The sequence below is a fragment of the Camellia sinensis genome, chromosome 10 (genome assembly GCF_055761805.1).
Source record: "Camellia sinensis isolate YWXY chromosome 10, ASM5576180v1, whole genome shotgun sequence".
Taxonomy (NCBI): Eukaryota; Viridiplantae; Streptophyta; class Magnoliopsida; order Ericales; family Theaceae; genus Camellia; species Camellia sinensis.
The window spans coordinates 60,390,743-60,534,921 of NC_138970.1; the positions used below are offsets into that span (position 1 = coordinate 60,390,743).

Here is a 144,179-nt window from a genome sequence, read left to right on the forward strand (position 1 = left end):
TAATGACAACACACAGTTAATAATCATAAGCTAGACAATCTATACTCAACACTGATTTCTGTCCCCAAATCACTACCTCAATACTGATACCCTCAAACACTGATGTCCTCAGACTGATACCCAGACGTGCAAACTGATACATGCATTCCCATAGAGACACACCCTAACAGCACGTAGCAAACAAGTGAGAGCCAAAACACCCCTATGGTGGGGTAGGATTTCCCTGTCCTATCTTGTCAGAAGCTAGGGTTTCACTACGCACGCATGCGGTTTCAAACAACCTACATTCGGGTAAGTTCCCTGTCCTAGTTTGGAATGGTCTCTATGGCTTTCGATATGCAACTAGGTCGATTGGTCAAGAAGGGTGCCTCAGCAAAACCAAGGTTTATGTTTCCATCGTGGCAGAGCCCATAACCGGTTAGCCTTATGGCACATTTTTCCAAGCAAGTCTCCGGCAAACTGTTCAGGAATAACAAATGGCAAACACGATGTCCTAGGCACACCAATGCAAATGCAATGCAAAGAAACACATAAATGTAGATAAAACAACATATCATGAGTTTCGAGTCAAGTTCTCTAAATCCCCAGTAGAGTCGCCAGAAACTGTAGACCCGACTTTCTTCGCGCGCCCCCTTTTTGGAGAGGGCGTGAATTGGTCTTACTACAGTTCGGACTCCCGCCACGGTTCTGAATCTAATCTCACAAAGTGCAATGTGAGACTGATAAACACCAAAGAGTACAAATCTGGCAATTGGTTTTGAAAAATCAATTTTTGAATGAAAAAGCGCCAAACATGGACTGCTTTGCCAGATTACAAAGTCGCCACCTAAATATTTTATTTTTGAGAAATTTAGGAAACCCTGACTCATGCCAAAGGCCACATGTCCGTCATCACCAAAGTTGCCTCGGCTCGGGAACTTGGGTACAAGAAGAGAAGGTCCTGAAATGAGCATCCCTGCTCGCCCGATCAAAAGATCGGCCTCTACTAAGCATGATATGTTGTTTTATAAACCATGTGTCCTTATTCTGGTTATTAATCTAACTTTACTACGTGACACGCACAACATACAACTACAAACTCAATCGCTCAAGTTGGAACAAAACAACTCATGTTTGTTTTCAAAAATGGTTTGAAAGTGCCACTCGCAAGTGGGCTAAAGCGTGGATTTGTCACCCTCAAGTGGGCTTAAAACATGATTTTGCCACCTCAAGTGGGCTTAAAACTCACAATCGTCGAATTGTTCCAATTCAGACAATCTAGCCTCCATCCACAGGCATTCATGCAGTTAAACACTTAAGCAAATAGCCTCATGGCAAGCATGCTATCATAGCAACACTCACACTCATACAAGAATGCTAAAGCGTAAACACTTACAGTGTACACCAAGCCAAAACAAAAGCTAGTTAGAAATCAATGCATGATCCTAACTATGCTAGCAATGCATAATGCAACACATGTAATAATGCAAGTAAATAGGCTCAGCTAGCTAAGATGGCATATGAATGAGACAATTTGATACACATATTCAGATAGGTATTGAAATACGATGCAGTTTGAATGATGCACTGAGCCCGGTGCATACAAGACAAATGAATGATGCATGCATGCAAAGTATAAGGTATGCTAATTGAAAAATGCCCTAATCTAACCATCGAAAGCGGTTAAGTAAAAGGGAGAAAGAAGTGGGGTTGGAAGACATGCACACACACACGCACCCTCATTACAACAATACGCCCTCGCGAAGGAGGGTCCGAATAAGCTAAGCTAAGCTACAAAAAGCTAAGCTAAGCTAACTAATCTAATTAAACTAATTAGACTAATTATTACAACAATTAACTAATTAACAAATTAATTAATTAAATTACAAAACCAAGCTAACTAATAAGTAAAGCTTTAAACATATGCTGCCTCAGCTCTGTTTGAAGAAGTTGAACGTGCATGCCTCAATTTCTGTCCTGAAAAGCTCTCTGGTTTGCTCTTTAGAGGCTCTATTTGCAGGGTGTCTTCAAGAACTTGCTGCTGAAACTTACCAAACCAATGCTGGGGAGTGCACCAGTGGCCTTCCGGCCATGACGAGTTGCTGCCGGCCATCTGCCGGCCAACAATGCAAGGGTGCCGGCCATCAATGTGGCACTGCCGGCCACTAGTGTGTTGTGACACCAAACTATAACGGAGCACAAAACAGAGAAAATAAAGGGTCTCCCTAGGGTATGTATGTACTGTGCCACTTCTTATCATTTCAAAACATCAAGGGAGAGGCACTATTGGATCCAAAACCATCAATCAAGCATGCAATGCATGATGGCCAAGGATTCAACTTGCACAAATTCAATAAATGCAAGACAAACAAGACTCTAGGACCATCATCTTATCATGGATGATCAAAGGCAATGGAGACAAGGGAATTGGCCTATTTTCATAACCTTAAGTATGAAATGGACCAATTCACCTTGTGTTCAATATAACGTCCAATTGAACACAATGCAATGCACATGCAACATGCTTATCTTGACATGTTTTACTTTATTCAATTCTTGTTTACACATTTTAAGTTACCAAGCCATTAGAAACCAATTTGTCCAATTGTGAAAGTCCTCTAATGAGAGGAAGATCAATCAAAAGATGACTTAAGACATGAGAGAAATCATGCCTTTGACTAGTAGAAACCCTCGAGAGAGAGAGTTAAAGCCATTTAAGCATATGCCTTAATCCCATAGCTTAAGCACAGCTTAAGACTAACCAACCCTCAAAATAAATCAAAAGTGGAGAAATGAGGGAGGTGGTAGATTTTAGTGCTGATATGGCATGAAAAACAAGACTCTAACATGCAAACAACTCAAGCATAGCATGTTAGAAAACTTAAGCATTAAAGCTAGTGAAGAGCTTTACACTAGAACCATGCAACATCAATCCCAAATGGCCAAACCAACCATGGACAGACCTCAAACATGCCAAAAAAAGGGTCTAAATGTGCTGAGATGGTAGCATGAAAAGCAAGAAAAATCATGTTCATGCATTGGCTCACAAACAAGGCATAAGGCTCAACACTCAAAAACACTTAGAGAGTGAAATATGTGAGAGTGTGACAATGACACATGCTTTGAAATTACATGTGAAATGATGCTATGTCATGCAAACATCATAAGCAAAGCATGCTAGAGACCTCAAAACATAAGGCTAGCAAGGGCATTTACACTATGGCTATACAAAGCAAGGCATGCATGACCAAAGCTATTCAAATCAGAGCTAGAGCATGCTAAATAAAGACCAAAAACATGTTGGAGTGAAGCCAACACATGCTAGAATAATGAGCTAAAACATCAAGCATGCAAGGCTAATGAGCAAGATTACACTACAAGTGTAAAAAGCATGCAAGAAGTGGCCAAGCCAGCCCAAAATAGAGCTAGAGCATGTTAAAAAAGTCACAAAAACATGCTTAGATCAAGTCAAGAAATGGTAGAAAAACATGCTCAACTACTAAGCCATCAACACATTCAATGGAGAAACAAGGAGGGGAGGCCACCCCCTCCTATTTTGGTCCTCAAAACCAAGTTTTTGCCATTGAAAATCCCTTGAATTTCAGTGGTTAAAAGGCCAAAAATAGATTGCTTTAAAGGCTCTAAAAGATGGCATAAAACTTGGCCAATAAGGCACAAAAGAGAGAGGAACACCCTTAACCCCAAAAGGGCCTCAAACAACCACTTTCAACACTCAAAAATAGAGGTTTTTGTAGTTGACAACTAGGCCAAAAACAGCATGTAAGGTTGGCCAAACCAATGTACAAAAACAAAGCTTAAGAGAGTAAAGTGATTACCTTTGAAGCACAACAACAAATCAGTAACTTTCTTGAGCCAAAACCAACTTTGAGCCCTCAAACCAAGCCTCAAGAGACCTCAGCTCCAAAATGAAAGTGTTTGGCTAAGAGTGCTAGTGCAAATTTGTAGAGAAAGACCACTTTCAAGCCTAAAATATAGAGAGAGAGAGGATTCTAGAAAGAGAGAGAGAGAAATTTAGCTCAGCTCAATTCTTGTAACCCTTTGCATGCATATAGATGAGCCCTATATATAGAAGATACAAAAGCTCCTTGAAGAGATCTAGCCATCCACGTGGGTGTAGATGGTTTATCCTGCAAACAGCTGGCTCAAAAATATCTAAAAAATATCTGTTGAAATAATAATGGTCGGCCGGCCATCAGTGGTGGCCGGCAAGGCCTCATTATTGGCCGGCAGGGCCTATTGGTGGCCGACATAGAAAAGTCCATGGCCGGCAGCCCTTGATCATGGCCGGCAGGCCATCATGACCATCAATATGGAGGGACCAAAGCATGGTCCAAAAACGAAACAGAATGGAAATAAGGTCTGGAAGGATCAAACCTGGGGCATTCCGTCGCGAAAGTTGAGCGCTCAGCGAGCAATCAAACTTGTCACCGGATGTACCTGCAATCACATCCAAGTCTTGAGGACGGTCAAAAATGGGGTGTCTACACAGAGGTTCAAACAGTCCAACACAGCAGGAGTTCAAAACGTTCAAATTAGTAATGATCTTGTCTTCCACAAGTTCAAATTAATAATGATCTTGTCTTCCACAAGTTCAAATTAGTAATGATGGAGTGGAAGATATTCAAATGAATACAATGGCTATAAGTTTCATTATATATATATATATATCAAAGCCTCTGATGTGAACAAGATACAGCAACTACAAACAAGTTACAGAAATCAGAAAATATTCTTTGATCTAAAATCACTTTCATCTATTCTCTGAAAAAATTTCTGAGAAGTGTTCTTCAATTTTTGTTTACATCATCTCTCAGAAATTATACATTGAGTCGTATAGCTTTAAGCCCATCTTTCCTGTGTGAGGGTTACAGAAAAATTAGAGTTTTATTTTTATATCTATCTTTGAGAGATAATCCTTGTAGCTTTCTGTAAAAGTAAAAATAGCTTCTTTTCAACCATGTAAGAGTGTAGTACACTCAGTGTTTTTGGACTTAGAAAGTCTGTGTAAAATCCGTGGAGGATTGCTCTATCTGTGAAAAGGTTACTAGCACCCTATGAAGCTAGAGTGTCAAGCCCCCAAAATAATACAATAAACCTATCTACCATACGAAAGAATATAACAGAAATACAATACTTGCATTCATCAGAGTTCAGTGTTTAACAAACAGTTAAATGCCATGTAGGCTTACATCTTTCCAAGTCATTACTTGGTTACACAAATTGAGTCTCGCTCGTTACATCTTAAGCCCTTGACTTTACAAATAATAAAACATACACACAACACGACATAATTAAGGAGCTCTTGCTTCCCAAAACTCCATCCACACTATTGCCTTGGAGGAAGCATCTCACCTACACCTAAAAATGGTATTCCCATATAGGGTGAGCCAACAGCCCAGTAGAAATAATTTAACACAATTTATGAGGTTTAGCAAAGGTATAAATACCACGTACATAAACAATACCGATCTTGAAACATCAACAAGGCCTGCATATCCATATGCCACTAAGACCAACTTTATTCCATTTTCCTTCAATTCATTTCCAGTTCATATATGTTACTTAATTCATGAGTTAAATTCATTATCTATCAACAACCAAAATGAGACTACAACTCAATGATTTTTCAATTATGTAAAACTCTCATAAACACTTCAAACCTGTCATTTTACGGATATTTCGTCTGAAGGAATTGGCACCCAGTTATATATAAAATTTCGAGTCTTTCACCCAGGACACTCCGGCCAACTTGCTTTAAATGAAGTCCATCCCCTTTCTCCTCCCAAACAAATATACATATGTAATGTATTTATAAACATAATCACATATGGAGTGCATCCCCTTTCTCCTCCCAATAAACATACATATACAATGTATTTATAACATGGTCATATTCAATGACACCAACTATGGATTAGCATTAAATTGCCTGATCCTCATGTAATTTCTACAACAATCATAGCTATCCTATACTGATAGCCCAATGCAATTATTTCTAAAAAGATATTCAATATCAAAATAAATAGTTTATTCAAAACTTCCATAGATGAGATAATACATATCCAATATCACCATTTATAATCACAACCTTCCAATTTTACGTTTTCAATGTTAATCCCGATTATTTATGCAAAATAATGATTTAATCAAATTAGGACAAAAATCTCCCTTTTACCAAATATTAACCCAAATACCAAAAACAACTACTTTGGTACAACATGATCCTATATTCAAGCCTCACACCCATTTACCTCATATTCATCAAAAATTCCTCTTTTCCATATAACACCCAAATCTTAGATTTGTCCAAACTTCAACCAAATCTCATCATTTATACACAATAGCAAATAATTAAGCTAAAAACCATATTAGAGTGTAGAAAATCCCTACCTCAAGTTTGAAAAAGAAACGAGTTGAAACCCCAAAATCAACGTTGCCTAAACTCGATCTCCACCGCACACAACGTAGCCCTCGCTTAGATAACCAACTTTGATGAAGAACTTGGATCTAAATCCCAATGGATTTAGAGAAATCAAAGATCTTATAAGGTTTTTGGTAGGAAATGTAGAGAGAAAGCCGCACGTGCGACCTCCTTCCCCCGCACCTCACCCCGCACCTGCCTTTTTAGCAGTGTGCTTCAACCTCCTGCCCTATTTTTCCGCACGTGCGGCCCAAGGCCCCGCGCGTGCGACCTTGGTCCTCAGCCCAGAATTCTCTCGGTTTAACTCCCGACACCCCAAACCAACCAAGCGGACAAACAACTTCGAATGCGTTTTGCATTTTTGTTTTGAGAGGCACTGCCCCTCAACCCAGCCAAGGGGTGCTGCCCTCTGGACCCCCGCGAGCTGACCGGGCAGCCCGACCCCCGACCGGCCCAGTCGAAGTGGCAAAACATAAAAGGAGGATCGAAACCGGGATCGCTACATAGAGAATAATAGAAAATCTCAAGTGAAGCTTGAGAAGTAGACGTAGGCCGAGTTGAAACCGAACCACTTTAAATTTGTTTGCCTCTCTCTCCCTTAGCTCTTTATTTTATTTAAATTGTCATAGCTATATTTCATATTTTTATTGTGCTAAAATCATTAATTGGCATAGTTGTTAGAACACTTGTTTTAATTATTTTTATTTCATTAACTATATTTATCTATTGTGCTAGTCATAATTTTTATTAGGGTATTATACTTTTATTTGTAAAAACCTAATTCACCCCTCTCTTAGGTTGTCTTTTGGGTAACGATTCCCAAACAAGGCCTTAGTGTAATAGAAAATGATTAATTATATATTCAAGAGTGTGTAATAGTGTACCTCATTCTATTACAGTGTGCTCCTTATATTGAGTATGAATACCTCTTAAAGTAACTGACTTAGATTATTCTTCCACTTTTGGTGGCAATGTATTAGGGATGGCCATTTCAGCCTGATTCACGGAAGCCCTCTCATACTTAATCCGAACGGGGCTGATATTACTTGACCCAACACTTGTGCAGGGCGGGGCTAGATTACAATTTGATCTCCCATAACAGAAATTTTGTCTCCCCCAATCCAAACCCGATTCGATATTTTTTTTTTTTTTTTTTTTTTTTGATTGGTGAAAGTCAGTGGTTAGTTGTTAAGTTAACACTTCGAAAGAGTTGAAACTCACACCCATACACTTTGTAAAAAAAACCGTGCCCTCCTATTCTACTCCTAAGAGTGGAATCCAAAACTTCTTCCTTTAAGAGAGATTTAGTGGCCAAACGGCTAGCCAACTAGGTTAGAGCCCTTTGGTTTGCCCAGCTCAGTATAATTAATAATATATATATAATTAGACATAGGAAAACTCTCAAAGTAGAGAAACCTAAAAATGGTGTATGATTTTGTACATATTCTTGTTTGGAATATGGAGTGTGTAAAAGGAATTGCAATTTAAAATGTGGTATGTTTGATTTGTTTTCCTTATTGTTCCCATTTTATTTTATTTTTTTTTACAATTTGAAATCTGATCAAGTATCCACAGGTATTGGATATCCATGGGGATGAGGTTAAAAAATTCTACCCGTAGCGGGGTTGGGACGGGAGGCGAGGGTGCGTGAAGACAAATCCGCTCCAAACCCACCCATAACCATCCCTACAGTGTACCCTCGTCTTTAAAATGATAAGCACTCTCCACATATATAGTTGAGATGTTCCTCAATTACCTCAATTAGAATGGCCAAGTGGCCTAATCGTTTCTTTTTATGAAATTTAACATCAAATCCTTTATTTTAAATCTACTCATCTAAATTGAGCCCAAAATTTGCATGAAATGGGAATCAAGCCATTGCTAAACCCTTGACTAGACATATTGCCCTGAACCTTATATGTAATTTGGACCTATGCATGGATTTGATGAAGCCCATCACATGTTTCCAAAGACAAATGGTCCTACAAGCTCTCTAAATATAGAGATCAAGGGTCTTCGTTTGCACACTAAAAAAGAGTTTCTTGGAATTTGGCAAATGCCTCTTTGGGTAGGAAGAAAAATATCATTTCAATTTCTTTTAGAGCCCTATGAGTTTGGGGATACCAGTTTCCTCATTTATCGTTTCAAGGAGGAATTTATCACATGGGAAACTTATCATGTGAGTCTGTTGCATGTCTTACATGGTGTGTTGCGTCTATATAAATGATGTCTATATGTCCTTATTATTGAAAAAACATATAATCACGTGATGGAAATCGGTTAAATACCTTTTGGTCATGAAATTGGAATCAATTTTGCATATTAACATGGACCCCTACCCAATTCACCCTTTATAAAGTTAGACATAACTCAAACTTTTGTTGAGTTAATAGCAAATTGATCCAAAAATGGCTTGAAAATGGAGGAATAAGGTTTGAATTCAGTCATTTGATTCTTTGACTGCAAATTTCTCACTTAATTGTAGGATTATTTCTCAAAGTTGTATGTTTTGAGAATTTCACACAATCTTATAACTGAGAATGTATTAAGATAATAAATTCTTGACCTTGAATTAAAGCAAAATTGAAATCTAAAAGGAGTTTGGGTTGTCCCACATCCATTAAAACCCTAGCTGATAAATGGATTGGCTTAATTTGGCATTCTCTCTTTTGATTGTTAAGACAATAATTTTTACGTTGCATGAAAAGAGAAGAGAATGAGAGGTCATTTTCATATGATGGTGGAAATGTAATCATTTGGTTGGGAAAAACAAGGACAAAGAATTTAATTATCCATCTCTTTATTCTTTAAATTGTTCAAGTATAGTTTAAAAATTAATTGAGTTTCAAAATATATTTAATTTGATTTGTTTAGATAACTAGCTTATCTCAAATAACTTTTAACAAACTAAACATGAATTGAATTTGAATTACTTGATTTGTTTACAATATATATAAATTTATCAAGTTGAGCGATAGATTATTAAAGTTTAGCTTGAAAACTAATGCCAGTAAAGCTTCTCACTGTGAATATTTTTTTTTTTTTTTTTTTTAAACTGATGGAAAAATCATGAATGAATGATAAATTATGAATTATGAATATATATATATATATATATATTTTTTAATCAAAGATGTAAAGGGAGAGTGAACAAAGTTTTCTTTGGCAAATATATTTATGAAAGGGGCAGGTTTATTTTTAGTTCACGTTAGTATTGTTAGGTCTGGGTTTACACAAATCTTGTTTCGACTATCGGAACCGTTCAACGTATAAAATTCATCAAGTACTTTATCTTTGTAAAAAATCATATTGATCGGATATCAATAGTTATTTGATCGGATTAGATTTTTATCAACAATTTATTTTGAAAATTATATTTACCATTGACAGAAATCTAATTTGATTAAGTAGTTATCGATATCCGAACAACGTGATTTTTTTTATAAAAATAAAATACTCAACAAATTCTATACATTAAAATGATTCAAATTATTAAAACAAGACCCGTAATAAAACTCTTACAGACCCAACCATACATAATCTCAAACAAGGGCGAAGCCTGGCCGTGAAATAAGAAAAATACTTGAGAGCACTAGAAATGGAGCATTAGAAGAACCACTAATGATGTGGCAGTAGGCCCCGCCCACTTTCTATGCCTTGTTTCTTTTTTTTTCTTTTTTTTTTATCATTTTCAATGTATTAATGCTATTAATAGTGTATTTTTTAGTGGTCTAAATTATTGTTGGTGAAAGAAAAATGTCTCTCCATCAGTAGAGAAATCTCTTGATGAAACAATTGAATTGACAGCCATGTGTTTGTGTGTGATCCATAGCCTAGTGCATGAACACAAGATAAATTTCTCTAGAGAATTATGTTTTTAAAAGGCCGGGCTTATCATGAAGTAGAGGGTAGGCTCCGTTTGGCAAGAGCTAAACGGGATTTTTTTGGTTATTTTAGTTACAAAAGACGAAATAGGTTATTTTAGTTACAAAAAATAAAATATCACATTTAACTCATAATCATTACATTTTTCTCTCACAAAAAAAGTTAAAGAAACCAAAAAGTCAAAAAGTCAAAAAATCCTTCCCAAACCAAATTTTTTAGCCTAGGCTAAAATAGCCAAAAAAATCAAAAAGTCAAAAAGCCAACCTACTTCCCAAACGGAGACTAAATTTGTGGAGGCTTATTACGGATCTCGTTTTAATAAATTGAATCATTCAATGTATAGAACTCGTCAAATATTATATGCTTATAAAAAATTACGTTGATCGGATATCGATAGCTATCATATCGAATCAGATTTTTGTTAACCGTTTATTTTTTCACCGTCTATTTTTTTGTATATAAAACTGATTTGATCACGTAACTATCGATATATGATTAATATGATTTTTAACAAACATATAATACTCGATGAGTTTTACACATTGAACGATTCAGATTATCGAAACGAGACCCGTGATAGATCCCAGACTCAACAATATTCTCTAATCCCATCATAAACTAAAGGAAGCCAGCCCCTTTTTAGAATACAATACAAATTTTACAAACAAAAAAAAATCTTTTCAACTAATGTGTCGTACAATATAAAAAAAAATAGAGATAAAACTCACTTTAATAATGTGATAGCTGTCATATGGCTAAATATGAAAGAGAAATTATAATTTTTTAAATTGGTGTAGTATTATCCTAATTTAAAACCAAACAAACATGTGTGATTCATTAATGAGCAAATAACAATGAACAATGGATAGTGTTACATATTAATGGGAGACATTCAACTTCAAATTAATTGGTATCAAATGGAATGACTTTTAGAACATTTGCATCAATCTTGATTGATTTAGAAAGACAACGTATTATGCTACACATGTGGCAGGACTATATGTAAAGGTAACATAAAAATAAGTGAGGAGTTACAATAAATTACTCAAAACTTGACTCTAGGACGATGTTAAAAATAAGGAAAATGAATCTACTTAGCTTAGTTTAGGGATAATTACACCCTAGTAAAATTTTGGAAAAAAAAAATGCATATTCATGAAAAAAATTATAATTATAATTATTACTAATTATAAAAAAATTTCACAAATTTATAGTTATTTTTTAAAATTCCACTAATGTCATATCTTCCCTAGTTATTATATACCTTACTTAAGGGTTATTTGGGATGATCCAAATAAGTATACTTTTTAATTTTTTATGAAATATGAGTTAGGTTTGGATTGAGTTTGAAATGATGTGTTGGAGAAGTGATGTGACTTAAATAAAATGATGTGACTTAAATAAGATAATGACTTTTTAACTTTTTTCAAATATGTCAAATCAAGCCTTATACTCCACTAATCACAACTAAATGGGCGGTAGTTAATATGGAGATGTAAATGGGAAATTACATGCTCGAATGAGAAGGAAAAAAAATGATAAATGCATGGAAGTGCAAGTGTGTTTGTGGTAAGGTATAAATGAAATATTGTAGAGATGTAAGTGTCGCTTGCACCCTATGTGTTGGTAATTGTTTTTCTTTTGCCCAATTGTATGTAATTTTTTCTATGTAAAATGCATATTAAAAAATATATATTAAAATTTATAAATTTTTTGACATTATTAAATCATTAGCAATATCAAATAATAAGCAGAGTTCTATAAAAAAACAAATGATTATTTTGTCTTTTTATCATTTTCATTTTAAGGAAAAGACAAGTAAAAGATGAGCAAAAACTGGCTAAAATGGTGGGTTGCTTTTCACTAATGTCCAAAAGCAAAATCTCAGCCATATAATTGGAAACTATATGGCCACAAAACCGAACAAAAAAAAACACTAAAAAGCAAACAAGAGAGAGTAGAAGAGTCGATGTATCCAAAACAAAAACAAAAAAATGTCAGAGATTTTGTGAATTTAAATCTCTTTTTATTTGTAACCTTCCTCCTCTCCATCATCATCTGAGATCTCATCTGACACCAATCTAAAAATCTTCTGCCAAGAAATTCCAAGACCCTTTTTTTTTTTTCTTTTTCTTATCCATTGCCCACCTTTTGATCCCTCTGATCTGAGAACAAACTCTGCCACCATCAAATCTATTATGGGTTTCTACAGCTAAGCTTGTCTCTTGAAACATGACACACAATGGAAGGTCCAAAGTCATTCTACCCAGGTTCAAGGTATGCTAGAGAATCACACCTCCATATTCTCTGAACTCACAATTAAAACTATTGCTTTCTTGTCCTCAAAGACACCTGCTGATTGGTTTTGCCCATACCCATTTGGTCCCTCTTTGGAGTATTGCCCATATTAATGGTGTCTTGGTCCTGTTGGGTTGGTCGGTATATAGTTTCAAGAATTGGGACTGTGGGTTTAGAGCACACGCAAAAACTAGACTTGACGTTGGGTTTTGGCCTTATTCTTCATCTGGGTTTGATGATTTTTTTGTTTGCTGGTTCTTTTGGATGATATATGTATGCATGTTATGTTTCTAGGGTTTGCACGTAATACTTGAGAAGTGTGTTTGATGATAGTTTTTATTGGTGGGTCAATTATAGATGATATACATGTATTTGAGGTCAGAGGTGTAAATGTCAATATCAAGTGGTTTCAGAGAAATGGTTAAACCTTGTTGGAAACCCTCTGTTGAGGGTGATGGAGGTCGCCGGAATCGGCAAATCGGAGACCCTAATGGCCGGGTTGATGGGTTGTTGTGGTATAAGGATTTGGGATACCATGTGAATGGAGAATTTTCAATGGCAGTGATTCAAGCTAATAATTTGTTGGAGGATCAAAGCCAAGTTGAATCAGGGCCATTGAGTTCACTCGATTCAGGCCCTCGTGGGACCTTTATTGGGGTTTATGATGGACATGGAGGACCAGAGACATCCCAATTCGTGAATGAAAATCTGTTCCCCAATCTTAAGAGTATGTTCTGTTCTCTTCTTGTTTCCCTTGCTATTTGTTCAATTTGATTCTGATATCGTTTCACTATTTAATGGTGTTGACATTGAACTTAATTCATTTTTGTCGTAAGTGATCGGTTGCCAAGTATACTAGCTTGACCAACTATATCACTAAATTCTTATATAAAAAAATAAAATTTTGCTATTTTGCTTCATGACTAGATTGCATTGTTGATGAAGCTTCAAGAGGTTGAACTTATTTAAGTTTAATTATGTTGAATTTTAGAACCCAAAAAGAAAAGAAAAAGAAAAAAAAAAGTAGAGATAATATGATCCTCTAGATAGAACCGAATGAATGAAGGATTTGTATAGACTATGCTGAGTTAATTTGAATTGCCCTTCTGGCCACTTCTATCTTTACCAGGCGCTTATCACTAGTTGGCTTAGAACCTCGTATTCCACTTATTTATTCAGTAATCACTTCCTTCATTGTGACGTAGTCGTTTGTATTCATATTTGCTCACTGTTTCTGTTTTCATTTATTCAGGCTCTTTCATCTCTTTGCATCTCAGAACCGTGCAACACATTTATGAACCATCAGCCTCAATTACATGAAATATCATTTTGAGATAGTGATTTGAATTTTCTAGGATTTATAGTTGGTTTTTAGGAATAATGAACTTAATAGGTTCTGCACTTGTTGCTTGACTCACCAGGGGAACCTTGTGTCTTTAACTGACGGGAGTGAAACGTAACACTCCCAATCAAATTAAAATTTAAGAAAAAGATAATTATAAAAAAAGAAGAAAATTTGATTTTTTAATTCTTTTGTTTTCACTTATGAAAACCGTTAAATGCCCAATCGTATATCATCCATTGGTGAGAAATCATCACCTCTCAAGAACAAAGCCTTTGTTTATGATCTGATGAATATGCTCATTCTGACATCATCATTCCTTTGATTCAGAATTTGCTTCTGAGCATCAAGAAATGTCTGCCAATGTTATTAAAAAAGCATTCTTGGCAACCGAAGAGGAGTTTCTCTCTCTTGTAAAGCAGCAGTGGCGTGATAAGCCACAAATTGCATCGGTGGGAACGTGTTGTTTGGTGGGGGTAATATGCAATGGACTTCTATATATTGCAAATGTTGGAGACTCGCGTGTGGTGTTAGGGAGAGCAGAGAAGGGTGTTAGAGGGGTCACGGCTATTCAGTTATCAACAGAGCACAATGCAAGTATTGAATCTGTGAGAGACGAGCTTCGTTCATTGCATCCCCATGATTCACAAATTGTGGTTCTAAGGCACAAGGTTTGGCGTGTGAAGGGTCTCATACAGGTAATTTTCTTGAGTTCTTTGCTTTCTTTTTTCTTATTTTTCATATATTTTTTTTTAGCATATAGTCAATGAATTGATGAACAGTTCAATATAGCTTTCTTTGGTGATTTGATAATTTAGTTTATGCATGTTATACCCCGATTTTTGTATCAAACAATCATTGAACTGACAGAATATAACCGCATTATATGCTCAAAATGGTCCAGCAGTTCATAATCTGGACTGGATGCGTTTATGGGGACTGTTCTGGAGTTGAAATTAACCAAAACCAAACCAAACCAAACCAAGCCTTAAATCCCATCAAATGGGGTCGGTTACATGAATCCTTCTTCTCCACGCGGCTCTATCAAAGGTCATTTCGTTAGTCAAATTAAGTAGATCTATATTTTCTATTTACAACGCTAGCTAACGTTAATCTAGGCCTACCCAGTCTCCTAACACTGCCATCTACCGTCACTGCGTCACATCTCTTCACTACTGCCTCTATTGGTCTCCGTTGAAAACGACTAAACCATCTCAATTGATTCTCTCTCAACTTATCTTCTATCGGTGCTACTCCTACCCATTCCTGAATACACTCATTCCTAATTCTGTTTTGTCTAGTTTTGCCACACATCTACCTTAGCATCCTCATCTCAGCAACACTCATCTTATTGACATGTTGTTTCTTGGTTGCCCAACACTCCGTCACATATAGCATTACTAGTCTAATAGCCGTTCTATAGAACTTACCTTTTAGTCTAGTAGGTATTCATTTATCTCACAGTACCTCAGACGCACTTCTTCACTTATGCCATCTTGCCTTAATCTTATGGGCCACATCCACATCAATCTCCCCCGCCGTTGTGATAATCGACCTTAAATAACGAAAATGTTCACTCTTAGGTAGTTCTTAGTTCTCAATCTTCACTTCTCCTCTACTTTCATTGTTACTGTTACTAAATTTACACCCCATGTACTCTGTCGTAATTTTGCTTATTTGAAATCCTTTAGATTCAAGTGTTTTCTCCAAATCTTTAACTTTATGTTGACTTCTTTTCTAGTCTCATTCACTAGCACGATATCATCTACAAAAAGAATACATCATGGCACGTCATCCTGAATATTTCTCGTCAACTCATTCATAACTTATGCAAAAAGATAAGAACTTAAGGTAGATCCTTGGTGCCGCCCTACAGTGATAGTAATTCATTTGTCTTTCCAACAGGTGATCTAATAGTGGTCACCACCCCTTCATACATGTCCCTAATCACATCAATGTAACCATTTGCCACCCCTTTCTTTTATAACACCCACCATATTATATCTCAAGGCACTCTCTCATATGCTTTCTCAAGGTCGATAAACACCATATGAATGTCTCTTTTCTTTTCTCTATACTTTTCTATTACTCTCCTCAACAGATAGATCGCTTCTATTGTTGACCTGCCAGGTATAAACCCAAATTGATTCTTTGACACCTCTATTATATTTTGCAATCGGCATTCTATCACCCTCTCCTACACTTTCATTATATGACACATTAGCTTGATTTCTCTATAGTTGTTGCAATTCTGGACATTTCCTTTATTCTTATAGATTGGCATTAAAATACTCTTCCTCTACTCATCTGGTATATTCCTAGTCAACAAAATTTTGCTAAACAACCTAGTCAACCAAGCAACTCCTTTTTTACGCAAACACTTTCAAGCTTCAATAGGGATATCATCGGATCCTAAAGCCTTATTTGATTTCATCTTCTTAAGTGCAATCTCTACTTCAAAGTTCCTAATCTTGCGATAGAACCTATAATCTTAGTTTATCGTATTACTAGTTATTTCTTCCCCTATTAATGGAAAATGATTTTCAAACAAAAAATGTATATAGAAAATTTCACCATAATGATATGGCAGTGGCATTTTTTTACATAATAAGCCACTTTGATTGGTCTTTTGGTTAGAAATGAATGGATGTAATTCTGCCACATCATTTTGTATAGATTTTTTTTTTCTTTTTTTTTTTTTTTTGTATAATTTTTCTGTTTGTATATATCACTCATTATTAAGTCTCTTAGCAATGATACCTGAGAAATAGTGGATGATGGGATCAAATCCTACCTTCATCCAGGTTGAAGGTAACCGCTTCATATTGTTTCCTTCTTTTTTTCCTTTTTGCTAAAATAGTTTTTGAAAATTCAAAAACATCTTTTAAGTTTTTATTTTCAACAAACTAGTTTATAGTATTTTACAGAAAGTAGATTTTGAAAACAAAACCAAACATAGTGATTGTTTTTTTTTTGTAAGAATGAGATTTTACATCTAAATATGTTTCACTGATGGCCCTTCTTGTCTGTGTTTTTGCAGGTTTCAAGATCCATTGGCGATGCCTATCTGAAGAAGGCAGAGTTCAACCAAGAACCTCTTTTAGCAAAGTTTAGACTTCCTGAACCGTTCGCCAACCCAATCCTTATCCCAGAGCCATCAATTTTTATACACAAACTCAATCCAAAAGATCATTTTCTCATATTTGCATCTGATGGTTTATGGGAGCATATCAGCAACCAGGAGGCTGTCGATATTGTCAACAGTTGTCCACGTAATGTAAGCATCAAATCTCTCTCGACACTTTGGTTGGTTTAATTTTTAAATACTGTTTTTGAGTTTTCTCCTTTAGTGAATTTTTTTTTTTTTTCTTACAAAAAGACAAAAATATAAAAAACAAAAAGCTCAAAAACATTTTGAGTTTGAACTACTCATCTAGAGGTAGTTATTGGTTTAGAAGCTAAAAGCCACAGATATCTAATTGCTTTCTTTGGGCCTTGGGCTGCTTGTGTGGAGTTTTCTCAATAATATAAAAATCTCCGTTTGCTTTGCAAAAATGCTTTTCGCATTCTCTGACATTTGGTATGACAGAAAACGAAAACTAATGGAATACATTTTCCATAGTCAATGGAAATGTGTTGATTTGGGAAAACATCTTATGCTTTTTAAAGGTGGAAAACAATTGTCAGACTACATTCTTACCGATACCACCCCCTCCCACCACCAACACCCTACCCCTAGCACCATTGTTGCTGCTACTGCCACCATTAAAACCACTAGCACATCATTTTCTGGAACCAAAAACTGGATTTTTTTTATTTTTTTTTTTTTTATTTCTTTGTGGATGATAATTTCTGCAGAAAACGTTTTCCCTATGAGACTCGTTAAAGGCAATTTTTGCTGAAACAAACCGAGGCCACTTTGAAGTATAAGTTTGCAATGGTTCCCAATCTGACATTTGAAAGAATTTTTGTCTTAAAACCTTGAGCTGAAATCCCTACTCTTTTTTTTTTGGTCAGGGAATCGCTAGGAGACTAGTTAAAGCTGCACTTCATGTAGCGGCCAAGAAAAGAGAAATGAGATACTCGGACCTCAAAAAGATTGATCGAGGGGTGAGGAGACATTTCCATGATGACATTACAGTTGTAGTTGTGTTTATAGATCAACCTTTGATGAATAGGAATTCGTCTGAGAGTTGCAATATTTCAGTAAAAGGTGGAAGAGTACCCACCCCGGTGAAGTCCTAGTCTACAGTGTTCTTTAATTTTCTCTCGAATTTGTCATCCACTTTTACCATTCTTCATATAGAAAAAGGAAAAGAAGAGAGAGACAAATCGCTCTGGATTACCTGAGATTAGCAAGCCATTACAAGCACAAATTGAGGTTAGAGTCTTCCTTAGACTGGCTTCATGAATCGCAAAGTGTTCTGTTTGGCACTCAAGAAAATCTTTTGAAATTCCGGGCTAGTTGGAATCCACATGAATTTGTATGCTTCTCAAATGTGTAGTTTCGAATGCTTGCACCTTTTCTCTCACTAGTCAAATGTATCCTTCTGTTGTCATCACGATCGATGCAAAGTCAATACAAATCATTCACATTTGAGTCATGTAGTTTTATATATCAAAGCTAGTTTCACTTTTGGTTGATTTCACTATCAAAGTGGATGCCTTTTCTTGGTTGTTCTTATGGTACAACTTTGAAATCATATTTGCTGTAACCAAGCTTTCAATAGATCATATGTGAATTTAATCATTGTGAGCGTTTGAAAAGTGAATTTTTTTCATAAATTTTTTTAGTTGAATATTATTGAAAAAAAAAATTTGTGTTTGGAAAGATGTGATGTTTGTGAGAGAAAAAATGATGATTATGGAATTTGATGTGATATTTTGTTTAGATTTATTTTTTTTAATTTTATAAAACATTTGTCTCGTAATGAAAAAAAACAAAAAAAAAAAACCTCAAAAACTAAATTCCCAAACACCCCCAATGTTATGGCGATGGTTTAGCTGTTTTTGCATTTTAAATTTATACAGAATTTTGTAAAGATATTTGTAGAGGGACTAAATGGGGAAAAAATGAAGAAATTAATTTTCTTTCTTTTTACCGTTTGCAGAGTTTCTCTTTATCCTTTCGGAGCTTTCTTTTTCTTTTCTATTTTTTCAGAAAATTAAAGAGGACCAATTCTTCCAAATAAAAGAAAAGCAGATAGAAAAAAAAAAGCTATATTTGGTCGCTCAAATCTTCTATTTTGCTAGAATTTGGACCGATCACAAGAATATCAATTTCAGTACCTTTCGAACCAATCTCAGATGCACAAAATTCCCACTAAAACCAAATCTAACATGAACTTTATGATTTAAAATAGATAACAGGAATTTTTTTCGATATATAAATGATAACATAAATAGATAAAGCCAGATTGAAAAGTTACATGATATATAAAAGATAATATGAATAGATAAAGCCAGATAGAAAAGTAACATGAACTGAATACCGGGTTTCGTCACCATCTCGGGAATCTCAAGCCAAAACAATGCTGAAGGAACCCCCCAACCAATTTCAGTTCCAAAACATATACATGCTACGAAGAGATCGAAATTTCCAATGTGCATGGCTGAGGGAAACAGGAACTAATTGATGGATGATTTTCTATATTAACATCCAAAAGACATAAGAGACAACCGACTTGATTTTTCCCAGGAAAATATATACTACAGTAAGAGAAAAAAGGAAAATTACAAGACCACCCGGCAAACAACTTAAATGATCCTACAAATTCATAAACAAAGCACAATTTTTCCTTAAACGTTTCAAAATTAAACCTACAAATCCCTATAATAATCAAACATCTTCCATTCTTTTCTACATATCCAAACAGACTAGCAGGTCAGTTCACCCTGCGAGGCCGAAGTTGATCAAAAAACAGCTCCTGAGTGTCAATTTAACTCAAATAACAAGCAGAGAATACCAAGAATTCTGGAAATTATAGCCTGAGGAAATATGTATTATTTGAACCCTCCATCATCCTAATAACCAATCACAAGAACTTACTTGCATACAAATTATTTCATCTGACAACTTTATCCCCAAACCTAATCCAACCCATCATATCTGCCATGCTCAAGTTGGAAAACAGCAGTAACAAAAATAGGCAAGTACACGGTTTCAACCAGACATGAAAATGCGAGGACTTTTGAAGAGTAACATTTTAGATTGAAGAAGCCAGTTTACCATCATCTGATCCATGATGTCTAATGTCAAAATATGTTATACTCCATACCACAAAATGGGAGCAAACTCCTCAACAAAAGCTCCAGTACATCCAAAAACAATAATGCATTAGATAATCGTTAAATCACACCTCAATAACCAACAGGCAATATGCAAAGCAATCAATCTAGAATTACAAAGCACAACAAAACCAGTTTTGCTTCATATGTTGTTTCAGAAATCTTATCCTGTTTGACAATATTTGGCCATATAACAATTTCTTGGAAATTTTATAAAACCCTGCATGTAAGATATCAAAAAACCAAAAATAAAATAAAATAAGACCAGACCACAGTATGCCAAGTGATTTCTGTTAATATGATCTACCTTCCACACACACAAAAAAAGAAATTTTCAATGTGGCAATACTGCAATTTTGACACTAAAAATCTTGGATCGGATGATGTTATAGGCTCACACATTAGCTTGTTACTGCTGATTCCAACCAGATCTACAGCATGTGACATGACTACAACTACAAGTGGATATGAGAGGTTGGTAACAAGTGGATTACAGAAGAAGAAAATAAGGATAGAGTTGTAAAAGAGAACCAAACTAGCAATCAGTAATTTCTGGAGGAGTCTAGGTTTTATATCAGAATTTCTGAAAGTAGAATATTTTCCCAGGCTATAATTTCAGTATTTTTGATATTTTCTAAGTCTGTCATTTCAGTTAGGTTAACACTAAGGAGGAACTGTTGATCATCCTGGGGCTTCAACAGGTAAACAGAAATATCAAAGACAAGAGAAAGCTTCTTCATGCTGCCTCGCCTCCTAGGAAGGTCTCCAAGAATGGAAGAGAGCTGCGTCCAAGAATTAATACGTCAGAAAAATTAGACATGACTAAAGAAGCCACCGGGAAGTCATAAAACGTCAAAACTCTAAGCCTGTCAAAATGAGACAGCAACATTAATATTAAGGATAGTTCACAAATGAAACCTATTCATTGGATGGAAAAAAAAAAAAATAAGCATGGCAATTAAATTAAAATGGGAAGGAATTGTGCCTGCTAAAGAATAACATCTTCAAACAGATCTTACCATGAAAGAGAGCAATTACGATATTTAGGTTCCCCCACCAGCCTTGCTTGTGATAGCTGTCTTCTGAAATTCAAGAATAGAAAATCAGTACTATAGACAACAAACTATTACTGTACATCTACATCAATGGTTTTGTAAAGCAACCCATTTACAAGGACTTGCCATTTCAGTATCATTTCCTTTGTCATTCACTTGCGATAGAGAATCAGATGGAGGCTGTGAAAACCTGCAAAAGAAATTTCGAACATATATCATTATTAAATAACAGAGCAAAAATGTAGGCTTCTACTCTTGCATTGCAATAGCTGATAGAGATGCATTGTAATAAGTCCCAAGCATAGCATGGAGACAAGCCAATAATGATGCATTGATGCAGACCTTAATGCCCTAGCTTTCTTTTTTTCTTCTTCCTGAGGATCTGTCTTGGGAACTGCTGCCGCAAACCTGGCAAGCCTGGCTTTCTTCTTCACCTCCTCATCAGCAGAAACAGACTGCACAATCCCAAACCTGAGAAGCAACATAAAGGATCATAAACTATTTACCCATACAAACATATCAAAAAACGAAAAGTAAATTGATTAATAGAGGATTTAAAAACTTCAACAAAATACTTTATAATGAAAAGATTAAAGTGGAAAATAATCAAACCTCTCTGCTCTAGCCTTTCTCTTCTGATCCTCTGATTTCTTCAATGCATCTGATCCATTAGTGGCAGGCACAGTCCCAAACCTACAAGGAGACAGGTCCATATTTGAGAAGCTCCATGGTAAACAAAAGAACTGGAAGGTCATTTTAATCAAAGCAAGTTGTATATGTCCTTTATATATATAGGTATTAAAATATGTTTCTGCACTTGTCAGGCATTTTCCTAGACACTATAATCTTATTAAATAATTTTGTTAACCAAGAGTCCTAATCTTTTTCCCTTATCCCATCATGCATCTCATCCAGTGTTTTGAAAGGCGCACCTAGGCGCACCTAGGCGCAGCAAGGCACAGCGAGGCGCAGGTGCAGCGCCTGAAGCCACCCAAGGCGAGGCGAGTTGAAGAAGGCATGCCTTTTGCGCGACTTGGCCAGTTGAATTTGTGACTCTTTTTTTTTTCTATAATTGCAAACGGTTGATATCATGTTTTTAAAGGCCTCAATCACAGAGAATTAGAACTTTGAGCCATACTACTCAATACCCAGCCCCAAATCGATTCGAAATGCCCTAATCAATTCGAAAAAAAGAAGAAATCTTGCGGTGTCTCTTCTCTTCCCTTCGGCTCGTCTAGTCTTGTCTCTGGACTAGGTGAGTTCTTCTCCTTCTCTCTTCTTCTTCGCTGTCTAGGTTCTTCTTCCGACTTTTTTTTGGGTACATCTTCGACTCTGGGCTGGTTGGCTTCTTCTTCTTCTTCTTCTTCTTCTTCTTCTTCTTCTTCGCTGTTGTATTTGTTTTCTCCCCCCCCCCTCCCCTCCCCTCCCCTCCCCTTTTTTTTCCCTGCCGTGTTGTGTTCTTCTTGAAATTTCTTGAAATGTTAAAACTTATATTAGTATTTGTTAGATATTTATGTTTGGTATTTTATTTTTATTTTTTTTTATTTTATTTTTTTGTCGTTGTTGTTGAATGTGGATTATTTTACCTTTGAAAATTAGAATGCTATGTAATATGCACTTTTATGGCTTTGAGAATTATTTTATAATTTGCCTTATTTATTTATTTATTTATAAATTGTCTTAGTACTAACATGCTATAAATCATTAGTCTATGTTAATATATCTATTTTTTACTAAGACTGCGTGTCTTACTTCGATAATGTCCGCACCTTACCTCACCTCGCGCCTTGCACTTAATTCCCCTACTGCGCCTAGAGCCTTTAAAAACACTGATCTCGTCCTAATTAAACATAATACAACTAATCTTATGGCATATATAAGGGAAAATTTCACTTCATCCCTTCGTGGTTAGGCCTATGTGCGGCTGACCTCCCTATTATTTGGAAATAAGCACATGTCCACTTGTGGATTGTGAACCAAATTGCATAGTTACATTCCCTTAACAACTACTTTAAATTTACACAAATGTCCTCATCTTCTTCCTTTTTACCCAAGCTTTTGGCATTCAAAAAATAAATCTTCAACAAATATTTAGGACTTGTCTGGGATGACCTAAATAAGTGTACTTTTTGTCTTTTTACGAAAAGATGTGCAGAAAAGTAGAGAGGTGATGTGATGAAAAAAAGATAAAAAGATGAATTATTTTGTAGTAGCCAAACTTGGCCTTAATTTGGCCTTAATCCATGGTCTAATTCCACTATGACTAGGAACTCTGCATTGCAAGAAGTGCAGAACTATAGGAAGAGGAAAATTTGTGTAGAGGTGATCTCCTCATTTTATTATGTTATATTTAACATATTGCGCCTGTGGTCCTAATGATTGATGTACGGTTCACGTTGTTGTATATGTGACGCACTTATGGAAGAGGCAACTACCCTTGTCACCCCTTCAGGCAACAACTTGTCTTCTTTCTTTTCCCCCTAACACCCATGGATGACAAAGAAATTTTAGTCACAAAGGGGAAATCATTCAAGAAAAAATTTCCTCAAAGTGGGATGATGCAGAAAAGTGGCTCAATGAATAAAGGGGTGGGATTGCTGGGGGTGGAGGGGCAGCGGAAATAGTGACAGGAAAGTGAAAGAGGGAAGAGGCGGGAGAGAGCGAGGGGGAGGGTTGAAGAAGAATGACATTTCTTTATAAATTTGAAAATGTATAAGAGATATTTTTGTCCTAAAAAGATAGCTTAATCAACACATTGGTGTATGACTATCAAAAGCCGTTAATTTGGATGGATAAACTAACTATGCATTTTGGTTCAAAAATCACAAGGGGCTATGTGTTTATTTTTAAATCCGCTGGGGTCCACACATGGGTGTGGCTCAAACAACAAGGGTGTAAATAGAAATTTGCACTACATAATCACACCCATCATCCCATGGTATTACTTACTCATTACTCCCACGAATCTCGACCACAATCACATGGTCTCCCATCCCCCTAAATTAATCTGTAAATCAAACATTTGCATCATATACATACACATTGTCAACAATTTATTATTACGTTACCCAATTAATTCCCTTTTTTTGGGGGTTAGGAAACTTTTGCTCTTCTTTTCTTATCTTCTTTTTTCTTTTTTTTGGGTTCAGGCAAGGGAACTTGGTACTTTATTTTTGGATACTGCTTTGAGGGAAGGTTAATTTTTAATGAGAATAAACTACTAATTTTTTTGATGCTATGGCTTGAACAACAAGGGCTTCTTTGTATGGAGTAGAATAGGGTAGCAATTTAATTAAATTGATAGGCTTAATTGAAGAGGGTTTTGAATTTGCCCACTATTTACAATGATTTGATTTAATGATATGCATATACGTTCTTGTTTTCAAGAATATATTTCTTTATTTAATTATAAAGTATAAGGGCTACTTTTCTTTTCACTCTCATGAGTTTCTTACTTTATTTAATTGTAGAGATGTGCTATCACACAGCGAAAACAATCACAAACCCTAATCCTAATCAAAGAAGCATCGGCAAAGAATGTGTTAAACAACACAAAAACAAAACAAAAATAAATAAATAAACGAAAAAGAGTACCTTTCAGCTCGAGAATTACGCTTCTCTTGTTCGGATAGCTGAACAGGCATCCCGAACCGCTCGGCCCTGCGGATCTTCTTCTTGGTATCGGAAACATCGCTTTCGTCGTTGTTCTTGACGTCGGTTGAAGCTTCGGTGACAGGGGAGTCTTCGATGGTCTTAGACTCGTCGATCGAAGCTTCGTTGCTAGGAGGATCTGAGGGTGGCTGGTCCTGTAGTTGTTCTGGGTCAGGGGTTTTACTAGGGTTTTCCTCTTTCTGCGTGGTTGGGATCGGGATCGGGATCGGGGTCGCGGTCGCCATTGATGTAGCTGATAACTGATGTGATGACAGAGAGACAGAGAGAGAGGCGAAGGAGTTGGGTTGGGTAGCTAATCTGAAACCCTAGGGGGAACAAGTGAGAGAAGCGTGAAGACAGAACAGTGGAAAGGTAGGTTAACCGACTACCGGATATTTGCCTGCTGCGAGATGCTCTGGATTTCACAATTCTTTTGGGACAAATTACATTAATACTCTTTATATTTTATCTCTTGTATCACTTAAGTTTCTAAATTTTTAATTTGCTTGATTTTAATCTTTTGTTTTTAATTTTGTTTCATTTTAGTTCAATCAATAACCTTTGAACAGAAAATAGTCATGCGCACAATATGTGATCAACTTTGAGGGGCAAAACAGACAATTCAATCCTAACTATTTCCTATTTTATCTCTGCAGCACCCTTTGTTTTCCCCTCCTCCTCTACCGTCTATCATCAATCTCACTCCACCACTGCCACTGCTAAACAACACCACCATCACCATCCGCCACCAAACAACACCTTCTTCTATCCAATCCCGACACCACCTGTTTCCCCATTTTAGTCTAACCATGACAGTCACCCACATTATTTTCCTCTTTCAGCCTAACTGATCTCTCTCTCTCTCTCTCCCCATTCCTTAGCCTCCTGTCGTCTTGTTTCCCTAACCTCTATCAGCAACTTTTCGCTTCATTCCTTCTTTCTTACCAATAGTAGTGAACCCAGAATCATCGTTGTTTGAAACGAACAATCTCTGTAGAGACTTGACTTTATCATCAAGTCCATAAACCTTGGTTTCATCAACAAATCGATCTCTCTACCGAAAAACCTCTATTTTGGTATCCAGTGAGATCGATTCGTGGGTCGATTGTTGAGAAATTTCACTATTTAATGAACCCATATTGGTGTTTCTATCAACAGACCCTTGAATTTTCCTTTGTTGCACCCAATTCGAAGCCACGCCATTGTCTCTGTCTTGAAGGTTGATCCGATCTAAGTTGGAAGCAAACTTGAAAGTGGAAATTACATTCTTTGATTGTATGTGGTACTCGGTTAAGAGATTGTTGAGGTTGTAGAGCTTTTCTCGGTTGAGTTTGGCGATGGTTAAAGGTGGTGTTGCGATGGTGGTGGTGATGGGTTAGAGCAATTCCTTTAATTTTTGAAACTTGGTAGAGAGGCCGAGGCCAGCTATTTTTGTTGGTAAATGGAGTTTGGGTGAGACTACTTCTTCGATAACATCGTTTAGTCTGGCTTCTAGATTCTTCTCAATCTCATCACCCATTTCAACAAACACTAAGATCTCTCGCTCTCTCTCTCTCTCTCTCTCTCTCTGTGAAGGTTGTAAAAGAGAAATTAAGTGGGTAGTGAGATGTCCATATTGCCATTGAACAAGAGTCATGCGCGTCTCACTTGTTTGTTTTCCGTCAACAATTTTAACCGGTGTTAACAATTAGACTAAAATGATACAAAATCAAAAATTGAGAGTCAAAATCGAGCAAATTGAAAACACAAGGACCAAAGTGACACAAGAAGTAAAGTACAGGGACTGTAAGTGTAATTTGCCTTTCTTTTTTTTAAGGGAATGGCTTCCCTCCAATCCAATCACAGACTGAAGGGTACTGTTGGGCCTATGAGGGCCCACCATGGGTCCCGTTTTGATAATCCGAATTGTTCAATGTGTAAAACTCATCGAGTGTACACCTGTAAAAAATCACATTGATCAGATATCGATAGCTATTTGATCAAATCAGTTTTGTATGGAAAAAAAAATAGACGGTGAAAAATAAACGACTTACAAAAATCTAATTTGATCACATAGCTATCAAGTTCCAATCAATGTGATTTTTTGCAGACATATTGTACTCGACGAGTTCTACACATTCAACGGTTCAGATTATTGAAACGGGACCCGTAGTGGATCTACACAGGCCTAACAGTACCCTCTAGTCCAATCATAAATTGAAGGGAGGCCATTCCTTTTTCTTTTTTTTCTTTTAAGATCCATAATATTGCCATTTTAAAAGATAAAGAACACCTTAAACTTTCATATTACTTTAGATCCCTCAAAAACACGCATCTCTTCCCTCCAAAATTATTGAACTAAAATATCCTTACATTTTGGCCTCGTTTGGTAGGGGTGTCCGCGGTTCGATTTGGGACGATTTGCGGTTCGATTTGGACCCGCCCGCATCTATGCGGTTTGGAGAAAAGTCAACCCGCAACCGCCCGCAATGCGGTTCGCGGTTTGTGCGGATAAAGTTCGCAGATGTGCGGGCGGTTGCGGGCAGTTTGCGGATTGAATTTTTTTTCAAAAATTATTTTTAAACCCTTTTTTTTTCCTCTCATTTTGTCAATATTTATTTTGGACATTTTTCCTCATATTTTATAAAATGCTCCAACATTAATAATTAATGAATTAAAACTTATAAAAAAACTTATAAAATAAAAAAATACAATAAATTCAATTTGTAACCTAAACAAATCATTCAAAATCTACATTCATCATTAACTTGCATTCATCGTACATTCATCATTCATAGCCCAAATAAAAAAAATTCTACATTGAAAATTCTACATTCATCATTCCTACCCCAAATACAAAAAAAAAAAAAAAAGTAATTCTTCATTAACTTACATTCATCCAAAACCTAAATGCAATTAAAAAAAAAAAAATTGTTGTCAAACTTCATTCAATACAAACCCATGAAATAAAATAAAAACATTTCAATTCCAATCCTTCATTCACATGTTGTCAAACTTCATTCACATCCAATCCAACTTTCACAAATTCCAATTCCAATTCCATGCATTTGGTTGATGAAACCTACACAAAAACAAATTGAAAAAATATAAACTTTAATCTTCAATTATAGTAAAAAATGAAAAGATAAACAAATGTCTATATATTGCATCTCAGTATAGTAACAAAATGTGTTATAAAAAAATTACCAATGAGCAAATGGATATTAGAGATCAATTATAGTATCAACATTATAGGTTGAAGTTGAAGATGAGCTTGACTCCAAAGTACCTAATTAGGAGTCAACAAGAGAAGATTAATAAAACTCACATTAGAAAATGAACAATACAAATAAAAATGAAGATAAATAAATTCTCATTAACCCGAGCCATATTGCTCAAATTCCTCCACATCATCCATTGCCTTTCGAAGAGAAATTGGAAGGTTGTTTCGAAGCCAATTTTGAGTACATACAAGAGCTTCAATCATAGAAGGCGAAAGTGAACTACGAAATGGGTCAAGAATATGCCCTCCCGTACTAAAAGCCGACTCCGATGCAACAGTAGAAATAGGCATGGCCAACACATCCCTTGCAAGTTGTGATAACACCCTATATTTGGTTGCATTCACCTTCCAATAATCCAAAATCTCAAATGTTTGATTCTTTGCAAAATGTTCAACCTCGGATAAATATTGTTCCAATTCCGACTTAGATCCACTAGTGTATCGCCCCTCCAAATAGGAATTAAATTGGGAGTCAACTAAAGAATAGGGATCATCATCATCATCTTCTTCCACCATATTCACAACTTCACTCACACTTGAAAGTTTCTCATTTGAATGATAAAGTGTGACATAATGGCTATACAAACGACTCAAACAACTCTTAACCTTGTCTACCATCTCTTCCACCTTCCTATCATCTCCAAGAAATAAATTGGAAAAACAAAACTCTAAGTATGTCATTTTTTTGGTAAGATCAAGAACCACCGCAACATACAACAACAAATTGATTTTACTTCCATCCCCCCAATACTTGCTAAACTTTAGCTTCATAGTCTTTGCCATTGTGCTCAAAGTATCATCCTCCTCCAAAATTAATTGGTTAATTTTGCTTTCAATAACAAACATCTCTTTGTAAAAAGCATTGGAAGTAACAAAGAGAGACCTCAAAAATTTCTTAGTTGCAACATAAAATAATTTTAGAAACCTCAAAAAAATTCTACACTTTTTCCAATCCAACTCATTCAGACTTATTCTTATGCTACCATCAACATCCTTGAAATAAGGTTCAAAGTTGGAATCCACAAACTTCAATCGGTTAAAAGCCTTCTCATACTTTTCAGCGACCTCTAACATCAAATAGGTAGAGTTCCACCTAGTTGGTACATCTAGGCATACAAGAGCTTTTGAATCAAGTTTGAGTGTGGCCGCACATTTCTTAAAAACATCATGCCTATGAGGAGAAAACCTCGCATGTCTCACCGCAAGTCTAATGTTGGCAATAGAATCATCCATTTCTTTCAACCCATCACTCACAACGAGATTAAAAATATGTGCACAACAACGCATATGAATAAACTCATGTTGCAAAATAGTCTCTTTCCAATCTTTGGTTATCGTTTTCAAATATTGAATGGTAAGATTATTAGAACTAGCATTATCAACTGTTAAGGTGAATATGCTATCAATGTTCCACTCAATCAAACACCACTCAATTTTTCGACCCAATGTTTCTCCTTTGTGATCCTCAACTTGTTGAAAATTTATGATTCTTTTTTGAAGTTTCCAGTTATCATCAATAAAATGAGTTGTCAAACACATGTAACACAAATTCTGAATAAATGTCCAAGTGTCCGTAGTAAAGCAAATTCTACGACCCGTCATGGCCTTCTTTAACTTATCCCTTTCATTCTTGAATATGTTGAGCACTTCTCTAGATATGGTTTGACGAAAGGGAATTGGTGTGAATTTGGGTTGCATGACATTACAAAATCTTCTAAACCCAACACGCTCCACAAATCTAAATGGCAACTCATCAATGACCACCATCTCCGCAAGAGCCCTTTTACAAGTATCAAAATTAAAAATTGTTGCTACAACCTCAACACTCTCTTCATTTTGTTTCGGTTTAAGATTTAATGTTTGTTGACCATTTGTATCCCTATTTGGATATTCTTTACAATTAGGTGTATGACTCTTCAAATTGCTAGTCCCATGAAGTCTAGAGTCAGCCATATACTCTTTCTTACAATATTTACATACGACTCTACGCTTCACATCGGTCCCTACAAGCTTGTCAAAATGATCCCAAACTACGGATAGTGCTCTCCCCCCTCCACTCTCACTCTTTCTCTTTGGGGGTCTAGGAGGCTTAAGTTTAGGTTCAGGTTCGGGTTCGACTAAAAGGGGATTCATTTGAGAATTAGAGGATTCCGGAGGTACAAGATTGATTGCGGGAGATTGAATACTATCCTGCATTTAAACTGGATTACAAAAATACAGTCACAGATTCAATTTTAATTTTAATAACAGATTGAATTCCAAAATTATGCAGACACAGACAAATTTAATTCCAAAAATTAAATAACAGATTTAAATAACAGACAGATTTAATAATAGATTTAATTCCAAAAGTTAACAGATTGAATCAAATTAAATCAAAAATTAATTCACAGATTCATCACAGATTTATCACAGATTGAATTCAATACAGATTCATCACAGATTTAATTCAATCCAACACCATAGATTTAATTCAATCCAATACCACAAATTTAATTCCAAAAACACAGATCTGCTGTAATAAACAAAAAATAAATAAATAAACACAGACAATTTTCATACCAGATTCATCACAGACAATTTTCAAACAAAAAATACAGATTCAACACATTTTAATTTTAATTTTCATACCAGATTCATCACAGATTGAATTCAATTAAGGCTAGGCATAGGGGTGTTGAATCTATACAGATTCAATACAGATCCAATTTCAATATAGATTCAAAAAAAAAATTAAATCAAAAATTAAACAGATTTATGAACTGATTCAATACAGATTTATGAACTGATTCAATACAGATCAAAAATTAAACAAATCAAAAATCAAAAATTAAATAAAAAAATAAACAAATTTAATTTTAAAAATTAACAGATTTATGAACTGATTTAATATAGATCAAAAATTATTATGAACTGATTTATGAACTGATTCAAAACTGATTTATGAATTGATTCAATACAGATTTATGAACTGATCCAATCAAAAATTAAACAAATTTCTTTTCGTCATTTCAACTGATTCAATACAGATTTATGAACTGATTAAAAATAAAAAATTAACAGATTTATGAACAAAAAAAAATTAACAGATCTGATACGTTGCAAAATAAATCAAAGATCGGGGTGAGAGAGAGAGAGAGAGAGGCTTACCTATGATATGAGGTCGATCGGTCGTTTTTGCGATGAGAGAGAGCCGATTGGTGTAGATGCAAAACCAGAGACTAAGAGACTGTGAGATAAGAGAGTGAGGGAGATGCGATAGTGAGGGAGACGGATCAGAGATAGATCAAAGACAGAGAGATCTCATATGTTCGAAAAAAACCAAAGATCGGGGAAAGAGAGACATAGACAGAGACTGAGATTCAGAGAGGGGCTTTACCTGTGAGATGTGCGATGAGGTCCATCGGTCGATCTTGTGAGAGAGAGACTCGATCAGTGGGTGCATGCAGTGCGTAGATGAAAATCGCGAGAGTGAGAGTGAGAGACAGACCGAGAGGAGGAGAGGAGATAGAGTTCTGAGTGAGTGAGTGAGTTTGATTAGATTAGGGTTTTTCTTTTTTTGAACAATCAGATTTGAAGGGGAAAAAAATGAATTTTTTTGAACGGTCAGATTTAAAAAAAAAAAAAAAAAAAATGTTTTATGCGGGCGGATTGGGCGAGTGCGGGTCAAACCCGCAACCCGAAAATTATATAAAATCCAAACCGCACTCTACCCTAATGTGTTTGCGAAACCGCCCATACATGCGCGGTTCGGATCGGGTAGGGCGGTTTGGGCGGGTCGGATGACCCTATCCCCAACCCTATCGTTTGACATGTGTTTGTTTTAGTCTAAAACCCAAAAAGTTATTAAAAAAATCAAAAAGCCTATAATCTATACCAAAAAGTCAAATATTCAATTGTCTCTCCACTTTTCGCACATCTTTTCGTAAAAAATCAAAAACTCATTTCAAACATACTAGTTTTTTTTTACCTCATATTTTAGCCAAAAAGTTATTAAAATAGTTTATTCCCAAACGAGGCGTCTTTCAATTTTTGAAATTTTTCAAAACCTAAAAATAATTTTTGATTTAGATATCTATTTTCAACAAAAAAATAAAATTTTGGAATGCTCTTATCGAGATCTATCAAACACAATTCATGATGAATATGAAATTTAGAAAGAAAAAAAAATGATAAATTTTCACTGAGTTAGAAATCAATATGAAAGTAAATTTCTCGTATTACAATTGTAGAGAAATTTCAGAGAAAGTCAAATGTGTTAGAGAAAATCAACATGCAAGTCAATTTCTCTTACTACATTTACAGAGAAATTTCAAAAAAAATCAAATGTGTTAGAGAAAATCAACATGCATGCAAATTTCTCTAACTACATTTGCAGAAAATTTTTAAAGAAAATCAACATGACAGAGAAATTTCAGATATATATATCCAATGAAATTTCAGATTATAAGTGTGTAATGGCCAAAGAAGATTAACATGACAGAGAAATTTCAAATATAGGTCCCATGAAATTTCTCTGATTTAAGTGCAATGAAATTTCAAAAAAAAATTCTCTCTACGAATAATTTCTCTAGTATAGGTCCAGTGAAATTTTAGACAAATTTTATCCAAATTTCTCTATGAATAAAAATTCAGATTAATTTTACCTAGTTTGTCACGACCCGCTCCCCATACCCAAGGGTTAAATATTGTGATGGCCAGTAACTGAAGTTACCTTCGGCTAATTCTTAAACAAATTAATAAACACAAGCGAAAATAATATTTAAGTGAGGGTACCAAAATAATTATTGGAGCTTCTATTATTATTACAAAATTTATTGACAAAAAATGCCGATATTTGCATATAAAAATATCATGAAAATGTTGTGTGTGTCTATTCTACAGCCCCGCATCTAAGATTTTTTAAAAGCTATTTCTGAATTGCATTGTTTCCTGAAAATTGGTAAACAGCTATAAATACATGGCAAAGTGAGAAATATTATGCCAAGAGTATAAGGGACACAAAATAACCATGGATAGTTATGTAACTAAAATATTTAAGATCACTTGGTCTGAACGAATAATCATTTAAGTAACAAAACTGAGATTATGTAAATAAATAATCAAAACCACGGTACCAAACATAACAGAACATGAGTGACAGTCAGAACAGAGGTACGAATTCAATAGGTAGCTTGTACAGATTATAGAGATGGCTCCCATAATAGTGTATCATTTATCTCCACACAGTAGTTTGCTCTGCACAAACCAGAGGTCAATAGATCCATGACGACAGAGGGTCACAAAGTGACCAAACAGAGGCCAATAGTTATTTAAGTCCTCCAAGGCAGGAGACTCCCGTGCTAGTACGTACAAACATAATTGTATATAAGGTCATAGTCAAATAATCATTAAAAGTTAAACAGACATATCCATGGGCTTCATTTTAAGCAAATAAGGTTCAAAAAATAATTCACGTAATTAGAATATTAATATAATTTATAAAACATAAACTTGTATGTAATAATTTATGATAAGTCAAAACATACGTAAAATATATTATGATGACTCAAAATATAATATAACTCACCTTAACTTTAATACCTCACACTTTCTTTCCACTATCAAAAGCCTTCTTTACTTTTAGTATTTCCTTTTCTTTTCTTAGTTCCTTTTCATTCCTTTCTCTTTTACTCGTTTTCTTTGCATCCTGAGCAAATCCCTCCGTCATATAGAAAGGCAAGCGTGGGCACCAAGTCACACGGTTGCTCATGCGTCTCATCCCTATTCCTTAGCTATTAATTCATGCTTATCTTGATCCCCTTCTCTCTTTTTTTTTTTTCTTTTTTTTTAATAATAATACATAATCTGTTATACTTTATTTCATATTTTATTTTTATAGAACATTTAATTAAATATTTAAGATTCTTCTTATTTATAATTAAATAATACTAATATAAAATTTAAGAAATAATTTAAATTTTCGAGTTGTTAGATAGTATAAGTGTGATAACCCCACTACGTATAATAATTAACATTTAATTAATTAAGGGGATTTGGATTTTAATTGTGCATTATTTTGGTTCAAGTTGAGAGTTGAGGGAATTATTCGATCTAATTCGTATATGATTTGGTTAAGGATTTATGTGAGAATTATAAATTGAAAGCCTAAATGACTTAAGAATGTGAAATTGATAAGTTAAATCAGTTCAATTTCAAATATTAAATCATACGGGAGTTTAAATAAATATTTGATTCAGTTTAGTATAATTAATATTTGATCGATTGGGCCCGAATTAGAATTAATTAAGTTATGAGGATTAGTAATTAAGATTATTATAAATTTAAATTTACTTATGAGGTGTCTAATTTGAATATGTAATTTATTAACAGCAATTTTGAATCTGATAAAAAATTGAAGATTTAAATAATTTGGGAAACCAAATTGATGATGACAATAAGTTTAATTTGATATTTGCGATCTTGAGCATTCAAGACATGATTTCTGACTCAATGAAGATTAATAAGCTAATAATCAACATAAATTAGTTGGTTAAAAAATAAGTCACTGATTTAGTAATAATTGATTAAGAAATTAAGTAAAAAATCGATCTATTTGGAAAAGAAAGATTTAGTAATGAAAGAATATGTGAAATGGAAAACAGAAAAGGACAAGAAAAGTTAAGTTTGATCAATGAAGTGATATTGTGTTTCAATGTGTATCTGTTATGTATTGGATAGGCCACGCGCTATGGTCCATCTGATCTATCTATGGAGCTATATGTGAGTAACAATCTTATAAAAATATGTTTGAATTATAATTATTTTTTAAATTATAAAATGAATAATGCTATATGCACCAATTAGTGAACTAACTAGTGTACCAATTGATGATTTGACACAATTTAAAAGATTTTTGATATTTGTAATGTGATTAATGAGTGGAATCAATAATAATGTCATAACTAGTGTTGGTACACTGGTTAGTACACTAATTGATGCATGTAGTACCACCGTTATAAGATGCTTTATTTATGGGAAATGATATTTTCTGACTGATTGAATGATTGTCTTGTTTTCTAAACTATATTCCTGGCATCCTTAGCATCTGTTACCGCTACTGTTTACCATTACTGTTACTGTTACTATTACAAAGATCTCTATCAGTTCCAATTTTTGGAACTACTATTTACTGAATTGATGGCCATCACATATGACTATTCCGGTCTTTTAACACCTACTATACTAGGGGTGTACACGGTCCGAATTAGTTCGGTTCTGAGAAAATCGAAGAACCAAACCAATCCTAACGGTTCTGTGATTTTGAGAACCAGACTAAACCATTACACTTGTAAAATTAGACCAGAACCAAACCGAAATAACAGTTCAGTTGCGGTTTAGTTCACGGTTCAAAAATTTCTATTTACAAGAATAAATTGTTAATGTTAGCAAAATAATTACTCAAACTGATTATATTTAACTCATGATAAAAACTAATAATAATAAGGCATTACTTAACATTACATATCTATATCATCATAATATCATTAAAATTACAAAAAACCAATTAATAAAAATAAAACTTGATATGATAATATTAAATATTATATATATATATATATATATATATCTTATTAATTAACACTTACGCATGGTTCAAGAACTGCTGTTGTTTATTAAATATTAAATATTATATATATATATATTTATATCTTTTAATATTCGGTTCGGTTCGGTTCGGTTTGAACTGTGATTTTTTCATAAAATTCATTAACCGAACTGTTTTTACAGCTCTCAATGTTTCTTGGACCGAAACCAAATCGGTTCTTAATAGAACCGAATCGAACCATACGGTTCGGTCTAGTTCGGTCCGGATTACCGATTTGAACGAATTTTTGAACAGCCCTATACTGTATTATTCTGCTAATGGATGTACTACATATGATTGCTACGATTTCAATATGATTTGACATGTTATGAGATACTGATTTGAGAAATTGATTCACTGATGAAATTGACTGTTTTAAATTATTGAAAAGATATTAGTCACTACCCCTTTACACTGTTGTAATTCATTGGACTCCAGCTCACTGTATTATTTATGTATGTAGGTGATCAAGGGCGTGACTAGGCTTAGAGGCGTTTGTCCGGAATCTGTTTTTGTCAACCAACCTATGTGCCTCCTGTGGAGGTTCCGAATATGTCAAGTAGTCAAGACTATGTGATTAAAGTTTAAGTTTTTGTTTATTCTGTATATAGGGTTAAGTCCCTTTTGTCTCATTCGTATATATGATGATTCAAGAATGATGTAATAATATATATGTATAAAAAAAGTTTAAATATTTCCTGTCTCATGTAAGTTTGTACAGCTTAATGGACAATTTATGTTTGTATTTTGCTTCTGCTAGCCCCTAATAATTTGATTTATGTTTAAGAGGCCTTCGGTAATCTACGGATTACTGGCCGGTTACGATGCTAAACCTATAGGGGCAGGTTTAGGTCGTGACAAAAAGTTTAGAGAAATTTCTGGTATGGGTACAGTGAAATTTCTGGTATAGATCTAAAGAAATTACTTGGTATAGTTTTAGTGAATTTTTCTGGTATAGGTTTAGAGAAATTTCAACAAATCCTCCAAATTGATGAGTTTATTGTTGTTTATGATCACTCACTCCTTATCCTTTAGCAAATAGATCAAAGACTCATCCTCATGGCAGTGGATAAGGTAAATGGGGCAGACATAGCAACGAAGGCGGTGGAAGAGGGTTTGGAACTTAGCATTGAAGACATGAACAAGGCCGACAGTGATGAAATAGTTGTCAGAGAAGAAGGAAGTGGCGGTGTTGGAGAATGAGGAAATAGTGAATTTGGGTTCTAGGGTTTGGGAAGAGAAAATTGTGAGGTGGTGGAGTGATCCAAATTTGTGAAGAGGGAGAGAAAGAGAGTAGAGTAGATAAATAAAAAGACAGTGCCGAAATGGGAGTCGGCGACGATGATGAAGTGGTCGTTGAAGTGGAAGGAGGCAGAAGTGGCAGTGTTAGAGAGTGAGGAGATGATGGATTTGGGTTTTAGGATTTGGGAAGAGAGAGATGAGAGAGATGGATGAGAGAGAAGAGAGACCCAATATGTAGAGAAAGAAGAGAGAAAAGAGTAGAGTGATGGTAAAGTTGGTATTTTTTTTAAATAAAATAAAAGAAAAGGATGTGAGGGACCTTGTCTAACAGAAAAAAGTCTTGTGGATCTCTCATACTATCCAAAGTTAGAGAGGGATGCTAGACTAATTTTCCCTTTTTAAAATTATCTTGCTAGATTAGAAGAATATAAAAGTAAAAAAAATAGTAAAGATATATATATATATATATATATAAATAACTAAACACTAAGGCCTTGTTTGGCTAGAGGCTACTTGGCTAAAATATTCAATAAAAACAAAATAGATTAAAATAGCTAATAAGATAATATGTTATATCTAACCCATAATCATTTCACTTTTTCTCTCACAACCATTAAATCAACTATAAAAATAAAAAATAAAAAATCAACTATCATCCTAGACACAACTTTGTTGGCCAAGTTAAAATAGACAACTAAAATAACCTATTTCCAAACGAGACCTAAAACAAATTTCTTTTTCTTTTGTTTGATTTTTTTTTTTTTTTTACATTTTTATTTTAAAAATATTTCAGACTTCATAGACTAAAAAGCAGGGGCGATTATAGGTTGAACAAAGGATATGACTTCATTTTTATTTATATATTTTATATTTAATATATATGATAATTAGTTTATTTTTAAATTTTAAATACCCATATGATAAATAATATTTTTAATTAAAATTGTGATGTTCACAGATGTTACCCCATGTTCTGTATTTCTAACACACACAAACTAGGAGTTTAAAATCGTCAAAATATTCAATTAACTTGTCAATTTTAATAATAGACGGGTTGATAGCTTATAAAATTCATAACTCACCAAGACCGACTATGTTGATATTTCACCTTATAATTTATCCAAAACAACCCATACATGTACCTTTAATTGTTTCTCGCAATTTGAAAAACGCAAGGTGGCATGGTGCGACCCAAACCCACCCTTATCAAAGGACAATCCATGAAAATATGAAAGAGAAAAAAAAATTCTAACCTAAAAGAAATTTCTTCTAATCATATCTTATCACACCATTTATTAAAATTGTATCCTCACAGTCACAAAAAAAATTCTCTACATTTGTTATATTGATTATTAAAAATACTTTTATATATGGACGTGTGAACAAAAAAAAATTAGTGGCACATTTAGAAGCTCCCCTAGCAAGTTTAGGGCAGCAAAAAAGTTGTGAATGATACGTATCGTAACCATCCCAATGTCAATGGAATGAGTTTTGAGCAATGTTTTAAAAATCGGACCGGTGAATGAACCGAAAAAATGATCGGGTGGACGGGTCACCGGTTCAACCGTCAGGTTGAACCGGAATCGAACCGTGACGTCATAAATATATTAAAATTATATTTAAATAAAAATATAAGTAATAAAATTATAAATTAAAAATTTTAATAATCTTAAATATTTCTCTTAATACTTTTTTTTATTAAAAACTATAAAAATATATTTAAAAATATTATTAATTTTCATTTTGGAAGAATAAATCAAATATTTAATATTCCTTCCATATGATTTTAATTCAAACACTTTGATTGAAAGAAGAGCAAAATTTTTGGAGGGATATCAAATTTTAAGTTTCTCTCCAATGAATTTGATTGAATCCCATATAGATTTCTTGAGTTTTCTTGGTAGAATTTTTTTCTTATAAATAGATGGAAGCTTTCACAATAATTTCAAACTCTCAATGGGATTCCTCACAAGAGGAGACCCTTAAAAGAGAGTTTCCAATTAAATTTTTATTATATATAATATATATATATATATATAAAATAAGAAAGAAAGAAAAGAAAGAAAGAATAAAAAAACAGGAAAAAAAAAAAGGGCCAGACCGGTTCGATCAACCCGTGATCGGGTCGACCAGTTCACCGGTTTTCAAAAAATAGCCCGGTTTTTTCAATTGGCCGGTTTAAGAGGGTTGACCGGGTCGGAACCCCATCTGGTCACCGGTTCAACCGGTTGAACTAGCCAGTCCGGTCCGATTTTTAAAACCATGGTTTTGAGTTTCTTAATAGAGTAAGAGCCTAACCAAGTTCAAGTGTGGTAGATAGAAAGTAACTTGACCTACTTAGGCCTCGTTTGGGAACCACCCCATTTAGTCAAAAAGTCAAAAAGTTACTAAAAAAGTTAAAAAGCCAACAACCCATACCAAAAAGTCAAAGATTCTCTTTTCTCTCTACTTTTTGCACATCTTTTCGTAAAAAGTCAAAAAGTCATCCCAAACATACTAATTTTTTTTAACTCATATTTTAACAAAATAGCCAAAAAGTTACTAAAAATTAGTATGTTTTCAAACGAGGGCTAAACAGTATTTCAAAAATATACATGATTTTTTACATATGTAAATGATCTTTTATGATTTTATTATTTTCTATTCTACGTTCTTTGGATATCACACTTCTCTTTCCGTTTATTTCCTACTACATATCAATGCCAAATAATGTTAGTTTAACATTTAAATTTGTATAATTGGACTCTTATGAGTTACATTCTTAAAATTCGATGTTGAAAATATAAATTAAAAAGCTAATTAAACTAGCAATTAGTTAGGATTAGGAAGATACGAGAGGAATCATTAACGATCTACACCCACATGTTGTCATTCTAGATTCATGTCAAGTCATTTGATAAGAGTCCCTTGCATTTAGTTGGAACTAGCTATTGTTGAGAGCACTAAAAGTAATGCTCTAATAGCACCATTAATGATGTGACAGTAGCCCCGCCCACTGCTTATGCCTTGTTTTTTTTTTTTTTGTATTCCTAATACATTAGTGCTATTAGTAGTATTCTTATTAGTAGTATTCTTTTTAGTAGTATAAATCATTGTTGCTATTGCCACATACAAATCTAATTAAGCTACCGAGGAGTTATGATTAGGTGGGTACTAGAGTAATCATTAATTAAGGACAATAATGGAGTAGGTAAGTCTCTTGATCTATGCCCACATGTTGGCATCCTAATTCATGTTAAGTCATTTGATAAGACACCCCAACAAAAACAGATTTTTACGGCCCGCATTGCACGCCATAAAAATCCCTATGACATGCAACGTAATGTTATATTATAACCAGTCATAAAAAATCATTCACTTTCAACGGCATGCCATAGTACCCCATCAGATCTTGCGCGTCGTTTTTACTTTTTCTACGACTACTTTTGCACGCCGTTAATTGTGAACATACCACGGTGTTTATAGAATGCTGTGGAATATGTCATATAATGGCCTAATTTGCTTGTTGTAGAATGTGCGTTATTTAAAAAAAAAAAAATTAACAAGTTCTATTTTGACTTGTTTTGTACAATGTAACAAACATTACAAACAAGCTTCATAAAATATCAATCCACTACCAAAATATTGTTTCAAGCATAACAAATAAACTATATCCATAAATTATGAATATTCAAAAATTGTCAATATATACATTCCAAACATCCAAAAACTAAACTTAATTCAAAACTATCTAAAAAGAACTATCATTAAATTTTAATTGTTCAAAAAGTTCTAAACTATCCAAAAACTATGTCATATATAAGTTTCTAAACAAAAGGCACATTGATTTTGACATGATTAACCCATACTTTCCAACACCCAGGCCAAGAAGCTCCATTCTCTAGATTGTCTTGGCTTCAATCACAAACTTTGATTCCGCTACCTAATCACAACACAAAGAAATAAATCAATAATAATAAAATGCCCAAAATCCATTCAGTGAGACATTTTCACAAACACCCACATTGCGTATTTAGCAATACAATATCACATACTTGGAAGTCTAAGAGAAGGGGCACTTGGGTCTCACAACATTAAATTTTGAAAAATAAAAAATAAAAAATGGAGAACAAAGTAAGTTATTTGACAACTCTAATATGGAAATCCAGTCGTTAGATAGTGCATGAGGCCTTGATAATTGCAAGATTTCTGCACCTTGGGACACAAGTAGGAATAAAATCATAAAGTAAATATAGAGGCATACAAAAAATCTGAAATATGGTCAGCAAGTGCATTCTTTAAATATAATAGTAGCTCCACAGTTCCCAAAATGATTTCCAGCCTTGATAGAATGAAATCAATAACAAAGAGATCTCAATAAAGGTAGAATAAATGTCTAGAGTCTTTCTTCCATCATCATACTATAAACCATGTTTAACTTACAAATTCAATGGAAAAAGTGATGATCATAACTACGCAAATTGAAATTTAATTTAATAATTTAAGAATGGCATCTAAGGCATACCGGTTCAAGCTTATTAGGAATCCCAAGTCGAGTTTGCTGATTTGCAAAGAAGAAAACTATGTGTTCCCACTGGTTAGAAACATTGTCTTTCTGCCCAATACAAAAAATTGAGCTATGAGATCAATAAATTAAAAACAAGATTGTTTTGTTAGAGGCTTGTCAAAATATTGAAAAGCCATGTAAACAACCAACTAGAACCATAGGACATAAAGCATAAATTTTAGAGATTATTAAAACAAGTTACATCTGTTAATGCTTCAGCTCTTTGTCCTCATTATAAGAGGTGGTTATTGAAGAAAATGGGGAGGAAGACCAAGGCACCATAAGCCACTAGAAAGATAAGACAGAAAGAAATAAAAAAACGAAACCAACAAAACCTAGTAAACATTATACTAACTGAAGAAATTCCCTCCAAAATATGCTATAAAAACACCTTATATATCTATTTACCTATACAAGAACAAGCTATAACACTATTATTCTACCCTAAAAAAAGATTCGTCAGCAATACCAACTCAAACAAATAAGGAACAGGGCAAATCTGAAATTTCTTATGAAGCATGTTTACCATCAAAGATTGAAGTTTTGAAATAATTTTGAGTATTTATTTTTGTGTATTATAATCATAGTTGTCAAATTGGGATTCGAATCGTTAATCGAAATGGCCTTGTACCGAATCGCGAATTGTAAAGATTCGGTCATTTTTTCTAAATTACTTTAAAAAATATATATATTTACACATTTGGATATTATATCTTATGAATATGAAATATTTAAACTTAAATAAATGAAAATGTTGTTTTGAATGATGATCATGTAGTTTGATAGGTAAGAAATTAATAAAAGTTCCTAAGTGTTGTATCCCAAACTAGGGCCAGCCACATGAATCTTTTTCTCAACTCTGCTATCTCAATGACTATATGCTCAATTAAATTAAGTAAATTCATATCATTTTTAACCATATGCTCTGTCAATGACCCATCTGGATTGAAGCCCAAGTCATTGGTAAGAGCACTATCACAATGTTTATATGCATGTCAATTATCGTAAGAACGTGGCTTTAATTGAATCACAATTATAAAACAAAAACCACAATAAGATGCACAAAATCATAACAGGATAATGACAGAAAGTACACAAACAGTTAAATGAGCATAAAGCATGTAAAAGAGAAATGTAAGTATAATTTATTTTTCTTCCTTTGTGAAAATTCCCGGTAGGTATTATAAAAAATACATAACCACTCATTTTGTATCTCACCAAATTTTACTATTTTAAGTTAGAAACTAATTGCAAAACAAGATAGTTCTCTTTCGCTTCATTTCTTATCATTTCTCATCAAATCATGGACACATCCATAGAACCCGTTAAACCCATAGAGCTATGCTCTTTTACAATTCAAAGCTTGTCTCATAACTTGCACAAAATATAAACCCATAAAAAATGTAATAGAATTACCTAGAAGAAGAAGCATGTGAAACTATCATCACTAAATCTCCATCATTCACACTAAGACCACTCAATTTCTCAGCATTGCTCATCTCCTTCCCATTATAAAGCAGCTATTGTTGCTGAATCGACACTTGAGTCTACTTACAAACCAAACACCATAAATCTCAATCCTCTCATGTGCGCGCGCGCGCGCACACACACACACATGCATATATAAAGCGAGAAATTGATCTTACCTCGACCTCAAGCAGAGCTTTCAAGTTCTCAACCTGTCATGAGATCAAAATTCACATTCAAACAACTAATAATCGCAAAAAAATGAAATTGAACTAGGGTTTTGGAGATTATAGATTTGTCAGATTCCTCAATTTTACACAAGAAATTTAAAGCTTTCAAAATCAAGACAGAGAGCATGAAGAAATGCATATGATAAGCAGACAATCGTTTAATATAGAGAATGTAAGTCCAAATTCCAGCCATAGAAGTGAAAATCAAGAAGAAGAAGAAGTAAATCAAAGGGAGATTAGTTTTACCAGCGGACAAGTAGTCGCGGCGATTGGATTTGGAGTCGATGTGGTGCATTTCAGATCGAACATTCATGGAGATTTCGAGATTAGGGCCGCAATTGCCGAAGATGAGAGTTAATAGACTGGGATTGGTGAGACTGATTTTGGAGAAGTAAAAATCGAAGGTTTGGAATTTGTCGAAGGTGAAGACGAGTTTGATGAAATTGGATTTGAGAGGGCATTTGAGATCGCCCTCGACGATCTGTTCGAGGATGTGAAGCTAGGAATCGCAAGAGGAGAGAAAAAAGCTGATTTGGGAGAGATCGGGCTTGAGAACCAGTCTTGACAACGAGGATGATGATGAAAAAGTGGAGATTCGTAGTGGGTTTTGAAGGTTGGGTTAAAGCTTAAAGCCAAGGTTGGTACTGACTTGCAATTGCATAGTTTTGAGTCCAACTCAGGGTTGATTTTGTGTGATAGGGCTGAGAGTTGGGGCTTTTGATTATTATTTTCTTCTTTTTTTTAATCTTTTGGTGAATTGGCGTCAGAAAATTTCATTTTGGTACGTTTTTTTTTTGTCGTACCTTTCACGACGTGCATTATGCGTCGTAAAAAGGTAATAATACTTTTAACGGCAGCCGATGTGTGCATCGGTCAAAAGTGTAATATTTTTAACGGCGGACGTTGTGTATGTTGTGGGAAGTGCAATACATTTCACGGCTGGCGTATGTATGTCGTGTATAGTTGATGTATTAATGGCATGCCATATGCATATCGTAGAAAGTTTTACTATTTACAACAAACATTGCAAGCCGTAAAAAATCATCGTTACTACCATTTACGACCCACGCAATAGACATGCCATGGTTGAAAAATTATTTATGACATGCAAAAAAAGTAAGTCGTAAAAGTGATAAACCACGGCTTGCATTTATTGTATGTCGTTGATGTGGTGCCATGAAAACCCAGTTTTGTTATAGAGAGTCCTTTGCATTTAGCAATTTATTGTGTGTTATTTAAGTGGTAAGAGTCTTTACTAAATTTTGTTGGAAAATTGGTTCTTATAGGCTTATTTTGGGCCAATTTTGAGCCCAAAATTGAGTGGGTCCCACAGGTCTTTTGAGGTGGGTCCAAAGAGGTGACGTGTTCCTTGCCGCATGATAAGTCACACGGTTGAGATGGTTCATCAAAACCATTTATGAGTGAATAAGAGATTGACATCGTTTTCGGGTTCATGGAATGGACAATTAAAGAATTAAATGTGCGTTTTCTTGTAAGACTTGTCCCACATTGAAACTTGAAGAGAACTTATGTGTGTATATAAGTTCTAGGTGATAACACTTGGGTAGGGCCCTAAGGGGCACCCCAAGTTTGTAGAAGAGAGAAGTTATGGACAAATGAAACCTTGGCTCAAACCACCACACGCACGCCGCCGCCGCTATGCGCGGTTGTAAGTCGGGTCAGTTCAAATATTAATTTTTTGGACAAAAATTTATTTGAATTTTTCCAGAAATTCTTAATGAAATTAAATTCTAATTTTGTGCCAAAATTGAATTTAATTTTATGTTCAAATTTTACCTTCTTCAGTCTGAATTCCCAACAGAAAACTGCCGGACAAATTTAGACAGCTTTATTACAGAAACTGCTGGACAGATTCAGAACAGTTGTGTAACTGCAACAGTTACCAAATCTGTCCAGTTTTCAAATTTGAATATGTTCAAGGGTTTTGCACCTGTTCAAGTTCAAAAACATACCTGTTCGAGCAGATTGTTTGCCTATAAATAGAGGCCATTTCCAGCAGTCTTTGGCAAACGAAAACAATCTGAAAAACATCTAGAAAAAATATGTTCCTTTCCCATTTTGCTCTTTCTTTGCATAATTCTTCATATTAAATTTTAGGGAATACTTTGAGAGTATAGATCACAGGTTTTGTTAGCCATACAAATTGTTTGGAGTGCTACTACAATTTGTGAAGATCATTGTATCCTGAGAAATAGACGCCATTTGTCCGTAAGTACCGTAGCAGGACAAATTTATCTTAAGGATAGAGTGTCACACATTCGACTTAATCTTTTAAATATTTATTCGATTCGGTAAAATAAAGGGGAAAACACCAATAAATCTCAAATTTGGGAATGTTAACCCATTTAGTCCTGAAGGTTTTTTGTTGGACTAATAGGTCCTATTTCCCGATAAGCTTACTATAGGTCTTTTTATGATTTCCCTTCTTTTCAAACATTAAACATTATTCATCAAATATCAAATATTAGCAACGTCAGAATTATTCGTATAATGTCGGTGAATACATTAGCAACGTTAGAATTATTCATCAAACATCAAACATTAGCAACGTCAGGATTATTCATTAAACATCAACCATTAAATATTAGGATTATTCGTCAAACATCAAACATTATTCATCAAACATCAAACACAGATTCTCAACCATTAAACATTAGGATTATTCATCAAACATCAAACATCATATTTATTTTTAAAAAAATTGAAACTATTGCTCGAGATCCATCATCAAATTCATTAGAACATCAGATCTATCAGGTTTATCAGATTGTGGGCGTTTGTGGGTGTTTCATCAGATTCATTAATTTGAAACATCATCAAAAATCGGAACCGAACAAGGCAGACTTCGATCACCACCGACTTGGTATCGCCAGATCTGGTGATGGAGACACTGAAGACGATGGCGGGCAGCCAGGTGGCGCCGGAAAGGAGGACCGGTTCGCCGTCGAAGGAGAGGGATAGTCGGTCGACAGAGTCGTCCCAGATTGGGGTTTTTTGGGCGGTGATGATCTGGGTTTTGGATCCTACTAGCGATCGCAAAGAGAGAACCAGAGCAACATCTTGATGATGTCCTGAAACCATCGGATCAACTTCTTCATCGTTTTTCTTGCGAGAGAAACACAGATTCTCAGGCACCAAACACACAGAGAGAGAGAGAGAGAGAGAGAGAGAGAGAGAATGTGTGTGTGTGTGTGTGTGTGTGTGTGTGTTGTGGCAATAAAGGGAGAACGTGAGTTTGGTGAAGGTAGAGAAAGGGATCTGATCGAGCATGTTCCATTACGGCAATGGGAAGGCTTGATGTGGTTTTGATGATGATGTTGTGATGTTTGATGTTGTTTTGATGATGATGTTTGATATTGTTTTGATGATAATGTTGTGATGTAAAAAACGACTAAATGGTTTATAAAAAAACACTCAGGACTAGATAGAGTAACATTTATCAATATGGGACTTATTAGTAATTTTTCCTAAAATAAATTTGATAAATAATTTATTTTATTTGTTTGATTTGTTTCATTATTTATTTTACACAGAATATTGTTCTAACAAATTTAAGGTCTAAAGTTTGAGTCTCACCCCTCTCATTTAATTAATATATTTTTTTAAATAGAAGAATGAGGGTAGGGGAAATGTGACATAAGGTGGAGGTTTGGACACAGGCAAACCATATATTTTCTAAAATAGACCATATATTTTTTTAGAGATAAATCATACAAAATAAAAAATGTTATAATTCTTAGATTGATCTAAAAATATTTCATGAGTGATATTCCTACAAAATAAATTATTCAGATTATCGAAACGGGATCTGTGGTGGCGTCACATACCTTAACATAATGGTCAAGTTCATATTTGAAATTAAAAGAAAAGGTAAGTTACAAATACGCCTCCTAAGATTTGTTTAAAATACGAATTGCTTCCCGTGATTTTGAAATTATATCTTGTGTCTTTAAGTTTTTAATTACATAACAAATAACTCCTTATATTAATAAATTATTAAGTCAATTAATGTTCTTAATAATATCATAAATATATTTTAATTAACAATTGAAGTAACTTTATTATTGTATAGAAGAGCAGTTAAGAATTTTATTTTTTCTATTAATTTTGTTAAATAAAAAATTAAAATAAAAAGTATTTATAATTCTTAAAATTACAAAAACTAATATGGTGTATTTATAATTTACCCTAAAAGAAATTCAACCCTAAAATGTAAACTTAAAATTTATCTTGTTAGAGGGTCAATTTTTATTTATTTTGTTGGTTGTTGTTGTTGTTTCCTCTTGTTTGGCAAAGATTAAAATTGAATTTTTAGGTAAAAATTCACAAAAAAAAAAAAAGGCTAAAATAATTAATAAAACAAAATATCACATTAAATTTATAATCATTTCATTTTTTTTTTCACAAATATCACATTTAATTATAAAAAAATTCAAAATTTTTATTAAATATAAAAATTTTAACTTATTAAAATAATCAAAAATTAAAATAACTTATTAAAATAGCTATCTTTCCAACCATGGCCAATATTTTAGTTGTCGGATGCGTCGGCGCAAGAATGGGGTAGAGACAAAGATGAACCTGGATGAAAAATCGTTCCTCTTTCAGTATAGAAATTTTCTCGTCATTACTGACGAAATCACACAAATCTTTCAGACAATTTCCTCCTTCATTTCGTCACTGCTCGCGACTTCGCACGATCGACCTGTCACCCAATAAATATAGGCTCTGGACTCTCCTTTCCACTAACTACTCTCTCACTGTTTTGGAAAGCTTCCAACTCCAAATCGCTCAACAATCACCACAAATGGCCACTGCGTAAGCTCTTTTCTCTCTGATCAATGGTGGTCAGAATTTCGATCCAGATCATAAATTTTACGATTTTACTTATAGATTAAATGATTTGGATCATAAATTTTATGATTTTACTTATAGATTAAACGATTTGAATAAATCTTAAATTATTACCATTGTATTTTTAATATAGTGTAAAATCACATTCAATCCCGATTCTATATAATTCTGATCTTATATTTATTTTATATTATTTATTTCTTATATATATATATAAAACTTTGACTATAAACTCATTTTTTAATGGCCTCTTTCAACTTATAGATAAAAAAAATTAATTTAAATTTTGTTTTTACTTTTTTATATAAAAAAATTAAAAAATTAATTTTTTATCAATTTTTCAAATTACCCCTATATTAAATTCATCATTTCAACTTATATTAACATAGGAAGCACATTATTTTAAAATTATATTTTTTTAGTTTTTTAAAAATTATGTACCATACATCATTATTATTATTATGAAAAATGTTTGGTGACCACCATATTCGCGGCTTAAATAGTTTGAATTGACAAAAACGACATCATTTTGTGTTGTTTTGTCTAAAACGTCGTTTTGGCCAATTCGGACCATTCAAGCTTGGAAATTCAGGCCTCTATCATTGCTGTATTATTATTATTATCCATAATTTTTCATTTTATTTTGTGTTACGATTTGATTCTACGATCCCATAACGAATTCAAGAGTCCCTTCCAACGATCCCGACTTTAACAACCTTACTCCTATGATTCTATAATGCATATATTTTATTGTTCGAACAGTCTGATTCTGTGAATGTTTTGTTTGAATTTTCTGATTTAATTTTTTTTTTTGTGTTTCGAATTTTTCAGTTTTGTGAAAGAGGTTCTTCCCCCAGCTCTCGATTCTACATCCAAACCACCTCCCCTCTTTGATGGAACTACTAGGTATATTGGAATTGGGGTTTTGTACCGTTTGGGTTTTATACACAAGTTCTTGTTTCAACGAATTTGGATTTGAATTTTTTTTGGATGATCATCTCACAATTTGAATTTTTTTTTTTTTTGGAGGTTGTATATCTGTTACATGTGCCCCTTTGCACAGAGGACTTGGATTGCCAGGAACTATAAGGTCTGTCTTCTTTTTTTTTAACTTCTCTTCAACACCCATTTAGTCTCTTTCTTGGTTATTAAGTTTTTTCATGCTTTGCTTATCATTTTTGTAATTGTCTGATATGCTGTACGAGTAAAGAGTATAGACTTTATGTTATGCAAAACTGGTGTCTTGAACTTGAACATGGCTTTACGCTATGTTTGGTTGGGGATTTAAAAAGAGATTTGAAAAGGAAAAGGGAATCATATTTTAATCATATTTCACCTACTTTTTTCCTTTCTCTTTCCAAATTCCTTTCCAAATTATCCAATCAAACATAACGTTAAGTGATTGTATTTCTAGGTTTGTAGAGGGAGGTTGTTGTGGGTTTGAGCCTACCAGAAACGTCAAACATCTGGTTGTGAAAACCAAACTTACTAATCTGCTATCATCTTACCGAGTGCCCCCCAAAAAAAAGAAAATGAAAAAAAAGCTAGTGGCTGACCTAGTGGTAACATGAGAGCTATAGTGAAGCGGACACCAATGTTTGAATCCCATTGACTATTAAAGAAAAAAACTTCATGTCATGAATGATTAGTTGTTGTGTGTATATACACGGAGTCGGGATGAATTTACATTTTCACCTTAGATATCTTAATAACCTTTTGTAGAACTTTGTATTTTGCCAAGTTTGCTGTTGGATTTTATCCCTTTATCCTGCTTGTCACTTCCACATTTTATTGAATATGAAGAGGTGCCCAATCAACAAAATCACTATAGTAAACTGAGTTTAATCTTGATTTTTGGCATACAGGACTAGTTTTGGGGGAAGAGTGGGGCAGGGGGGAGATGTTCAGTCCAATAGCAGACTTGACAAAAGATAAACGATGGGTATTATAGTAGTAATTCTTAGGGTAACGCTATACCATATGCAAGTCATGACATTTGTGGGGTTGATTACCGCAAATGTCATAACTCAATCCTATAGGAATCGTAACTTAAAAAAAAGAAGTTATAACCAAATACTACATAAAGAATAACTAAAGAACTCTTGGATTAAACCAGAATAATGTCGTAATCAACATCACAATGAGTCATAACTAACACCATAATGTGTATAACCACGTCATAACTACAACCTCAATAGATCATAACCAAAGATTACAAAGGTCGTAACTAGGGTACACACCCCTTTGGAATTTCCCCTCTTACAATAGGTGTAATTTAATTTGTTCATTATCTGCATTATGATTTTATTCTCTTTGTTTGTGTGGCTTATTTTTCTATGAAATTTGAGATGCAGGGTCTACAAGACAAGATCGAATTGGTTCCTATTGACCTTCAAAACAGGCCCACCTGGTACAAGGAAAAAGTTTACCCTGAAAATAAGGTAATCTGCTCTAAAAACAATATAATTGTGTTGATCATTTTTGGTTACCTTAATCAAGTACTTCCATGGAGTTCTTTGATCACCAATGCCTCATATTTGTTGATGATACCAATTGATGATCATATGAATAATTTTATATGATTGAGCAAATAATTTTCTACTTATCTGGATATTAAAAGGATAAAGAACTCTTATTCTTAATGCTAATAGATGTAACGAAGCAGGCTTCTGTGAGGCCTGTTGAAAAGGAGTATATTGACTTTCCCGACTTGTCTTTTGTTTTTTGGTTTTCTTTCTGATGGTACTTAACGTTTATCAACAAGAAGTGTATGTTCTTATACTATGAATTTTGTGACTGCTTTATTCTGTTACTGTTTTTGAAAAAAAAAAATTATTTAACCATTCTCTGTCTTCAAGATGCTGTGTGCTATGTTACTAATTTGTGTAGTATGCTCTAAATGTTCCCCATCACCCCATTTGGAAAAACTTTCTCATTTACCTCCTTTGGAGGAGATGATTCCGCCCCTTGTACATGAGCACAACTATCTCCTCCATCTTGTCAAAGCCCTTTCAACCATCTTCTTTGGTTGAACAACTAGCTTGTCTCTAGCTATTAAAATTCGCCATTTGATTCATTTTCTTCCGTAGGAATATAAAAGGAAAGCAACTCAAAATAATTTGAAGTTGAAACTTTTGTCCCACTTTTATTTTTAAGAAATTATTGTTGTTATTCTATAATTATATGGAGTGGTTTCTGATTTTTTTTTACCGTAATTTATCAGGAGTATGAGACTTAATGAATGTGATACATGCAAATAAACAATAATAACAAGAAGAACAATAAGTGTCATACAATATTAAGAACGAAAACTATAACAACAACAAAGTCTCCAGTATTGTCTGACTTTCAGCTGCATTTAACATGAATCAAGCTGTGACATTGATCTATTCTGTTTAGTAAAATTGTTTGTGAGAATGCCTTTTAAAACATCATGTGAGAATACCTTTTGTACATTAATGAAACAGTCTGAAATCATTCTTCAGACCTATAGCCTATAAGCATATTACCAACTTGATAAATAGTAGTCTTTCTTGTTTGCTAATGTGGTTTTCCTTTGATTTTGTAGGTGCCATCACTGGAACACAACAACAAAGTCATTGGAGAGAGTCTAGATTTACTTAAATATATAGAAAACCACTTTGAAGGGCCTGCACTTCTACCCAATGTAAGATGTGAAGATGTTTGTATTCCCCCCTCACCTTTTTTCTTCATGTTAAAAAAAATTGATGAGTAATGGTGTGAAAAATATTTTAGGATCCTGCCAAACAACAGTTTGCTGAAGAGTTGTTATCCTACTCTGACACATTTAACAAAACCGTATATACCTCATTTAAAGGAGACACGGTAAAAGAAGCTGGTGAGATTCTGTACTTGCTGCATTTTGATACATGATACTACTTGTAGTGAAACCTAACTGACATCAGTAACTTCTACATTAGGTGGTGCTTTTGATTACTTAGAAACTGCGCTTCACAAATTCGACGATGGGCCTTTCTTCCTTGGCCAATTCAGTCTGGTATGCCTTGTCCATGATCTGTCAGTTATCCTCAGTTCTCTCAAGCATTCATTTCTTCATGGGACGTGGATGATATTTTTAGAGAGCATATGTTTAACTTGTTTTAAAAAACAACAATACCGATGCAGTCATGTGGCTAATTTGAAATCCTCCTCTAATTCATGAGTAAAAATTTGTGATCTACAGGTGGACATTGCCTATGCTCCGTTCATTGAAAGGTTTCAAATCTTCTTTGAAGATGCCTTTAAGTATGACATCACATCAGGAAGACCAAAACTAGCAGCATGGATTGAAGTGAGTCAATGAACTAGACTCATTCTTGTATATATCTTGAATGATGGTATCTCTTATTATCGGATCTATGTGCAGGAGCTGAACAAGATCGACGCTTATCCACAGACAAAATGTGAACCAAAAGTGCTTGTTGAATTCTACACGAAACGTTTTCTGGTAATCCCCTCATGCCTTCAAATAAAAATCCAATGGCACTCGGATATGCTTTGATAGTGAAAAAAATAAAAAATAAAAATAAAAAATCAAATAAAATGCTAACACTTCAATATATATATCTTCACTTGCAGGCTCAGCAGTGAACATGCAGCAGCTGTTCATAACTATGTATTAAATAAGTGGCTTGATGCCCTAATCAACATCTCTAATCTAAAACTCAAATTTATCCGCACGGGGATGTGGATTTATGTTTTGTTTTTTGTTTTTTTGTTTTTGTGTTTTGAGGTCAGGGTATGTGGAATTTGCTAATAAGATCAAAAGTTATCTATGTTGTAATATGTTGATGTGCATTACATCATGCTCTTCGTTTTGGTTTGTTTTTTACATCATCAGAATTTAGACCATATTTTCAGTTTCAAGGATTGTCCAAATGCTAGTTTTCAGTTTCAGATTTTCTTTGACCATGCAACTTATACAGTTAAAAACAATTTTTAATACTTCATTTGCAATTTCTCACGCTTCCTTTGTGAGAGACTAAGTCTGTGTCTGATTCATTAATTTGGAGAGGGTTTGGAAAATGAAAATCTCGTCAAATTTATGAATCAAATACGGTCTAAAAGATTAATATAATAAAATCTGATATCATATTTCATTTTTAATTTCTTACATTGTCTTTGTGAGGGACTAATAATAGACAAAAAAATAATAATAATAACCAAAACAAAAAACAAAAACACCAACAAAGAAAAAAAAAACAACTACTTTGTTCAATGTCCAAAGTCATGCATATACAACTGGATAAGCTCAGATTAATTTGGACAGCAATTTAACAGTGACAAAAGAAAATTTGGTCATGGCAAGAGATATTCATCAGAAGAACATCAAATTGACATTAATGTATAAAATAAAATAAAAAAAAATGCAAGGGATCCCAAATAAATAAAAGAGAAAAAGATTTTAACATTAAAGAAGAATCAAACTCAACTTCTAGTATTCCTCCAAACAAAAAAAAAAAAAAAAACTCAACTTCTAGTGACCCAAGGGACTCTTACCAATTGACAACTTCAAATTTAATTTATAAGCGTCAAATTGTACAATTTAAATAGTTGATCGACATTGTTTGACACTGATATGTAATAAGATTGTAGAGCAAATGAAGGGAAGTGTGACATCCAGATAATGCAAAATAGAACAAAATTAAACTATAAAAATCATGTTATATGATTAGATATTAATAGAAAATATGTATAAAAAAAATCATCAATATTTTTGTAATATTATTTAGTCGAGGCTAGTTAGGTTATCCTTTCGGGGCTTTTCTCAAATTAAGCCAAAATAGCAACTTATCTCCCAAACTAGGCTTAGTTTGGACGGAATTCTCAAACTAGCCTAAAACGCTATTACAAACCACGCTTTCACCGTTTTTAGGACCCCTCTCGCGGAAAATTTGTGAAATGGTAAAAGTGTGGTTTTAATTAAGAAAGCATGGTTACAAACCACGCTTTTAAGAAATTTTTTTTTTTTTTTTTCATAAAACGTGATTTCAAACCACACTTTAGAATTTTTTTTGACAAAACGTGGTTTCAAACCACGCTTTCAATATCAAACACATCACATACTCACTCCACGCACTCACTCTTTTCTCTCTCTCTCTCTCTCTGACACACACACACCAAACCAATATAATTTTTAATATATATAAATTTTATTTTATAAAATTAAGACCAATATTAAATATATGTAATAATAATTTATAATAGTAAATAATAATCAACTATATGAAATTAAGACCAATATTTTCAAATAATTTTTTTAAGACCAATATTTTCAAATATTTTTTTAATTAATCTTTTATTTCAATTAAATTTTTTTCAAATATTTTTTTTCCCAATTAAATTTTTTTTCAAATAATTTTTTTTAAATTAAATTTTTTTCAATTATTTTTTTAATTATTTTTTTTTCAATTATAATATGTGTGATGTCATTGTCATAAATAATAAAAATAAATATAAATATTTTAGGCCTGAACAAACATATTTTTGTAAACATAAACCAAAAACATAAATTACAAACGTGTTTGATTTGAACAAAATGTTTAAATTTTTTTAAAAACATAAAATAAAATATTTATTTTTATTCAGGCCTAAAATATTTATATTTATTTTTATTATTTATGACAATGGGATCACACATATTATAATTGAAAAAAATAATTAAAAAATAATTGAAAAAAATTTAATTTTAAAAAAATTAATTGAAAAAAAATTATTTGAAAATATTGGTCTTAATTTCATATAGTTGATTATTATTTGCTATTATAAATTATTATTATATATATTTAATATTGGTCTTAATTTTATAAAATAAAATTTATATATATTAAAAATTATATTGGTTTGGTGTGTGTGTAAGAGAGATGAATGTTTGTGTGTGTGAGAGAGAGAGAGAGAGAGAGAGAAGAGAGTGCGTGGAGTGAATGTGTGATGTGTCTGATATTGAAAGCGTGGTTCAAAATCACGTTTTCTCAAAAAAAATTTTACATTTTACGAAATTTTTTTTTTTTTTTTAAAAGCATGGTTTGTAATCACGCTTTCTTAATTAAAAGCGTGGTTTGTAACCATGCTTTTACCATTTCACAAATTTTTCGCGGAAAAGTCCTAAAAACGGTAAAAGCGTGATTTGTAATAGCGTTTTAACCTAGTTTGAGAATTCCATTCAAGCTAAACCTAATTTAAAAAATAAGTTACTATTTTAATTTAATTTGGAAAAAGGCCCTACCCTTTCCTCTACCCACGTTGTCTGAATTTTGTCTTCTTGTTTTCCCTTCAAACTTGTTCTTACCTTATTGATAAATTCTAAAATCATTCCATTAAAGTCCAAACAGTTAGATGGGTTTGTTTGATAACTATTTCATTTTTAGTTTATATTTATAAAAATTTAAAAAGTTGTCATAAAAATTTATTTGATAATTTTTTTTAATTATAAATTGTTGTTTCAGTTTATAAATTTAAGAAAAAAACGTATATGTTGGTTTTTAAATATAAATTTAAAAATTTGACAAATAAAATTTTTTTTCAATAAATTTTTTTTCGAATAATTTTTTTCCAATTAATTTTTTTTTTCAATTTAATGTGTCCGTTCCTATTGTCATAAATAATAAAAAATAAATATAAATATTTTAGGCCTAAACAAATATATTTTTTAGTTTATGTTTTTTTAATTTTTCAAACATTTTGTTCAAACCAAACGCTTTTGTAGTTTATATTTTTCTTAAAATAAACAAAAATTAATTTATAAATTTTTTTTTAAACATAAACAAAAACGTAAACGTTATCAAACAGTACCCTATCATTCAAAACGTTTTTGCTACACTAAACTTGTAAGGGGGACTTCTAAATATACTATCAATTTATTGTTTACACCTACAAATCAAAATATATTTTTTTAAATAATACAAAAGGAAAAATTACAAAAAGAAAAGAAAAGAAAAAAACTCAAGGTTTGACCATTGTAACAAAATAAATCTTAAGTCTTTAATTTTGTCAATTTAAATCCTGAATTTTTTATTTATTTTCAATCTGAACTATTTGTCTATTTTCGTTAAGTAAAATCAATAAAAAATAGGCATTTTAGTCTTAACCTCAATGAAACTAGATATTTCAGACATTTTATATATACTTACATTGAGTTTAATGACTAAAATATTTTTTTTTCGGTGTTTTAATGTGACAAAAATAGATAAATGATTTAGATTGAAAACAAATTAAAATTTATGGTTCAAATTAAAAAAATTAAAAATTTAAGATTTATTTTGTTATTAGGGTCAAACCTAATTTATTTATTTATTTATTTTTATTTTTTATTTTTTCGGCGGGGGTGGTTAAAAGGGCATAAATACGTCCAAAAATATAGCTGAACATCCCATATTTCAAATTTTTTTTTTTTTTGGGTAATATACCTATTAGGAATTTTTAATAAAAATAGAGTTATTGTTACTATTTAAATTTGTTTGACTATTTATAATACTAGGCCTCGTTTGGCATGTGAATGTTTTAATAAAAAAGTCAAAAAATTATTAAAAAACTAAAAAACCTATAATTTATATAAAAAAGTCAAAATTTCTTTTTTTTATCTACTTTTTGTACATCTTTTCGTAAACAATTAAAAAGTCATTCCAAACATGCTAGTTTTTGCCTTCGTTTGACATATTAAGCTTTTTAGCTTTTTGGCTATTTTAATCATAAAAAGACAAAATAGGCTTTTAGCACAATAAAACAAAACATCACATCCAACCCATAATTATGAGTGCCTCTATTTACACACCATATTAGGTCTCAAGGTCTACCACTACTCAGTTCATACCTTTAATAATTTAAAAAAAAACATAATTTTCTCAACCTACACCACAACGTTTCATTTTTGCCCTTAGTCCCACACCACTTAATACACATCTCAAATTCAAAAAAACAAAAAAACCCTATCTAACAACCCAACTCTGGATTATGTTAATTAATCTTAATTATGCTTATAATTATGAGCTTGATATGATTTTGTATGCTAATTTTATGATTATATGTGTTTGTGAATTTATATCTGTTCACCGTAGGAAAATCTGTTTGACTTCTTGTTATAAAATTTAAATTGAAGGTCGCAGAGGCGACAGAAACTAAAATTGACTGTGTTTTTGCATTCACCATGATTTTTAGAGCCTACAGTGAGATTTAATTAAAAATTGATTCGGATCAAAATAATTAGATTAATCTGATTTAATTATGTTCATTTGATTAGGCCTAAGCCTTAATTAGTCAACATGATTAGTAAAGCCTATATATGCACTAATTAAGGGCCTAATTCACATTGGATAAGCTCAAAGAATTTGAAGATACACCCTAGAGGGAGAGAGTGAACCGAATTAGTGAGAAATGGAGCTCAACCTTGGAAATTTGCAAGAGAATTCAAGAGATTAGGAGGATTAGCTCAAGAATTGGCTATAATAGAAAGAGTTGAAGCTCCTAGGTGAGTAATTGAGCTCAAATTCATGAGTTTAAACTTGTAATTATGTGAATTCCGAGAGAATTGATGATCAAGAGCAAATTTGAGTAGTATTTGATGAAATTGAAGTTAATATCTTCATGCATGTAAAGAATCACCATGAATGTGCATGATCATGAAGAATTGAGCATCAAAATTCACATGCATGCATAATTTGATAAACTTTATGATTTTGATCATCATTTGTATCATTTGACATGGAATTAGAGTCTGTATTTTACATGTATGCATCATCCTTGAAGATATGAAGCTTGGTAGCTTGTGTTATGAAAGTTGTCAAGAAGAATGTGAAATGATTTGGGATTTGGATCATGGTTTTGGACAAATTAGACTCAATTTGCCTATGTTCTCATGTTATATAATATTTTCCATGTTTTTATACCAAAAATGTGAGTTTTGAGCCTTTGGAATCAAGTCATGAACTTTACACAGAGTTATGGAAAACCCAGAATTCGACTTGTCCACTAGAGCGAGGAAAGTGTCGCTCGAGCGTGAAAGTCGAGCTCCCAGAAGTTTTGCAGAGATTTGCACAGTGGCTCGAGCGGCAAACTCTATGCTTGAGCAAACCCTGTTTTGCAAGACTCCCCGCTCGAACGTCAGATATTTCACTCGAGTGTGAAATTTCTATAACCAGTACTTTTACAGAGTTTTGCAGTCTGCTCGAGCGACCAAACCTGCGCTCGAGCGGAGTGCCCTGTTTTAGAAATTTTGAAAAGATGTTTTATGATTTGTTTTTCCATTCTCTTTTATTTCTAAGCACTCTTAGGCATGCATTGGACATTCTAAATGAATTAAAGGACATGGAAGAAGCCTAAGAATATTAAGCAAACTAAAGAACAGATTGAATGGTAATATGACCAAATGTGTTGTAAATCATGTAGGGTTAAGTACAAGGACGAATCAAGCGCCGAAACACGGTGAGTAATATCTTAGCAAAGATATTTTTGTATACACAATACTTTCTAAACGACGCCTATGTGGTAAGGTTCTAAACCTTTAAAATGATAATATGTACAAGTGTTCTAATTGCTCAATTTGAAATTAGATATACAAAGTTATCAATGTATGAGTATAAAATGGGCCTAAGGCCATTCAATGTATTCAATGAGGATGTGGATTGGGCTTAAGGCCGTTTTGTATGATGATTAAATGGCGGAAGGCTGTTTGGGACAAGGAAAAAATACGGACCTAAGGTCATTCTGGATACAGAAATGAATATGATCATAGATTTGGATGTGTGCACACAATAAATGTGTATATGAATTGGACCTAAGGTCGTTCTGTAAGTATTGGACCTATGGACCTAAGGTCGTTTTGTAAGCATTGGACTTAAGGTCGTTCTGTGAGTATTAGACCTAAGGTCGTTCAGTGTGTAATGGACCCAAGGTCATTTAATGTGTAAGTTGGACTCGAGGTCGTTTTGCCTATGATAGACCCAAGGTCGTTCTGTATGTGACATGGACCCAAGGTCATTGTACTTGGGATATGATGTAAAGGACCTGAGGTTGTTTTGCTTTAACATCGAGTACTAAGCATAATGATGAACTGTGATTATAAGAATCTTGTTCATGAACCCCTTTGTTTTGGTATTATTTACTGGGTGTTAGCTCACTGTTTATATTTATGTATGTAGGTGAGCAACGGGATGTCCAGCCCTAGCCCCAATGAGCAATGAGAAACCAAGTCTTAAGAGATCAACCAAGGTCGCCTCACGCAAGAGGCCTTACTTTTGATTCACTTATCTTTTGATCTTTTGTGGTCATATATGACCAACCCTATGTATAACCTTGGTTTTATTAATACTGGCTTTGAACGATCTTGGACATAAGTATTACATACTTAATATGAATATTCATATGGTGCGAGTTATTAATGTTTTGGTTAGGCCATGTATGCACAGCTCATTAAACAATCTTTGTAAATTTTGCTTCTGCAATTTGGCCTCCTATTATTAAATATGACTTGGTTTCTTATTGAGGCCACAAGTAATCTCGAGATTACTGGCTGGTTATGACTTTAATCCATAGAGGCAGGTTTGGGTCATAATAGAGTGGTATCGGAGCACGAGTAATAACTCACACACTTGTCCAAATGAGCGATAGAGTGTCTGGAAAAAGACATAAGTTGCATTCATATGATAAATATATGTATGAAATGCATTGAGGAATTGCTAAGTGACTCGAACTATGCAACTATATGACATATATAACTGTTGCCTAATTGTATGAATGTGCTCTTTTATCCTTTTGTATATGAATATTGCGCATATCTTCCATGAGAAATATAATGCAAGTCTCATTAGATAATGGTGAGAACAATAGGTGATGAGCTAGAAGTGTCCTCCACTACTCGGCTAGATCGAATGGAGAGAATGATGCAAGACATAGCAGAAACACTAAGGCAACAACAGTAATGGCAACAACAGTGGCAACACTTGCAACCCCCGCCTCCGGTGCAACCCATACCGGATTTGCAAAATGATGACCAAACAATAGCCCTGACTAAAGAGTTCAAGAAAATGAAGACACCAATGTTCCATGGGGGTGTGGACCCATTAAAGGCTGAAGCTTAGGTCCTTGGTATTGAAAAATTATTTGAGGTATTTTCGTGCCTGGAGACACAGAAAGTACAATTGGCCACCTTTACATTGGAAGATGAAGCAAGGGGGTGGTGGATGCTAATCCGTGACGATAACAAAGGCATTAACTAGACACAATTTCTTGCACTCTTTTATGAGAAATATTTTCCACAGTGCGTCCGTGATAGAAAAGTGTCAGAATTTGAAGAACTAAACAAGGTAACGGTCAAAAATAAATATCAATTACCCTGGATTGATGATTTATTTGACTGGTTACAGGGTTTACAAGTTTTTTCAAAAATCGATTTGAGATCCGACTATCACCAGTTGAAGGTGAAGGTAGAAGATGTTGAGAAAACTGTATTTAGAACAAGGTATGGTCATTACGAATTTCTTGTTATGCCGTTTGGAGTGACTAACACACCTGCAGCATTTATGGACCTTATGAACCAAATTTTCAAGACTTATCTTGATGAATTTGTTGTGGTTTTTATCAATGATATTTTGATATATTCAAATAATAGATTTGAACGCGAACAACATTTGAGAATTGTCTTGCAAATACTCAGAGAAAAGAAATTATTTGCTAAACTTACAAAGTGTGAATTTTGGTTGGATGAGGTTGTCTTTTTAGGGCATGTCATCAACAGAGATGGGATTTCGGTGGACCCACAGAAGATAGAAGCAGTTATAAATTGGCCTACACTAACAAATATAACAAAAGTCCATAGTTTCATGGGCTTAGCTGGGTACTACAGAAGGTTTGTCAAGAATTTTTTAAAAATAGCTGTACCTCTTACCCAACTGACACGCAAAGGACAACTATTTAGATGGGATGAGGAAAGAGAATCTGCCTTCTAAGAACTGAAAACAAGATTGACTACTGCGCCAGTGTTAACATTGCCCACAAGTATGGAAAATTTTGTGATTTATAGTGATGCATCTTATAAAGGTCTAGGTTGAGTATTAATGCAGGAAAGACGGGTAATTGCTTATGCCTCCCGATAATTAAGACAACATGAGAAGAACTACCCGACACATGACCTGGAATTGGCCACAGTTGTATTTGCCTTGAAATTTTGGCGGCATTACTTGTATGGGGCAAAATGCAAAGTTTATATAGATCACAAAAGTTTGAAGTATTTCTTTACTCAGAAAGAGTTGAATATGCGTCAGAGAAGATGGCTCGAACTAATAAAAGATTATGATATTCAAATTCAGTATCACCCCGGAAAAAGCCAATATAGTTGCTAATGCCTTGAGTAGAAAATCGATGGGGAGTTTAGCTTGCCTACTTACTGAACAGAAGGAAATCTTGCAAGATCTTGGGAACTCTAAAATTGAAGTAGTATTACACGAGCAAAGCAGAATGATAGCCGTCATGTCAGCCGAACTAGTGATCATTGATGAGATCAAACAGGAACAAAAGGGGGATGAAGTCCTCAAAAAGATAGTTGATGAATTTGAAGCAAATTCGAAACTGAGATATAGTGTTGTAAACGGAGTGTTGAAATTCCAAAACAGGTTGTGTGTTCTGAATGTTCCCAAATTAAATAGGAGAATTCTCGATGAAGCCTATAAATCGATGTTTGCTATGCATTTGAGTAACAACAAGATGTATTAGGACTTAAAGCAGAGTTACTGGTGGCCAAATATGAAATGTGAGATTGTAGAATACGTGTCTAAATGTCTTCAGTGTCAACAAGTTAAGGCTGAACATCAGAAACCGGTAGGTCTGCTCCAACCTTTCCTTATTCCAGAATGGAAGTGGAAATATATAACCATGGATGTCGTTGTTGGCCTACCTCGGACACCTAGAGGTATAGATTCTATTTGGGTTATAGTTGATAAACTGACTAAATCTGCACACTTTCTGTCTGTGAAAACTACATATGATACATATAGATTAGCCACCATTTATGTTGATAAATTTGTTTTTTTGCATGGAGTTCCTGTGTCTATTGTGTCAGATAGAGATCCGAAATTTATATATAGATTCTAGAAGAGTCTTCAAATGGCAATGGGAACAGAGTTGAGACTTAGTACAGCATTCCATCCACAAACTGATGGGCAATCGGAACGGACTATACAGACTCTAGAAGATATGCTTCGAATGGGTGCTTTGGATTTTCAAGGGAGCTAGAAGACTTACCTATCATTGGCCGAATTTGCGTTTAATAATAGTTTCCACTCCAGAATTGGTATGGCACCATATGAAGCATTGTACGATCGAAAATGTAGATCTTTGATATGTTGGACTGAAATTGGGGATAAGGTCTTGCTTGGGCCCGAGCTTGTGCAGACGACTACTGATAAAATCAAAGTTATTCAACAAAGGCTCAAGATAGCTCAGAGCTGACAAAAGAGTTATGCGGATGTTAGGAGAAGGCCTCTTGAATATGAGATCGGTGATCATGTGTTTCTTTGTGTAAATCCAATGAAAGGCCAATTAAGGTTCGGCAAGAAGGGTAAACTATCACCTCGTTACATTGGGCCGTTTCAAATTTTGAAAAAGCTTGGTCCAGTTGCTTATAGAGTTGCTTTACCACAATGAATAGAACAAATGCACAATGTGTTTCATGTGTTAATGTTGAGGGGCTATCTCCGAGATCTGTTCCATATAATTGACTATCACCGAATAGCACTTGATGAAGATTTGGAGTACGAAGAATGGCCAGAACGGATCATTGACCGACAAGTGAAGCGGCTGAGGAACAAATCCATTCTAATGGTAAAAGTGGAATGGAATGAACATTATGGTAAGGATGCCACATGGGAGAAAGAAGAAGAAATGCGATAACACTACCCACATTTGTTTCCAACAGAAGGTAACAGAAGTTTGGGGACCAAACTTCCTAAAGAAGGGAAAAATGTGGCAACCCAACTTTGGATTATGTTAATTAATCTTAATTATGCTTATAATTATGAGCTTGATATGATTTTGAATGCTAATTTTATGATTATATGTGTTTGTGAATTTATATCTGTTCACCGTAGGAAAATCCGTTTGACTTCTTATTATAAAATTTAAATTGAAGGTCGCAGAGGCGACAGAAACTGAAATTGATTGTGTTTTTGCAGTCACCATGATTTTTAGAGTCTACAGTGAGATTTAATTAAAAATTGATTCGGATCAAAATAATTAGATTAATCTGATTTAATTATGTTCATTTGATTAGGCCTAAGCCTTAATTAGCCAACATGATTAGTAAAGCCTATATATACACTAATTAAGGGCCTAATTCACATTGGATAAGCTCAAAGAATTTGAAGATACACCCTAGAGGGAGAGAGTGAACCGAATTAGTGAGAGAGGGAGCTCAACCTTGGAAATTTGCAAGAGAATTCAAGAGACTAGGAGGATTAGCTCAAGAATTGGCTATAATAGGAAGAGTTGAAGCTCCTAGGTGAGTAATTGAGCTCAAATTCATGAGTTTAAACTTGTAATTATGTGAATTCCGAGATAATTGATTATCAAGAACAAATTTGAGTAGTGTTTGATGAAATTGAAGTTAATATCTTCATGCATGTAAAGAATCACCATGAATGTGCATGATCATGAAGAATTGAGCACCAAAATTCACATGCATGCATAATTTTGTTAAACTTTATGATTTTGATCATCATTTGTATTATTTGACATGGAATTAGATTCTGTATTTCACATGTATGCATCATCCTTGAAGATATGAAGCTTGGTAGCTTGTGTTATGAAGTTGTCAAGAAGAATGTGAAATGATTTGCGATTTGGATCATGGTTTTGGACAAAAGTAGACTCAATTTGCCTATGTTCTCATGTTATATAATGTTTTCCATGTTTTTATACCAAAATATGAGTTTTGAGCCTTTGGAATCAAGTCATGAACTTCAAACAGAGTTCTGGAAAACCCAGAATTCGACTTGTTCGCTCAAGCGAGGAAAGTGTTGCTCGAGCGTGAAAGTCAAGCTCCTAGAAGTTTTGCAAAGATTTGCACAGTGGTTCGAGTGGCAAACTCTACGCTCGAGCGAACCCTGTTTTGCAAGACCCCCTACTCGAGCGTCAGATATCTCGCTCGAGCGTGAAATTCATGTAACCAGCACTTTTACAGAATTTTGCAGTCCGCTCAAGCGACCAATGCTTCGCTCGAGCTGAGAACCCTGTTTCAGAAATTTTGAAAAGATGTTTTATGATTCGTTTTTCCGTTCTTTTTTATTTCTAAGCACTCTTAGGCATGCAATGGACATTCTAAATGAATTAAAGGATATGGAATAAGCCTAAGAATATTAAGCAAACTAAAGAACGGATTGAATGGTAATATGACCCAATGTGTTGTGAATCATGCAGGGTCAAGTACAATGACGAATCAAGTGTCAGAACACGGTGAGTAATATCTCAATAAAGATATTTTTGTATACACAATACTTTCTAAACGATGCCTATGTGGTAAGGTTCTAAACCTTTAAAGTGATAATATGTACTAGTGTTCTAATTGCTCAATTTGAAATGAGATATACAAAGTTATCAATGTATGAGTATAAAATGAGCCTAATGCCGTTCAGTGTATTCAATGAGGATGTGGATTGGGCCTAAGGCCGTTCTGTATATATGATGATTAAATGGGCTGGAGGCTGTTTGGGACAAGGAAAAAACACGGACCTAAGGTCGTTCTGGATACAGAAATGAATATGATCATAGATCTAGATGTGTGCACACAATAAATATGTATATGAATTAGACCTAAGGTCGTTCTATAAGCATTGGACCTAAGGTCGTTTTGTGAGTATTAGACCTAAGGTCGTTCAGTGTGTAATAGACCCAAGGTCATTTAATGTGTAAGTTGGACGCGAGGTCGTTTTGCCTATGATAGACCCAAGGTCGTTCTGTATGTGACATGGACCTAAGGTCGTTGTACTTGGGATATGATGTAAAGGACCTGAGGTTGTTTTGCTTTAACATCGAGCACTAAGCGTAATGATGAATTGTGATTATAAGAATCTTGTTCATGAACCCCTTTGTTTTGGTATTATTCATTGAGCGTTAGCTCACTGTTTATATTTATGTATGTAGGTGAGCAACGGGATGTCCAGCCCTAGCCCCAGTGAGCGATGAGAAACCAAGTTTTGAGAGATCAACCAAGGTCGCCTCACGCAAGAGGCCTTACTTTTGATTCACTTGTCTTTTGATCTTTTGTGGTCATGTATGACCAACCCTGTGTATAACCTTGGTTTTATTAATACTAGCTTTGAATGATCTTGGACGTAAGTATTACATACTTAATATGAATGTTCATATGGTGTGAGTTATTATATAGATATGAGAATGTTTTAGTTTGGACAATCTTTGTAAATTTTGCTTTCGCAATTTGGCCTCGTATTATTAAATATGATTCGGTTTCTGACTGAGGCCACAAGTAGTCTCGAGATTACTGGCCGGTTATGACTCTAATCCATAGGGGCAGGTTTGGGTCGTGACACCCTAACTGTTAGACACTTATCACCGGCGGCAGTAGTCATTACTAGCAACCATCATCAATGCCAACCATGGCCACCACTGTCAGTCCTTCCTTTCGTCTTCGCAATTGTCGCTGCTCACTTTCCAGTCTCGTAAGTCGCCTCAATTCCCAAAGACCCACCACCTCATAGATCGTTGCCATTCTCCGGTGAACCACCACAACCCTCCTCCCCCTCTGGCGAGACTCGCCTAGCCTTCATACTCCACCCCCGTTGTGTGTCATTGTCTAGTTTACAAAAGTAAAAATCTAGTTATTAAAGATTTCTACAAACTACTTTCAGTTTCCATAATTCCTTGAATTCTCTAAATCCTAAGCTAAACCCAATCTTGATTGCTGATAATTAGGGTTTGATCCAATACAATTAAAATGAATCTAAAAATGTCACAAGAGATGAGAAGTAAGGGTAGAGAGAGAGAGAGAGAGAGAGAGAGAGAGAGAGAGAGAATTATGAACTGGCATTGAGAAGAACATCGAAGGCTTCTTGGTGGCTAGAATCCATGGCGTAGTTGTTGGCGGATGAGTTGGAAGGAGAGAGAGCATTCCAAGGTGTGCTGGCTTCGAGAAGGCACTTCACCGCATTGGCGTGGCCTTACTTGGCGGCATGCATTAGAGAGCTTAAGCCGTAGCCATCGAAGTAAGAGACGTCAACAGTGGTGGCTAGGGTTAGGGTTTGGATCTGTATTCAACTAAGGTGTGTATTCAGTTGTGGTCATTTTAGGTAAGGTTATTATTGTAATAAAAAATAACTAATTAATGGTGTGCCTTGAGAACACATGTGGTGTGTAAATAGAGGCACCCTATAATCGTTTCATTTTTTTCTCTTACAAAAGTCAAAAAAATTAAACCAAATGAGGCCTTTTAGCCTAAGGCTAAAAAAATTAAAAAGTCAAAAAGCCAATCCACGTCTTAAATAAACCCATTTACCTCATATTTTAGTCAAAAAGTTAAAAAATTACTAAAATAGCATGTTCCCAAACGAGACCTTAATATTGGTTTTAATACTTTCAATTACAAAATTTTTATTAAGTTTTATAATTTTGCTATGTTTAATATATATACATATATTAATGGTGCTTAATCCTTACATCTCTATTTAAATCTATGGTTTTATGAAGAGAGAGATAGAAAGAAAAATGATTTGATAATTTCAAATATGAGAGATTCTAGAGAGAGTTTTCTATTGGCAGGTTTGTTTGGAGGGATAGGAGCATAGAATAAGGCTTACAGTTCGGTGGATGGAATAGTTCATTATTTGGTTCATAAATTTTCAACCGGACTATGAGTAAATCCGGACTAATAGTCCCCCATATATAGAACAACTCTATCCCGGGGGGAGTGAGACAGAAAGCTCGGGATTAGGATTATCCTGAGCTTATTGAAATAAAATTAATATCTCAACTAAAATAAGATTAATAAATAAATAAATAAATAAATAAAATTTATATAATTTTATTCAATTAAAAATAAAATTAAAATCTCAATTTATTTAATTAAAAATAAAATTAAAAGTTCAAATTAAAATAAAATTAAAAAATCTCAACTAAAAAATAAAATAAATTTATATAATTTTTTTATTTAATTTTTTAAAAGTTCTAGTAAAAAAATAAAATAAAATGATACATATTGAATTCAATAGAATAGTCAAATCCAAACATTTAATCCCATGACAAACAAACATAGGATTTAATAGAATAGTTTAATTCAGACATTTAATCCCATGTCTAAACAAACATATGATACAAATCTAATTCAACCAAATAATCTGGAGACAATGTATCCTAGGACTACCAGTCCGGTGGATTACAATCTCCCCTTATCTAGTTTGTCTAAACAAACACACCCTATATATATGTATTTCATATCGTTTTGGACAACTTTGGTTCATGATATGATTCAAGCCTCTTGGTGGTTGTGAATATTGGATGAGGAATGTTGTGAGTAATATGAGTTTTATCTTGAAACTACTTTACTCTGATTATACTTTTATGAGGAGAAAAAAATCCATATTGAAAGTACAATTGAAATAAAATAGTTCTAAAATAAAACTCATATTACTTATCACGTCTCTCATCTAATGTTGCTAACGCTAAGGTACTTGAAATTACCAACAAGAACAAAATTCTCAAATTCTACACCACTTTCAACACTATCAACTCCCATTTTGGTTATTGCTACTACTTGCAGTAGCTACCGAGCTTTCTCTTTATACTTCTTTACTATCACCAGCCCCCCTCACACTCTTTCTCTGCTTTCTCTTACCACACCCTGTCACTTGTTGCGATTTTCTTTCTCTTTGCTAACGAGTCTCTCTCTTTCTCTTTACATATGAATTGGATGTAGTAAGAGGGGGTCGTGAGTGGCAAAGAAGGTCAGAGAGATGGCAGAAAGTTGAAGTTTAGAGCATCTCCAACGGTGAACCAAACCTGGCATCGATTTAAATTTTGGTGAAAAAGTCACTTTTTGGAGCTCCAATGGTTTCAGCAAATTGGTATCAAAATAAGAATTCACCAAAAAATTCATCAAAGTGAGAACAGGGTACACATTTCACTACTTTACTGTGCGTGACCGTTGAAGGAGACCAACCGGTCAATCAGCCAGTCGACCGGTTCCCTTTCAAATAGGTAGGTTCAAATCGGTCAAAAAGTTCGACAGGTAAAAAAAAAAAAAAAATTTTTTTTGCCTTAGGTCGACCCACCAGTCCACCCTTCCCTTTTGATGCACGATTGGAGGAAGAAATATCAAATTGAGAAAATTAGCTTTTTTTTACTCAAATTTGGTGAAAAATTTAGTTCACCGTTGGAGATGGTCTTAAAAGAAAAAAAAAAGGGCAAGGAGCATCGGGTGGTGTGGAGAAGGACACTAAATGAGACATCAGGGAGAAATTATAGTTTGTTCCAGAAGCAAATTCAAATAGTGCTTCAATATATATTTTATTTCATTAATTAAAATTGTGTGTCTCATTACTTTTTATCACTTATGAAGAGATTATATGACAAATATCATGGTTTGTGTAGTGTAGAGTAATATTCTTGGATCACTAAGTAGCTTTTTGACATCAAGTGAAGGTGAAAATGACAAATGGTGATTATCACCCTGATTCCAATTTTTTAAATTTAATTTTTTTAGAACTTAGTTTTTTGTTTTTCATGTCTGTTTGTTAGTGAATTTATTAAATATTTTAATAATTTTTTTTAGATGCACCTAATCAATAAATATATGAATACGAAAATGTATTAAGTTTTTATATTTTTTTGTATTTTTAGTATTCAGTGAATTTTTAATTTTTTTTCACAAATATTATGTTTTTTAATTGAATTTATGTTAAGTGTATTTAAAAAGTAAAAAATTTGTTTAAAATATAAACAAAATTCACTAAAAATAAAAAATAAAAAAATTTTAATTTTTAAAAAATTGAATTCAAAAAATTAAAATTTAATAAGGTTATAATATTATTAAAATTAATTGAAATGTTCAGTGAAAGAAAAAAAAATTTGAAAATTGAAAATAGAATCATTATTTTGATTTTTTTTTTTTTTCAAATGGATTAGAGTCTCCTTTTTTGAGCTTATGCAATTGATAAAAATTGACAAATGTGTCCCATAGACAATTGACAAACACATGACGTGGCACGATGGATCCGATCAACATAAAATAAAACAAATCTGGTCCGGCCCGGGGTGGGTCGCAACGAAGTCAAATTCAACGGTCCCCTCCTGCATCTTTAAAAGGCAACTTCTAATCTCACCCATAGTGTTTACCCACGTCACAACTCCCCTTACCTTCAAAACAAGACACGTCATACAAACACCCTCTTCACCACACACGTCACGCATACACGTAGTAAAGTCACCAGTCTCATGTACTAACCGTCACTCTAGCAACCCCTCTCTACTGATTTTACCAAAATTTATAAACACCAATGCTGAAGGCCACAAAATCAGTGATTCGAATAGCTTAAAATTGTTAAAATGATGTCGTTTTGTGTCTAAAACGACGCAAAATGATATCATTTTGACAGTTTTGAGTCATTTGAGCCACTGATTTTGTGATCCTCAAACATTTTCTATTTACAAAATCGTAAGGGCCAAACTTGTCTCTCATCCGACGTTGGAGCAGAACGTGTTGTTGGATCTGTGTGGATCTATTACCCTGGTTGTTTTGATAATTTAAATCGTTTAATATATAAAATTTATTAAATATTTTATTTTTATAAAAAATTATATTAATAAGATATTAATAATTGTTTGATTAAATTATAAATAATAAATATAATTTCAAAACAAATTATTAATAAAAATTTAATCTGCTCAAATAATTATCAATATCGGAATATAACATTTTACAATAACAAAACACACAACAAACTCTATATTCAACGATTTAGGTCAAGTTTGGCTAAACTAAAAAAGTACACTTATTTCATCTTTTTATCTTTTTGAAGTCACATCAATCAACATATCCTCTCTACTTTTTCTACACATAATACAAAAAAAATAAAAAAATACACTTATTTAGTCTTCCCAAACTTGCGTTAAATTATCAAAATAGATAACTGGTGAATTACACCGGCCCAATAACACTGTTCAGTCTCATCCACAGAGTGAACCGGAGAGCCCAGTCAGTAAAGCCACGCTACTTTTTCATTTCGAAGTGATCGAGCTTTTACGGTCAATACAAGTGTGCAGTATACAATACACAACGAGAGAGAGAGAGAGAGAGAGCGAACGAGAGGGAAAATCAGTTGCAGAGAAGAAGGAATAGCCATTGGATCTGATCGAGTCCTCCGATCCGATCGCAGATGACGATTTCGAGTTCCAATTTTTTCTCCTTTTTCGAGCACAGGAGGTAACAACGATGTCTAAGTGTGTGTGTATATAATTTTCAAATTACCCAAAGTATTGATGTAATTAATTTATTTGACAGAATATTTGCTAAATTGTTATTAGTATAAATTGCACTAACTTGAGGTTTGAAGAAAATACACTGAACAAGGTTTGACATATTACATTGAATTTCATATGGTTTTAATTTGCATATTACATTAATTGGTAGTATTTTGTTGGGGGCAAATTACACCGCTTACTTTGGCCATTGTGTCATTTTGGTTAATTTTAATTGGTTCGATTTTGATTCGAATTTATAATTTTATAGCAAATAGGTTTAATTGATTCCAATTGTTGGCATTTTTTAATGGTGAATGCACACATGAGTGGTGTGTGTAGTGTTTTTAGAGATAAAATTGTAAACTTCAATTCAATGACTTTAATCTCAACCAATTTAGGGAACATTTTCGGTCAAAAACCCGCATGACATTAGCAATGGGACCAAATTGACACAAAATCTAAAATTAGGAGGCAATATTGAGTTAACTAAAATTGTAAGGACTAAAATGACAGAAGTGGCAAATTGTAGGAACTACCAGGGTAATTTGTCCTATTTTGTTGAATAGTATATGAATTTTTAGATATTTATCTCTTTATGTGTTTGTCACAAGGTATAATATTCTGTAAAAGCTATTAACCTTGTTGTTTATTCCAAAAAAAAAAAATATTAACCATGTTATTAGTTTGGTGTTCGATAAACTAATGTCAATAGCTTTAAGCAGCGGCAACCCTGATTTATTTGGGGACCTCGGCAAAATCTTGAAATTGGGCCTAGGAAGCACGGATACAGATGCGGACACGGATTTAGACACGGGACTTGGCGATTTAAAAAAAAGGGGACACGGACATGGATACGGCTAGAACACAACAATAAATTATGTTTTCATATATTTTTATTTTCTATCTAGATTAATATCAGATCCAGAAACAATCAATATTAACAAAAATTAACTCTAATTCTATATATATATATATATTGTTTAAAATAAAACACTTTTAAATTAACACTTACAGTTTATATATATATTTTTTATAGATGATCTATTAAGTATTTAAATTTACGAAAAAAATAATAAACATTCTACATTTTCAATATTCATCAAAAGTCCTAAAGAAAATGAGAGAAAAAATAACTTAGGCCTCGTTTGGGAACATGCTAATTTAGTAACTTTTTAGCTATTTGGCTAAAAAGGTAGGTAAAAAAAACTTATATGTTTGGGATGACTTTTTGGCTAATTACGAAAAGATGTGCAAAAAGTAGAGAGAAAAGAGAATCTTTGACTTTTTGGTATGATTTGTTGGGCTTTTGGCTAATTTAGTAACTTTTTGGCTAATTGGCTAAAAAAGTAAGTCTCCAAACGGGGCCTTAGTATGTCTCTAGTGTGTCCTCGAAGTGTCTCCTAAAAAAAAATTAATTAAATAAGGGGACACGTCATGTGTTGTGTCCCATGCGTGTCCCTGCCGTTGTTTTGAAGTGTCGGTGCTTCATAGAATTAGGCACTTTAGACATAAAAAAAAAAAAAAAAAATCTTGAAATTGATAACTACATACAAATTTTTTTATTTCTTAATTACCCGCACAAATTCTGCTCGCAGATATATTCACTAAAATCAAGACATAAATGTTTGTTAACATTTTTGTTTTTGGTTTTCTGTTTATATTTACAAAAATTTTAAAAAACTATCATATAAACTTGTTTCGTAACTTTTGAGTTTATAAATAAGTTCCCTCAAATTAAAAAGTAAGGCAAAAATCATAAACTCAAAAAGGTGTTTACATTTGTTTATAAACTGATATAAACATGGAAAGGAAGCAGAAGGAAACATGGAAGAGAAAGATGGGCGCGAGGTCAAGAGTTCAAACCCTAGGGGCTTCATTCTGAAACGAAAGCAAAAGGAAACAATCCTTTTTTTTTTTGGTTCAAATCAAACGTGCTTACAGTTTTTGTTTTCCAAAAATAAACAAAAACTAGTTTACAATTTTTTATTTATTTATTTTATAAACATAAACGAAAAATGTAAACGTTTCCAAATGTCACCAAAGAAATCGTTATAGGAACTAAAAAGATAAAAATATGATATTGATACTTTATGATTTAACAAAATCTAAATTACCAAAAATAAATAAATAAAATACATAAAAAAAAAATTAAATAAAATATAAAATTATAATACCTAACTATAGCAAAGTATTAGTTAAATTGGGAGCTTCTATTTTAATACACCAATTCTCCCAGTCCACATGCTAAGTGATTTTTTTTTTTTTCAAAATCTCAATTTTATCCCCTTAATTAAATTACCATTTAGGACAAACTCTCATCTTCTCCAATTTCTTTGTACACATCACCAGCCACCCTTTCACCATCCCACCAGCCATTACACCACTAGAAGCTACTTCCATAGCCTAGACTCGACCACATCCAACCCGTTCTCTCCCTCTTGTCACCCCTTTAGTCCCTAACTTACCACCTCGTCTTCTTTTCCACAGTAGATCATGCATACCACTACCCCTAAACCCTAACCACTCTCTTACTGTTCGGACTGCCAGAGTCGAACAAATTACCACTATTCGGATATCAACCACCGAACCAATAGGGTTATTCGGATATCAACCATTGAATCAATATGGTTTGCTTGGATATCAACTATTGAACTGATTTGGGATTCACAGAGGTGGGGTTTGCAGTGACAACGGGGTTCATGGCAGACGGGTGTCGCAGAGGTAAGAGTTTGTGGTAGAGGGGGTGTTGCGACAACTAGGGTTTCAAAGGAAAAGGTGGGAAGTGGCTAAGGGGTGGGCGGCAAGGATAGAGGTTGCGATGGAATGGGTTGGTAATGGCAGCCGACGATGATGGAGGATGGGTGGTAGCGACGATGCAAATTTCTGACAAAGGAGGGGGTGGCTGGTGGCTGGCTGGCTGGCAGTGAAGGTTGAAGAAGATGAGGGTTAGCCTTATGGTTACGGTTTAAAGGATGAGGAAGATGATGGTAACTTTTGGCATGGTGGGTTGCCGTATTGAGTCATCAGGTTTCAAAATCATTTAGTGTATGTCCTGAGAGAAGATGTGCATTGAGAGTAACCTGGAAATAAAAGCTCCCCTACATCTTACACAAAATTCGAATTCCCCTAAATCTTACACAAAATTCAGTGTGTCCCCAGTAGTGAGTTCACTCATTTGCTACTATTGATGCATCATGTTCTTCAAATTGCTGGCTTGAACTCCTCAGTGGCTTGAACCGATTGTGTTTCACATATTTGGATTACGCATCAATATTTTGGGAGGTGGTTTTTGTTTTGTTTTTGGATTGCTCACTTTTTTGTTCTATTTTGATGCATTATTATAAATGCAATTTGAAATATATTGTAGTCTTTTACCTAATGTTGGTGAGTGAATGCGGTTGATTAGTTGTGTAAATGTGCATGGTTGGTCTTGATTTCTTTTGAATTGAGAAATGAGGTACAAGGATTGGTTTTCTAAGATTGTTCTCAATCAAACTATGGTCAGTATAATCAGATCCCTTGTGAAGTAAGTTATTATCCTTGTTGAGTAAGTGTTCATTGGGCATTGATTCCAGGTAAAATTAAGGCAACTCTGTTGTTTGTCTGGCTTTTGCATTGCAGGTTATGTGTCTATGTGTATGTTGTGTCTATGAATTCAAAATCATGATGGTGGTTGTTTTGTGACATTGAAATAAGAATCACATAAGCATTGAGTTTGAGAATAATGGAATTGGGTGTAGTGATCTTTTGAGTTTGAGAGTCACATAGATATTGATTTTGACAGGGATGCCTATGGATTTGCTGTGAGACCTCAACACCTTCAAAGATATAGAGAGTATGCTAATATCTATGAGGTATTTGCTATTTGGGTTTGTTCTTTCTGGTCCTTGCAAGTTTCGTGCTACTATGATTACTTAATTAAAATTTTAATTCTGTCATCAATTTCTTGATATGTAAGAGTAAATTCATTGATATCACTGAAAGGTTGCAACTAAAGTGCATGTGTAGGATACAAGAGTAGTTAACAACTTAACAACTAAGCTCCAACCAACTTGGAATTGTCAAAGGCTTGTTTGTTATAATGAGCTTAGGTGTAGATTTGAGTGAAGGAACACATTACTGGGGACAAAAGAAAGAAATAAAGGAATAAGGTGATATATTTTGGGAAAGAAAAATAAGGTGTTGTGTATCCAGCTCAGTTTTGTTTCATGGTTGCAGGAAGAGGAGGAAGAAAGGACAGAAAAGTGGAGAAGTTTTCTTGACCAGCAATCACAGTCTGTTCAACTGTGCTCATCTGAGGAGGAAAGTAACAACAGGCTGAGTGCTGAAATTACTGAGCAGAAAGCAGAGCCTGGTCCACAGTTGAGTCGGGGTAGGGAGCCTGCTTTTGATATTCAGACAGAGAGTGATCCCAAGAAGGACGTACAGGTGGCAACAAAAACAAAAAACTGTGAGGTGCAAACATGGGCTGAAATTAGGCCATCACTTCATGCCATTGAGCTTATGATGAGTTCCCGTGGCAAGAAGAGAAAAAACATGAAATATGAGCACATAACCACTTCTCAAAATCATCTCCCATCAATTGAAGAGGCGAGAACTTCAAGACAGGAATCTGAGGAGAACTTTGAGGACGAGTTTTATGATAATGAGATAGTAGATGACAGTGTGAATACACCTGCAGAAGGAACTGCCGCTAATGATGGAGCCTCTCTGGAACCTTTCTTCCCTTGGAAACAAGAACTAGAGTTCCTTGTTCATGGGGGAGTACCAAGGGAGCTCAGGGGTGAGGTAAAGTTAACACTTTTACTGAGTTTGTAGATTCTCTTAAATTCGTATGTTAGCAGAAAAGTGTTGTATTCATACAACCTCATGACAGGTATGGCAAGCCTTTGTTGGTGTGAGAACATGCAGGGTGGAGGGATATTACCAGAATTTGCTAGCTGCAGAAAATGATTCCAATGATATGCGGGAGGATGATAAATCATGCAATAGCAATAAGGGGCCCAATGGAGAGAGAGTTGGTGTACCTCAGAAATTGAGACAGCAGATTGAGAAGGTCATTGATGCATGCATCCTGGACTTTATCTTTCAATATTTTACAATTTGTCGGTGCTTCTTCTTTTACTTTGAATTGCAATTGAGGTTTCTCCTTGGACTAACTTCTTCTGTTGTCTTTGCAGGATTTGCCTCGAACTTTTCCAGGTCATCCTGCATTGGATGAGGATGGTAAGAATTCCTTGAGACGTCTACTTTTAGCATATGCTCGACATAACCCCTCTGTTGGGTATTGTCAGGTAATTGGCCGGAAGGAGTCTCTATGCTTGGCTATTCTTAACTACTTAAAGATAGGCAATTTAACTGTATTCTAATAGAAGTTCCATATTTTGATCTTGTGGAGTTGTTGGTACTTGTATTATTCCTTTCCCATTTATGGTGTATCCTTGGATGAAAACTTTTTATAGCAATTCCTGCTGCTTGTTATGTGGTTGTGACCATGTTTGTAGGTCATCCAACTACTAGTTTGCTTCTTAATGAAATGCAAGTATGTTAAACTGATTGCTTTCAAACACAGTGGTTCCTTTGTGGAATATATATATAGAACCCACGAGCAGAATCTCATGGACCTATTATTGCATCTATTTTTTGTGGTAACTTAGTTCAATATTGTAGAGCAGACTGTTACTCTAAGGAAACTTGGTACTGGAGGGATGAGGTTCAAGTGGTAGTTAAGACGAAAAAGGAGTGCTTTAAAATGTGACAGAATGATAGAACTGAAAAAAACCTTAAGAGTTACAGATTGACTAATAAGGAGGTCAAAAAAGTAGTGAGAGAGGCTAAGTTGAAAGCATACGATGACCTATACACTAGACTTGATAGTAAGGAGGGAGATAAGAGAATATACACACTTGCTAAGATAAGAGAGGAAAACAAGAGATTTTAATCAGGTTAAGTGCATCAAGAGTGAGGACTCTGAGGTGTTGGTGAAAGATGAAGAGATTAAGGAGAGGTGGAAGAACTATTTTGAGAAGTTAAATGAGGAATATGGAGGAAGGTCAAAAGGGGAGAAAGTAGCTAGTAATAAGGAAAACCAAGACTGCAGGATTAGGAACTTTGAAGTGGAGATTGCACTTAAGAAGATGAAATCGAATAAGGCTTTAGGATCCGATGATATCGTTATTGAAGCTTGGAAATGTTTGGGTAAGAAGGAGTTGTTTGGTTGACTAGGTTATTTAGTAAGATTTTGTTGACTAGGAAAATGTCAGATGAGTGGATGAAGAGTGTTTTAGTGCCAATCTATAAGAATAAAGGAGATTTCCAAAATTGCGACAACTATAGAAGAATCAAACCGATGTGTCATATAATGAAAGTGTGGGAGAGAGTGATGGAATGTCGATTGTGAGGTATAACAGAGGTATCAGGGAATCAATTCATATTTATGCCAACAATGGAAGCGATCTATCTTTTGAGGAGAGTAATAGAAGAAGAGACATTCATATGGTTTTTATCGATCTTGAGAAGGCATATGATAGAGTGCTTCGGGATATAATCTGGTGTGTGTTAGAAAAGAAAGGGGTGACAAAAGGCTACATTGATGTGGTTAGGGACATGTATGAAGGTGTGGTGACCACTATTAGATCGCTAGCGGGAGAGATGAGTGAATTTTCAATTACTGTGGGGTTACACCAAGAATCAACTTTAAATCCTTATTTTTTTGCTTTAGTTATGAATGAGTTGACGAGAAATATTCAGGATGATGGTGTATGTTTTTTGTAGATGATATTGTATTAATGGATAAGACTAGGGAGGGAGTTAATACTGAGTTGGAGACTTTGAGAGAAGCACTTTAATCTAAAGGATTTAAGATAAGCAGAACTAGGGCAGAGTACATGGAGTATAATTTTAGTAATAGTAACAATGGAAATAGAGGAGGATTGAAGATTGAGGACCAAGAACTACTTAAGAGTGAACTTTTTTGTTTTTAGGGTCGATTATCACAACGGCTGGGGAGATTGGAGCAAATGTGGTATAAAGAATTAAGACAAAGTGGCTTAAGTGGAGAAGTGCGTCTGGGGTACTATGTGATAAACGAGTACCTACTAGATTAAAAGGAAAGTTCTATAGAATGGCTATTAGACCAACGATGTTATATGGGATGGAATGTTGGGCCACTAAGAAATAACATGTACATGTACATAAAGTGAGTATTGTTGAGATGAGAATGCTAAGGTGGATTTGTGGCAAGATTAGAAAAGACTGAGTTAGGAATGAGTATATTCGTGAATGGATAGGAGTAGTACCAATAGAAGATAAGTTGAGAGAGAATAGATTGAGATAGTTTGATCATATACCACGGAGTTTAACAGAGGTAGTAGTGAAGAGATGCGATACAGTGACAGTAGAGGGAAGCGTTAAGGGAAGGGACAAACCTAGATTGACGTGGGCTAGTTTAGTTAATAGAGATATGAATCTCCTTAATCTGATTAAGCAAATGGCTTTTGATAGAGTCGAGTAGAGAAGAAGGATTCATGTAGCTGACCCCATTTGATGGGACTTGAAACTTGGTTTGGTTTATTGAGCGAAGAAGAAGAGAATAATTAAATTTTATTTGACAATTTTTTTTTTTTTTTTTTTAGAGGGTATTTTATTTGGCAATTTAAAACAACCTTAGATGACATCCTATTGGGAGTTCCTTCTTCAAAATGCATTTATTGTTTCATTTCACCAGTACAACATACATGCTTATTCTTTTCAACTGTTTGGCGAAATTAATACCCCCAACTATCATAATGGGTCTTCTTTTTCTCTCTTTTGTATGAATACTGATACAGGCAATGAACTTCTTTGCTGGCTTATTACTGCTGATGATGCCTGAAGAAAACGCCTTTTGGTAAGTCATTGACTTTCTCAACATAGCCACTGTAAAAGATTAGGATTAATTACACTTTACCTCCCTCAACTATCACTGAATATCACCTTACCCCCTCAACTTTAAAACCATACATTTAGGACCCCTCAACTATCAAAATTGCTTCACTTTCACCCCCTTCAGAAGGAGGCGCCTCTATATATGGTTTTTGATAGTTGAGGGGGGTAAAATGTAATTAACTCAAGCTCTATTAATTTTTTAAAAGATAATGCAGTAGTTGGGGAACAGTGAAGTCATCTCGGTGGGAGACAAGGATAATGTTGCCATTTGGCTACTAGTTTGGGTGGTGAATCTGTACCTTTGCCTTACATGGGATTGCCCTTGGGCTGTTGCTTTGAGTTTATATCAATGCTAGTTTTTTCTTTTGTCAAGAAGCTTACAAATGATTGTGTTCTTGATTGGAATTTTCTATAGACAAAACCCTGTTTGGTTGTAAAGTGTAACGTATACTATCTTTTAAGGATGTGTACCCAGGCATGTATGATGTTTGGGAAATTTTTAATGTGATTGGCGGGCTTGTGTTGTGTTGGGAGGATTTGTTCCAAGTCTTGTACTATGTTTGGGGTGCTTGTAATGCTGATTGGAGGGAATGCATTATGCTTGGAGTCTTAAACATGTTGATTTGGATTATAAAACAGAGCTTCTCGAGTGAATCATGACCATCCCAGCACTTGAGCGGTGCAGTTATCCAGCCAACATCTCTGAGGCAGTGTTGCTCGCCCAAAACCCTGTTTAAGCGGCAACTTCACATGGCGCAAAAAATGAAAAGGATTCATCCGTTCTAACCCCATTTAAGCAGGCAACAAAAATCAAGCCTCTATGCTTGGACGGTTTTGTTCACTCGAAGAAGCGCTAGAGCAGTCTTTCAAACAGTCAACGAATTTTCGTGCCAAATTGAGGCACTCGAAGGATGTGTCATTTCATTCCAATTTTGAAGGCTTTTAGTGGTAATATTTTTGACCAATAAGATCCTCATCTGATATTTTTTATGGGATTGCATCATAAATAAAGATGTCAAAGGCCCTCAAATTATCACAAACAAAGAGAGCTCTTCATGTGATTCTCTTCTCTATCATTTGAAGCCATCTTAGAATCTAAACCCTACATTCTCTCTAAGCTCAGGGTGCGTCTTGAGATAGTCTATAAAGAAGGTACTTTCAATTTTTTAGTTCTAGGATGTAGATACACGAGTCTGACCTTGTCACAACACTACCACATTATCCCTTTTGGTGACATGAGCTGCAAAACATACTCACCATGTGTTTACATCCGTAGATGACACATGGCTAAATCATGTACCAACGCCTAATTAACCCAAGTCATGCCCCATCTGCCAGTGCCTAAGACCTCATGATGCTTGCACACCGCCAATGACCTTGCGTGCCTGGGATCTTGAGCTCACTCGGTTTGCTTGTCTCACCAAGAGCCCCATTGAGCGTGCTTGGTGGATTGGAGGCTAGAGTTTAAGGATTCATTTGCACATTTTACAAGCTCCTCGGGACGAGGCACGTTCAGACCAATCATAGAGACAGAGGGACCTTGAGCAAGACATGTGACACCTTGGTGGTTGCAACATGCCTAGCCTTGTACCATTTTGGCACAACAAATGGGGACTTATCATATCTACCAACTTTTTTTTTTTGACAAATAAAAATACTTTATTGAAAAAGTATCAAGATAATACAAAGAATACAAAACCTCCCATCAATGGGAAAAAACTAAAAACTCATAACCAATAAACTCATCCAAAAATTCTAAGAAAACAAACAAATCCAGATCTACCCTTCTCTCCAACCAACCATACAAAGTAACTAGCGATTTGTTCTCAAGCCACGACACAGAATGATAAATATCTTGAAATGTACGTCGGTTCCTCTCTAACCAAACCAACCATATCAAACAAAAAAGCACCAACAACCAAACTTACCGGCAACGACGCCCAAACCGAGCCCCCCGCCAACTCCACAACATCTCTAGCACCCCCTTTGGCTGCACCCAAACTATTCCAAACATGGAACAAATAAGCCCCCAAAGATGCGTCGTAACTGAGCAATGAAGAAACAAATGATTCACTGACTCTGCATCGGCATAACACATACAACACCGGTTCACTAAAACATGTCCATGACGAACCAGTTTATCAACAGTAGGATTTCGACATAAGAAGAAAACCACCTTAGAGGGAACGCTCGACACCCCAATGCTCCTCCAAGAAAATACTCCCATCCTTTCCCCTACCAAACGCTGATAAAAGGACAATACAGAAAATTGTCCTTTAGTGGCTGAGACATTCCAAACCACAACATCCTCCCCCCCTAACCATAGCCCCCAACCCATGCAAGAAAGCCAACATCTCCCCTAGTTGGCCAACCTCCCAATCCTAAACTAAGTGCCACAACTGAATATTCCAAACCGCCACATCCCCATTCCCCAAACAATTAGCAACGGTGACCTCCCTATCTAAAGCAGTACCAAAAATCAAAGGGAAACGCATCTCCAACACATCCTCCCCACACAACATATCCTTCCAAAATCGAATCTTCTCCCCAGTCCCCACTCGAAAGTTCACCTTGTTCCAAAACTCTCTCCTCCCTAACCAAATCTCCTTCCACAATCCCGACCATCACATATGATATATCTTATAAAGCACGGATACGGACACAGGCACAGCGGGGGACACAACAAATATATATTTTTTAAAATTTATTTTTATATATATTTGTTATGTAGATTAATATTATGTTACCAAAAAATTAAAATTAACATTAATTCAATATATAAATATATATATATATATATATAAACCACTATATTTAAACAAATTAATAGATTATCCATGTTTAGACATGCGAGTCCCCGGCATGTTCCCGACGTCCCCGGAGTGTCTCTAGTAAAAAAAGAAAATAAAATTAAAGGGATATGCTATTTGGTGTGTCCCAGCCGTCCTTGGCGTGTCCCCGGCAAAAAAAATAAAAAAAAATAAAAGGGAAATGCCATTTGGCGTGTCCCGTATGTGTCCCCCTGTCTGACACCGCTATGACGCTTATTTTGAAGTGTCTGTGTTTCATAGGATACATCCCCTGAGGCCTTGTTGAGGTTGCAGAGTTGACCAAACTTATATCCATTTTGCCTGGCCAATGGGGTTGGGCCCCTTAGCTGAGCTAGTTTCCCCTGAATCACCACTCTATATAAGGAGGCCTCAGATATGCAGATCATGACCCTTGCTCCTCCCCACCTCCGACACATAGGACTCTCTGCTATCACCCTCTCTCTCTTAAGGCACCTTTTTATTTTTTATTTTTATATCTCCTACCTCTTTTGGCATTTATCCATCTTAGTTCCTATCATCTTCTCGAGGGGCACCCCTCATTCAAAAATCCTCAAGACGTATTTTGGTAATTTCTATAATTGCTGGATGTGGGTCGTAGGAGTTTCCCATAGGTTGTGGTATGGGTCAAGTTATGTGTTAGGATTTTTATTTATGGGTCTTATTTAGGTTTACATTTTTCATAGCTCCCAGAATAGTCACTTCTTTAATCTCCTTCCCCTATTTAATCAAGCCTAACCCTACTTCCACCCATGCACTAATTAAAACCCTGAAAATTCCACTGTAATTGATTAAGTGGAAAATGTGAAGAGCAGAAGATGTACTAGTGAAAACAATGCAGTTCATCTAAAAATTGAATCCTAAGATTATTAAAATTATAAGAAAAGAAAAGATAACTCTGAAACGAATTCTGTATCAATCATAAAAAACTGAGCCTTGATGGTCTTTCTTTGAGTCATTTAAAGGTTGGTAGATGATTGGCTGAGGAGATTGGGCACCTTGAGCTTGGTTTGGTTTCCTCAATGTCCTATTTAGATCACATGGTAGGAGAAAGAGACGATTTTCTAAGGTGATAAAGTTTATGGTTGTGAAGTTTAATGTATGCTTTTGAAATTTTTGGTTGGAAAATGATCCATCCCCACAAAAGCACCCGTCAACAATTTCTTACCGGTAAGAAATTACCGGTAAGAAATTGTTGACGGGATGCTTTTGTGGGAGATTTGTGGGGGTGTAGCATTGCTCTTTTTGGTTTATGGTTGATAGGATCTGGTCAATTTAGAAGTTTTTGGGTATTGTGGCTGTTGGCTCCTTGTTTTTGTTTATGATGGTTTTGTTTATTTTATATTTTGTATAACAATAATGCTGTGGTGACCAAAGTTGGATACCATCTAATGTGTCACCAATGCATTGGTTTAATGCCACATTTCATGTCTCTTGCACAATGCATAAGTGGCACATCTGATGGTATCCCAAATTTGGTAACTGTTGCATTATTCTTTGTGTAAATTGTATGTCTTGCATACAGACACGGGAGTCTCTCTTCTAATAAGATATAACAAATTATCCATTAATGATGTGAAAAATATTTGTAGTTTCCTTTGGTAGAAGCATGCCTTTATATTTGATTTATATATTGTGTATATTTTTATTCTAGCAACTAAGTTAGCATTATGGACTACTTTAATTTGAGTCTCTCAGGACTTTGGTGGGTGTTCTTGATGACTATTTTGATGGCTACTACTCAGAGGAAATGATAGAATCTCAGGTATGTGTTTCTGTTGCCTAGAGCTCTTTATCTTATTCATACCTTTATTGTAGTTTTCGTTTTATTTTGAGTTATTCCTGTGATGAAAGATCACCAGCACTAGTTACTTTATGATCAGCAGAGATGAACTATCTTGTACTGTTGTTTATTAATTATTCCAATAATTGATTCTCTTGTCAGGTGGACCAACTTGTTTTTGAGGAATTGATGCGTGAAAGATTTCCTAAACTGGGTTTGTTTAATATTGTTGTATGATCATCCTCCTTATCAATTATTATCATTTTGTGAAACGCTGCAAATTTCTTATTTCTGTAATGCTTCCACTGCAGTCAAGCATCTGGATTACCTGGGAGTGCAGGTTGCATGGATTTCTGGACCTTGGTTCCTTTCAATCTTTGTGAATATGCTTCCATGGGAAAGTGGTGAGGTTTATGTTGCGTGGTATAACAATTAGTTTCAAAATTTATTCTTATAAATCCTAGCATCTTAAAGTTGACTTTGAACTCTTTTAGTTATGAAACATGGTCATGTTCTGATGGGTTTCTTTGTCTTCAGTTCTTAGAATTTGGGATGTGCTTCTATTCGAGGGAAATCGTGTTATGATTTTTCGAGCTGCGCTTTCTTTAATGGAGTTATATGGTACTTGAACATCTATTATTTCTTGTTATATGTGAAGTTAATGGTTTTGTTAATTGTCATTCCATCACTGTTCTTAGGATGTTTTATCCGATATATATTCATCAGATTCAGCTTTTTGTAGGTCCTGCTTTAGTTACAACTAGGGATGCTGGCGATGCCATTTCTTTATTACAGTCCCTAGCTGGTTCTACATTTGATAGCAGTCAGCTTGTTTTGACTGCTTGCATGGGTTTCTTGGCTGTAACTGAAGATAGATTGCAAGAGCTGAGAGAAAAGTATCGACCAGATGTGCTAGAAGCAGTTGAGGAAAGATCAAAAGGGCAAGTTTCAAAGGATTCCAAGGGCCTTGCAGCAAAGCTATATAGTTTCAAGCATGACCGTGGGACAACAATTACGGAAACAAATGCAAAAGTGGGATCTGGTGATAAGCTAATAGATGGGAATATTTCTCATTTAGAGTCTCGTTCTGCTAATATGGATGACTTTCTTAGTGATCTAACCATCAATTTAGAATCAGATTCTCCTCCGGATCTTCAAGAACAGGTATCTTACCATTTTTGTCTTTTTATCTCATTGATATATAACTTTTTGGAAGGTGAGAAGTGATTTGCTGTTATGCTTATTTGATCTTTAAATATGCACATGTAACAGACTTATCTAATTGATTCTTTAACCTTGTATCTTATAATTTTTTTTCTTTGTAGTTACAACTTCACTTAGTAACTTAACTTCCTTCCTTTTGCATGTTGTGGAACATTTAATTGTATGGTGGGTTTTTTTTTTTGATAGGAATATCATCAGGTCCTAAAGCTTTATTCGGTTTCATCTTTTTAATCGCAATCTCCGCTTCAAAGCTACTAATCATGCGATAGACCTTAAAGTTATGGTTTTCCTTATTATTGGCTACTTCCTCCCTTTTTGACCTTACTCCCCGTTTCCCATTTAACAACTTCTCAAAATAGTTCTTCCACCTCTCTTTTATCTCTTTGTCCTTCACTATCATTTTAGAGTTCTCACTCTTGATGCACTGAACCTAATTAAAATCTCTTATTTTCCTTTGTTTCTTATCTTAGCAAGTTTGTATATTCTTTTATCTCCCTCCTTACTATCAAGTCTAGTGTATAGGTCATCATAGGCTTTCAACTTAGCCTCTCTCACTACTTTTTGACCTCCTTATTAGCCAATCTGTAGCTCTTAAGGTTTTTTTCAGTTCTATCACTTTGTCACTTTTTAAAACACTATTTTTTCGTTTTTACTACCACTTGAACCTTACCCCTCCACCACCAAGTGTCCTTAAAGTTGGGTCCCTTTCCTTTCGATTCTCCAAGGACTTTCCTTGAGATTCTCCTCATACAATTGGTTATCGAGTTCCACATAGTGTTAGCATCATCTTCCAAGTCCCAAGTACTTTTTTCATCTATTCTATTTTTAAATATTTTTAGTTTATCCACTTTTAGGTTCCATCATCTTGTCCTACGGCGCCCACTATCATTCCTAGCTTAGTGTTGCCTTTTAAAGCATAAATCTAGTACCAAAATCTTATGTTGAGACATCAAGCTCTCTCCAAGAAGCACCTTATAGTCACTGCATTTTAGACGGTCCACTTTCTTACTAAAAAGTAATCTATCTGGCTCCTAATTGACCCACTTTTAAAAGTTATCAAATGCTCCTCTCTCTTCTTATACATAGTATTGGCCACCACCAAGTCAGAAGCCAATACAAAATCTAAAATACTCTTTCGAGCCTCATTTCTATTACCAAAATCATACCCACCATGCACCCTCTCATAATCTAGTTTATTTGTTCTTACATGGCTGTTGAAATCTCCACTTATAACAAGGTGTGGGAGAGAGTGATGGAACATCAGTTGCGAGATATAGCAGAGGTGTGAAAGAATCAATTTGGATTTATGCCTGGTAGGTCAATGGTGGAAGCGATTTATCTTTTGAGAAGAGCAATAGAGAAGTATATAGTAAAGAAAAGAGACATTCATATGGTTTTTATCCATCTTGAGAAAACATATGGTAGAGTGTCTCGGGATATAATCTGGTTGGTGCTAGAAAAGAAACTACATTAATGTGATTGGGAACATGTATGACGGTGTGGTAATCACTATTAGATCGCCAGCTTGAGAGACAAGTGAATTTTCAATTATTGTGGGGTTACACCAAGGATCAACTTTAAGTCCTTATCTTTTGTGTTTTAGTTATAGATGAGTTGATGAGAAATATTCAGAATGATGTGTCATGGTGCTCTATTATCAGAATCTTACGATTCACGATTCGATTCACCATTTTTGTAAAATCAATACAAATCTATGGGTGAATTTATTTTGGAAGTGAATCTCTGGTGAATCGCACGATTCGATTCTTTTTTTACGATTCATGCAATTTTTGAAATTATTGTGTCCGACATATTTTCGACTCTTCGTTTCTATCTTTTTAGTGAAAATGACATAATACAACTTGTAATAGCATTTAATACCAAAATAACCAACATATATACATGATTTGTTGTTATTTTAGCGATCATGGAGTTTTTAATAGAATCCACTCAGATTCAGTTAGACCCAATATATTTTTAACATTTCTTCTCTTTCTTTTTTTCCCTTTAAAAAATCATAATATATTCTAAAGATATTTAAGATTAAAGTTACACTATAAATTATCTATTGCTATTTTATTAAATTGAATATAATTGAATATTATATGTGTGAGATCAGTTATACCTTTTAAAATGTTTTAGACTTTAAAATAAAAGATTCTAAATAATTCTTTCTTATTATTTGCTCATTGTTACTTAGAAAAGTATGTATGCTTATTGTCCAAATATCAATGTTGTTGTTACTTATTGTTACTTTGAAAATTGATAGTTTGTCTATTTGGTTATTGTCTTTATTAAGAACGGTTGATAAGAAATATCTAAAAAAGAAAAAGTTAAGATGGTGATGTTACATAGGAACCTTTGTTAACTTCTTACCCAAGGTTTTAAAAAGCGGCCGCAACCGTTACGTAGCGTCGTTACGTAACGGTTTTGGTAGTTACCGCCACCCGTTACGGCCGCTTTTGCAGTGTGATTGAGATTCACAAGTGTGTCGGCTGTAGCGGCTGCCGTAGCGGTCGTAACGGTACCATAATAGTCGTAACGGCCTGTTACGCACACAAAAAAGAGCTAAAAATGGTGAAAGAGGGATAGAGAGAAGTAGGAAGATAAAAAGAGAAGATGGAGGAGTAAGAGATAGAGAGAGAAGAGGGAAGATGAAGAACATATTGTTGATTTGTTGAAACTGTAAAACCTATGCTATTCTATTCAACTGCTATCACTCAACCATTTTGTTTGTGTGTGTCTGTCTATATATTGTTTGATAATAATAATAATAATAATAATAATAATAATAATAATAAATGTGATCATTATCTATTTGGCTTGGTTAAAATATGTATATATATATATATATATTTAGGCTCTTATTTATTCTCTTACTTTTGTCATTATTTATTTTATATATAATAGTTAATGATGGATTTTTTGTATAATATAAAGTCATTAATTATTAAAATAAAATGTAAAAAACTCAATTTATGGTGATTTAAAAATATGAAATATATTGGATCATACTTAAAAATTTACAAAAATTGATCAATATTTATTTTTAACCCAATAAATATAATCATGGAAAAAAATATGCATATCGGTAAGTTTTTTTCAAATTGTGCGAAAAATAAAAAAATTCACGGTTCCGGTTACCGCAACCGTTACGCTGCGGCCTTTACACCCCGTAACCGCAACCGCGCCACCGCCACCGTTACGGCGACCGCAACCGCTTTTCAGAACCTTGTTCTTACCTATTAAACTACGTGATTACCATTCAAAATAACATTTTCATTAATTTAAGCCTAAATATTTCATATTCATAAGATATATTTAACATTTAAATGTGTAAATATATGTTTTTAAGTAATTTAGAAAAAGTGACTGAATCTTTACGATTCGATTCGATTCGTGATTCAGTACGAAGCCATTTCGATTCACGATACGAATCCTGATTTGACAACTGTGCTATGGTGTATATTTTTTGTAGATGATATCATATTAGTAGATGAAACTAGAGAAGGGGTTAACACTAAGTAGGAGATTTAGAGAGAAACACTTGAATATAAAAGATTTAGGATAAGCAGAATTAGGACAGAGTACATAAAATGTAATTTTAGTAATAGTAACAATGAAAATCGAGGAGAAGTGAAAATTGAGAATCAAGAATCAAGAACTACCTAAGAGTGAACTTTTTCGTTATTTAGTATTGATTATCACAACGGTTTGGGAGATTAGAGCAGATGTGATCCATATAATTAAGGTGGGGTGGCTTAAGTGGATGAGTGCATTTGGAATATTGTGCGATAAACGAGTACCCATTATATTAAAAAGAAAGTTCTATAGAATGGCTATTAGACCAACGATGTTGTATGAGACAGAATATTGGACAACTAATAAACAACATATAGATAAGATGAATATTGCTAAGATGAGGATGCTAAGATAAATGTGTGACAAGACTAGAAAAGATAGAATTAAGAATGAATATATTTGTGAATGGGTAGAAGTAGCACCGATAGAAGATAAGCTGAGAGAGAATAGATTGTGATGGTTTGATCATATACACTGGAAACCAACAAAGACAGTAGTAAAGAGATGCAATACAGTCGATGACAGTAGAGAGAAGTGTTAGGGGAAGGGGCATAATTAGATTGACATGGGCTAGTGTAGTAAATAGAGATATAAATTTCTTTAGTTTGACTTACCAAATGGCCTTTGATAGAGTCAAGTAGAGAAAAATGATTCATGTAGCTGACCCTATTTGATGGGACTTAAAGGTTGATTTGGTTTGGTTTATAAATAATAATAATGGTTAATTGTATGGTGGTTTTTGTTAGATGTTATGTGTTTACCTAAAGAGCAATTGTGTACTTCGGACAACTTCAATATAAATACTTGTGTTTATGGGAGTGAAACCTAAATTTGGCTCTATCTCAGTAGCCACATATTGTTTCTTCTCCTCTCTTTCTCCATTCGCTAAGAAATAAAATTGCTAACTTTTAAATGTCTGTCTTTTAGATTGAAATAATATTGGCTATGATTAACAAGCACATTTAGACAACCAGAAGGAAATTATTGCTTGATTTAGCTATTATTACTCGTGTTTGGAACAATCTGATCATTAAAATAGCTAAATTGTTTAATGCAAGCCTAATTTCAAACAACATATTGTATTTTGGGATTCATAACCCTAGACTCTATTCACCAAGAAATAGAAACTAAACTAAAGATGGACTTTTAGTTCAAGCATTTTATCAGACATATAACTCTCATACGCTAAGAGATCTTACAAAACAAAACCAAATGTGAATTCAACATAAAAGCAAGTGAAAAAAAAGGCTAAGGTAAGAGGTAGTTGAAGCAATTCATCAAACACTTAACGAGCATACACAAATTCATCATAAAAAATAATAAAGAAAAAAATAAATATAGTGAGAAAGAAGAGAGAAGAGTGAACCTACAGATGGAGCGGCACTGCTGACGGTGTCAAATTGTGGGCGTGAAACAAAGGCTTTAGTGAGAGACGATTAGAGTGATTACTATGTGATAGGGAAAGAAGGAGAAACAAAGAGGGAAGTAGGAGTTGGAGGGAGGGTTTGATGCTCTGGTACAGACCGTGGGAGAGAGTGAGAGTGGTTGTGAGAGGGAGAGGAAGAACGACTCCATTTCAATCCTTGAAGGGAAAAATTGTCCTAAACTTTTTCTATTCCATCTCTTATTAATTTTGCATGCATAATTCTCAAAAGCTTTCCACTTGTTTGTAAATAGTTTCCCTAATTCCACTATTTTCCCAAAAAAAAATTGGTGGAGAACAAAGTAGGATCTTGAGCTTTGATACCAAACTAATGTTGGAGAAGAAAGCTTCTAGAATTAGGATTCTAAGAGCGAGAAGACAGTGTAGGGTTTGGAGATGAAAACATGTGAAATTTGGTTTGATTTCAAAAATGACAGCATGCTGGTACTTTTAACAGAGGTTTTTGAAGGGCCTAAAAAATGAGTAATTTGGGGTTTAATGGTTAAATTAAAGGCCAATTCAAGAGAAGGGATTAGGGTTGATTTGGGGGTGATTGGAAAGGATTTTAGGGCCGAAAAATGCACTTTTTGAGAGCCATGAATAGTAACCCAAGAATAGAAGCTTGGCTATGTGGGCAAAGAATAAGAAGAAGAAGAGAGGGAAAAAGTTGTTTCACCCTCACAAGGGTTAGGCAAGTTCACACAAACATAATCTCAAATTCTCGTAAATTCTCCCTTGAAAATAAAGATTACATATGTATTTATAAGATACTAGACTTCTCCTACTTCTACAAGGAATAGGACAACAATATTAGAAATTGAGGACATTTGGTAATTACAAATATTCTAGACTAACTAGGACTCTAAATAAAATTCAAATAACATTACTTGACCTGCAAGATCACCCATGGACTATAACTACTACTCATGTTCAACAATTATTGAAATTACCATAATGCCCCTATTTACTAAAGCTTACTATAATGACATAAAAAATATCCAACAACATTCTAAATTAAACTAAGTACACATAAATACTCAAAATTATTTCAAAACTTCAATCCATAGTATCCTAAACGTGCTCCATGTGAAATTTTAAATTTACCCTTTTTCTTCTTTCCGTGCTCGCCATCACATAGAAGTTAGTTTTTCTAGAAACTGAGTAATTTTAGCTGTGACACTGCACAAAATAAAATGTGGTTTGAAGCATGTGACCAGTTGCTTTGGTATGACAAGAATGAACATGTTGCATTTCTTTATTTTATTAGCTTGAATTAAATTTCTTTCCTTAGAATTGCCATGTACATGTGATGTATATTATTATCTCTGTTACTGGGGTGTTCACTGGTCGAGTCGGCTCGGGTTTGCCATGGACCCGTCATCCGAACCAAGTCTATCGGGCTAGAGATTTCTTCATCCGCTTTCGACCGCACTGTTGTTCGAAACCACACACTTCGACACCGATTTTAGCGGTCGGATTTCGGTCGGGCAAACAAGTTGGACAGATCTGGTGACATCACCCTTTTCTCTTTCAAACTGTAATCTATACATACATATGCATAGATATTTAGATCTGAAAGAGAGTGAAGAAACAAAAAAAAAAAAAAAAAATTAAAGAGAGATTTGTAGCAGCCTTGCATGAGCGCATATATATATATATATATATTCATCTGTAGGTTTAGATTATTGATTTCTGACCAAAGCTGCTTCTTCAATGTCCTTTGCTTTCAAAATCACCGTTATAAGAATTCTTTGGTTTGTATGAGAGGGTGAGTGTGAGAGGGAGACGAGGGGTTTCCAGAGTGAAGGTGTTGAGGATTAAAAATTTATAAAATTAGAGAGTTTGAAAGGAAAAAGAAAAAGAAAAAGAAAAAGAAAAAGAAAAAAGAGATCAAACCGAGAGAGACTATGAGAGTGAGAGAGAAAAAAGTCTCATAATAAGAGAGAGGTGTTAAGAATGAGTTCAATAAAGACTCTCAGATAAAAATTAAAAAAAAAAGAAGTAATTATGACATTAGGCTTTGGGATAGATACCTAGGCTAGCAGTTCACTTTTCTAAAATGTAAATATGATGACAATTCTTTCTAAAAATTTAAGAGCGTATTGGACAGAGTGCAGAGATCAACTTATGAGAATATATAAATATAAAATTAATGAAAGATAAAAGATGTAATTTGTCTAGCAAATAAAATTATAACATGTATGGAATATATTATATTTAATTAGGTCGGTCGGTTCGGGTTTTATGATTTTTTGGCTTAGGAAACCATGACTCGACCGATATTCTGGAAAATTTTGATTTTGTCAACCGCAGCCGACCGTTTATTCTCACGAAACCGTCTGTCGAGTGATTTTTTCTGTTGAGTGATTTTTCGAGTCGGGCGAATCGGTTTCATCGGGTGAATCAGTTTCTTGAACACCCCTATCTGTTACTCATTTCATTTGCTGGGTAGTATGACTAGATTTCCAGTTCAATAATTGCAAAACTTATAAATGTAAACAATGGCATATTACTTGTAATCACGCGATGAATATAAGTAATTCATGTTCAACTCTTTTTAAGTTTAGCTCATTAACAGCTCATGTGCAGGTGGTTTGGTTGAAGGTCGAGTTGTGCAGGTTGCTGGAGGAGAAGAGATCTGGTACACTAAGGTTAGTACTTGCTGTGTGGTGTCTAGTATCTGCATCTTTCCGTGGATTTTTCATGCTTCCAGTTAGGCCCATATTATTAGGTTGAAGATAAGATGGTGATTATGATAAGATAAACAAATACATGAGTAGTTAATTAGGCAAGGTGATCAACCCAGTGTCATTAGAAGCCTGGTATGCATTGCGTGATTAATGTGTCCAGCTGCTTTTGTGTTGTCTATGTATGTGTTGAAGTTCTCTAGGGTTCCTTCATTAGAGCAAATTGTTTATTTAACCTGTTTTGTGCTAATAATCTATGTTATCATTTAACATTAGCAGTCATATATCCATGTGTATCCTTTTGTGAGGGCATTAATTTCTCATGGAAGGTAGTCAATCTTTAAATACAAAATTACTTCTTAGATGATCATCTGTTTTGCTCTGGGGCGTAAATAGTATTAATTTTCTTAATGTGCCTCATGAAAGCTACAGTAAATCCATAAGAGTGGTTCTTGTTCTTTTCCAGAGCTGAGGAGTTGGAAACAGCACTAATGGAGATGGTAAAGCAAGATAATCGACGGCAATTGAGTGCAAGGGTATATTAAACTACACTTTGACTACTGTTCTTCTTGTGTTCTATCTACACATTGTATCATATTAAAGGAAAAATATATGCACGTATGCTTTGGTTATGAAATTGGGATGTGGCGTCATTCTGTGTGTTAAAGGTTTTATTGTACTTTTATACTATATTTCTCCTTTTATTGCACATTTTTTAGGCTAGCCACAAATCTCGTAAATGGCTTCATTTAATCAATTCATATTGCTCTATGCTTTAATAAAAGAGGAAATGTATCTTCTATTTATCTTCTGCTAGTGTTATACCTTTCTTGTACTTGTCTTTCTATGCACATTTATGTTTCATGCAAGCAAATGCACACTTCATTAACATTATGGTTCTTTATGCTTAAGCACAAGTACTTGAGTGGTCTTTTATGATATTTGTTATATATGCATGTTACTAATGATGGCTTACATTCTATGTTCCATCCCAAAATGATTGACATGGCACTAATAGAGAGATGATCTAATGGCTTCTAATATATTTGAATCTGTTTCACTATTAACTACAATGATACAATTTTCTTCTAAAGCTTTATGATTGGCCACCAAGTTCAATTAATCCTTCTCTCTTTCTTCACTTCCAAGATCCAAGTCAGTTTTTGTGCTTACAAAATCTAGGATTTCAGGTTGAGCAGTTGGAGCAAGAGGTTGCTGATCTACGACAAGCCCTTGCAGACAAGAAAGAACAGGAAAACGCAATGCTTCAGGTTTGAATTTGCCAAGTGTTTTCTCTGACATTTAGTTGGAAAAATCAATCTGCAATATTTCTCTGTTGTAATTATTATTGTAACTTGCAATTGCATCTACTATAGGTCCTGATGCGTGTTGAACAAGAACAGAAGCTAACTGAAGATGCTCGAGTCTTTGCTGAGCAAGATGCAGCTGCTCAGAGATATGTAGTGCATGTGCTTCAGGTTCTCTGTCATTTTTTGCATTTTATATTATTCAAGCTCATAGTAGGCATTTAGATCTCACTTCATTGTCGATCCCTGGAAAGGAAAAGTAATAACATTTTGTTGCACGTGGTGGGAAGTTTTTCCTCTCAAGTCAAATTCCCTGAAGAGGTAGTTTTTCTAGCTTGCAAATAGAGTGTCACTATTTTACTAGTAAAGCATATAAACCCTAGTAAATTTATCCATTCAATATTTTCCATGGCCTTCTCCCTAATTTTTCCAGAGGTGGCGGCACACATGATATTTGTGTGCAGAACACCACGAGCTATCCCATGGTATGTTGCAGTCAGTGTCGTGCAAGGGTGCTTGGGAGGAAATGGTCAGTGGATTTCAGGTTTTACATATCTGACCTGAGTTTCTAAGTACTTTTAACACCTCAATGCCAATTGACATTAATGTAGATTAGGATAAAAAAAGAAAAAAGAATGTTTGCCCCAAAGTAGGAAAGCTCCTCTTTACTTTATGGAGGACAACAGGAAAGCCACAGAATTTGGCTTGATATATTGAGAAAGACACGATTACCTTGGATTTAGCATTGTGTATACTTTAGAAAGAGTTCAACGGAGTAGGTGGGTATGTGAAACATAAATATATTGTGCAGCTCTATTATTGAGAGGAATTTCATAAATTTTCATGAGCACATTATTGTTCCTTCCGTCCCTCACCCCTTAAGAGTTTTATTGCCTTCTCAAATTCTTTACTGTGTCAATAATTGGTCATTATATCTCTGTGGAGATCTTCCTGGTCATACGTTTATATGAGGTTCCTTAAACCACTTCTCATGTAAATGTAATTTAATTGCAAATTGATCATGTTCTGCCTAACTGCCTATTTCATAATTTGATATCCTAATAAACCACTTTTGTTTCCATTAACTCTGGAAGTTTTTTTTATTGGCCTATTAAGTAGTCCATTTTTTGATGAGTTATGCAATTACAAGTCAGATTCTTTGTTTTGAAATTCAGGGACTCTTTTTTTTTTTTCTTTCTTTAATATGAAAGTCATTAAACGTCAACAATGATTGAACCTTTCTAGTGGTCTCTTTAATTACCTTGGACTTTTTTGATATTTAGAAAACAAGGCATGGCTATGACTTCATAACGTTCTAATGTTGTCGCAACCCATAGTCACCCAAAGATATTTTTCATTGCAGTTAAGTAATGAAAAGTGCACTGTTCCCCTTCCAATGTGTTATATGGAAAAGCAATTTCAAACAGAGAATCTGATCTTCAGACTGTTTGATCTTCTGTATCTTGCATCCATACATAGCTCAAGAATATAATTTTTTCATTTTTGTTATCTTGTCTTGAAAGTTATATATACAGGAAAAGACAATGGCTTTGCTTGCAGGAAAAACATGAAAAGACTATGGCTTTGCTTGCTCAAATGGAGAAGAGGGTAATAGCGGCAGAATCAATGTTGGAGGGTACGTTGCAATATGGTCATGGCCAAGTTAAAGCACAATCTTCCCCACGGTACAAGAGAAATTCCTTACTTTTTCTGTTTCTCTATACAGTCTCATTCTTCTATATTCAAGATTATGATTAACTGGAGTAATTTTGTGTGTACCAAGATTGTTCCTTCTTGTATTTATGAGGAAAAAAATGCAACAATTTGTGCATGAGATGAATATCTTTATGTTTTCTTTTTTTTAAAAAAGTGATAATCTCTGATTTGAGTTCTATCACTTCAAAACAAAATATCTATCAAAGTAAAATTTTGTTTTAAATAATAATGTGTTACATCATTTTAAATGAAAATTCTACGTCTCACTTAAGAAAAGGTAACAAAATCTTCATATTGAGAAGTTTCTTTACACGATAAAATTTTCAAGGATGATTAGCCAACCCTTGAGTTTGTGAACTGCCTCTAACCTTGTGATGGATTGTTGCAGGCAACGCAATGAGTTACATTAATTAATAGCAAATTCTTAAAATGAAGAAGAGCTTTTGATTTGGCTAGTACAAAAATGTGGTTATTGTAAGAATTTATGTATTATTGATTGATTGATATTGATTCATTGATATGTTTAGTACAAATGTGAGAGGCTCCTTATATAGGAGATATAGGTGTAGTAGGTGAAGTGGAGGTGGTAGTGGTGTAGGTGAAGTGGAGGTGGTAGTGGTGTAGTGGGTTAGGTTTAGTGGAGTAGGTGAGGTGGTAGTGGTGTAGGTGAAGGTAAATTCTAACAGCCCCCCGCAAACTCAAGGAGGATAGAAACGAACCAACTTGAGTTTGAAGAGAGGAACAAAACAAGAAAATACATAAAAATAAAAAAGGATAGGAGACACTGTATGGTCGTGTCAGACCGTTGGTGAAGACACTGTATGGTGGTGTCATAACGTTGTAGAGGACACTGTATGGTGGTGTCATAACGTTGTAGATGACACTGTATGGGGGTGTCATACCGATGTAGAAGACAGTTTATGGGGTCATGTCGGACCGTTGTAGAAGACAGTTTATGGGGTCATGTCGGACCGTTGTAGAAGACAGTTTATGGGGTCATGTCGGACCGTTGTAGCAGACAATGTTGTGACAGTTGTTGTGACAGTTTACGGAGTCTTGCTGGACCCTTGTAGAAACTAACCGGAATCAATGTCGGGACAGTTTACAGAGTCTTGTCGGACCCTTGTAGAAACTAACCGGAATCTATGTCGGGACAGTTTACAGAGTCTTGTCGGACCCATAAAGGAGTTAACCGGAATCAATGTCGGGACAGTTTACAGAGTCTTGTCGGACCCTTGAAGGAGCTAACCGGAATCAATGTCGGGACAGTTTACAGAGTCTTGTCGGACCCTTAAAAAGTCGCACCCTCAAAAGGTGTGCCCAATCTTTCAAAAGGCGTGCCATCAAAAGGCGTACCCGATTCATGAAAAGGCGTGCCATCAAAAGGCGAGCCCAAGTCATAAAAAGATGTGCCGGACATGATGGCGAGGCACGTGTGTGCCTTGGTTGGCGCGTCCGTTTGTCGGCTGGTGGTAAGAAGCGCGCGATGCGCGTGGCTGCCTCGGCTATAAGACGGAGGCTGAGGCTGAGGCTGAGGCTGAGGCAGAAGCTGAGACAGAAAAACTGAGAGAAACCTCTGAACATTGTCATTCTGAAACACTCGGTAAAGACTTTGTATCCAACCCTTCTCTGAAACATCTGAACAATGGCCTCTTCTTCCCGTTCAGCTACCCAGAATACGGCATCCTCATCCCGAGGTCTACTCACTCTCTTTCCCGACCTCAATGAGTCAACAAGAGAGAGAACGGGTGCGGTGGCACTGGAACCTCAACCAAGCGCCCCGGAGTTTGCTCCGTTGAACTTTCCGATGCGGTCTGTGGAGCAAAGAATGGCAGTGCAGTCGGATGTGGAGGCCAATCAGTATACTTTGAAGGCATGTGTGGAAAGCATGACGGCGGTCACAAATTTGTCGAACCGGCTGCAGAGTAGGACAAATGAGGTGCAGCATTTAAACGCCCAACTGGCTCTGCTCCAACGCATGTATAAGGATGCGCGAGCAGAGATAAGTGTGCTGAAAGCAGAAAATAAGGAGCTGAAGCGGAAGGCCACCGTGATGTTCCGATTTGGAGGTCCACCATATGCTGCAGTGGAGGAGCAGGGAGTAGTGATCATGCCCAGTGGAGTGGGAAACACGGAGGCAACACCATCAAGGGCCGCCCAGGACGGAGGCAAGAAGAAGAGAACGGCGGCCGAGTAGAGAAGAAAAATCCCGCCTGTGGATGTGGTTTTTGGTTTGTTTTTTTTTTTTTTTTTTTTTTTTTTTTTTTTTTTTTGGGATGTAAAAGTGTGATCGGGGTTGATCCCCTGATATGAATAAAATGACAAGATTGTGAAAAGTTGGTGGTGTTATTTTGTTTAATAAGAAAAATAAAATAAAAGAAAGCAATGGATAAAGAAAATAGAGAAAAATAGTTGTGGATGGGTGATAAGAAAACCAGCAGTGTGATTTTATTTATTTATTTATTTATTTATTTATTTTTATTTATTTTTTATTTTTTTTATTTGATTTATTTATTATTATTATTATTATTATTATTATTATTTTTTTTTGTGTGGAATATAAAAAAAATAATAATAAGAGAATGGAAAAAACGGGGATGCTCACTAACCAGGAGAGGGAAAAATATATTATAATAAAAAAATATATATATATATATATTAAAATAAATGGAAAAGGTGAAAGAACGTGGGTTTGCTTGAGTGGTGTCTGGTCTTGAAGTATGGTATGTATATATATAATATATATGAAACTTCGAAGAGAGAGAGAGGGAATATAGAATTAAAGTGGGTGATGGAAACAATGATGGTGGGGGACAAAAAGAGAGAGAGAGAGGGAATATACCAGAGAGAGAGAGAGGGATAGTGGGTCTGTTTGTGAGTCCGTCCCTCCCCCATGCGCACATGCGCACCACCTTGAAAAACAGCAGAATCAAGACCAGCATGGTTGATGATTTCGGACTCACTCATCTTAAGAGCTTGAGACATCCAGTGGAGGAAGGTAATGTAAGTCCAGCAATTGAGATTAACAAACTTTCCCACAAAGTTCCAGTGCTTGGGACTGGTTCTGCCCCCACTAATGTACAACTTGGGAAAGTAAACTCTGTCATTGATGGGTTGAATCCGAAGAAGAGCAAAGGCCAACAAGAAGGCAAAAGTACCGAGTATGTTGATGAATGCAGAGACCCCAATATCCTCAAGAGTTGCCATAGACAAACAAAGCAGAGAAGAGATCGTTGCCGACGAGGAGGTAGCAGATAAAGAGAGCTCTCTACCCAGTCGTCGGCTAAGGATTGGTTAGTGGAGATGTTGGGGAGGAGCTGGTTAGGGACCATGATTGAGACCTGGAGATCGGCGGTGGTCTCCGGCGACTGAACAGAGGTTGAAGAAAGAAAATTTCAAGGTATGTGTAGAAAATTCGAGCGGACTACGTTGAGGTCCGGCGGGCGGCTAAGGTGAGGTTGCCGCCCGCCGGGAAGCGAAAATATTAGGTTCTAAACCTGCTCTGATACCATGTAAGAATTTATGTATTATTGATTGATTGATATTGATTCATTGATATGTTTAGTACAAATGTGAGAGGCTCCTTATATAGGAGATATAGGTGTAGTAGGTGAAGTGGAGGTGGTAGTGGTGTAGGTGAAGTGGAGGTGGTAGTGGTGTAGTGGGTTAGGTTTAGTGGAGTAGGTGAGGTGGTAGTGGTGTAGGTGAAGGTAAATTCTAACATTGTTTAATGAGAATTATATGTGTATTTTTACAGCAATTTTAAAATTAATTACTACTAACTATGAAGTGGACAGTTACTATGATTTAAAAAGCAACTATTGGTTTCAATTTTTAAAATATATATGTATATATGTAATGAAGTTGAGGGCTAAGTGTGATTAAGGTGGCAAAGAAGAAGAAGAAGAACATTTAGCAATTGCCATATAAAACCTAAGTCATTGTGCAGTTGAGTTAAGGTTGTAACCATGCAATCACTTAAAAGATCAAAAAGAGATTCTTAAATTTTAATGAACTAATCCCTATTAATAGAATGATTAATCATATTCAGGCTGCTGGAGTTTTCCTGATTCTATTTTAGAGCAACTAGAATGTAAGAAACACTAACAAAATTACAACTGGCAACCAGAAGTAACCTGCAGGAAATTTGAAACTTGGGTTCAAATTAAATCAAAACATGCCTACAAGTGCTCTTCATATGGAAATTCTCTATTTGCCTCATTTTTTGTTTTTATGTTTTGCATCACTACTCACACCATATAGCCTTCTCACTTTTTAAGGGGACATGCAATTAATGCACTCATTTTTAAATAAAAAAAAAAACCCATTGATTTCCATCATTGCATTTTTATTTCCACTTTTAAATAGTTTTTGGGAATTAAAAAAAATTTATGCTTTTGACTTTTCAAAAGAGGACTATATTTTGGGACATTCCAAACTGGAAAGGACTAACAATGTAGCTTGGAGGGAGTAATAAAGGCACACCACCAACAAAATTGAGGAATTACACATAGAACTTTGGAATAGTTTCCACCGACAGCACCTTGTCAAATGTCTTCTTTTTTCTTTTTCTTTCTTCTTCTTTTTTTTTTTTGGCCACTATCCCATTGAATATGTAAGTAAACTTTGTGCGTGTGCATGCTTGTAAGCATCAGAATATGTTGATTTTCTGCTTCTTGATGAAGATGGAATCGTATGACGGCAGAATGCTTTGTAGGTCTATGCATCCAGATTCTCCAAGGGAAGTTCCCACCAGAAAGATAGGCCTACTCTCATTTGGACTTAGTTGGCGTGACAGGAACAAGGTAAGTTTTATATACTTTGTCCACTAAGATTCTTGGTGAGTGTTATGTTACATCCACACAAACAGTGCACTCATTCATGCAGTGGGGTTGCCAAATGAGATCCTCCTGGCCCAACCCTATACACTCTAAAAATGAGCCAAAAAGTCATTAAAAAAGCCAACCCCCAAAGTATTTTCAAGTCCTAGCTTGCAGAGAATGGAAGACAGTATAGGAGGAATCTTCAAGTTACTTGATCACAATTATTGAGAAAGACATTGTTTGGGGTTTTTTTTAATGTCGATTCTATCATAGATGCTTTAAATGACATGAAACAATGTTGAATAGAACTTAAGGATGTCTCACTTTAGTAGATAGATTGTCTTACAATTGCTATCGATTCATATTTTTATCTTTTCATTATTTTTCTTCGATATATGACATGCTGTTTCTGTTTCTAAAGTCAGCATTGACACACACTGCACATTGCCCTTCTTTTTCGGTCATTGAGAATGAAGATAAAATGACATGAATGTAACAGGGGAAACCAACTAATATTGAGGAGCCCGGTCTGAGCAAATTGACCAGTGAGGGTATGTCTCCGAGTATTAGGCCAAGTGAAACTAATAGCCAACAAGATCAGGAAAACTAATGGGAATCGGGGAGGTACTTTATTAGAGGAATAAGATTATTTGAAGATGGACCATGCTGCTTCAAGACTAGATGCCTTGCACTGTGTACATGTTCTGGTAAATAACTGCGCAGCGTTCTTTTTGTACTTGTACCCTTGAAATTTTGAGTATTTGTGTCGGTTGTTTGTACCAACCTCATTTTGAGGAGCCAGTGACCTTTTTTTCTCTTCCTCCTGTACCTTATTGAGTAAAACACGTATTTTTTTTATATTTATTTTTGTTCATTGATATATGCAGCTAGTTGATGGACAAAGAATTATTTATTTTTTAAAAATGTTTTCGATCAATAAGATTCTCTTTTGGTTACCAAGATGATGGTGAACAGTGTTTAATTTGCATAGTTATTTTTCTTTTAGGTTTTTTAATTCTTGCCATTCTAGAATTGCAGTTGCTGTTGAGTTTTCTCCAATGAGAACCACCTAAAACCAGCTATTAAATAAGAGAGATGTGAAACGAGACGAAATTGCAGAGTAAATTTTTTTTTTGGGAGTGTAATCACTGTTTTGAAGTTGTTACTCGCCTCGAAAAAGAAGATCAAATGGAGTGCAACAGTTCTAAAATTCAATCCAGTTTATTCACAACCTTCTTTGTCTCACGTTCACCATGAGAGAACATGAAGAGTCACAAACCAAATTTATCCGAAAAATTATAATGAATATCTGATTTGAAGACCTGGTAAAAGAAAGAAGTAAGAATACTAAAGTTTTTCTGAGTTTTAAAATGGCAGACAGACAATAAGGTAGCAGTCGATCTTCAGGCTACAACACTGCACTATACACACCACATAGGCTTGCAAAAACAGATCAGAGAAAGACGAAGAAAAAAAAAAAACCCATGCCATTGTGATATTTCCATATGTATTTCAAATCAGTGATGCAATATTGTCATGGTTCGAATTGTTCAATTTTACAAAAATTACATAACTGAATGCAAAATATAACTATACAGGTGAGACAGGCACAAGAAAAAGAAGAATCTTGACTAGAACATGAGGAAGATAAACAGTGTGAAAACCTTACATGTTTGGTTCTTAAAAATGCGGGAAAACCCAGATGTTTGAAGGCAAGTCACACACACGAACGAGCTCCAATCTGCACCTGTAATGTGATTTTATGAGCCGGAACCAAATAAATGCAGCCAAAATGAAGCCACAACTAGTACATTTCAAAGTAGTTTTCTCAGATTCAGAAGGAAATACTGTAGAACTTGACACCAAGAAAACAACCTCAGTTCAACCTTCTGGTTCGATCTCTCTCGGATCCACTACTACTACCGTTGAGTCGTTTATCTGTCGCTCTCTTTGTCCGAGGAGGTGTAGTAGGAGCCCAGCGGGAGCTTTGGACTGGCTGGGTTTCAGGGTCATATTTCTGGGAAGCGAGGTAACTCAAAGCTGTTACTACGTCGGCTATGACTGGGCGCATTGTAGGCTGCTCCTGAACACACATTGCTGCAACAGAAAGAGCTTGATACAAGCCCCTCGCAGGATACTGACCTTGGAGCGTTGGATCGGCCATCTGTGAGAATTTCCTCCTGTCTTTGAATAAAGGTCTGGCCTGCATTTGAGTTAGTAAATAATCCAGATTTGTGAGAATCATTAGAAGATGACTACTGAAGCGAAAGTTGATGTGCTTCTCCACTCATGCAAATAGTTCTTTCCCATGAAAATACACGATTATGAGAATGTTTTCTCGTGCTTTCCCCTAGCCTTTCCTGTAATTTAGGAAAGATTTAGGTTCTTTTTAAACATTGGTTGGATCTACCCAAACTCTTAAGTTTGGTGGAATTTATTTTCTTTTCCTTTTTTTTTTTTTTTGCCGGGCAAAAGATAAAAATTGCATTTTTCTTGGTTGAAATTATTTGAACTCATAATTGATTGGATCAAAACAATCAAGATGGCGAATCAATTCTGCCTATGTTAAATAGACTCGGGTATGAGTGCCAGATGTGGTTGCATGTCTAGGGATGAAACATATCAAACTCCAAATTTTAGGATAAGCAGATTCAGCAAAAAAAATTAGATATGGGTTTTATGATATATTAAACTCCATATTTATGATATATCATATTAATACAACGATTTTACTATAAATTTAATATATTGGCAATGACTTAACTCCAAATTTTAATAATAAAAATTTGTTTCAAAGCAGAAGGATTAGATCCAAATCTCGTACCCCATGTTGTGTCATGTCAACATGGGTACTTCAGCAAAACTGAGGAGTCCACGTAACATAGAAGTGGTTGTTTCCCCAATCAGTATAGTCGATGGAAACTTCTTGGAAGTTTCATCATTATCAAGAGTTGGGACTTCAAATCAATTCATGAGATGTCGGATTAGTTTTTTAAAGCTCCTTTATTATATAATTGGATTTTGAAGAATTCTATTAGTATCATCTTTTATTGCAAGTCTCGTGTTCATTTTGTATGGTTACACTCAAGGAAAACTATTGCTTGATTTGTAAGGCTTTTTACTTACTCACAACACAATAAATCAAAATTTCTCCTCTCTTTTCAAACTGGCTTGTCAAGATGTAAAATTAAGAGGTGACTCTTCAACCCACCACTATGCTTCAACTTGAAACCAACTGGTACCAACTTTTTGGGGACAGTCCGTTCAAGGAATCCACTTACTTCCCCTCTTTTGACTTCGAGGTCTTGCTTAAATTTAGGTCCCCGTGTTGAGGTAGTACCAACCTAAATTAAATTGTGAACCCTAAACTTTGACAAACTTATGATGAGTAGTAATCATGTCTTATACAACAAGCACAAACACACAGTGGGGCACCTTTTTGACTATCATCACCAATCTTGGCTTCCAAAACTATGGATGCATTTATTATTAGTGTCTTCGCAATAGTAGTGGCCAGCTGCCATCTAATATGGTTTAGAATTAAATATATATATCTTCCATTACAAGGTAATATATACTACCAAGTTTTGTATGTGATGAATTTACTAGGTCTGACATCAAGTTCTAAACTCTCGGGTCTATAAATTTGAGGACAGACAGTCATGCACCTAATAGCCAAAACATATAGGACATGGATGAGAGAGACAGACAGAGAGAAAGAAAGAAAGAGACAATATAGATGCTGGCCCACCATATATATTTGACAAAAACAATAAAAAAATTCAAAATTATTTACTCAAATGTAAAGTTGAAGGTGTGAATCTCTTACCCATGCTACCAGATTGTGCTCTCCAGCAGTTTTTGAATTTTCAATTGCTTTACGGCCTGTAATGATCTCCAGAAGAACGACACCGAAGCTATAAACATCCGATTTCAGAGTCAACTGACCAGTCATTGCATACTCTGGGGCACAGTACCCGTAAGTACCCATAACCCTTGTTGATACGTGGGTATTATCCCCAACAGGGCCGAGTTTGGCCAACCCAAAATCAGATAGCTTGGCATGATAATCCTCATCGAGCAAAATGTTGGAGCATTTTAAATCACGGTATATTACAGGTGGACTGGCTTTGTCATGTAAATACTCCAATCCTTTTGCTGCCCCGGCAGCTATTTTCATTCTTGTATTCCAATCAAGTTGTTGCTTGCCAGGTGGAAGGTCTGCACAATAAGAATCCGAGTTAGTTCCCCGGTCAATATTTATATAAAAAGAAAAAAATCCAAATTGAGATATACGTGGGCTTTATAGTATATATATACACATACCATGAAGATGGTCCTCTAAAGATCCTAGTGGCATGTATTCATAAACCAAAAGTCTCTGATCTCCATCGGCACAATAACCAATCAGGTTAACAAGGTTAGAATGGTGAAGCAAACTTAACATCAGCACTTCAACAAGAAATTCCCTGTTCCCTTGCAATCCATTGCGATCAAGTTGCTTGATGGCCACAATCTACACCGAAAACAGTAAACGGTTTTCAATTTCACTGAACAACATTAAAAACCCAATGCTTAGAGGTGACAAAACCATGATAATCACAAATCCAGCTGGCCTTTTTAAGAGATTTGCTAAGTTAGCAATCAAAGAAAATTGTAAGTTAACCACTAGGTAATCAAAAGAGTAAACTTTGTGGAAGAAAAGAGCATGTGTGGAAACTTTTCCAATTGGTCTTCTCTCTCTTTCTTTCATATATAGTTTCAGACTTTCAGTTAGACAAACTTGCTCAACCTGATTAGAACTTTCCAGTCGCCCCTTGTATACTCTGCCAAAACCTCCCTCTCCAAGAAGACAATCACCCCGGAAATTTCTGGTTGCAGCAGCCAATTCACGAAATGTAAAAGTCTGAGCTGCAATATGATTGGAACCCCCATCTTTTGAGGACTCCTTTATCTTCAAAGAGGGATTTTTCTTCAATTTCTCTGAAATTGTGCAAAACCAATAAAATAGTGGAAAAACAAAGTTACATTCATATAGGGTTCCTAAATGTAATAAACATACATATAGTGTAACTAAATTAAGCTTAACATAGCAAGCTCTTTATAAAAGCTTGAATGTGATTGAACTTCTAAATTGATGATTGTTTTACTAAGGCACTTCCTTTTAATATCATGGAAAAGACAAAAACTTGAAGAGACCACGTCAAAAAAAAGAGTGCGCTGCACAAAAACTTGTACCAAGAAATTACACTAATAAATGGGGCCATATCTCTCCAAAATCCTATCAATTCAAAGAAAAACAACCACCATAATCCCATTGAGATTACACGTGCCCTTTCCACATTGGTAATAGAGGATATTTATTACAAATCTTTTGTAGAGAAAAACATTCCCCAAATAGAATATTCACAGCACCCAAGACAGATCAGGTTTAATTTCTCACAACTAGCAAGTCCTGAATGCTCAACAAGCAAACAAGGGAACATAAACAACAAAGCAAATGCCAAGAACCGTTTTATCTTTGAACTTCGTGATGATGGAAAATGAAGAGCAAATAAATGCCTCAATACATTAGTTCCTTCCAACAATGCAAGGACTGTTCTAGAACCGAAAAAACCCTCAAAAGCCCAATACATATTATGAGTCGTATTCAATTATATGATGTGCCTTCACAATTTTAATTCCACACGCAATACAAAACAAGCAACCAGAAGCTAAATAACCCGTGTTGAGATATCACCTTTGTGATGCATTACTCTAAATCAACATCAAAATCAGTAAAGTCCGCTTCATTAAAAGCTCAGGCCTAATATTTTCACTGCATATTATGAATTATCTTACGGTTGAACACAACTTATATTCTAGTAAACCCTATTTTGAAGCCAATCCATAACAGACTAACAAAAGGCAAGAATCTGAAAATAGTGATGACAAATAATTCAAAAGAAAAAACAAAAAAAACCCACCATTTGAAGCCACCCTCAACTGTTATGTTTTGAGGAAGATGAACAGTTCGAAAGACTAGGCCAACTAATTGCACAAGACAGAGCAAAGATGGTTTTTTTTTTTTTTTTTTTCATTTACAATGTACACAGACACCTAGAGCCAGATGTTTGTGTAATTAGATTGGAAAAAAGACTATGAATTCACTACAAAACCTCTCCCCCAAAATTCTTTCTTAGCATCCACACAAATCCCAGAAATTAATATGCACATTTATACATGAAATCAGCTGAATCACCCAATTCCATTGAATCGATAGACTAATTGAATAATCAGGTAATTGGTATAGAGATGGAGATGGGGGAGAAGCTTTACCTCTGTGTGCATGTATATATATATAGATATATGTGAGTGTGATAGATTTTCATATATATCAATTACCTGAAGTGGGTTGGATCGGATCAAGAACCTGTTTCTTCTTTCTCTTCTTCTTAGCTGTGTGGTTCGATTGTCCAGAGCAAGGAAACCAACCCATATGTCCTCTCTGTAGAAAAAGCAGAGAAACAGAGAGATGGTGTACCAAAAGCTCAAGAAAAAAGTAGACCCAACACCAGAGAGACAGATACACAGAAAAGAGAAGAGAGAGAGAGAGAGAGAGAGAGAGAGAGAGAGAGAGAGAGAGAGAGATTATTGGTTTAACAACTTAGAAAATTGAAACAATATATAAAGAGGCAACAATGTTGATGTAATTGGGAAGACCTGGTCCAATCTTAAAATCAAAAGTTCAAGCCTTTATAAGAAGTTTGGTGTCAGCAGGTAGAGCTGGCTCGGACCTCATTATTTATTTAAAATATTAAATTAATTAAATGTCAATTAAATTTATTTTTTAAAAAATAAATACTAATTATTGAATTTTTTTAAATAAATATAATTTTAATTATTAATACATCCCTAAATATAAATATATGAGTATAAATCCTACTTAAAAGTGTTTGGCAGTTGAGGTTCCTAAATTTTTAAATTTTGAAAGCTCCAACTACTTTCAACATTTTTTATATATTTTTGTTGCCTAATATGCCCTTGTGCAATCAAAGCATCTTTCCTAGATGATCACCTCCTTTTTATCAGAAACAAAAATGAAACAACAATACCTGATTTACAATATTTCTCCTCTAACATGAATCCTATTCTACTATAAACTTTCCTCTCTAATGATAATCTTAACAAACTACGTACCGCCTCTAGTAATCATGGTAGCTACTTTGATCTAATGTCTCCCAAAATACTCGTCGTACAATGGTGATCAACATGCCTTTGGGTATGTAATAATATTGAAGGTAAATTCTAGGGGATCTATTCATAAATTCTATTTAGTAGACTTATAACTCAATAAGTCTATAAAATTTTTTAGTATTCCATCAAGTCAAATATGTTTAGATTTTTATCCCATGAGATCGGGTCCTTCTATTTGCACACACCCATTCCTCTTTGTGCACATCCTTTGCAATACACACACTTAAAAAATTAATTTAAATTTATTTTGCTCACTCCATACACCTCTTATTCCACATCTACCCTCAAATGTAAATTATGCACACACCCTCTCAGAGAACACACAAACCCCTCAGACAGACCTGTCTCTCTCACACACACACACCCATCTCTCACACTCCACCGTTCGTCTCCCAAAAGCTTCATCCATTCATTGAAGACGTCAATCATTGGTATTGAAGAGTATTGAACAAAATGACGTGAATCATCGAAGGAAATCTTCTCATTTGGAGAACTTAGGTTAGTTTACTTATATTAATCCTCATTCCTATTTTATTTGTAATGTAGGGTTTGTTTTTACCATTTTTGAAATGACGCATAGCCCACCGTGATTGAGCACTATGTTCCTTATTCGGAATTGGTTCTCCGAAAATAACATATTTGATCGGAAGTAGAAGTTCGAAAATTAACATGTCATTCAACATTGGAATTCCGATTTTTTTTTTATTTATTTCGACATTTAACTTCCGAATTTATTTAATTCATTTGACATACAACTTTCGAAAGTTAGTTATAGTTTTGGTTTTCAACTTCTAAACAGTAGAGATATTTTCAATTTTCAACTTCCGAGCGGTATATATATATATTTTCTCTTTTGTATATTCTTTTTACAATTGTATGCTCATTAAATATATTATTTTTGTAGATAATATGGATTATGAACGTCAACAACCTGTCCCATCTGCTGCTTTAAATAGAAGACGCCGTGAAGTAGATGTTGACCGTGAACAGGGAAGCGGGCGTGAGCGAGGACGAGGACGAGGTTGGGGTCATGGTCGAGGTCGTCATCTAGTTTCGATAGAATATGATATCCCCAGTGCCAATCACAGTCAAAGTCATAGTTGAAGCAGAAAACGAGTTGAAGGTGATATGCTTGACATTGCCATGGAGGATGCCCCTTTACTCGATTCTCCTACTATCCAGGAAGAGGACCTTACTCATGCTTTTCTAGGTGGACCAACTGATCCATCAATACTGCGGAGTTTTAATAGTCATGTCGTTGCAGTTGTTTGGCAGGGGGAGGTAAACATTCCTGAGTAGAAGTTAAATTCATTTGTATATGATTTTTTTATGGTGTTATATAGTAGTTTCTAATGAGATTTTAATTTCTTTTATAGGAACGAGGGCCCCTAGAGTGTCATAATCACTCTTCGAAGATCCTTGCATGGGCATGGTGGTTAATAGACAACAACATCAGATTCAAAGCTATGATTGAGCGGTCTGGGTTGTCACAGTTAGCTTGTTACACTTATCGGTTCGTCAACAAGCTTCTAATCTCCTATTTTGTTGAGAGATGGCAACCGGAGATGAACACATTTCATATGACAGTTAGTGAGATGACCTTAACCTTGGATGATGTTGGCACTATTCTTAGCCTTCCCATTGTAGGCAGATCAGTTAGCGTTCTAGATGTAATGGATCTTTATGGAGTTATACTAGTGGTTTCTGGCTTGGGGATTACTGAATGTGTAACACATGACGGGGTTTCTACTGCTGGTGGGAGTTTAGTCAGGCTTGAGTGGTTGCGAAGTCAGTTTGCTGGTATCACAGATTCAGACCCAGAGGAGGCCATAGAGTGCGCTGCTAGAGGTTATTTGTTATTTCTGTTGGGATGTACGCTCTTCAGTGACAAGAGTGGTACCAGGGTTCCTGTTGTTTACCTTGGCTTATTAATGGATTTGGGATTTATTCATACTTATGCCTGGGGTGCTGCTGCATTAGCATTTTTATACAGACAGTTGAGGTATGCTAGTCGATCTCGTGTGAAGCAGATCGGTGGTTATATGACTCTTTTGGAGGTGTGGATTTATGAGCACTTCCGAGCATTCTGACCTCTCTAGAACATAGGCTACAATGAAGGCATGCCATTTGTGTACTATTGGACATTTAGGAGAGAGGTGGGCTCTTCCATTGATCATTTGAAATCTTTTCGAGTGGAGCTTGACAGTTTGGTAGCAACTGATATAAGTTTACTTGTCCTGAGATAATTTTAACACTTTCTATTTATCTTACCCTTTATATACTTTAATTCAAAAATATTTTACGTTTACAGGTTATTTGGGATGTATACCAGAGTTATAGAGACCGGCATCCATGTAACCCAGTTACATTCTACCATGGATGCTTAAAGTGCTTAAACGTGGTCGAACCCTATCATCCAGATAGAGTTTTAAGGCAGTTTGGCAGGGTTCAAACCATCCCAGATGCACCGCTGGCTCGCACTCATGGTACTCGAGGCAACATATCTACACGATATACAGTCATGAATAAATACTTTGGGATAGCCATGTGTTCTCTAAGTAGCAGGGGAGCACACCAGTTCATCAGCCTTGGGAATACATACCGGGTTACATAGATTGGTATAAGAATATCATGCACCGATATGTTGAGCGCAATGATGGACCACGTGTGCATGAACATCAAGATTTCAACCAACATGCCGATGTAATACATTATCCTCTTTTATGCATTTGTAACGTACTTCTATTTTTTTGATATGTACCCTAAAATGTGGTATTCTTTTAAAATGCAGCGTATTGCACATGCACTGAGGATTGCACATCCTATCATCCAGGCTGGTTATGAGGACGAGATTCGACATTTTCATTGACTTTACCAGGCCATTGAGGCTATGATGCATGTCCTTGAATGACATATGTCCTTGAAGGTCAGCATATTGACGAAGCTGGACCTATTTCGACTCTCGGATATTGACATACAGTCGTAGGCTTACAGATGATTTGTGACATGTTATTTGACAGTTGATAAATTTTTTGTGGTGTTTTTGTAAGTTGACATTGCTGTAGACATCTTTGAATGATGTTGTAAATGATATTTTCTTATTAGAATGGAATGGTAACAATGGGCAATGACATTGGAAATGATGTTTTATTATTATAATGTAATGGTAACAATGGTCGATGACAATGTAAATGATATTTTCTTATTAGAATGTAATAGTAACAATGGTTGATAACATTCAATCCATGCGAGAGAACATATCAACATCAAAAAACACATCCATCAATTTCTTTCATAGTTCTAACATTGTCAAATGTATACATTTGTCAATCGACATTAACAACGTCAAATGTCTCTCGAGTAGCTACAGTATCATGAATAATGTCCTTGAAATGCTGAATGCGGCGCACATATGTATCATCCCAATCTACAGCGCAAGGGTGACTGCATTTTAGCCAATTAGTGGCTATAGGAGGAACTGGATGGCCTGGCTGCAAAAAACCTGCACCAAAATTCACTTCAGTTAGTGGTCATACCTTATAACTTCCTGTACATGCACGAAATGATAAGTTTCTCTTATACCTGCACGAAATGATTTATGTTGACAAATCCAATGGCAATCTCACGTTTATCAAGTTGAGATACTGGCACTATTCTCAGAGGTAAAAAGGTGAGACATTGCTGTAATGACAAGTGGTATAACACAAGATTGTAGCACGATGCAACAAGATGCCCCATGCCTGGCATAGCCATCTAATGTGAGTAATCAGGACTATTTTCAAAGTATGACAATATGCTTGTCAATTCTTCAAACCTTTTGTAGGACCCATAAAGTATAATGTATTCCTCTTTGTGGGTGTGCAACTCACCCAAAAGATCATGCCTAACCTGAGCCCAATCATCTTCTATATGACCAATTGAAGCAACTATAGCCCTGAAACCACAATTCCCATCTGCAGCTACATCCTTAGCAAAGTTAATGTATGTTTTCAACCTAGAAGGGAAAGCATTAACATATGCACCAGGTTTTACTATTATGGTAATATACACCATCCCCTTCACATTCACATTCTCCTTTCCCTTAGCAAGTCGCTTCTTCTTGGTTTCCTGAGTAGAAGCTAATGTAGTGATTTGAGTGTCCCAAGGTGAGAAGGAATCATGTCCAGATTGCACCAACTCAAATACATACGGTTCACAACGGGTAGAAACATTAATCTTTTTATGACCCCGAGGACGTGTATTGGGCTTCACTTTCGACTCAACAAGAAAAGTGCTTCCCGGATATACAATCTCTTTCAACTTCTTCAAAAGCTCCAACTGCATGGTTCTATCACTTTTATTGAACTTTTTCACAAATAACTCTACTTTTGCATGACAAGTCACCTCCGTTTTCTCTTCTTTATTGCATATGGAGATATGAAGTTGCCTCAAGTGTGAGTGTATGGTAGCAAATGGTATATGGCGATCTTGTCTGATGTAGTCAGCAATCTCATGGGCACAAGGTAAACCATGAATGTGGCGAAGGACGCATCTACAAGCTTCAACATCAATACCAATGGAATTGTGCTCTCTTACTCTCTATAAGCAAATACTCTAATGCAGAAATAGACACATTATCCCGTAGCTCTCTAAACTGAGAAGGCTTGAATTGATGTTGCACAATAGTTAGACTTTTCTTAAATGAAGCGTTGATATCAGTGTGTTGTAACTCAAGCAGACTATGTATTTTCTCAAATAATGCCTCAAATGAGACTTGACATAAACCCAGTTGTCTTTTCAGTTTTGCATGTGCACTCTCAGCTCTGTTCAATTCAATGTAAGTGAAATCAAAATAAAGTACATGGCACTTCTTAATAACGTATTGAACAAAAGTAATCTTATCGGTTAGTTGTAACATTGCCATAATGCATACACATGTCTGTCCATGCCGCCACAAATTTCTCCTTGTAAGGAACCAACCAAGTATCCATGATGTAGTTGACTGCATCAGGATAACTACTGAATTCCTTAAATAATGACTGAAGACGCTCATCGTATTGAATTTCAGAAGATGAATACACTAAAGCGTTCTATTCATGGTTAAACTTCTCCCATTTCTGCTTTGTCTCAAACAGTTTCTTGCATTTGGTTAATACATTCTTACTAATATGCCAACGGCATAATAAATGTTTGGCACTTGGGAATGTCTTTTGTATGGCATTCATCAAGGCTAGCTCTCTGTCAGTGACAATAATCGCCGGCAAAACAAAACCATCTATGACATCACGCAATGTAGTTAACACCAATGCATAATTGTCGGCCCTCTAAAGCTATAAGTATGTTATAGCGATCTCAGGTTTGTCCCCTTTATGTACAGTGTTCCGGACTTAGGTTCCGTGGAGTTGGTGGTTGTATGTCTTGTTGTCATCCTTTAATTCCATATGTCTGAGCTTTAGGATGTGTTGAGCGTGTTTTGAACAGGTGGGTTGAGCCTCAGTTCAAATTCTTGTTGCCTAGATTTTGAGTGGTCTGCTCGAGCGGGTCCTTGTGCGCTCAAGCGGAGATTCCATACTTCCAGCATTTCATGCCTCTGCAATAGTACTGCAGGCTTGTTTTTCACGCTCGAGCGGGTTTCCCTACGCTCGAGCAGGTCGCGCTCGAGCGGGCCATTTTGGCGCTCGAGCGGGCCATTTTGGCGCTCGAGCGGGTGTTCACTGTCTGAGAAAATACTGGGAGGGGAGAATCCACGCTCGAGCGGACTGGTTTTCGCGCTCGAGCGGATGTGTTTTGTTCTTGTGTCTTGGAGCTCGAGCAGGCCTTCTTACGCTCGAGCGGGTCCAGTTTTCGTGTTTGACGCTTGAGCGTCCTATCATCCGCTTGAGCGGGGGTGTCGTATATTAGTTGACAGCTAGGCTATTTTGAATCACTTTTCAACTTTCACTCTCTCCCTTACTTTTCCGAAAAGCCATTGTTGAGAGCTTCTCTCACTACTTTCTCCCTTCTCTCTTAGGATTGATCTAGTTAGAGTGTTCTTCTACCCTTTGGCCTTTACAAAAAGTGTGTTGATCGTCGAGGGCTACGTTTTGATCCGAAAAGTTTGGAGTTTGGAGAACTTTGAGTTTGGTCTCCTTCTCCATTTGAGCTCTAACTTCGAGGTAGGGATATCCTACTCCATCTTATGAGCTTTGTCTTTAAATTTTGGCATTTTGATATGTTGGGGGTTGTTGGGAAATTTTGAGAAGGTTTTGGGGTCTTTATGTAATTTTCAAAAAGTTGGGGTTTCAAACATATAAACCGTTATGTATGTAATACATTGGAAAATGGACTTGGTGTTGGATTATTGATGGAGAATGGAACCTTAGGGTTGGCATTGTAAATATGGGAAAAAGCTCTAATTGTTATGATAAATTAATTTGTATAATTAATTTAGGGAAATGAGAAATTGAATAGGAAATATTCAAATTGGAAAAGTATGAGATTAGAGGGTGTAGTTGGATTAATTTATCGCTCACCTAGACAAAACGTTGATATTTTATCCAGTTGCTGCATTTATTTTCTGTTTAGAAATAACTGCTTTGGGCTATCGGTGGAGGATAGTGTTAATTGTTGTAGACAATGCATGATGATTAAGCAAATTAAAATTAATCAATTGAGTACGCTATCAAGTATGGTGGTTGGTATAATACATCAAAACATTGTATTGATTGATTGAACTTGTATATGATAATTGTTTATATACATTGTATTGTATGGGAGGAGATGGGGGATGTACTCCACGGTTTATTGGAAGATGGGGGATGGACCTCTAAATCGAATATTGTTTGACATTGATACAGCACTACCATGTGTATCATTTGTGAATTATAGAAGTGTTTTGTTTGACATTGATATAGCACTAAAATGTGTATCATCTATCTTGATTGATTAAATTTGTATATGATAATTGCTTATATACATTGTATTGTATGGGAGGAGATGGGGGATGTACTCCACTGTTTATTGGAAGATGGGGGATGGACCTCTAAACCGGATTTTGTTTGAGATTGATACAGCACTAAAATGTGTATCATTTGTGAAGTATGGAAATGTTTGTTTGATTTGATATAGCACTAAAATGTATATCATTATCATTTGTGAAGCATGAAAGTGTTTGTTTGATTTGATATAGCACTAAAATGTATATTTGTATCATTTGTGAAGTATGGAAATCTTTTTGTTGACTTTGATACATCACCAAAAAGTGTATCCATCATGAATTTCGAAAGTATTTTAGTGATGAGTTATCATCTCATTAAATTATGTGGCCAGATTCTGAGCCTTGTTTTCAAACTTAAAGTTGGATAAGTAATGGAAAACGAATTGTAATATGGGCTTGATTGTCATGAAACTGTAACATGGTATACGTTGGAATATAAGTGTGGACCATCTACCTAATGCTATTGTTTTAGTCATTGTTTATAGTTGGTTTAGTGTATTTCTACTAGGCTGTGGCTCACCCTATATGGGACTTCATTTTCAGGTACCGATGGTATGCCACCTCCAAGAACATAGCTTGGGAGGCTAGAGGCAGACAAACTATTTTGTTGTTGTGTTTTCTTTGGATATATTTCATGTAAATTCAAGCCAAGGGCTTAATATGTATTTGAGTTAGTACTTTCTTTTTGTAACCAAGTGTTGACTTGGAAAGTTGTAAGCCTATAAGGCAGTTACTTTTGTTGTCAACGTGTACTACAATTTGTAAGGATACTCTGATGATTGTAATATAATATCTCTTTCCTGTAACTTGATTGTATGATATTATGGGTTTATTGTAAGGGCGTTACAACTTGATATCAGAGCGTACCGGGTTCGAATACTTTGGGTACGTGGGAAGTGATTAGTATCGCAATGGGTTTGTCTCGCTTGTTATGACTTAGATGTAATGTTATGTGCTTATGTGATAACATGTTTATGTGACTACTTGGGTATGGGATTTAGTTTCCGGGATGATGATTAGATCCTTGGGTTTCTATGAGTCTTGTTGGAAAAGCACTTGATCAATGCTGTTTTTAACCGGAACTCTAGTAACGCCTCGGAACTATCATTATCCGGAAATGAAATTCGTAAGTGCTTATGTGTTTATGTGCTTACGTGGAATGAATTACAGTCGTTCATCGTGTTAGGATGCTAGTGAGATAGTTTCGGCACCCTTGTTGTTGTACTAATACCTTTGTTACTTTTACTAGGATGCCTAGACGAGGGAGTTGTGATTTCTCTCCTTCTGCTCGGGAAGAGTTACGGAAACAGTTTGTGGAGTTACGCCAAGGTACTACACCTTTGGTACGGTTTGAAAGATGGTTTGCTAACCTGTCGAGGTTTGCTCCAGAATTGGTGGAGACGGAGGAATTGCGTTGTTCGGAGTTCGAGAGTAGGCTGTGTGACGACATCCGAGAAAGGATTGCTGGATCTTGGCATAAGGGTTATAGTGCACTTGTTGAGGCTGCGATTCATATGGAGGCAGCGGTGCTAGCTATGGGCCAAAATAGGGAGGAGGCCATTTCGGCGACTCCTGTGACTCAGAGTGTTGGTAGGCCTTTTAAGAGGCAGAAGGGTTGTAATCCACAACAATTTTAGAGAGCTCAGTCTGGCTCTATTTTTCCAATGCCGAGTCTAGGTTTGGGAAAGGGTGAACGTAAGGTTGTCACTTGTTTCAAATGTGGTCAGCTGGGCCACAAGTCCCTAACTTGCTCGCAGAGGAAGAGGGCAGGGTTGGTAGTTCAACCAGTAACTGCCCCACCGGAATCATCTAGCCAGTCAGGTTTTGGGTCGATCGAGTGTTTAGTGAGGAAGCAATTGTTGGGGTCTCCATCAGCTTAGACTTTGAACCAGTCTCGTGCTCAGGAGCCGTTTACTTGTTGGGTGTGTAATCAGTCAGGTCATATCAAACGTTTCTGTACTCAGCCAGGGGCTTCTTTGGGGGTTTTACAACCTAGTCGGGTCCAGCCTTATTTGACTGGACAGGGGCAGTATCGTTTTGGGGGACAATCAGGCCAGATTTCGAGGGCCTCAGGAGAGTCGAGTTCCTAAGTCCCACTTGGAGAAGTTCACAGTTGTTCCAAGTGTGGCCGGTTGGGGCACATCAGTTGTTTTTGTCCATGGCTTGTAAGCTCATAGGATATCTTGGGTCTGAGGATGACCAACTTTAGCGATCCAGTGAGAGATGGTAATGGTGGTAATACCGATGGGGTGGTTTTGTTTTAACTAATCGGTTTTGTAATCGGTGAATTATCGCTTTGTAATCATTGGGTTTTGTTGTGTAACCAATGTGTTTTGGAATCATCGGAACATCAAGGGTGTTTGTTTCTATATATATATAGTTATGTGTGCCTGTACTTATCTATTTTCTTGAAATGGGCAGATTGGAGCATGTTGTGGCTCTAAAAGTTTTATGAATGTATAAGTTGTTGTGAGACCATAAAATTTTTGGTAGTAATACATTTGTATGCGTGTGATTGGTTTGGGAAAAATCAGGACTAATGAGCCATGTTTTCAAATTTGGAAGGATTATTGAGGGATGCGTACCTTAATCAGGATTACTAAAGGGCGAGAACAGTTATACTTGTCGGGTGTTCGAAATTTCATTAGTGCTATCTAATTGATCCTATGTGCGTGAAAGTGATGTTGATCTACTGTCGCGGGAACTCCTCAAGGGGATGTGAAGTGTGCGACTAATACTAGATGTAGTATGTATTTAACATGGTATTTTACGGGGACATAGTCCATAATCTGGTTACGAATAGACTTTTACCTTCGTGGTAGGTAACGTTACTAAATTTGCTTATGTACTGACTGGTCGTTTCGATTGAGGGAGTGTTAGTCGCTATATAAGGTTGTGGTTGTTGCCATTGGAGAGTGGTGTGTTGTGAGCAGCTGGTGCTATATCTCAGGTAGTAGTATATGGGTGTCTCCTAAGTTTTAGGGCTTCTTTATTATGATCGAATGCGATGGGTTTTTACCTTCGAACTAGTTAGGTCAGGAGACGCTATCGGAGGGGTTGATTGGGTGTATAGCCTGTGGTTAGGGTGTGACCCGTGGATGAAGCCACAATGGTATGGTGTTTGCGGATGAAGGTGCTATGTTTACTGGTGTTCGGTACGAACGGTTACTTGGTAGTGTTAAATGTCGTGGTGTAGCAAACCCTGTCAGTCAACTCGGTATGAGGGAAGGGGTATGCAAAATCTGTTACTTCGAGTTCAGTCGAGGTGGTGAGTGAGATCTCTAAATGAGGAAGTTTTGCATAGTGCGGTGTGTGATAGTGCGCGGTTCGTATGTTGTTAGTAGATGATGTGTAGAAGGGGATCACTCTTAGGGAATCCCAGGCGAATGCCTTGGTGAGGCTATAATGTGGTTACTGATGGAATCGCGTGGTTTGAGGTTTGGTAAAGCTGGGTCACTTTGATATAAGTGTCCGTCATTCAGTTTGAATTGTGATAGTACAAGTGAGGAAGTAAGGTTGTGTAGAGTGAGTGGGGCACTCTGTTAAAATCGTTTTGACTCGTTCGGTTCTTGTTTATGCGTTGTAAGGCACGGGGGTGTGCAAAGTTATCCTTTATGTTGCTGTGTTGTTGGGAGATTCAAACATTTAGAAGTCCCTATCGTGAAAGTACTATTTTTTTTGGGGATTGCGTCATCACTGTGAGTATGGCGGGTTTTGTGGGTTGGTTACGTGGTGATTCGCTTGAGGGACATTGAGTACTCTTCGTAAACTAAAATGATTTTGAATCGAAATGTGAGTTTGTGATCTTTGTTTTCGGGAAATAATTTGAGGAGAATCTTTGAGTTCGGCTGTGGCCAGTTGTAAATGACGTGTTTAAGTGGTGACGGTGTAAGTCTGAATACCTTTGGAAAAAAAAAACCGAGTGCTTTGAATCAAACGGAGCGAATAAAACATATTCTTTAACCTAAATGGAATATTTTGTGAGAAGTTAGATTTGACCTAGCTTGAGTTGCTGGTTACATGTTGTGTGTCTTTGGTAAGACCTTAAAATTTTAGGGTGTAAATGGGCCGTAATGTTATTCCTTACCCTTGCTTCGTCTTGCGTTCCTGTTTTGTGAAAGTCGACTGGAAGCTTTGTGTACTAATGATTTCATATTTCCTATGTTGGGGTAGTAAGTACTAGATACTGGTTTGAGTATTGTTGGTAGTCGAGACGTAGTGGATGTCTCAGAACACTGTAGTGGTTGTGTGTGGCTTACTATTATCATTGTTATCGGGTCTTGGAGGACGGGACCCTTCCATTAGATGAGGTGTCGTGGAAACATGCGTTGTATCCTTGTTGTTTTGTTAAAACTTTAGAGAGCATTGACTATGTTTTAAGTTGAAAAACATTGCATATGTTTTGGTTTACGGAAGTATTTTGAAACTTGCCTTGAAATGGGAGTTTAATGTAACATTGCATGTGTTGAATGTATGGTAGAACTAGAAACGTATCATGAACATTGACTATGATATGAAATTGTGAATCATGTATATTGGAAATCGTTGGGTTTGGAAGAAATGCATGTGGGTATACGTGTTGTGATGTATACTGTAGGTTGCCTCTCGAATAGAGACAGGGTGACCAGTAATGGGTCAGGTGGTTGATAGTTGAATTGTAATATTGCTGAGAAACTGATTTAATTTAAATCGTGGATGGTCATGCGTTATGGGTGACATCGTGTTTATGAAAAATGTTTGCAAAATTTTTAAGTTTCGCATGGGAATTGCAAAAAAAAAAAAAAAAAATTTTTTTTTTACTTCAGAATGCCAACGTTGAAAATTTGATTTTCTTTGAGAAATGCCTCATAAGCAAGAGAATGATTTCCCTTATATTTATACAAAAGATTTGTGTTGGTTGTTTTATTTGGAATTATAATTGTTGAGAAGTGACTTAGCTGGGAGCGCTAATCGGGTGTTTTGGTGATTTATCCCGGGGAGAGTTTGGCTTTGTTGAGGTCTTTTGTGCCTGAGTGTTGTCTATGGAACTTGTTTCCTTGGTTAGTCTTTTTTGTTGTGAGAGTTAATTACAAATTTGTTGAGAGAATAGTTTCTTCCCTAAGTGCTCGGGGGTTGAGTGCTTTGTGGTCGGTTGACCTTGTAATTGTGTTGTTTTCTTAATTTCAAGGACGAAATTCTTTAAGGGGGGGAGGTTATAGCAATCCCGGGTTTGTCCTCTTTATGTACAGTGTTCTGGACTTAGGTTCCATGGAGTTGGTGGTTGTATGTCTTGTTGTCATCCTTTAATTCCATATGTCTGAGCTTTAGGATGTGTTGAGCGTGTTTTGAACAGGTGGGTTGAGCCTCAGTTCAAATTCTTGTTGCCTAGATTTTGAGTGGTCCGCTCGAGCGGGTCCTTGTGCGCTCGAGCGGAGATTCCATACTTCCAGCATTTCGTGCCTCTGCAATAGTCCTGCAGGCTTGTTTTTCACGCTCGAGCGGGTTTCCCTACGCTCGAGCGGGTCGCGCTCGAGCGGGCCATTTTGGCGCTCGAGCGGGTGTTCACTGTCTGAGAAAATACTGGGAGGGGAGAATCTACGTTCGAGCGGATTGGTTTTCGCGCTCGAGCGGATGTGTTTTGTTCTTGTGTTTTGGAGCTCGAGCGGGCCTTCTTGCGCTCGAGCAGGTCCAATTTTCGTGTTTGACGCTCGAGCGTCCTATCATCCGTTCGAGCGGGTGTGTCATATATTAGTTGACAGCTAGGCTATTTTGAATCACTTTTCAACTTCCACTCTCTCCCTTACTTTTCCGAAAAGCCATTGTTGAGAGCTACTCTCACTACTTTCTCCCTTCTCTCTTAGGATTGATCTAGTTAGAGTGTTCTTCTACCCTTTGGCCTTTACAAAAAGTGTGTTGATCGTCGAGGGCTACGTTTTGATCCGAAAAGTTTGGAGTTTGGAGCACTTTGAGTTTGATCTCCTTCTCCATTTGAGCTCTAACTTCGAGGTAGGGATATCCTACTCCATCTTATGAGCTTTGTCTTTAAATTTTGACATTTTGATATGTTGGGGGTTGTTGGGAAATTTTGAGAAGGTTTTGGGGTCTTTATGTAATTTTCAAAAAGTTGGGGTTTCAAACATATAAACCGTTATGTATGTAATACATTGGAAAATGGACTTGGTGTTGGATTATTGATGGAGAATGGAACCTTAGGGTTGGCATTGTAAATATGGGAAAAAGCCCTAATTGTTATGATAAATTAATTTGTATAATTAATTTAGGGAAATGAGAAATTGAATAGGAAATATTCAAATTGGAAAAGTATGAGATTAGAGGGTGTAGTTGGATTAATTTATCGCTCACCTAGACAAAATGTTGATATTTTATCCAGTTGCTGCATTTATTTTCTGTTTAGAAATAACTGCTTTGGGCTATCGGTGGAGGATAGTCTTGATTGTTGTAGACAATGCATGATGATTAAGCAAATTAAAACTAATCAATTAAATATGCTATCAAGTATGGTGGTTCGTATAATACATCAAAACATTGTATTGATTGATTGAACTTGTATATGATAATTGTTTATATACATTGTGTTGTGTGGGAGGAAATGGGGGATGTACTCCACGGTTTATTGGAAGATGGGGGATGGACCTCTAAATCGAATATTGTTTGACATTGATACAGCACTACCATGTGTATCATTTGTGAATTATAGAAGTGTTTTGTTTGACATTGATATAGCACTAAAATGTGTATCATCTATCTTGATTGATTAAATTTGTATATGATAATTGCTTATATACATTGTATTGTATGGGAGGAGATGGGGGATGTACTCCACGGTTTATTGGAAGATGAGGGATGGACCTCTAAACCGGATTTTGTTTGAGATTGATACAGCACTAAAATGTGTATCATTTGTGAAGTATGGAAGTGTTTGTTTGATTTGATATAGCACTAAAATGTATATCATTATCATTTGTGAAGCATGAAAGTGTTTGTTTGATTTGATATAGCACTAAAATGTATATTTGTATCATTTGTGAAGTATGGAAATCTTTTTGTTGACTTTGATACAGCACCAAAAAGTGTATCCATCATGAATTTCGAAAGTATTTTAGTGATGAGTTATCATCTCATTAAATTATGTGGCCAGACTCTGAGCCTTGTTTTCAAACTTAAAGTTGGATAAGAAATGGAAAACGAATTATAATATGGGCCTGATTGTCATGAAACTGTAACATGGTAGACATTGGAATATAAGTGTGGACCATCTATCTAATACTATTGTTTTAGTTATTGTTTATAGTTGGTTTAATGTATTTCTAATGGGCTGTGGCTCACTCTATATGGGACTTCATTTTTAAGTACCGATGGTATGCCACCTCCAAGAACATAGCTTGGGAGGCTAGAGGCAGACAGACTATTTTGTTGTTGTGTTTTCTTTGGATATATTTCATGTAAATTTAAGCCAAGGGCTTAATATGTATTTGAGTTAGTACTCTCTTTTTGTAACCAAGTGTTGACTTGGAAAATTGTAAGCCTATAGGGCAGTTACTTTTGTTGTCAACGTGTACTACAATTTGTAAGGATACTCTGATGATCGTAATATAATATCTCTTTCCTGTAACTTGACTGTATGATATTATGGGTTTATTGTAAGGGCGTTACATATGCGAAAGCTACCGAGTAAGTCATTTCAGTTGATGTCACTCCCATAATTTCAAGAAGAGGAAGACAATAACTGTTGGTTTTATATGTGTAATCCATAATCAATATACGTAGAAAAGGCCGAAATAAGTCCAAACTGGCAGGATGTGCCCAAAACAAGTCTGTCACAGTCATCATGGACTCTTCACATCGATGGCGCTCAATGTAATTATACTTGGCCAATTCATTCAATAAGTGTTGCATCTGTGATCTTCCAGCTCTCTCTACCACACTATTTCGATGGCGTACGTTGTAAATGATTTTAAGTGTGCTTACATTAAGGGCATCTCATTGTTTCAAGGTTACTAGGATCTCTTTTGGCCTAACCATGCTCTTTGACATATCCATTAACAATGATTTCTCATTCTTTGACAGCCTCCCCGCATATGAATGTCCCTCAAGGTGCTCTGCAAGTGGATGGTTATGCAATCCGCATACTACGGCCAATGTCCATTCATTATTTGTGGTCAACCTGTGAGCCCTCATATCAAAAGGACAACCAAACTTCTTTGTACTGGTTATTCTTGATGCATTGTTGTTGCCTTCATGTTTTAACTTCTTTGTTGCTCTATATTGGTCACTCTTCTCACAAGCAAGATACATCCTGGGTCTTTTTTTCCCTCCACCATAATCTGATGTTTTGATTACAATGACCAAATCAATTCTCTTTCCAACTTCACATACCTAGTTGAGCAATTCATCCTTACTTTTGAACACCTACAAAGTCAAATAAATATTATCAAACGTTTACATTCTTAAGCAATTCAAAACACAATCATTATAATTTCGTAGAGTGAACTTGGTCAGTTGTGAATTGAGTAGTGTAATCCAACACACTATCTGAGCGAACCTCACTTCCTTGAGTTGAGACATATTCCTGCAAGTTTTGTATAATACTGCAAATTTGAAATGGCATTATAAAGACAAATTTGCTATTTGAAACTGCAAATTTAGTATGAAATTTACGAATTTGGAATATAAAATGGAAAAAAAAAACTTTTACTTTATTTGGAAGTACAATGTTGAAAACAATGCTACTGTTCGAATGTAGTTGTTTGAATTATTTTTAATGATTCGGAAGTCGAATGTTTAAAATTTGACATTAATTCGGAAGACAACTTTTGAAAGTAACTAATTATTTTGGTAGTAGACTACCGAATAAACTGATATATTTCGACCTTGGTTTTTCGAAAGACGTTGGAAAAAAAATTATGATTTTTACATAGAAAAACTCACGTTTCCTTGGCTATCTTTCTCATAAACAGTTATCTACTTCTGAAAATCTGAATTTTCAGAAGAGAAATCTTCCATAACAATGATGAATGAGGATGAGGTTTAGTGTGCAAACTAATGAAAAGCTAAGAATTAAGAATGAGGGTGTTTAGTGTGTAAACTAATTAATGAAAACTAACAATGAAGGGTTTGAAAGGATGAGGATGGAGTGTGGAGGTTTAGCAAATTGGGTATGGAAGAATGGATTGTGTCACCATGGACTGGCATGCTTTAACGTGTAGTCTGAAATGAGATGTGGATGTGCATTGAGAACTTGTGTTTATTTGAATTGCGCGTGATGTTCATAATAGTAATTTTATTTAGAGATAAAATTGTAATAAAAATAAGTATCATTAAGTGTGTGCACAGAGAGGAATGGATGTGTGCAAATAGAAGCTCCCCATGAGATCTTTTTTTACTGATTTATAGTTTTCTTGGGACTATAATACCCTCTTATTTTATTTTGATAATATGTATTATATGCTTTCCATTTACATTCTCTCTCTCTCTCTCTCTCTCTCTCTCTTATTTTTCTATATATATATATATATATCGATGCTCTATTCTACAGCTATCGCTCTAATCGGACCAAATTCAAGTTGAAAAATCAATTGCCTTGTCTTTCTCATCAAACCCATTTTGATTTTCTTTTGAATTCTTCAATTTCTTTGCTTATTTTCCCATCTAAACTAGTATACTTTCATTTAGACCGCAGTAACACTTTAACAAGGCCTGTGCTCTGTAGTTTGAGATCGGATCATTCTATGGTAACCTAATTCCAAAAATCCCAATCTGTTCACCGTTGAGGTAATTGATTTTTTTGTGTGTGTGTGTGTGTGTATTCAGTAGAGATACATGTGCATAGTCGAAAGCATTTTCGAAATTGGTGAAAAATGTTGAAAAGAGTTGAAATTTGTAGAATGAATTGTGAAATTGGTGAAAATTGATTAGTGTCTTGTGGTATGGTATAGAATCCAACCAAGGTTTGGAGATAGATTGATATGGTATTATAGTGTGTCTTATTAGTTGGATATTTCAGTGAATGTAAACGTTCACACTTACTGAAGTAATTGTTGTTGTGATTATCATATTTTAATATTTTGCATTTGGTAATGTAAACAGCACAACATAAAGATGTGAATGTTTACATCAACATAACATTTTAATAGTATAACATAGAGATGTAAATGTTCACATCAACATTGCATTTACCACAATGCACACTAATCAATGGTTATATGTACACAATAACAAGCAACTATTAAACGATGTGAATGTTCATAGTGTCTTTATAATAGCACAACATGACTATATTAACAATGCATTCCTCACAAATTATAATCAATGTTAATATTCACATTAAAAAATAGTCGTACTAGTACAAACAATAATGTGTTATTTTGGTTACAAACATAGTGTGTACATAGAGATGTGAATGTTCACATTAATTTTGTAATACAAATAGGTAGTCGCACCATATGTTAATGTTCACACACTCATGTATATGGTTCCATGAGGGGATAATATTGATAATATTGTGTTGATTTAAATGCAATTTATTATAGGTTAAATGATATTATTGAATCATCTGCTCATGCATTTTTTTCTTTGATAATGTTTAAACGGTTTATTAGCTGGTTTTGTCTTTGTCATTCCTTATCTTTTTTGTGTGTGTCAATTTCCGACCATTTTGCCAAACTAGTATTTAGCTGGAGAGCACCGACAGAATAGATTAAACTCGAACGACCTGTCAACAAAAAAAAGAGATTCCGACAGTGGTTCGTCCACCCGGGGGCACTCTGACGATCAAGTCAGTTATCTCTCAAAGATAGCAAAAGTGCTTAACTCACTATTCAGAGCATAAAAAGCATACCTTAGATCCCATGAGGGTGCCTCTCTTTTATAGCCAACACAAACCTAGTCCCAATAGAAGTCTAGCTTCAATGGATTTAGGATTACTGCTAATTTTGGACTCCCAGTAGAATTAGGATAAACTCTCTAAGAGTCTTATCTTTACCCAAACTGAAGTCTTATCCCATTATAGGACTCTTGTCCCTTATCCGCTTATCCCAAATTCCGGTATCTTCGTAGATAACCTCGGCCTAGCCGAGATGATCTCGGCGTCACGACCAGGACACGTGGCACCTCGACTGGCGCTTTGGTGACAACCTCGGCCACGTGTTGTCATTCAAAAATTATGTTCCCACATTTTTTATCCTAGAATGAGAGAGATTTACTCCTAAAATGAGGGAGAGATTTTCTTTATATAATAAGGGGGATATTTTCTTTTGGAATAAGGGAGAGATTTTTTTCCCTAAAATTAGGGACTGTTGTTATTTTTATTATTATTATATATTGGTTTCAAAATAGAAACACATGCAAAAAGTTTGGAAGGGTAATTTGGTCATATTATTCTAAACAGGACCTAATGGAATACCAAAAAGAATATGGGTTAAATGGAACATAAATCTTAAGAATGGGATTTACTAAAAAAAGCACCCAAAATTCTATAATACAAATTAAAAAACAAAAAAACAAAAAACGGTGCCCATATAATCAATACTCTTTTGTTAACTAATTGTTGTTGGATATAACTTTATTATAACTCATTGTAGTGTGAATTTATAATTTATTTATGACGGTTGTTATTTTGATCATGGAAATTCTAAAAATCTCTGAGATATTGATTTATGATTATGAATCAATTTTAAATAATGAATAGTAATCTTAATCAAACAATCAACAACAAATCGGCATAACGATATAACATAGAAAAAATCACAATTAGAGTACCTTCAATTGTGATTAAAAAAAAATACGGGTCAAAATCACAAAATAATCCATTAAGAAGACAAAAGTGATTACACATGATCCTTAATTACCTAGTGAATCCATGTTTGAATTGAACCGAACCCGATGTGCCTCTTCCACCACCATTTTCACCTCGGAATTGCTTTGCCCAACGTTGAATTCACAACACTGATGTCAAATCCACAACGATGAGTCACTTCAGAATCCACCAAAGCTTCAGGTCCAAGTTTCTCGGAATAAACCAATGAACACCTCTCTCTTTTTGTGAATGAAAGAACAAAACAACCCTTGATGATAGTCAATATGAAGCTCGTTGATCAATCAATTACTTTCAAATCATAAAGGAAACAATACATAAACACCCTCCAATATAAAATACTTTGTTTTCTCTTCCTCTCTAAGAATTTGGACAGGTTAAATCTTAAAAATAACAAATAACACACTTTATACTAAATAGAGCCGTGAAGACCGCTCAAGCGCTCAGTTTACCGTTCAAGCGATGTGATTAAAGGTGGTGCTCACATATAGGCCAATCGCTCGAGTGCAGCATCTATCGCTCTGCTTGAGCAGAAAAACATATTTTCCAGAAGTTTAGAATGTAAGCAGAGATACTAGATGAACTACTTCACCGCTCTAGTGCACAAAAGATTGCCTGATTCTTGTATTTAATTAGCAAAGTGGCAAACAAGGAATGCTCAAAAACAAGATAAGGAATATCAGCACAAACTCCTTTACTCAGGCACAATTCTAGTTGGATTCACATCTAAACTCTCATAACTCACAGATACAATAAAGCGAATAAAAATACAACTGAATGAGTTTTGTCCAACATGATTGCCAATTATAAAAACCTAACAAGTCATGACCCAAAAAGTCCTTAATTATGTCTCAAATGATGTTTAGAGTATTTAGTTATAAGCCATTTTCACGTTGGTTATGACTTATTATGGTCTGCGCAAAATATCACCCAATTTGCTAAAATTGCACTGATCTGCATCAATCCGTACTGCTTTATCTGCAAATCGCAGATTAAACTTTAAACTTTAAAATTCGCCTTCAAAACCGCTTTGCTTCGCTATAGTTAATACATTTATATTTTTTAACATCTAATGAAATATCAAAGTAAAAATGAGTGTGAGAGAGATTTAAGATGTGAAATTTGTTACAAATTAGTAGTTATATATATGAAAATATTATGTAAAATTAGTTTGTGTTATATGTATAAAAAAATATTATGTAAATTAGTGTTACATATTATGCAAATGCTTAACAATTGGTTAAAATATTCTTCAATCCACTAATCCGTCTAAAATTACCCAAATCGCGATTTGGCAATCCGCAAAACCATCATTCGGCTTATAATTTTATTTTCAAACCGTTCGAACCGCACCGCGCACACCTCTAGTCTTCGTTATGACTTTGTTATATCCTATTATGATTGCTATTTTGGTTATAACTATAGAGCTATTTAGTTATGCCTCAAGTCGTATTTGATTATGATTTAGTGTGGCCCCTTTAATTATGACCAAAAGTAATTTGGTTATGACACCTTAGATTATCAAGACCACAAAATGTCATGATTTACATATAATATGTACATTTAAAAAGTGTTTATGGAGAATGACCATAATCTTAATTGCCCTTATTTGTTTATTTATTCAGTATGTAGTTACACAAGAATATAGATATTTATTATTCCTTTGAAGAACTTTGAGTTGTTTTGTCACGACCCGAACCCGCCCTAAAAGTTTTGGTCATGACCGACCTATACTCAGGCCTCCAAAACAAATATTTCATCATGTTCAAATCATACTGGGGCCTAAAGCGGTAGCAAAATTAATGACAATGTCCATTGAGCTTGTGCATGCATGATAATTGAAATAATTAAAACAATGTAAACACACTAATATACATATATATATATATATATATATATCTCACACACATATACATAAAACTTAAGTAAATTCAAAATTCTAACAATACAAGGTTAAAGCCTCAACACAGAGGCGCATCTTGGGTGGCTTGACTTAGCAGGTTCACAAAAACACTCTTGAGGCAGACCTAAGGATAGTCTCCGGACTGATCACCTACATACAGATAAAATACAGAGTGAGCGAAGCTTAATGTCACGACCCAAACCCGGCCCTATGGGTTTGGCACCGTAACCGGCCAGTAATCCGAGATTACCGAAGGCCTGCAGAACAGTAACACAGTAAAACAGAGTACAGGGCCTGGCGGAAGCCAATATAGTAAATAAATAATGTCCATTGAGCTGTGACAGTCTGTATGCCAAAAAGATTTTTCATGCATTCACATATACAAGCAGTACAGTCTATACAAAATTTACAGTTACACAGTACAGGGACCTAATCCCTTGGTAACAGTACAGTTAGCAGCTGACAGTCTATACAGTAGTCCAACAGTGTGGGGACAGACGGGGGAAAAACAAAACACCCCAAAGCCATAGCATGGCAACTCAGAACCTCGCAGTGAGGCACAAAGGCTGGCTTGACAAAACTGGAGTCTAACCCGCACTCCTAGCTCCGATCTGGTGGCTGAGCACCTACATATATATATAAACAATGAGCTAAAGCCCAGTGAATAACATAATGCGTAAAGAGGTTAAGAATGAAGTGTCCTTACAGTAATGAAAACAGTTCATTAAACAATACTTCAGTCTTTCAGTCAAAACAGTTATTCAGTCATATGTGATACATCTATTAGCATAGCAGTAAACAGTAGGTCTTAAAGACCGAACAGTAATGATGGCCATCAGTCAGTAAACAGTAGTGGTTCCACGAAGGAACCGACAGAGATCTCTGTAACAGTAGCAGTAACAGTATACAACAGTTGCTAAGGATGCCACAATACATTTCGGAATATAGGACATACATTCAACAATTAACAATAAGTACTTCAGAAAACAGTTTCGTTAAACAGTCAGAAAACATTCTCAGTTGAACATATCTTTACACAATTGTTACTCACAGTGTTCGGGCTACAGTGTGCTAGAGCGTGTCTCTCCAATCGCCAACCCTACACAGTTCACAGGTTGAACACACACTAAGCTACACAATTGGGAAATATCATAATTTAATCCCTAATGCCTCGGTGTGTTCTACATCTATATCCTCAACAATATACCTTAAACTAGGCCTAAGAATGCTTAGAATGGGATGAGGATGCAAAGATGTGATCAGAAAACAATTTCGAAATTTTCAGAAAAACAGATTCCCGCTCGAGCGCAGGTTTACCCGCTCGAGCGGACATGCAACAAAGGTATACGCTCCAGCGTCAACTTTCCCGCTCGAGCGTACTGTAAAAGTACTAGATGGATGAAATCTCCGCTCGACGGATGCTCGACGCCCGCTCGAGCTTGAGACACATGACTCCGCTCGAGCGCCCAATCCTCCGCTCGAGCGGACTGTAAAACAGTGCAGAGATACTGGATGCTCGGATTCCACGCTCGAGCGGAACTTCCCCCGCTCGAGCGGAAGTGCAAAATCTGGGAATTCCAGATTGCACCTCCAAGCCAAAACCCAGGTTCAAAAGCATCAAAACCGATCCTCTTGGGCTGAATTTCCAGAAAACACTTGTAAACATATAGAATAACACGGTTCAAAGCTCAATTTGAGAAATCAAAGCCCAAGGGTGTTTAATTCAAACCCAATTTCAGACCAATTTCATGAACATGAAGAACATGCAAACATGCATGAATTCAAATCAATTCAAAGCTTCAAAACGTGCTCTAGTGAGCCAATTGATTCACAAACAAGGTGAAAACATGGCCTACACTCAAGACATGAACATGCATGTGACAATTTGCCATGAATTCAACTCAAAACTCACCAATTCAAACATGCATGCATGAATTATGTTCCATTCCTACATGTATGAACTAAAACAAGACTTAACTCTACAATTGAAGCATGAATCATGCAAGAATTAGCTCAAACACAAGAATGAGAAGATGAAATCCTTACCTAAGTCTTGTATTCAAGGTTTAGGAGTCCAATATGACAATTTACACTTCAATTCCAAGCAATTCAAGCCAATTCAACAAAAACGAACTTAATTTCTCTCCCTCTCCCTCTCTTGGTCGGCTAAGGCAAGGAGAAAGCTGAGCAAATGTGTTATGTGGTCAAGTGTAAGGCTCAAATATGTTATATTGAGTGGGCCACTAAGGGTGGCAATTTGGTAATTACGGCAAACTTGCAATTAACTCAGTTTAATCTAATTGAATCAAACCTAATCAGTTTTCAGATAATTATACCATAAAATCACATTAATTATGAGGATCACAAAACATCAATCACTTCCGGATTCGGCCGCCGATAGGGCCTTCAATTAGCAGTTTAAACATAAAAACACGAACAGATCAAATAAACAATCAACAGATAAATGCAATTCAAACATACACACTTAGTCAATTCAGTTCCAGTTTTTAGTCAGTCAGTTCAGTACTTTAATCAGTTCAATTATCGGTCATAATCAGTTCAGTTCTCAGTCATAATCAGTTCAATTTAACGGTAATCAATGTTTATCGGTAAGCAGTGGTGAGGGTTATTACACTTAATGAGTAATAATAGAGTGAAGTGAATCAAGTAAATAATCTAGATTCAAAAGAAGCATAACATAATACTCTTCATTTACATCATTCACAACATTATTCATAATCATATTTACAAAACGGCCTTAGGCCCACCATATAACCAAACGACCTCGGGCCCACATATATCAAAACGGCCTCGGGCCCAATCGAATATCAAAATAGCCTCAGGCCCAATCATCTATCAAAATGTCCTCGGGCCCACCATATCATATTATAAATAATTCACATTTCATATCCATATTTCATATCATAGGTCTTGTAACTCATTCATCTGCATAAAACATAATTCCAGAATATCGCAACATTTACACATTAAAATAAATATAAATGAACATATCTTTACAATATTATTACTCACATTGATGGGCTTCTGGTAGCAGTTGGGCGATGTCCTTGTCTTGACCTACAGATACATAGCAAAATATATTGAACATAGAATTACTCTTTTAATCAAAGTTATTTTTCTTAATCTTTGATTAATCAAATAAACCGAACCCTTACTTTGCCTTAACCAATTATTTATGCTGGTTCTAAACTCATTATTCCTCAATGGGTTATAATTCATATCAAGGAAAATGGGAAGAAACGGAAGAAAATTGGGTTAGGAGAAGAAATGGCATGAAATGAGTAGGCATAAAGTGAACAACCTTCACTGATTTGAACATATCTCTTTGTGTACTCAGAATTTGGGTGTGATACTATCACCATTAGAAAGTAGACTTCCGGGGCTTGAATTTAGGCTCAAGAATCACTTAAAATGGAACCTGAATGAGGGAGATATGCTTATTTGAAGTTAGGCTGAAGCAGAGGTGCCCCGCACCTGCGGGAAACAGGGCCGTATGTGCGGGGATTAGGCCGCACGTGCAGGGATTAGGCCGCACGTGCGGGACAACGTGCTTTTTTAGCAGAATCAAATTGGGTGCTGGAAATGGACTACTACACGTACGGGAAGCCCCGCCGCACGTGCGGCTCTGGGCATAATCTGCTGCCGAAAATATGTGTTGGCTCTAGCACTTGTTCTTCCATTTTCCAAGCTAGGTTTCAACTCAAATCACCCAAAATCATGTAAAACTAAAGGAAATTATGAGGTTATGATGGTTTTCTAAATCAAAACATCACAAATACATGAATCTTTAAGTAAAGAAGATCAATCTCCTTATTTAGTTCTTTTTCAAACTTGTTCAAAACTTCTTCTTCCATATTCACATAGACCTTCATTTCATATAATCAACCATGCCAAACGTCAAGATTAAGGCTCAATTCAAGCAATTCCATCTCAAGCACATGACATCTAAACATGATAACATGAAACTCAAGCTAGATTAGAGCACAACTTTAACATACAACTTTCTAACTTCCATTTTCTTCATTATATATATATATATACATGAACTCAAAGCATGCAAAGAGACAATTTAGGAAACAATTCCTTACAATCCAACCCAACACAAGTTCAAAACACAAGAATCAACCTTTTGACTAAACAAACCCAAAGATTACATGCTCATTTCATGAGATTTGTTAAGTTTAGATCATAAACCAAAACCCTAACTTTCATGAGTACTAAAGCTTCATGTCAAGACTTGATTCCAACCAATTAAAGAAGGGTTTACACTTACCTTAAGCCAATCTTTGGGTTATTCTCTCAAATTCCTCCAATCTCCAAGTTTCTAGCTTGATTTATTCTTCTTCTCTCCCTTTTCTCTTCTTCCCTTCTTTCTCTAGAGCCCTCTCCCTCATTCTCTACATGTTTTTGCCTCTTCAAAGGATAAAGATGAGCTCCAAAATATATACAAGTCATATATATCTATAAAAGCCAACCAAACATAACTTAACAAATCAGACGAAATCAATTTTCAATTAAACTGCCCGAATGGCTCTAAAATTCCAATTAACATATTCATGTACTCAATTTCAGTTTATGAACCCATCAAAGTCGTTAATTTCAATTTCAAAGTATTAACTCTAGGAGTTTTAGTCAAATAAAGCTAATTAATTCATTACGAATCAAATTTTTACAAAACTTCATATAATGTCCTAAAAATCATGCTAATCATAATCGTAAAGTCAATTTCAATTTATCGCGCCTCTAGGGCTTTCAATTTTCAGTTCAAAGGTCGCAATTCCAACAAGTTTTCTCATAACTGACAGATACAAATTTATAAACATGCAATTTACAAATTAAACATTGAATTTCACATCAAGCATATAATCACACGTACAATCGCTCATGTAACGGGGGCATTAAAGCATATGGAGCATTTGAAAAAGTCGAGTTATTACATGTTTTGTATAAAATGTTTTCCAAAATTTAATTTATTTTTGAACTCCCAAAGAACAATGTTACATATGATTATATTTCTTACTTTTTTTTTTTTACTCCTATATATAAGTGGGTGGGTCCCACGTATATTTGTTAACGTCTTTCATATTACTTTGTATCAACAATGAGAAAATGAGTCAAAGAATAATATTATATATAGCAATGCTCATTCTCAAATCATTTCTATTGGTCAAAGAAATTTCACTAACTAACTAAAAGTTAATTACAGTAACATTTAAATGATTTTTGAAATTTCACTGACTTCAGTTAGTGAAATTTATATGGCTTTTAGTTGATGAAACTTGAAGTCAACTATAGTGACATTTAATTGATTTTGTTAAAATTTCTCTAACTTTTAGTCAGTGAAATTTCTCTGTTTGAACATAACAAACTCAGTGAAATTTTTGTTACCTTTTTTTATTAGTGAAACTTGAAGTTAATTATAGTGACATTTAACTGATTTTAGTGAAATTTCTCTGACTTTTAGTCATTGAAAGTTAGAGAAATTTCTCTACTTGAAGATAACAACTCAGTGAAAATTTCGTTATTTTTTTCCTTCAGAATTTCATAGTCATCATGAATTTTGTTTGATAGATCTTGAGAAAATGCTAAAAGTACAAATTTTATGCAAAACGGAGATCTAGGTAAAAAGCTATTGAATTTTAAGTTCTGAAATCTGTTACAAAAATGAAAATGAAGTTTGCTGGATGAATTTGCCTGTTTCAAGCAACAAGGATGTTTTTAAAATTTGTAGCGTTATGATGAGGGAGTCAGAAAAAAAATTCCTAACTTTCTAAATAAATTATTAACTTAATACACTCTATATAGTGAATAATTTAAATCATAAAAATAAATTCATAATGAGTCCCATCAACAAAACACACAAAGCACCACCTTTGTCATTTGTGGTCCATAAACATATGCTTAGGAATGTGGTCCATTCGGTGAATCAAAAAATATGGTTAGGAGTGTGGAATAGTAAAATTATTGAATATTATTTATCTTTTAATGTCAAAGAATAAGTAACATATATATAGTTCTTACTATTAGGAGTAATTTTCATTTTAATTTTTTCAATTTATTCTGATTTTCTTGATACATATGATTAATAGGTGATACAACGATAGAAGTTTCTAGATAGAAAAGAAAAAAAAATCAAGAAAGTCATCCTAACAGACTCTTTTGATTTTTAATTTATTTGCTTGGAGTTATAACTCACAGGCGTGCTTGACCTGTACCAAATAATCCCTCGTCTTATATATTAATAATTATTGGGCCTAAATTATGGGATTGACTAGTTTGCAAAAAAAAATTATGAGATTTACCTCAAGGAATGATAAATATATGTATTTTTTTTAATTTGAATGAATTTAATGTTAAATTTATAAATAAATAAACATAGAAGAGTATAGAGAAATGAACACTAGACAAGACCACCTAGTTAACTAATAATAGAAAAATGTTAAAGATTTACAATTTAAGACTTACAATTCACCTGCAATGGCAAGGGAGTTGAAATCAAAATAAAAAATTTACACTTCACCTGTCATGCTATTGAAAATAAATTAGGAGAGACTTTTTAAAAATCTCAATATTTTTTCTTATTTAAAGAACCAAACTAAAAGAGAAGAGTCACAAAAAATGGTTGAAGATGCTGAGGAACCATTAGCACCAATTTTTTAGTTGGATACTTTTTGGGAGGTGGCTTATTTTTATTTTCAGTGAGTTTTTTTATTAATTCATCTTTTGTAGTTGGGTAAATTATATTGAATTCTCATGAGATTTGAAAAAAAATACAATAAACTTCATAAATTTAGTATAATTATATTGGGCTCCTCTCAAGTTTTAATTCATATAATACTTGGTCCCTTGTCATTAGATTTTCACTAATTGTATGAATAAAAAAAATGATATTATAATATCTTTTGTATAATTTTTTCTTGTGTATTTTTTGTGTTTTCATATCATTTGTATTAGTTTTAGGCTCTTTAATCTTATTAAAAGAGAAGTCAGTGTAATTATTTCAAAACTATGAGATTTGTTGTATTTTATTGTAGGACAAAATGATAATTGTGGAGATGTATTTTTGAGGTCGTGCCACGCGGCCGAGGTGTCATGTAGACGAGCCAGATTGCCGAGATGATTGTGGTATTGCTGAGGTATGGTATGGAAATACTGAAATTCGAGATATTTGGATAGGATACAAAAGTCCTAGATAAGTGAGGCGCTTAGTTCAGATAAGGATAATGCTCTTGAAGAGTTCATCCATATCTAACTAAGAGTCCTAGATAAGTATTGTGCTTGAGTCCTATGAAGTGAGACTTCTAAGGGACGAGGGCACTAGTGGTTATAAAGAAAGCCAACCCCGTGGGTCTAAGGTATGCTTTTACTAGTGCACTGATTAGTTAAGTTGATATCTTTGAGAGATAAGTGACTGACTTGATTGTTGGAGTGCCTCCGGGTGGACGAGCCACCGTGGTATTCTTATTTTCTTGTGTGCAGGTGCTTGGTTTATTCTATTATGTCGCGTGTTCTCCAATTAAGTTCCCTATTTGGTAGTGAGGCTAGAAATCAACACCCACAATTTGGCGCCGTTTGTGAAAACTTAGTATAGAATAGATGGCCAATGTTGGACAAGAGGTGAAAGTCGAGGAAGACATACACAGTGAGGAAAAGGAGTACATGGATCCAAATGCTGGAGGAGAAAATAATGACGAGGAAGTACAAAAAGTAAACCCTGAAGAAAGCAATGCCGCTCGGGCTGTAATGGCTCGAGAAGAGGCAACCGAGAAAAATATTTCAATGAGATCGACTTCTAGGTATGGAAAAAAAGATGGCTGAGAAGAGACGACCAGGTGAAAGACTTAGCAAACAAATTGACGGACCTACAGACCATGGTGAACTTCATGATGGAGAACAAAGTAATGCAACTAGCGTTGTCCTTACTGGTAACGCCGACACCAACAGTAAACGTTGATGTCCAGAACGAAAGACAGGCCGTGATACCAACTGTCCCACAGCATGAGAAGATGCTTGGGAACTCGCACCAGCTATCACAGAACGTCGGATGGACGGAATCACGATGAAAAGAGTCATAAAGAACCCTGAGGACTAGAGGAACACAAGTCAGGGGATCTCGACAGATCAACGGGTAGGGCCTCTATTTTAACGACATAATAGATGTGGAGAAATCCAGGAGGATGCACCCCAACACTGGAAAGAGACTAAAATCAACCGATAGCCGAGCTCTTGGGCGGACGAAGAAGGACTTGCGAGATTACCTATAAAGGAACAGACAGGGTGCCAAGGTTACGTCCACAGCTCTACCGAGAACATCTTTCTTAGTAGAGTTGGATATGTTCGAGGCATCTAAGAGATTCAGTATGCCAAGGTTCCAGATCTATGATGGTAAGTCAAACCTAAACTTTTATGTTGGTTTATATTTAAATGCAATGTCTCTGTGGAGTGGATACGAGTAGTTATTGAGCAAGGTGTTCCTTTTGACATTTGGAAAAATAACATTGAATTGGTTTCTCAAACTATCGAATGAATGCATCAAGAATTGGGAAGGACTGGCCAAGATATTTGTGGCCAGGTTTGTTACGAATAGATTGCAGCCACTAAGGGTTGATTCCCTATTGGCCCTAAAGATTGATGATGGCAAAAGCCTTAAGGATTACGCCAAGAGACACTACAAGGTATACAACTGGATACCTACTTGTAACTAGGAACTTGTAGTCGTGTCTTTCAAGAACGACTTGGAGAATGACTGCCCACTTTGGAAATCTCTTATAAAAACCCTCCCGAAGAGCATGGAGGACCTTATGGCAAGGATTGAAAAGTATGAAAGGGCGAAGAAAGACAAGAAAGCAAAGAAGGCTAGTGTCGTAAAACAGGAGAAGGGAAATGGTTCACCAAAGTGCAGCCGAAAAAATAACAGCACCTACAAGCCGAAACCTGGATTAAGGGCTATGCAGGCTGTGAGCATACTTTTCAGGATCCCGATCTACAAGATCTTGGAGAGGATCAAGAATCAACCCTATTTCAGGGCACCACAAAAAACCCCGGAGGAATACATGGACAGGAACCCCAAGAAGAATTGTGCCTATCATTATGAGAATGAGTACATGATTTAAGAGTGTTAGGCTTCGAAACAACACCTGGAGGGCCTAGTCAGGCAAGGACACCTGAGAGACTTGATAGACAAGGAAAAGACAAGAGAAAAATAGGTAAAGCTGGCTCAGGCGTCGGCAGCAGCAACACCACCCCCAATGCCATAGGTGGATGGACCACGGGTTATCAACATGATTCACTTGAAGGTCAATACGAATGATATGCGAAGAGAGACGTAGAGGGTAAGGCATTTACAACATGTCTTCCAAGTCCAACAGAAGAAGCCTTGGACGAAAGGACATCGGGGGTCGACGATCTTGTTCACAGACGAAGACCTGGATGTGGTGCAACATCCTCACTAGAGATGTAAGAAAAACCAAAAAAATCGACCAAACCGATCGAACCGAACCAAACCAGCTATATTTGATCTGTTTTTTTAACAAGAATCGATTTGTGTGGTTTTTAGATTTGATTTTTTTCAGTTTTCGATTCAGTGTCGGTTTAAGCACCTTGTGCACCAATCGAAACCGAAACCGACCTCTTCAACATATATTGTGTTTATAATATATATATATATATAATGATATTAATAACTATAATAAATTATTAACCTTAATTAATTAACCTTATCATCTTTATAACCTAAGTTTGTAAACTCTTATTATATATAATCTTAACTCTAACTCATTATTCTTGAAACCTTAGTATTTTTAAGTTTTTTTTTTGTTTTTATTTTTGTTAATTTAGGAATTGAAAAGTATGTATTAAATGAATGGATTGGATATGTTTAAAATAGTGGACAAATAACTAATTTAATATTTTTATATAGATTAATGATTATATTTAAAAGTGGCTCAAGTTTAAAAAATCCTAAACCGATTAAACTGCACCAAACCAAACCATTTCAATCAGTTCAATTCGGTGCAGTTTGATAGGAAAAACGGTCTGTATTGGTGTTCAAAATAATAAAACCAACATTATCGGTTCGGTGTAATTTTTTACCTAAATACCGACTGTACCGAACCGATTACATTCTTAATCCTCACAATGATGATCTGGAAGTGACACTGAAAATTAGGAACTGTCAGGTAAGGCGTATACTAATAAATCAAGGCAGTTCCTATGACATCATGTATGTTAGATGTTACAAGGAGCTCGACCTTTACAAGGGCGATTTGGAGCAGTCCGACAGCCCCATGGTCTGATTTAATGGGACCCCGACGTGGCCACGAGGGATCACGAACCTAGATATTCAACCAAGAATAAAAACAGTAACCATTGAGTTCACCGTGATAGACACTCCTTCCCTATACAACATCACCTTGGGGAGGCCTTGGCTACACGCTATAAGGACTGTTCCCTCAACTTTGAACTAACTGTTGCAGTTCCCAACTGAATTCAGGATTAAGGAGGTGAAAGAAGACTAGATGCAGGTGAAAAATTACTCCATGGCAGCAATAAAGTACACCTGCAATGTCAGACAAGCAAAGATGACAGAAATAGGAAACAAAGATCAAGAGGTCTTGGATGATGTCGGCAAAGAGCACGCCGACAAGAGCTAGGAGCCTCTGGAAAAGGTTCTGGTATAGGAAAGGAACGAAGAAAGATTCTTTCTCCTCGGCTCAAGTCGGGCCGAAGAGGAAGAAAGAAAATTAGAGACTTTTTTAAGAGAAAACATAGAGGTGTTCACTTGGACACCGTATGAGATGTCGGAGATCAGCCCTAAGGTCACCTGCCACAAACTCAACGTGGACAGGTCGGCTAAACCCGTGATCCAGAGAGCTAGACGACCGAACTTGGTCCACGTAAAAGCAGTTGACGAAGAAGTGAAAAAATTGATAGAGGTACAAGCAATCTGAAGAGTGAAGTACCCCACCTGGTTGTCCAACACGGTGGTAGTCAAAAAGAAGAACAACAAGTGGAGGGTTTACGTAGATGCCAGGAGCTTAAATAAGGCTTACCCGAAAGACTGTTTCCCTTTATCAAAGATAGACCAACTTGTGGATGCCACCTCTGGGCATGAAAGGATAAGTTTCCATGACGCATATAGAGCCATGTATGCTCCAGACAAATAGAAGATCACATTCATCACCCCGAAAGGGCTATACTGTTACAGAGTAATACCTTTTGGACTGAAGAATGCTGGAGCAATATACCAGAGGCTAGTGACCAAGATGTTCAGGTATCTGATTGGAAAGACTGTAGAAGTCTACATCGACAACATGGTCGTGAAGAGTAAGGAACATTTAGATCATCTAACCGATCTGAATGAAGTTTTTGATATCCTTAAGGCATATCGGTTTCGTCTGAATGCCTCCAAGTGTGCTTTCGAAGTAGGATCTAGTAAATTCCTAGGACATCTGGTGACCAGGAGAGGAATTGAAGCAAGCCCAGATCAGATCAAGTTCATTCTCGATCAGAAGAGCCCGATAATAGCAAAAGAGGTCCAAGTTTTGATCGACAAGGCAGCTTTACATTGAATAGATTCATCAATCGGAGTTCGAACAAGTGCAGGCCATTCTTCTAGCTACTAAAGAAGGCCACAAATTTTCTATGGATGACAAAGTTGCCTTGGCCGACTTAAAGAGGTATCTGACAACCCCACTGGTGTTATCAAATCCAATTCCAAGAGAGGAACTATTTTTGTATTTGACAGTCTTGGACAACGCTGCCAGTGTCATGGTTGTCTGAGAAGAAGAAGAAAAAGAGCAGAATGCGGTGTATTATGTGAGCAAAACCCTGGTAAGCACAGAGACGAGGTACTTACCTTTGGAAAAACTGACACTCACATTGGTAATGGCATCAAAGAAACTAAACTATTACTTTCAAGCTTACAAGATTGTGGTACTCACGGAGCACCCACTAAAGTCTCTATTGCAACATGGAGAGTTGACAGGCAGAATAGCACAATGGGTAATACGACATAAAATACAAACCAAGGACAACAATCAAAGGTCAGGTTTTGGCCAACTTTGTTGCTGAGTTTACACCGAGCGCAAGCCCAAAGCCAAGACCCATCAACCTCGGCCTAGGGTGTGTAGAAGAGCCAGAGAAAACACAACTGGCAATAGAGAACCCCAAGCCAATAGAAAATAAGTGAAAGCAAGAGAAGCCGAAGCTTTGTGATATTTACAACAATGAGTCCTTTCGCCTCTTTGTCGACGGCCGCTCAAACTGGCAGGGAGCGGGTACAGGAATGATACTAGTCTCACTGGATGGCCAAATAGTAGACCAATCAATCTGACTAGGGGTTAAGGCCTCAAATAATAAAGCTAAGTACGAAGTGTTGATTGCTGGATTGAAACTAGCAGCAACAATCGAAGCCGATAAGGTGGTCGTCTACTGTGACTCCCAACTCATTATGAACCATGCAACTGGAGAATACATAGCCTGAGATAAGAGGATGGTGGCCTACGTCAAAGAGGTCATCAAGTTATTAGCACAGTTCCAGAGTTGTCGGCTACAGCAGGTCTGCTGAGAAGATAACAGCCATGCGGATGCTTGGCCAACCTTGCCCGTGCATAAAAGTCAGACATGTCAAGAACAATTATGGTGGACTATCTATCATGCCCAAGCGTATAACCTCTGATAATCGAATACGAGGCTATGTGTATAGAACTGGGCCCAAGCTAGATGGATGCCTGGGTCAAATTTATCAGAGATGGCCAGTTGCCAAAAGACAAGAATGAAGCACACAAGATTAGGCTTAAGTCGGCAAAATTTGCTTGTTGACAAAAGGCCACCTATGCAGAAGGTCCTTCACTAGACCTTTATTGTGATGTGTGCACCCTTCCTAGGTAGAAGACTTCATATATGAGATCCACAAAAGAGTTTTTGAAAACCATGTAGGGGGCAGATCTCTTGCCCACATGGACATATCACAGGGGTACTAGTGGCCATACATGTAAAAGGATACAAAAGCATATGTTAAGAGATTCGAAACGTGTTAAAGGTTTGCACCTTTGATACACTAGCCTGCTAGAGATCTAAGTCCAATATCCAGTCCTTGACCATTTGCCTAGTAGGACATGAATCTTATTGGGCAATTGCCTAAGGCAACTGAACAAAGGAAGTACTTGCTAGTAGCCACGGACTACTTCACGAAGTGGGTGGAGGTAGAACCGTTGGCTAAAATCTGAGATATAGACATGAGAAATTTCATTTGGAAAAATATCATTGCCAAGTTCAAAATCCCGAGAGCCATTGTGGCAGACAATGGCATCTAGTTTGATAACAAGCTGATCAAGAGCATTTGCACAAAGTACAAGATTAAGAACAACTACTCAACTCTCAGCTTCCCTCGAAGCAATGGCCAAGCCGAGGCCTCCAACAAGACCATCTTGGATGGAATAAAGAAGAGATTGGAAGCTGCCAAGGTTAAGTGGGTGGAGAAGCTGCCTAATGTTCCATGGGCATATCACACTACGCCGAGAAGATCTACTAGAGAATCACCCTTTGCCATGGCTTATGGCACTGAGGCCATTATACCACTTAAGATCGACATTCCTGGAGTCAAAACCCAGGGTGTAAAGAATGGAATAAATGAGGCATTCTTAGCCTGAGATTTGGACTTGATTAAAGAAAAAAGGAAGAGAGCAGCAATTTGGTTGGGGGCATACCAGCAGTGACTTGCCAAAATATACAACAAGAAGGTGAACCCCAGGGAGTTTTAAATTGGGAACCTCATCCTAAGGAAGGTTGTTGGCAAAAAAAAAAGATCCTAGGGAGGGTAAGCTTGGCTCAAATTAGAAAGGACCATACATAATCATCTCGGTTGCCGGCGATGGTGCATACCGGCTAGAAGGCAGTGATGGCAAAGAACTGCCAAGACCATGGAATATTAGCAATCTGAAGTTATTTTATCATTAATTTTTTTGGGTTTTTCTATGTAATTTAAACGATTTTTAGCCGAAGTATAGATTAATAAAATACTAGTCCAATCTTGTTCTTTACAAAATGTTGTTGAAATTTATAACTATCAGATAAGACAAAAAAGTTTTAAGCCGATGTTCCAAAGATGAACAAGACGTTTAATTTAGACTTGCCAAGATGGCAGAATTGAATTAAGTTAAAGAGATGTTTCAATAAGAAACAAGGCAAAACCAGCCATGATCTGGCTAGTTTGTACGAAAAGTTGAGGTAGATAGTACTCTTGATGCACTAAAGTTAAGCCTTAAGTGTTTTGTTTAGGCGAGTTAAACACGATGACCTCAGTCATGGATGTCTAAGTCAGACTTAGGCAATATTTAGACGAGGTATCCTTAATGTAAACCTAAGTGATACTTAGATTCACATTAGAGAACAGAGAGCATGAATAAGTCAAGTAAATGTGACACTTGTTAAAATTTTCAAAAAAATAGTTATGGGTTATCTGAGATGTTTGATAATAGTTATATCCGAGGTGTTATCTAAGATGTTGGATAACAGCTTTTATCTGAGATGTTTCAATCTGAGATGATTATCCAAGATATTATACTTAGAAGATTCTTGAAAAGAGGTAGAGCATAAAGACAACAAATATATACAAAACAATATGAAAGAGAGCAATCATTCAACATTTAGTCAAAAACATATATGCATTTAAAGGAAGAACTTCAGTACATCAGAAGGCACTTCGGCTTAGCAAAGAAAATAGAAGTGTTCAAAGTGTAGACAAAAGAAAGAAAAAAGTTAGAATTAAAAGTAAAGAAGAAAAAATGCTAAGTGCTGGATACTGAAGCAGTGGTCTTGGTCTGTTCTACCTCGACAGTTGGCGGTGTGTCGGCCTGGGTGACCAATACAGCAGCCTTCTCGGCCTCAGTGTCGGCTGTTATTTCCTCGTCAATCTCTCACAAACTTTTGTCCAAGCTTTTGCTTGCGGCAACGATCTCGGTTTTAGAAGTGTCAGCCTTCTTTGGAGAGGTGCTCTTGAAGACCTCGCCCTCATCCTCTTCAATCAGGTCCAGGACTTACCTCCGGTAGCAGCAACATTGACTTGTTCTTCTTCCTCTTCTTCTTCTCCCTTCTCCTCAGATTAGATTGAGGAAAGAGGGAAAGACACCTCCAGCTAGCTGAGATCTCTGAGTAAGAAGTCTTCAAGGACAGAAAGATTTTCAAGGCAGCAGTCCAACAGAGATAGTAACCTCGGTTGCTGGTCTGGCTAACTTGTTTCTGATATTGCACCTTGTCCTTCTAGCCTTCGGCACAGGTTTTTTCATCGACAACCTTGATCTCGGCCTCTTTTGTTTGGAGGGCCTCCTTCATTTTATTCTTAGCATCGGTAACCCTTTTTTCTGCAGCCTCAGCCTTGTTTTTGGTAGCGCTAGCTACACTGACTTTGTCCATTTGACTTTTGATCCTGGCCTCGGCCTTGTTGAGTTGAGAAAGGAAGCTTGTAGCCTCTTGCATCTTTTTGGTCAAGTCTTTTTTCATTAACTCGGTCTTGACAGAGTGAGAGTGGGAATGTTGGATGGCCTACAAAGGAAATAAATGAATTAATAATATTTGATGGCCTACAAAGGAAATAAATGAATTAATATTATTTTATTAAGTATGGAAGACTGAATTTAAAAGAACAGTAAGGGAAGTTACTAGAACAGAGTGCCTCATTCTCAAGGCAAAGTTTTCGTACTGGTTGTACTCGTTGATTTGGCTCATGTCGATGGGGAAAATAAGGCCTGTGGTCAAGGCGGCCCTAACTTCGACATCATTGATAACACTATCACCAACTTGCAGAAGTCGATCACCCACTCAGGTCTCGGGAAGCAAGCATCCTCAGGAAAGACGTCCCTCTCACACCCAAGGTCGAAGAACCTCAACTTTTTTGCTGGAAGGGCCTCGGCGGAGTCAGTCTCTACTGGCCTCTTCTCGACCTCGGCCAACTTTGATATCAACATTGAGTTTTCAGGATCATTCTCCTCATCAGAAGGAACGGTTGTGACTTTGGCCTTTGCCTTAGCCTTTTTCACCCTCTTCGGTTTATAAACAGACTGAGGGGAAGGAGTAAATTGGACTGTGATAATGTCGGGCAATTCGGCGAGAAGGTCCACGATGACCATTGGTTTATGATCTATCTCTTTTGAGGTGGTGACGATGGTCACTTCGATACCAAGTTTCAATGTAGAGAGAGCGAGATACAGGTTGGCAGGATCGTATGCTGGTGTGTCAGCACCTCAGCGTTTTCTACTGCGCGTTCTACCAGCCAAAGTGTTTGTAGATCGGT

General features: G+C 35.5%; 7 protein-coding genes across 15 annotated transcripts; 4 read left to right on the plus strand and 3 right to left on the minus strand.

Moving 5' to 3' along the window:
- The first annotated feature begins 12,156 nt into the window (after positions 1 to 12,156).
- Positions 12,157 to 18,550, plus strand: LOC114292171 (putative protein phosphatase 2C 38). Its single transcript, XM_028236079.2, has 4 exons — positions 12,157 to 13,331; positions 14,277 to 14,644; positions 16,987 to 17,223; positions 17,964 to 18,550. Exons 1-4 carry the CDS (start codon positions 12,995 to 12,997, stop codon positions 18,189 to 18,191), a joined length of 1,170 nt encoding a protein of 389 aa, XP_028091880.2. The 5' UTR covers positions 12,157 to 12,994; the 3' UTR covers positions 18,192 to 18,550.
- A 1,028-nt stretch (positions 18,551 to 19,578) lies between these two features.
- On the minus strand, positions 19,579 to 25,555 carry LOC114292190 (uncharacterized). 4 transcript variants are annotated; one of them, XM_028236101.2, is made up of 6 exons: positions 24,884 to 25,555; positions 21,902 to 21,982; positions 21,632 to 21,760; positions 21,416 to 21,479; positions 21,254 to 21,313; positions 19,579 to 21,016 (listed from the first exon to the last, which is right to left on the minus strand). In XM_028236101.2, exons 1-5 carry the CDS (start codon positions 25,183 to 25,185, stop codon positions 21,278 to 21,280), a joined length of 612 nt encoding a protein of 203 aa, XP_028091902.2. In that variant the 5' UTR covers positions 25,186 to 25,555; the 3' UTR covers positions 19,579 to 21,016; positions 21,254 to 21,277. The 4 variants fall into 4 exon arrangements, with proteins under 4 accessions (XP_028091902.2, XP_028091901.2, XP_028091900.2 ...); XM_028236100.2 differs by having other exon boundaries at positions 19,579 to 21,100; XM_028236099.2 differs by having other exon boundaries at positions 21,254 to 21,316.
- Positions 25,556 to 40,685: 15,130 nt separating this feature from the next.
- Positions 40,686 to 44,071, minus strand: LOC114292169 (callose synthase 9). 2 transcript variants are annotated; one of them, XR_014343108.1, is made up of 4 exons: positions 43,561 to 44,071; positions 43,264 to 43,296; positions 41,576 to 43,164; positions 40,686 to 40,993 (listed from the first exon to the last, which is right to left on the minus strand). XR_014343108.1 is itself a non-coding variant. In XM_028236077.2 (4 exons), exons 1-4 carry the CDS (start codon positions 43,621 to 43,623, stop codon positions 40,952 to 40,954), a joined length of 228 nt encoding a protein of 75 aa, XP_028091878.2. In that variant the 5' UTR covers positions 43,624 to 44,048; the 3' UTR covers positions 40,686 to 40,951. The 2 variants fall into 2 exon arrangements, 1 of the variants encoding a protein (XP_028091878.2); XM_028236077.2 differs by having other exon boundaries at positions 41,576 to 41,665; positions 43,561 to 44,048.
- Positions 44,072 to 47,809: 3,738 nt separating this feature from the next.
- Positions 47,810 to 53,076, plus strand: LOC114292173 (glutathione S-transferase L3). Its single transcript, XM_028236080.2, has 10 exons — positions 47,810 to 48,153; positions 49,021 to 49,095; positions 49,219 to 49,279; positions 50,544 to 50,630; positions 51,758 to 51,856; positions 51,946 to 52,048; positions 52,131 to 52,207; positions 52,394 to 52,501; positions 52,577 to 52,657; positions 52,789 to 53,076. The coding sequence occupies exons 1-10, from the start codon at positions 47,921 to 47,923 to the stop codon at positions 52,798 to 52,800; spliced, it is 936 nt and encodes a 311-aa protein (XP_028091881.2). The 5' UTR covers positions 47,810 to 47,920; the 3' UTR covers positions 52,801 to 53,076.
- Positions 53,077 to 70,310: 17,234 nt separating this feature from the next.
- On the plus strand, positions 70,311 to 102,401 carry LOC114292165 (uncharacterized). 4 transcript variants are annotated; one of them, XR_014343109.1, is made up of 19 exons: positions 70,311 to 70,624; positions 74,447 to 74,516; positions 74,881 to 75,450; positions 75,539 to 75,718; positions 75,843 to 75,956; positions 78,492 to 78,550; positions 83,115 to 83,181; positions 83,362 to 83,413; positions 83,511 to 83,603; positions 83,737 to 83,820; positions 83,942 to 84,363; positions 92,018 to 92,079; positions 92,582 to 92,651; positions 93,306 to 93,386; positions 93,492 to 93,593; positions 94,983 to 95,107; positions 99,856 to 99,943; positions 100,461 to 100,668; positions 101,560 to 102,401. XR_014343109.1 is itself a non-coding variant. In XM_028236068.2 (18 exons), exons 1-18 carry the CDS (start codon positions 70,578 to 70,580, stop codon positions 100,569 to 100,571), a joined length of 2,409 nt encoding a protein of 802 aa, XP_028091869.2. In that variant the 5' UTR covers positions 70,311 to 70,577; the 3' UTR covers positions 100,572 to 100,921. The 4 variants fall into 4 exon arrangements, 3 of the variants coding, with proteins under 3 accessions (XP_028091869.2, XP_028091870.2, XP_082749375.1); XM_028236068.2 differs by lacking the exon at positions 101,560 to 102,401 and having other exon boundaries at positions 99,844 to 99,943; positions 100,461 to 100,921; XM_028236069.2 differs by lacking the exon at positions 101,560 to 102,401 and having other exon boundaries at positions 100,461 to 100,921.
- On the minus strand, positions 101,452 to 106,715 carry CDL1 (Protein kinase superfamily protein). 2 transcript variants are annotated; one of them, XM_028236072.2, is made up of 6 exons: positions 106,346 to 106,671; positions 104,754 to 104,944; positions 104,288 to 104,477; positions 103,791 to 104,182; positions 101,837 to 102,164; positions 101,452 to 101,708 (listed from the first exon to the last, which is right to left on the minus strand). In XM_028236072.2, exons 1-5 carry the CDS (start codon positions 106,437 to 106,439, stop codon positions 101,838 to 101,840), a joined length of 1,194 nt encoding a protein of 397 aa, XP_028091873.2. In that variant the 5' UTR covers positions 106,440 to 106,671; the 3' UTR covers positions 101,452 to 101,708; position 101,837. The 2 variants fall into 2 exon arrangements, with proteins under 2 accessions (XP_028091873.2, XP_028091872.2); XM_028236071.2 differs by having other exon boundaries at positions 101,452 to 102,164; positions 106,346 to 106,715.
- Positions 106,716 to 141,006: 34,291 nt separating this feature from the next.
- On the plus strand, positions 141,007 to 141,540 carry LOC145800422 (uncharacterized). Its single transcript, XM_082890094.1, has 2 exons — positions 141,007 to 141,093; positions 141,205 to 141,540. The coding sequence occupies exons 1-2, from the start codon at positions 141,007 to 141,009 to the stop codon at positions 141,538 to 141,540; spliced, it is 423 nt and encodes a 140-aa protein (XP_082746220.1).
- Positions 141,541 to 144,179: the final 2,639 nt, after the last annotated feature.

Bases quoted from the DNA above. Each gene is read 5' to 3' on its own strand.
- LOC114292171 (XM_028236079.2), top strand. From the start codon at position 12,995: ATGTCAATATCAAGTGGTTTCAGAGAAATGGTTAAACCTTGTTGGAAA. The intron at 13,332-14,276 runs GTATGTTCTGTT...CCTTTGATTCAG, and splicing joins TCTGTTCCCCAATCTTAAGA to AATTTGCTTCTGAGCATCAA. The intron at 17,224-17,963 runs GTAAGCATCAAA...TTTTTTGGTCAG, and splicing joins TCAACAGTTGTCCACGTAAT to GGAATCGCTAGGAGACTAGT.
- LOC114292190 (XM_028236099.2), bottom strand. From the start codon at position 25,185: ATGGCGACCGCGACCCCGATCCCGATCCCGATCCCAACCACGCAGAAA. The intron at 21,761-21,901 runs GTTTGATTATTT...GTTGCTTCTCAG, and splicing joins AGAAAGGCTAGAGCAGAGAG to GTTTGGGATTGTGCAGTCTG. The intron at 21,317-21,415 runs GCAAGTCCTTGT...CTTGAATTTCAG, and splicing joins AAGGAAATGATACTGAAATG to AAGACAGCTATCACAAGCAA.
- LOC114292169 (XM_028236077.2), bottom strand. From the start codon at position 43,623: ATGTTCGATCTGAAATGCACCACATCGACTCCAAATCCAATCGCCGCG. The intron at 43,297-43,560 runs GTAAAACTAATC...ATCTCATGACAG, and splicing joins CCGCGACTACTTGTCCGCTG to GTTGAGAACTTGAAAGCTCT. The intron at 41,666-43,263 runs GTAAGATCAATT...TGTATTGGGCAG, and splicing joins AAGCTCTGCTTGAGGTCGAG to AAAGACAATGTTTCTAACCA.
- LOC114292173 (XM_028236080.2), top strand. From the start codon at position 47,921: ATGAAAAATCGTTCCTCTTTCAGTATAGAAATTTTCTCGTCATTACTG. The intron at 49,096-49,218 runs GTATATTGGAAT...TTTTTTTTGGAG, and splicing joins CTCTTTGATGGAACTACTAG to GTTGTATATCTGTTACATGT. The intron at 52,208-52,393 runs GTATGCCTTGTC...TGTGATCTACAG, and splicing joins TCCTTGGCCAATTCAGTCTG to GTGGACATTGCCTATGCTCC.
- LOC114292165 (XM_028236068.2), top strand. From the start codon at position 70,578: ATGACGATTTCGAGTTCCAATTTTTTCTCCTTTTTCGAGCACAGGAG. The intron at 93,594-94,982 runs GTTCTCTGTCAT...CTTTGCTTGCAG, and splicing joins ATGTAGTGCATGTGCTTCAG to GAAAAACATGAAAAGACTAT. The intron at 95,108-99,843 runs GTACAAGAGAAA...GTATGACGGCAG, and splicing joins AAAGCACAATCTTCCCCACG to AATGCTTTGTAGGTCTATGC.
- CDL1 (XM_028236071.2), bottom strand. From the start codon at position 106,439: ATGGGTTGGTTTCCTTGCTCTGGACAATCGAACCACACAGCTAAGAAG. The intron at 104,478-104,753 runs GTTGAGCAAGTT...TTTTCGGTGTAG, and splicing joins GACTGGAAAGTTCTAATCAG to ATTGTGGCCATCAAGCAACT. The intron at 102,165-103,790 runs GTAAGAGATTCA...ACTCAAATGCAG, and splicing joins AGCACAATCTGGTAGCATGG to GCCAGACCTTTATTCAAAGA.
- LOC145800422 (XM_082890094.1), top strand. From the start codon at position 141,007: ATGAATCTTATTGGGCAATTGCCTAAGGCAACTGAACAAAGGAAGTAC. The intron at 141,094-141,204 runs GTAGAACCGTTG...AATGGCATCTAG, and splicing joins ACTTCACGAAGTGGGTGGAG to TTTGATAACAAGCTGATCAA.